Source organism: Phaenicophaeus curvirostris, chromosome Z (genome assembly GCF_032191515.1).
Source record: "Phaenicophaeus curvirostris isolate KB17595 chromosome Z, BPBGC_Pcur_1.0, whole genome shotgun sequence".
NCBI classification, from domain to species: Eukaryota; Metazoa; Chordata; class Aves; order Cuculiformes; family Cuculidae; genus Phaenicophaeus; species Phaenicophaeus curvirostris.
In genome coordinates this window covers 40,946,988-41,068,883 of record NC_091431.1, presented here as the reverse complement: position 1 = coordinate 41,068,883, position 121,896 = coordinate 40,946,988, and the positions used below count along the sequence as shown (strand labels likewise).

The 121,896-nt window shown below is 40.3% G+C and overlaps 1 protein-coding gene across 1 annotated transcript; it reads left to right on the top strand.

Annotated features, from left to right (window-relative positions):
* Positions 1-402: 402 nt before the first annotated feature.
* On the top strand, positions 403-94,811 carry SH3GL2 (SH3 domain containing GRB2 like 2, endophilin A1). The gene is made up of 9 exons (XM_069880694.1): positions 403-456; positions 73,570-73,638; positions 76,785-76,857; positions 81,675-81,818; positions 83,589-83,722; positions 85,022-85,180; positions 86,642-86,745; positions 89,890-90,020; positions 93,331-94,811. The coding sequence occupies exons 1-9, from the start codon at positions 412-414 to the stop codon at positions 93,528-93,530; spliced, it is 1,059 nt and encodes a 352-aa protein (XP_069736795.1). The 5' UTR covers positions 403-411; the 3' UTR covers positions 93,531-94,811.
* Positions 94,812-121,896: the final 27,085 nt, after the last annotated feature.

Here is a 121,896-nt window from a genome sequence, read left to right as displayed (position 1 = left end):
CCTCACCAGCTTCGTTGCTCTCCTCAACATCCTTCTTGTGGTGAGAGGCTCAGAACTGAACACAGTATTCAAGGAGCGGTCTCACCAGCGCTGAGTACAGAGGGAGAATAACCTCCCTGGACCCGGTGGCCACGCTATTTCTGATACAAACCAAGAGGCTGGGCTTGTATCGCAGGGCGGGATGCAGCAGGCAGGCTTTAGATCCGCTTCCCCTCACGCCCCTGGCAGCGGACCCCCCTTTTCCCCCCGCCGGGGCTCCCTCCGCGGCCGGGGGCGGGCCGGGGGCGGTGCTCCCCGCCCTGACGTCACGGCAGAGCCCAGTCCGAGCGCTCGGTGCGGGCGGCGTGAGGCTCGCATCGCCCCGGGCTGCGCCCCCTCGGCCCCGCTCCGCCGCAGCGCGCCGCCCTCGACATGTCGGTGGCCGGGCTCAAGAAGCAGTTCCACAAGGCCACGCAGGTACCGCCCGGCGTGGCTGACGAGCGGGCGGGCGCGGGGCGCCGGGCGGTGGCTGCGGGGGGTGCGCGATGCGCGGCCGCGCGCGGGTGTGCGCGGGGGCGTGCATGGCGCGAGGTTGTGCACGGGTGTGCGTGAGCGCGCACGGGTGTGCGCCGGTGTGCGTGCGGCGTGGCTGTGCAAGGGTGTGCGTGCGCGCGCGTGGGTTTGTGTGAGTGTGCGCAGGTGTGCATAGTGCAGGGGTGTGCGTGCGTGTGCGAGGGTGTGCGCGGTGCACGGGTGTGCGTGCGTGTGCGTGAGTGTGCATAGTGCACGGGAGTGAACAGGTGTGCGCAGTGCAGGGGTGTGCATCGGTGTGTGTGGCTGTGCACGGGTGTGCATAGTGCATGGGTGTGCGTGGGTGTGCGTGGTGTGTGCGTGCGTGTGCAAGGGCGTGCATAGTGCACAGATGTGCGTGCATGTGCATGAGGGTGCATAGTGCATGGGAGTGAACAGGTGAGCATTGTGCAGGGGTGTGCATTGATGTGTGTGTGGCTGTGCACAGGTGTGCGTAGTGCATGGGTGTGCACGGCTGTGGCTAATGCACGACTGTGCGTGAGTGTGCATAGGGCATGGGTGTGCAAGGGTGTGCATGGCTATGCATGGTTGTGCTTAGTGCACAGTTGTGCGCAGATGTGCGTAGTGCATGGGTGCATGTGAGTGTGCATAAGACATGAGTGTGCAAGGGTGTGCGTGGCTGTGCACAGGCACGTATGACAGTGCACGGATGTGCATGGGTGTGCATAGGTGTGTGTAGTGCCCAGGTGTGCATGGATGTGCACAGGTGTGCATTGTGCATGGGTTTGCAAGGGTATGCATGGCTGTGCATGGGTGTGTGTAGTGCACAGGTGTGCATGGGTGCGCATAGTGCATAGATGTGCATGGATGTGCACGGCTGTGTGTAGTACACAGCTGTACATGAGTGTGCATAGGGCATGGCTGTGCATGGGTGTGCAGGTGCCCAGGCGTGCAGGGGTGCGCACAGGTGTGCATAGTGCATGGGTGTGTACATCTGTGTGTGGCTGTGCGTAGTGCACAGGTGTGTGTGAGTGTGTATGTGTGTGCATAGGTGTGCAAGGGCATGCATGTCTCTTCACAGGTGTGCACAGTACCCAGGTGTGCATGGATGTGCACAGGTGCGCACAAGCATGCGTGAGTGTGCACGGGTCTTCATTCGTATGTACAGGTGTAGGAAGTGAGTGGGTTTGCATGGGAGCTGCGTGTTGGTGTGTGTGCACAGGGGTAGATAAGTACGTGTGGCTGACCACAAGATGCAGGTGTGCGTGGTGCACGGGTGGTTCACAGGGGCAGGAGCGTGCATGGTGCGTGCACGATGTCCAGTTGTGGGTGGGCCTGCACAGGTGTCCACCAGCTTGCAGGTTTCCATGAATGCATGGGCTGTGCAGTGCAGGCGTGCATGGGGCCAGGTTGGCCACCCAACTGCATTCCCCCCTCCCTCGGTTCTACAGCTGGCGGACAGGTGCTCCCGGACTGTGGGGTCCACTGTGGGCAAGCACGAGGCTTCCAGGCAGCGCGGGTGTCTGCTGGGACAGATACCCATCGTGGGACTTTTTTAACGACTGCTAGACGCCGTGTTTCCATTGGTGTTTCCTTAGCCTGACTTTGTAAATGCACAATGAACAAAACAAACATGACCTTTTTATTTTTTTGGGTTTCTTTTGTTTTCTGGCTCCAGAATACAGCTGAAATCTGAATAATGAGGCTTGGTCTTGTTGCTTTAGGCATGATGTGATATTGCAGGAAGGTCAGGGTGGATGTTTAACCAGGCTTTCAGCTGTTTTGTAATACAAAATCTGTGTGTTATGCTCCATGAGGATACAGTTTCTGAATCAGGTTCTGACTCAGCATGCTTTGGGGTTGAATGTAAGCTGCTTTCATAGAAATGAGGGGAATTTCTGTGTATTTACAGATATGAGACCGAGACTGCTGTAATGTGCCTTTTCTTTTTCGTTTGCAACTAAATGCAAAATCTGCCGTTATTTCCTACTAGTCGTCATTGCGGGCATCTCCAGGTAACAGTCACTCTAAGCAATCTGTAGCTGCAGGCATGCAAGATACAGCAGCTTTTATGCTTTCCAGCACCTGTGTTTTTCCCTTTCTCATCCTATTGCACTGCAGGGAAGTGTTCTGAAAGAATGGTCCCTTATGTAAGAATTCATCCAAATTCTTGTTCTCAATGCCTTGCGGTTACACCAATACCTGTTATGACTCTGAATGCAATGGGATATGCCAAGTCCTGCAAGGGCCCGTGCAGGCATCAGATGACATTGTGTCTTACCTTTCATACCACATTGTGCTGCATCATTGGTAAAATAAGCTTCACGGAAATCTGCTGTACTGACCACAGATGTGGTAAGGAGCAGTTAAGGGTGTCTGAGCCCATCCTGCAGCAGCCGTCTGCTGCTGCAGCTTCGTTATTTCTCTCCCTGATACCTACAGTGCTGTCAGAAGCTCAGGAATGATCACTGCTGCAGTGAGTGCTGGTACTGAAAATAAGAATTACACTGCCTGTGTCATCTACATTTAAGAAATAGGCAAGCTGAAGTTCACTTTAGTAATAGAAGACGCAATTCTCCCCTATTGCGAGTTAATGAATATGCCTTTGCAGCAGTAGAGGTAAACATCTTTTTTGGAGGAAGCATAGTGTGAAAGGTCTGTGCATACTGTTCTGTCCTTCAGATGACACTTTGATACTCATTGTCAGCAATACTGTAATTTAGAAGGAAGGGTTTTAGCTGACTGGAAATAAAATCTTAAGTTTCTAGTGCCAGATTTAGCAGCCTGACGTCAGTTGACCCAGGGATTTTTGGGCCCAACTTTAACTTTCATAGATTGTGTGCAGGCCACAAAGACACATTCATGTGTGAGTGACTCACAAGTGGGTTTCACGACTGGTCTGTTTATTGGCTTGTTTTCAGCATGAGTGAGAAATCCAGGACGTGATCATGCCAGCCTCACTCTAGGGAGTAATCTTTTTGGCTAGGGATTAATCCCCAGGTGAAATATGGATTGACGTTGCCAGAATAAATGAAGCTTCCTAGATTGGACCAAGCAAGTTGAAAGTTTTAAGAATTTTGAATTATTTCTTTCGTTCTTATTCATGTGAGAACTTATGATACAGTATCATAATAGAGTCCTAAATTGTAACTTAATTTCAAGTTATTTATAAGGTTGCTGCGTCTTGTAACCCAGTTTAGCCTTACAAAATCTTGAAATCTCTGGCATGGTTTCTCTCTATCTGTAATGCTAGTATTCTTGTTGTATCTTTAGTACCCATTGTAAACAGAGAGATTATGATTACGAGCATACAATATTATTAATACAAAAAACAGTTCCAGTTAGAAGCATAAAGATTTGGGGCACAATTTAAATATTATAAAAAGCTTTTCTTTCATCCAGAAGAAGTCTGCTTTACATAGAACAACTTAAAGTCACGTGACATCCATGTCTGGATTGTTTTATAGAATTAAAGGGGTTTTTTCTGTTCATTATTTTTTGACTTGCAAAGTGTCAAACTAACCTGCTTGAAATACTGTCATTGTGTTTTTTACCAGAAGTCAAGATCAAGAACTTAGTGCCTGTCACATTCTGTGCACCAACTGCCACAGCAGCGAGTCATTGAAAACTAGAAGGAAACTTTGCTCCTTCTGGAATGAATGGAGTGTTCACCCTTTTGCCTTTTAGAAAAACTTTTTAACGGTTTTACCTCTGTGCAGTGACGTGAACTTTGGAAGAAATATTCCTGAGTTTGTAAAATGAATGAGCCTGGCAGTTGTGACATTTATGCAGCATTACAAGATGTTAGTTTGACAAGTATGGAGCAGGTTAGATTATTTGTTTATTGCTGTTACTCACAGAGCACCTAAGAAGAAGAATTAACCCCATTTGAATGTTAACTGTGCTGCTGCAAATTCATCAGACATCTTGGAGCTAAAAAGATTTCTCCAAAGAGTGTTTTGCCAGAAATGGGCAACTAAATGCTGTGTCACCAAATAGTCCCCTTTAATTGAGGCATGCAAACTCATCTGCTATTATTGCTTTGTCAGTGTGATCAAGAGACTATTGCTTCCTGCAGGTTTGTGTACAGTTTTAAAACCTCCAGAATAATTTTGAGTGATGCAGATTTGACAGTCTCAGGCATTTGAACAGTTATTTTAAGACAGCGTGAGTTTTGTTTCCACATGAATGCATTCATTGCATAATATGGCTCTTGTGAGGCACAGTCAAAACTAAGCTTTCAGAAAGTAATAATTTCATATGGGAAGAAATGAACAAAAGTGCTGGGAATGGCCATATCCAAGGTACCCCTGGGAACCACTGAGTATAAGCAGCTGACATTTAAATAGCAGACTGAATGTGGTAATTTGAACCAAAAGACGTGTAATATGTTTTATTTTCTACCACTGTATTCTGTTTTTATCATACACCATGATTTAATTTGTCTTAACACCAGGACAGAATTCACCAGTTTATACAGTTTTATAGAAATGTGGGTTTAATACTGAAAGAAACAGATGAAGAAACTACTTTGACTTCACTCATAGCTGATAGTTGCATGTCACATGCCTTGACTTTTAGGTGGACAGTACCACACTTCCCTCTCTAACAAGGCAGCCTGTGATGTGCACAGTAAGAGATTGACTCCAGTGTTTAATAAGAGGCAAATGAGATTCCTGCCTTTCTTTGCTATTACCCACATAGCACAAAATCCTGTGGGCTTTGTAGGGATTCTGCATTGATTCAATCTGTTTACATAGGGTCATTTGCATAAAACAATACATTAGGGTTGAGGCAGAGTTTGAAAACACCGATAATCTGTTTTGAAAATGTCCTGAAATAGTGTCTGCTTATTAGTATGGATCCAGCAAACCTTCTGAGTGGTAAGCCTCCTAAACTTGTGAGCAGTTTTATTGAGGTCAGTGGGAATATGATTATGACTTGCATTGTTGTTGTCTAGATGAATGTTTTTTAAATTCCTTAATCGGAAGTGTGTAAAGTATTTTTCACTGATGTGGGTAAAGCGATCCTCTTTTATACACAGTGTCTTCTGCACTTGCTAAAATCTCAAACTGCAACTAACTGATCATTACCATTCCTTTCATACTGATAGAGAATGTGGACAGTGACGTGTTCATATCAATATTTTCTTAAATCCCTGTTAAGCCGTATTTTCATAATATGTTCTTGACAGTCCTGCAGTGTTGCATGGGACCTGTGCATGCTGCTACCTGGGCTTTTCCAGATGGCTGTGATTGAAGCTTGACACACACTTTAGGTCTGCTTATCTCCTTCTGTGTTTCTTCTTGGCCTTATCCACCAAGTTATAGTCAGTTCCAATGTATGTAAGGGTATGTGTGTGAGCTGATCTGGGAAGTAGGACAGTGCTATATTTTTCCTAGTGTGGCTTCTGCACTCTGTGTTGCTTATGTTGGAGTTACAGAGATCCCTGCTTTTGTGGATCCCTGCTCCTTGTGAGCAGGTGGAGGAAAGAGGAAAGAGCTGTTTTCAAGGTGGCATTGCTCTGAGGATAGTGCCCAAACTGGCTGTTAGAAATGTCACTTCAAGAGCCACATGCCATTGGCAGTCTGTTGGTTTCTGTCAGTGTGGAGTGGTACATTGTGAGGCAAAGGAAAGCTAGCAAATTTTTGGTCTGGGAATAAAGACTAGTTTTAGAAAAAAATATTTACTTAGCTGTGGAGGGGATTATTTCCACAGCAGGTAGGCTGTGTGTGCAGTCTAGCTTGATTGTCAGACACAGTATTCACATTTAGCATCATTCCCACGTGTCCTTTTATTGATATTACATAATTGAAAGGGTGAAAAATTGACCTTAATCTAAATTGCCCTTTAGTTGGGTACTGTGTAGCCCTTCCAAGTTGTTGATGGCTTAAACAGTCTGCTCCAGTTTCTAATTCTGTTTCTAAATCTTAACTGCTGCTTTGTGTACAAAAAAGATAATGGCTTGGTCTTTCAGGCAGGATTTCTCAAGCATCTGTAACTGCAGTGTCTTTCCACCTGATATATACAGTTTCCATTTTTATGTATGCATGTATATATAAAGCTGAAGCACTCATAGACACCAGTCTGCATTATTTTTCTCCAAGCAGTCTGTGGAGGCAGAGAATATGTGTGGATGTTGTGCTCAAAACACAGCCTGTAGCAGATTTTTGTTTGTATCTTGACTTTCATCTTCACTGGAAGTAATATGCAGCAAAGAAGAAATAGCTGCTCTTGGTCATCCATGTAAAACTATGTCTTTAAGACTTAAATATGCCCTCGTGACTAGCATACTGATTAATATCATGCTTCATAAAAGTACTGAAGCAGCATAAACAGGTTTAACCAAAGCAGATTTTACGGAGGTTACTGTGTGGAAGTCCCTGTAGTTTTATGTAATTGACAAGTACAAATGAAAGGCAGGTGTGGCAGAGGCCTTACATGTTTGTTGTGGAGGATGGAGGGTGGAGGAACTTGAACACTAGCTGTAATGACCTCGTAGTGTGGCAGTGAATTCATTGGCTTTTAAAAGCTCAACGACAGGGAACGGATAGAAAATCTGCTTTGCCAGACACGAAGAGCTGTTGCCACTCTGTGACCACATCTGTAGAGAAATGGTGAATTGGAGGGCTCTTGGTAGGAAGTGTCCAGATGAAGCAGGCCTATGGCCCTCTTCTCAGTGGAGGTCTGTGTTATCCTTGGAGGCAGCCAAGGCATCCTTGCAACAGCTTTTTCTTCTAGAACTAAACAATCTCACTTTGTGCTGCTTTCCAACATCTTTTGATATTCTAGTCCTCTTTTTCATTTCACTTAGTGGTCACTGATGGGAAATGGTGATGTGGATCCTCTCTTCAGTTTATGGAGGTATGAAGATGGAAGAAAACTGAGCTACAGTGCGATATTATTGTGATGATCTTTGCCACGGCAGAATTACCTAGTCTTCAGGGCTTATCTAATCCCGCACTTAATCTCGGAGACAAAATAGTAGCTTTTTTTAAACCTGAGGTTATAGCACGTCACAAGAATCCATCCAACCTGTCATAGTAGTGATAGGAATTAAAATAACAGTTTTTTTTCTCTTGAAGTGGAGAAAAAGGGTGGATATTTCTATTTACTGGCAAACATTTTTCACGGGCTTTCCCTTTATGGAGGCTTTATAGACCTACATGGGAGAAAATTAAAAATAAGATCTGGCCTTTTGAAGTTCTGCATAATTTCGGTTTGTCTGTCGATGGAAGCCACTATGGCAGACCTGGAGAGAATGATTCATGGATATGTCGTAATTGATGTAGTACTGATGATGCTTTTGTGCCGATGATGGGAGCCACATCTACAGACCTGAATGGAGTTTTTAAGAAAATTCCTATTATGTAGATTGAATCTGGGCTGAAGTAGTTGTTGCAGTTTCACGTGTGTCACACTTGGGGGCAGCAGTTTGGTCTCACCTTCTTTCCCTGTTACCCTGTCATTTTATCCCAGCAGAAGTGCAGTGGAGGCAGCAGCAGTGTAGCCTTGCTGGTGGCAGCTTGTAAAGGTGGCTTGGTGTGGTGGCAGAGGGCCTCCTGAAAGAACAAGAAATTCAGCCACTGGTTTGGCTATGGGCCTGGCACCAGAGCTAATGAAGTGAATTTACATCGTTTTCAAAATAGATAGAGACCAGTAGCTGGGTTCATTGTCAGCAAAACAGCAGGTATCACATTGATGTAATACCTTTTGAGCTGTGTTTTGGTAATATGTCCTTTGGGTTTGTTATTGTATTGTCAAATTGAGATACTGTACTGAATCCACTTTAAGCTGAAGTTCTAAAATTAAGAAAAATGTTGGCTTTTCACCCTTTTTTCCCCATACTTTGATGGCAGAAAAGCACTTTACACTGTTAAAAAGTTTACATGCTGCTCTGCCTTCTTAATCTTTTGGTGGATTTCTGTTTGAATTTTTAATAACTTGTATTATTTACTTATCTATCAATCTTATTTTTTGATTGCCAAAATTACAGTTCTTACTGGCTGCAGAAGTCTTGAAATGTGAAAACAATTTGTCTAAATATGTTGTAGTACGGTTTGTTTGTGCAGTAACACAGAGGACATAGTATCCTAGAGTACCCTAAAGCATCCTAGAGCGCTGGGAATCACTTCTGTTCTGCTTCTGTGGGGAGAAGTACTGCAACAAAATAGAATGATAACAGAACATGTTACAAAAGAGATGAAAGTTTGGGGTTTTTTTCCCCATAGAAAGAAAATTCTCCTGAAAGTTATTCTTGATTTCATCTCTTATGACTTTCACTAGACTAATAGGTCTTGCTCTTTTAAGCAGCCCTAGCTCATTAGATATTTTTGCTGACTTCTTTTCCAGTCTGCACAATTTTCAGCCTTCAAGGTATGTGCCAAAAGTTCTTTTTCATGCAAAATTGCTCTAGATGCAGCAAGTCAGTTAATAATTCATAAGGTATAAATGTCAAAAACAGTGTTTGTCTCTCCAGATGAGTCACTCAAAGCTTGGAAAAGTCTGTCTTGGAAAGCTATGACATCATAATCTAAGGGCTGAATTTTCAGTACTGCAGTTTTACAAGTATAATTCTACAATGGATGGATTTCTTTCTGCCAGTAGAAACCCATCTTTTCAACTTTTAATTGATTTTGTTTGGAAGTAGATCTGAGGACAGCAGGCTAAATCTTGTCTTTCCGTTGGAATGAGAGTGTTTGCTAGAACTGGCCAAGGCAGTAGGTATGACTAGTTGATGTACTTTTTTTAACTAACGCACCAGTGGAATTTGTGTTTCACTAGGAATACTATATTTGGCATCACAAGAGTTAGTTAAACCTGTGTCTTGCTCCAGTTCAAGTGAAAGAAGGTTTCAGTTCTTAGGAGCAGATCTTAATTGGTTGGTTTTAATTCTGTTGGTTACCTCATCCCATTTCATGTGTGGGCCTGGAATGCCTGGAATTTGATTTTACTTTCCATTGTTATCAATGGAAATAAGAACTTTTAAAACAGAGTTGAGACATGAGGAAGATACAACGATACACAGATATTTTTAAGAGTCAAAATGGCTGAATGTGGAAATATACCTTGACATGCAGAATAACCACACATGTGCATGGTTTACTGATAAGCCTCTATCATCCAAGGAGCATTCCTCTAACACTGCAGAACTGAAATTTCTTTCTCAGGAAGGATGGCTGGATCCCATGGTACATCTCCTATTTATGGTCTAAATTTGTTTTTCAAAACATGACAATATTGCTCTGAGGCTGGTGAGGACATCTCCTGCCTTTTCCACAAAAGTGCTGAAAAACCATATGTGAGGCAAAATCACAAGAATTTCAGGAGGAGAGAAAGTCTTAATTGCTGGAGGCAGAGGTAAGCCTAGATAAATAATATAGATATTTAACTTTTTCATGCAGGGAAAAAAAAATCCACTTTCAGTTTTCTTTAGTTGTTTTCACCAGTGTAAACTGCTAAAAAAGGGCACATGGCAGTAAAAGTTAAGCTTTGTGGGGTAGGAATGTGATTCTCTTACTGAAATAAGAGCCACAAATACCTCATATCAAAAGATACACAACATCTTTTCTTTGTTTGCAATGTTGTAATTAAAAATAATTTAAACAAGCTGATTTAAGACCCGTGATCTTCACAAATGTTGCCTCCATCCTGAAGGATCTGGTTTGGCATGTTTCAGATGCATTTTGATGGCCAAAAGACCTGTAATGCTTGAAATGGACTGTAGAACTACTAGTGTTCCCTGGAGGGTATTCTGGTTTTTATTTGACTGTGAAGTTGTTTAGGAGTAAGATACCTGGAAGAAGATGAATGAGGTTGAAAGACTGAGGATGTCCTCAAGAGGAATCCTTGAAAATTGAGCAGAGGCACATTCTGTGCTCCAGCATGTGTGGATAACTCTAACTAGGGACAGAAGAAATGACAAGCATTGATGAATGATGCCAGCACTTGCTGTTTCCTGCCTCCTTAGCTTACTGTAGCCAGGTTCCTCAGTTCCTGATCTGGTCACTGTGATACTGTGTATTGTTCCAGCCCAGGAGAAGACAACCAGTGTTCACAGAATGCATGCAGCCTGAATTACGCCGGTGGGTTAAAGAGGTCAGCATGGATTTAATGGTGTTGACAGTACAGGTTGAATCAAATGTGACTAAGGATGGAATAAGCCAACATTCTTTCTAAGACAAGGAGCCCATCCGTTGCAGATTTCCTGTCTCTTGGAGACAAAGAATAAGGAAAAGGACATACTCCTGTGCTGCTCTGATTCGGGGATAGTCTTTTAACCAAAGCTACTGGAAAATAAGCTTTCCATGTAGCTCTTAGGGGGAGAAAGGTTCTGCTAGGTTTTATCAGCAAAGTGCAGGCCTCAAATCCTTGACTCACTCAGACAGCTCAGTGAAGTTCAGAACTGTCCTGGGCAGAGGGTGAGCTCTGTGTTAGCCTATTCCTGCAACACTGTGATGTCTATGCTGGGGCCTGAGCTGCTCTCAGTGACTAAAAGTGCTGGGCTAGGTTGCAAAGGCAAAATGCAGTAACAGATTTACCAGCTATATAGGTGATGGCTTTTCGTGATTAAAGGCAAGATTGTCCCAGTTTGTCTTGAGTCTCCATAACCCTGATGCAAAGGGGAGATTTACTTTAATGTGAGAAAGCATTGGTGCAGACTAGGATAAGAGTCTTAGTATATCTTTAGAAAAGGATCTGTCCTTCTGTGCTGTGCTGCTCAGTGCTTAGCATTAAGTGACTAAATTGTATATCCTCCTTTTCCATATCACCATTAGTCTCTGGAAATAGGTATGTTTGTGGTGCTTAAGGTCTAGAAAGCCTTAGCTCCTGGACCTGAAGTTTTGACTGTTCTGTTTCTTGATGCAAATCTGGCCGAGAAAGCAGTTAAGCATGCTTGGGTTGAATTTTTGACTGGAGCCTGCTGGTACCAGTGCAGAATTCATTTTAATAATAAAATAGGTTCCTGAGAAAAAAAACGAATTGGAATAGGGATGGACTTGAATATCTCCCCGGCTATTGATGAAAATTCAGTGATGTCCAAAGGCTAGCCTTACTCTCATTTCTGTTGCTGTAACTTTGGCTCTGGTAGGTTAATTGCTGTTTTACTCCTCTAATCTTGAGAAAAAGATCAGTTCCCAAATCGTACATTAAAATGAGGTATATGGGATTTCTAGTACTCTTTATAAAAAGTTGGCAGTCTTCCTAAGCAAATTTGGAAGATTCTCTAGAAACGTGCAGGCATGGTGCTGCTGTATCTTGTTCGCTTGCATTCTATGAAGGATTTATTCTGTCTCTTCTTGCACAGAAAGAAACTGTATGTAAAAATTTAATGAAGCTGCAATAAAACAGATTATTCTAGTTCCATATTTTTCTTGTTTGTGTTTTCAGATTAACTACGCCTGAGTCCAGAGAAACTTCTTAATCTACAAGAATTTAAAGAGATTCACTGCTGTATACTTTTTTTTATTTCCTCCTGATATTTCTTTCAAACCTTTGTAAAACATAGTTACTGAGAATTTAATTTCCTTTAAATGCTTTATTAATTTTCTTGCAATAAAAATTAAATTTTGGAAGGTAAATTAAGCAGCTGTAGGAGAAACCACATCCAGTGAGCTTTTTGTTAAAGAGTGAAGGCCAGATCAGGAGTATGAGTAGCAATCTTGTGGATGGCTGAGCCAAAGATGAAACTTGCTTGAATCTTAGGTCTTTTGAGAGCATGTGAAGGAGCAGGTAGCAGAGAACTATCAAGACAGAAGAGTGGGATCAGTTGACTTTGCGTGTTGTGTTTCAGGATTTTCATTAGCACTACACTGAGGACTTAATAGAAGAACATATGAGGAAGGTTATGACTTTCATTGTTTTTCGTGTTCTCTAATGCAATGTCATGCAACTAGTTACAGTGCAACAGCACACTCTGTATCTCTGTCAGAAGTCAGCAGCTGGTTAGGGTGTCCATTTTCTGCCAAGTCTGCACTGTTGCCTTTGAGCGTGACTGGGTTTGTGGTTATAGATTTAAGATTTGCAGTATTAAAACTTAGTGACGTGAATAACCTGGATGAACTAATGCCAACTTTCTCCTTATTCCCAGGTGAGAGCTAAGTGTGCTTTGTTATGTTGTTGCCCCATTTTTGCTTGCATGGGCTTATCCTGGGAGCTGCCTTCTGTACACTTAAGAAGGAAGTAATAACTATTTCTGGCTGCCCTGTGCTAAGCTATGGGGAAACCTTTAGGGAAAGATACAGGAACTCAGTCCTATCCTGTCCTAGATGAACCTAGGTCCCAGACAGAAAAGCCCAGGGATGGGCTGGAGGGAGAAGGTGGGGATGGTTGTGGGGGTGGTGTTGTGGAGGTTTGAAATCAAAGCGTAGTTACAGGAATTTTGTTTCCTATTTCCAGTCTTTCCCAGCCTGTGCCCCCAGGGAAAATTCTGCACTGCAGTCTTGTGCAACCATTTCTTTTCCCACATCTCTGCTGCAAATTCACTGAGAAGGAGGAAAAAGAGACTTTTGCTTCTTTTCTGTGCCATTCTTTGACATCTGAAGAATTTCTCGCTGGGTTAGTGGGCTTAGTTTGGTCTGCACCATCTCAATGTAACCAGGGAGTTGGGACTTAAGCAATTATTTAATTGTGACTATGATTGTGACTGCTTGGCTCTAGTGAAATAGTGTGTTGGGTTTTCAGGCTGGAAAGATGGGATTAGTTCTGATACTTTATTTATTCTTAAAAAAACAAGAGTGCTGTTTTTAACTGTGACTCTAAATTACAAAACACCATAGCATGGCTCTTAAATATACTGTTTAAAAGGTAGACAAATCAGTACACAAAAGCAGAAAGTGTTCTTGTAAAATCAAAGCTTTTGCAAACAAGCAGTGTATAAACAAAGCTTTCAAATATTTTCTCAGAATTTTGTCTCCTACTAAGACTTCTTGCAAATGAACAATGGAGGTGACCTGATTGTTGTTAGGAGACATTCATTAGTATGTGTGCTGTATGCCTTTACTCAGCAGAAAAAAATTATTCTGCAGACTAGATTCTGCTGATTTGGGATGTTTTGCTTATTTTTATTTTAAACGTTCAGAGGTCATATTTAACAATTATTTTTTATAGCAAGTATTTTTGCAGGATGTAATCCCAAACATTGCAGAATCACAATATTTTGAAAAAGAACAATGCTGTCACTTTTTCTGCTTTTCTGAATTGTCTTTACTGCAGGATTTAAATTTTCAGTTCCTTCGAGAGTAAGAGCTGATTTTTTTCTTATAACTATATAAAACTTCAGATTTTTGAGGGGAAAACAGCACATAGCAGGAGACATATGACAGCTACTGCAAAGACCTGGCAATAGTTCCTCTGAGCCATTTTGTCTCCTTGCAATTTTACCTCCTGTGGGAGCTGTTCCAGTTTAAAATGTATGCCATATCTTTGATGGGTGCATGGTTGTGCCCCTCCTTTTTGCTTTCTTTCAGGTTTAGTGTTTTAGCAGCTGACCTGAACTTCTGAAGCTATGTCTGTGTTGGAAAGTCATACAGTACAAAAGGCATGGATTTGTAAAACAACAACAACAAAAAAATAACACAGAGAATGCAGCGTTCCCCACTGGAGATTTGTTATTTATATATAGTTTAATTTTTAGACTAATTCTAGTTTGGTCCTGTGGACTGAATGCCTGGTAGTGATTGTAGTATATCAGGTAAGATCTTGGTGAGAAATTTCTGCTTCAGCTTCATTCAAAAGGAATTCAGTTCACATGTTACGAGACCGCTCTGCAATCAGAATCATAGTGAAGTGAGTGGGGATGACTATGAGATTTATTTTAATAATTTAACTCCTGATCTACACTGAAATGCTAATGCACCTCTGATGTGGAAAGAGTACTTGGTAGCTACTTGGCATTTATCTTTTCATTTTATTAGCACTACTTAAAATGCTTTCAGAAGCCAAATGCTTGTGTAAACTACAGGAAATAATCCAAGTCCAGGAGAGTTTTTCTATGTCGTGTGGATATTTAAAGTCTTGTTTTCACACAGCTATGAAAAGCTCTCTGTTCAGCTGATGGGTTGACTTGAGCTTTAAATTTAGTCAATTGTTTGGCTACTACTAAATTCCTTTGCAAGCAAGGGTGTAAGTAGATAAGAGAAGAAAAGCAACATAGAGTACTGGGAAAATAAATACAATAATTACTGGGAAAATAAATATAATAATTACTGGGAAAATAAATATAGTAATATAGATTAGAGAGGGCTGTATTTTAAGAAACCATGTAATATGGAACAGATATAGCAGAGCAGGTTTCTTTACCTTGAGTGCATTTTAAAGAACTAGATTGTATCTTCTGAGGCAAGAGGCCATTGACTGCCGAGAAGCAGTGTGTCTCAATGTGATTTCTGGTGCTCTGGGTAACATTGCCATTTTGCCGTTTAGGAACATCATCTTCAGCAGAGCTGAGGTAGTGGGTGCCACACTACAGCACTGATTGTTCACACAGAATCACATCATCACAGAATGGTTAAGGTTGGAAGGGACCTTAAGAATCATTAGTTCCAAGCTCACTGCAGGGACACCTTCCATTCAATCAGGTTGCTCAAAGCCTCATCCAGCCTGGCCTTGAACACCTCCAGGGATGGGGCATCCATGCAGACCCAGGAGACTGGTTATGGACCATTACTGTGCTCTGTTGTGAGCTCAGATTTCTGTCTTAATTGGCCTAAGAAGGAAAGGATCCTTAACCACTGTTTTTCTGTTCACCCATATAAAAGCTGGGCAGTAATTAAGGGATTCCCACTGGCAGTGCAAGCTTTGCTGGGAATTCCTGTCCTTGTTCTGCATCACTTCTGTCTCACAATATGCCAAAGATGTGACACTGAAAAAAAAGCTGCAAACTAGGGAGGAAACTGTGAATTCTTGATCTCTGGGTGTGCTAGCAAGGATGGCTATTGGAAATGTGGCCCTGAGGGCAAATGTCTCTTTATCCTTACTTATCTCTCTCTCTGTCTCTGGCCGGAGCCATTGCCCTTATGCAACCAGAGCCCAGTGAGTAGAGTGCAGTAAGGTCTTGCCTTATGCAGGTCTTGCTGCAGAGGTATGCTGTGTAATTCCCAACTTGCTAAATTGCCCAAATGTAGAGTGCTGATGAGTAATGGTACTGACATATCTGTTACTTGTCAGTGATATGAAACACGTTGTTTTAAAACAACATTTTTTCAGCCAGAGATAGACCTAACTATTGTCCATGAGAAGCCAGCTGAGATTTTGCTGTTGATCAGGTGTTTAGTGGGGCTGGAAGACCTGGTGGATTTAGTTTACATTCAATATGCAAAGCCTCTTGAAGGAACTGGAACATCTTAAGTGAGTATGGGAAGTCCCTGCACTCTGCATCCCTCTGAAAAGCCAAAAGCTTGATGCCTTCTGGCTTCTGGAGACTTAATCTTTACAAATACTTCCAGTCAGGCAATATACTTCATCAAAGCCACATGGCATTATTTTTAGCTACCTTCCCATCTTTCATTTGCATTGTAGCAAATTTGTTGTGTGTGGTTGGAGAAAGATGGAAACATCCTATATGCTTATGTTATTATTTCCTTGTAGCGTTGAAGATTTAGATAAAGAGAGTTTATTTGGAGATGTAACTCTTCTGTATTGAGAATAAGTTGATCATAACTCATAATCTTTTTAAAATTTGGGCTGTCTGGGTACACTTTGCCAAAGCTCTCACAAAAGATTGACAATTCTCGTGAATAAAACTTCAATCCATCAAGGAATTTATAGTTTTGTTCATATGGGTGGTGAGAACCATTCTCTTTTTAAACAGCGTACCTCCTATATAATCATAGGTTTGCTCTAGACGTCGAGGTTAAAACCTTATCCACACGCACGCTCCCTGAATTTGTTCTTTTGTGTGGACTTTCTTAACTTGCTAGACATATAGGTAGAGCAGACTTGGCCTTGACATGTACAAATGTGTCTTTCATGAGCCAGCAGTGTGTCCAGGTGGCCAAGAAGGCCAGTGGCATCTTGGCTTGTATCAGAAATGGCGTGGCCAGCAGGTCCAGGGAGGTTATTCTCCCTCTGTACTCGGCACTGCTGAGACCGCTCCTCGAATACTGTGTTCAGTTCTGGGTCCCTCACTGCAAGAAGGATGTTGAGGCTCTGAAGCGAGTCCAGAGAAGAGCGACGAAGCTGGTGAGGAGGGATGGTTCCATATGAGGAATGGCTGAGAAAGCTGGGGTTGTTTGGCCTTGAGAAGTGGAGGCTGAGGGGAGACTTTATGGCTCTCTACAACTACCTGAAAGGAGGTTGTGGAGAGGAGGGTGCTGGTCTCTTTTCCCAAGTGACAGGGGACAGGACAAGAGGGAATGGCCTCAAGCTCCGCCAGGGGAGGTTCAGGCTGGACATTAGGAAAAATTTTTCCTTGGAAAGGGCCATTGGGCACTATAACAGGCTGCGCATGGAGGTGGTTGAGTCACCATCCCTGGAGGTGTTTAAGGGACTTCTGGACGAGGCGCTGAGGGGCGTGGTTTAGTGATTGATAGGAATGGTTAGACTTGATGTTCTTTTGGGTCTTTTCCAACCTGGTGATTCTATGATTCTGTGATTCTGTTCTATGAAAATAACACTTTAGAGTGTCTTCTGTTTTGTCCATGCCAAAGCTACATGTCAGCCAGCAAGCAAAGTGTGTTCTTGATGAAACGAGTGGGAGATGCTTCAGAGCACTACTAGATGTGTCTGGCAGCCGTGGGGCTTGGAGAAACCCTAAGCAGTGAGGCTGTGGTTTACAGTATTAGATACAATGAAAAGAATAAATTGTTCCTTGGTATGTAACCTTTTGTGGCAGTCTTTCCCTGCACTATCAGGAGGACCATGACCACTCACGGAAATGAAGTTGTGGAAAGGGTATGGCATAATTTATTCTATGTCTGTGCTGGCTGTATCAGCTCAAGAACAGAAGTCCTATTGTTACGTAAGTGAAGCAAGTGTCAGTCTCTGCAATTTTAACCGTTATACCTACTCACAATTATATTGTTCCTTGACTTGTGGATATCAAAAGGTTTGAAAGAAGCTGGTAAGGGAGCCGTTTGAACAAACTTAGTATTGTGTGTTTTGATCATGCAATTTTAGAGAGACATGTCTTTTTTGATTATGAATTGTGTTATGGATTTGAAGAAGATTAAATGATTTTTAGTGTCAGAACTTCTTCTAATGCGTGCAAGATCTAAATGGTACCCTGCAAATAATTTTGAGACCAAAAAAGCCAAAATCCAGGAGAAAAAAAATCATTACTTTTTCTTTTTTTTCTTATGAGCACCATCAGCATTGAACACTACAGGAGAAGTTGAAGGAAAAAAATCCCTTAAAACCCCAGTAATAGTTTTCTACACTGCCTCAAATGGATTAAAAAGAGATACTCCCACTGCCAGTTCCCTGAACAGTGTTAGAACCATGCTGCTGTTTTTGATGTTATCTTCTGTATCTGTGCTCCTTAGAGACGGATTTTATTAGGTTTCAATTATATGGCTTTTGTGCTTTCATTGAAACATTAGAATGGAATGGTTATGCCAATATATGGGTAGCTAATACTTCCCATGGATCAGTTAGATACCTTGTGTTTGGTTTAGCCTGTATTTGCCATTGATAATACTGGTTCACAGAACTCAGTATGCGTTGAAGTCTGAACATATTGGTAAGTGGGGTGAAGAAACCATTAGCAGTAGTCTGATTCCTTTTCCTTATGTGATGAGACATTTGTATCCCTGTAATAAAGAGATGCAATGTGTAGGAGCAAATACAGCAAACACACTGTTCTACTATATATCTCATTATGTGTCTTTTTGGTTCTGCGGAGTTATTATAATCTCTGTCATCTTGCTTGGTGAGGGTATATGTGTGGGAGCAATGCCAAGTATATGGATGATTAATTGGGACTAAGATAAAGCATGAAGCTGGTACCAATCACACTAGAATAAACATTATTTAAAAGACCAGGTGTTCTGAACTGGACACACAGGATGACATATCTTGAATGTGTGAGAAGGCCAGGCTATAAAAAAACAGTAATAAGTGAATTGGAGATATGGCTGAGCACAGTTTGGAACAAGAGTTTGGAATAGACAAAACCAAAAACATCCTGTTTGTCTGAAGATCAGAAAACTGAGAAACTGTGTAAAGATTTGCCAATGGTAGTAGTAGTACTTTCTTAATGTGACTTATGTATGCCTTGCTGATTAAAAGCATATAGTTAAAGAATACTGTGAGGTCTGCATCTCCTTCAGCACTGCATATATGGATGTCAAAATTTTCAAAGCTATGTGGCGCTCTGAAGTTTTCAGGAAACACTTTTTGTTATGGAGTATGTTCATTTAAAGTATATAGATAGGGTTTTTTTAAAAATCCTTCTAAATCAAATGTCAGCTGTGTGGTGTACTTAGTGTTATACTGTAGAAAGGATACTTATCTGTACTTATGCAAATAGCCTTCATAAGAGCTCTATCCCTTTTGTTTAGTTGTGTTTTCGATGGCTATTGTGGTTTTCTGTGCATAAGACTCAGCAGAATTACTAAGTAGCGTTGCAGGTGATCTTGGTTCTTTAACATGAACTAATCACTTCCAAGGAATTGTCCATGTGGTGGACCTCAACCTGAATAGCCTGTATTATATTTTTTCAGTGGAGTGTTCAAAGGAACTTCACACAGCAGAAGTCCAGGAGGGCACGTGTTTAGGTGACAGCATAGATTTTCCTTAGACCTCAGAGTGCTAAAGCTCATGCTGCAAAAAGCTGTAAGTATAGGTGTACCCCGGTGGCATCCTACATATGCACCCAGTCCTCTGCCTGTGTCCTTGTTGCTGTGATGACAAAATCAGACAAAACCGGTATGACAGATGCATTCTTTGTGCACCTTCCCAGACACTTTCTTTGAAGAATATTAACTTGGTATGCACAGTTTTGAGTCTAACCAAGCTTTGCCTATTTTCAGATGCCTTGGCAGTTTGCTGCTTTTGGAGTGATGCAGTATGTGGCAATTTCTCTTCCTCTGTTCTCATCCTGGTCCTCTCTCAGGAGCTATGAAGCTCTTAGGATCCATGTAAATAGATTACTTGTACTTGCTTTTTTACACTATAAATATGTGGTTTTATAGGAGCTCTTCTGCCCACATAACGCTCATCTCCCCTGCTAATTTCACCTCTGCGTGCTCTGTGGAAAGGCCTGTGAGTCACTCTCTGCTTCTCTGCATCTGGAGATGGATTTAAAATTCTTGAATCCAATTAGAGCCTCCCTGTAGACACGCAAGTCTTAATCATTTCATGTACCTCTGCTTTACTGGTCTTTGTGGAACTAGCAGTGAAATTACTGCAATGCATCCCCTATTCACTGCTTTGTATATGATTATGTATCAAGCACTCCAGCCACAAGGATGTGCACATATTACTCATACAAAGGAGATATGTACATTTGTATATGTATCCATTTTTTTCCCATGTCAGCATAGGAGATACTTAGATGTGTACATCTTACCTCTGGTAACCTGCAAGACCTCTTTGCACAGACTTTAGAATGAAGCGGAGATCAGAGATAATGGCAAGCTACTGCTGCCATCTGACCAGTGCAAAATAACTAAGAAGTATGCTTCTGTTTTGTATGTGTCTGCTGCAAACACAAGAAAAAGGCAAAATGTGGATACTAGCAGAAGAGACATTAGTAAGCTCTCTGGAGCAGACTTAAGGAGAGCATTATCATGTTACAAATTAAGGGATGCAAGTGGCTTCCAAAGTGGTGATTAATATTTTATGTTGCATATCCAAGTTGTGAATTAATGAGACAGGCAGTGCTATTTTGATATATAGCATAGTCAGCTGTGAATGTCTAAAAATCATGAGGTGGGCTATTATGATACTGAGAGGCTGGATGAAAAACATGAGTTTAAGAAAAATACTTCCGGACAGGGTTTGTGTTGTTCTTGTTTTGAAGCTTTGGATGTTGATGTTTCCAAACTTTCCAACAAGTGCAGGCACTGAAAACTGCACACAGTACCTGGGGTGGGGCCACACTAGTGCAGTCTAGAGAGGGACAGTCAACTCTCTCAAATGGCTAGTGATACTGTGCTTGATGCACCCTGGGATATGACCCATTTGGCTGCCAGGACACACTGCTGACTCATATTGAACTTATCATTGACCCAAACCCCCACACCTCTTTCTGCAGGGCTGTCTCCAACCTCTTGTCCCCGTTTGTAAATATAAACTGGATTACCCTGTCCCAGATGCAGAATCCTGAACTTGCTCTTATTGAATTTCATATGATTGGTGATTTCCCAGCTTTCTAGTCTAGCTAGATCTCTCTGCCCTCAAGGGGGTCCACAGCTCCTCCTAGTTTCATATCATAGGCAAACTCAATGTACATTCAATTCTTGCATCCAGACAATTTATAAAAAACATTACAGAGTGCTGGTCCAAAGATTGAGCCCTGGGAAACCCCACTGGTGACTGGCCACCAGCCTGATGTGACACCTTTTACTATGTAATTCATTGAGTCTGACTTGTCAGCCAATCGCTCACCCAGCATATAATGGACTTGTCTAGCTGTATGCTGGACATTTTGTGCAGAAGAATTCTGTGAGAGACAGTATCAAAATCATGGATAATAGATGCTTTAATTAAGTACTAAACATCCTTTCTGTTGCATAATATGTTTTTAACTATTTATGCTAACAACAACAGAATGTGAAGCCCATCCTTAAGTCTGTCAAGAAAATTATTCTTGAGTCCCTGTTAAAGTTTGCTTTAGATCTCGGCTCCTCAAGTTCTACTTTGTGAGTTGTTTTCCCATGCATAGAACTGCAGAGATGACTCACCTGCACAGAATGATGTCTTGACCCCGGTGGAGTAGTTTTATAAAAACAGCAGCAACTTGGTAGAGCTGCAGAGAAATTTCCAAAAAAATGAGCTCTGCATATAAGAGACTCTTCCTATAAGGTGTGGTTCAGAGGCTGTGGAAAAGGAGAGGCTGTGCCTGTCTGGAAGTACTAGTATGTAGTCCTGGGAAACACCCTGATTGCTGTATTAAGAACACCATTGTGATTAAAGCCACTATGAAGATCATACGAGTAAAACAAACTATAGAAGGAAAAAATTGCTTTGCCTCTTATGTGCAAACGGCTTCTTTTGGCAGAGGCCTGGAGGTCAGAAATCAAGTCAGTTCCCAGCCAACAAGTAGATGTCAGGGCAAGCATGCAGTCACCTGAAGTGATGATTGAGAAAAAAGGAAGGATGGGAGGATGCTGTTGAAGTGCTGTTCGTGCTGGCCAAAGTGCCTGAAACGATAATGAGTTATGGCTGCAGAATGCTGCTCAGGGGTATGGTATCTACATAAGTCTTGGAGATCAATCCAGATCTCCATTTTCTTAAAGAATGTGGAGCCTGGTCTTCAGGCACTGTGCAGATGACAAAAATGTTGTGCTTCCTGAATCATTCAGTTGTGCTTTCAAATTTTTTATGTAGGCTCAAGGTTTTGTTTATGGTTAGGAAGACAGATTTTGATACATTGAAGTAAATGGGAACTCGTGACATAGGTATTTATACATAACATCAAACATTTATGTATAAGTAATTTCTGTAGCTTAATTGATTTCAACTACAGAAGATACATGGAAATCTTATGCTTTAAAAATCCTAGTAATTACTGTTCTCTTATTGTAATTTATTGTAGAATTTTTGTTCTCTGCATTTTGGGAAAGGAAATAGATTACTTTTCTGCTTCAAATTCTGCACAATGATTTTCTTTGAAACTGAATTCTCAAATAAGTGGTTCTTTCTGGAGCTACTCTTGACGTGTTGAAGAATTTTCAAAACACAAATACTTTAAGAGTTTGGTGAGGAAGTGAAAAAATATCTCCAGTGATAATGCCAGGTGTGTGGTGGTAGTGGGAGCAGCTGTGTGTGATTCTGAGGAAAGAACTAAGTCAAACTGAGAGGTTTATGGCATCTTCCTTCACTAGGAAACAAAAACTGAACAATAGTTAAGACCCAGTTAGGCTTATGATAGATTTGAAGCACAGGTAAGTGCATGGATGTAACTAATCTCTATATGACTAAATGAAATGCAAGAATATGATGTGTGACTTTGTGTCTTGCAAGACATTCTTTGCTTACTGATTTTCCTCGCTGACCCTCATTGAGAAATTCCAAGTGAAGTGTTTCTTTTTTTTGCTGGCTGATTCGCCCTACAGAGATGATTGTTGCTAATAAGTAATCATGTGGTAAAGGAGCAATTCTTTAACGTGAGCTATAGAATGTAGTAGGTTTTGCTGAGAACTACGAATTTTCACAAGATTTTTGTCAAGTGTTGATACACTGCAACATTTATCCATGGGATGTAGAGAATGTAGACAGAAAAATCCTTATAGATGTTTGATTGGGGCACAGAAGTTTTGGTTTATGTTTGGAAACATATTTAAGTCAGGGCTCCATTGATTGTTATTCTTTGTTAAGCTTCCTCAGTTTTTTTAGAGTAGAAGTTATTTAGAAGTGAATTGTCTTTCTCAAAGCAAGAAAGACATCCAGTGACACTGTAAACGACAGCCTACTTTTAAGCAAGTAGAGTATGGTGTTGTAAGAGCAATCCTGTCCCTCCTTTCATAAGGGCAGAGAGGATCACATCCCCTGAAGTCTTGATGCTGCCTGAGTCAGCGAAGTCAGTTTTGATTAGAAGGCTGAGTGAGGGACTCCTCAGCATCAGGGATGCAAGTAGTAGCAGTAGTAGGTGTTTCAGGACTGGGGTAAAGGAGAAGGCTTCAGTAGAGTATCACTCTGGAAAGCACTGTGTTCAGGAGACAAAAAAAAGATTGATGAAGATGAGCGCAATAGTGAGGGTTAGTGAGCAAGACTGGTAGATGCACTGGTATTCTAAACCAATTAACGGTATTTATTATCATTCTTCTCAGGATGTCCTGAGAAGCTCTATAGTTGTGCAGATATGAGAACTGGGGACTTATTTTTCCTAAGAAGTGGATATTATGTAAGTCCTTTCATATAAATAATGGCTTTTACGTAGAAACAGAGAAAAAGACCTCTTGAAAATCTGAGTTTCCATTGTAAGCTGTCTGAAAGGGAAAACCACAAACATTCAGAACACAAATGCTAAGATTAAAGACCACACATTTTTAGAGCTGGTCTGAGGGAGGAAAAATGCTGATACATTTCCACATGGGGTGTAGTCTGTAGTCATGGGAAGTGCTGACATACCACAACAATCCCCTTCATGTTCACACAAGTAACTTTAGGAAATGATGGTGGTAATTGCTTAGTTAAAAAATTACTTGTGCATGGTAATACACAAGTACTTTTGACGGTACATTCCAAACTGCACCAACAATTGTTGTTTTGGCCTTGTTTTGTGCTGTAAGACCATCTTTGTGATGCATTGATGGCTAAAATTCTGACACATTTCAGGCACTGATATATTCATTGATGCTCATTATGAAAGAGCCACAGCACAATTAAGCCACAATAACTATTGCGTGTTTTTATTCTGCAGCATGTACAAATTCAACTTAATTTAGTAAATAATTTTAAACTTCTTTTGAACACTAATTTCTGCAGAATCTAGGAATATTGTCTGATTAAGACAGAAGGAGAATTTTGAAAGTTCAACAGCATCAGTAAAATAGTAACTTTATAACTTAACTTTATATATAAAAGTCCTTTTGTGATTTTGATCATGTTCAAAATATCCAACTAGCAATATCCCTGCTTCAGATTTAGGTACCTGCGATGTCAAGTGGATACATTACCAATGAACTAAGGGTTAAGTGAGTTCTGATTTATTGCAGTCCATAAGTAGGTGAAAAGGAAGAAAGGTTACTTCATTTATCAAGGGGATTTTCAAACGAGATAGTAAAAATAAGTACATTGTAGCCAGACCAAAGGCCTGGCAGCATGGTGCAGCTTTTAACATCTTCTCTAGGAAGGACGTGGAACACTGATTTAATAGGAAAGGGAAGAGGCTGTTCTGAGTGTTCATGCTATGTATGCTATACCTCTTCATTTAGTTACCTGTGCAGACTGTTGCCAGGAGTTCAAAGAAAATTGAGTTCACACAGAACAGCCTGTTCTCTGGTTTGTTACCTTGTGGCAGCTGGCTTAGGGGTGTGATTGGGCTTCAGCATTGATGCCTTTGACACATCCCCCAGGATTTCTCTGCTGAAAGTCTACAGAGATGTTTGAGACAAGTGGGGTGATTTCAGTCATAAAGGTGTCCCTGTTATTCTAGATCCTGCTGTGTCTCTTTGACAGAGATAAGTTGTCATTAAGACCTACCAAAAATTATAATGAGGAGTGTTAGGTTGCTGACATGAATTTTAGACTGCAGGCAGATTGAAGTGCTAGAACACAGCAGTGAGAGTTTCTCACTTGTGGAAATCCTGTACTCATACACACAGTGCAAGCCACCAAACAGATTTTTGTCGATGGCCCCTAGAAAGCTGCAGACTTGGCTTAGAGTGATCATGTATGATGTTTTAGGATAATTCAGAGTTAAACTTTGGCTGTGAATTCTGAAAGATGCTGAGCTCTCAGTCCATAAAGTCTTTGTTAAGATGTCAGCAGTATGTCCACTGTCATTTCAGTACATTCTTAGAACAAAGTCATCTGGGGTCATCAATTGACTTCTTACTTATTGTAAGAGCCAGGAGATGAAGAGGCTTGTTACTGTTATGTAGGACTTCTGTAACTGGTGGGGAAAATTTATTTGTCTTCAGTGACAGTGAGATCAGTCTTAGACCGAGTGTCTCATGCCATGGTCTCTCTGTCTCTGGTAACTTGAGAGCCTGGTAGCACGGACACACAGTGTGGAGATCTGGATATCTGCTGGAAGTGCTGGAAAATGCCTTAGGGATGAAGTTATTTGACTGGCATTTTATTACATTAAAAAATGTGTCCTAATATTTTGTGCATTCTGTGTTCTGACTAGAAGACTGGCCAGTGTTTTGAATAGTGGTGTGGATTGAGGCTTATTGAGGGGAACAGTGACATCAATATATTTTGTTCAATATTGTTTTCTATATAAACCTCACAGTCTTCCAAAGGAATTAAAACTTAGTAACATTTGCTGTTTGTGCATGCTATTCTTAGGGTGCAGAGAACACAGCTATGATTTCTTATGGTTGCTGTTCCTTTACTTTCTCATTATTTATAGCTTGGAAGCAGAAGCGCTTGGAAATTTGCAATCAGATAAACACTTGTTCCTACCAAGGAAAAAGGAGATCTCCTTAATATTTTTCCTGTCTTTGCGCTTCTGGCTATAAATGAATGAACTTCGTATTCAAGACCATCTTGACACTTTTTCATTGTAAAGTAATCAGTTAATTTTCATATGCATATAAATGGAGGAAGACTTGTTACAGTCTCAGACAGACCTTGGCTTCTAGCTCCTGCTTAACTGATGATTGCTATTGTGACTGACTGCTGGGTGCTAAATGAGGAACATCCATGACTAGAAATGCAAGATGGTTCAGGTTAATCTTGGATCCGGAGGCTCCCTGGCTGGGGTTACGGTGACATGCTGCAGAGATAAAGGATAGGAAGGAGCTGTCATTAATGGACCAGAGCTGAATAATTCTGTCAAAAAAAGCTTTCTCTTTTTGTCGGTGGTTGGCTTAAGCAGGAATAAACCCTGGGACAATGGCAGCAGAAAAAAATCTGTGTTGTTTTTCTAAGAGACACAAGTCATCCAGTTCCTGATGAGCTGCATTTAGATAACATTTTTGCTGTAAAGGGTTTTTCACTGTCTCTGTCTCCAAATAATTGAATATGCTGTTGAGGCTGATTCAGTAGGACTAATTAATGAATTCTTTCCTGCTAGGAGTTAAGCAACTACATGGAACTCTTTTAAACTCATTCTTCATAGAACCACATTGGTTGTTCGCTTCAGTCTGGTTTTGGGGTGTAGAGCAGCATGTCAGCGTAAGTTTCAGCACTTGTTACAAAAGTGTTATAAGATGGCACCTTTGAAGCATGCAACACCTGTGCCTGTATGCAGTTCATCACTTGTGTCTTGCACTGGGAGCATCCATTTTCTTGTGGTTGGTGTGATTTGGGGCAGCTCAGGGTGGAGGCTGATCACTGGGAAGTGGCACTGTGTCTCCCTGTGGAGACCAGTGTGGCCGGGGAGCTGTCAAAAGTCAGACCCTGAGCCCTGGGCAGGCAGCAGGGAGCCGCTTAGAGGCTTAAGTGCAGCATTAGGTCAGGCCCTCTCTTAACAAATTCCAGTTACTATCAATTATAAGCACTGAAGGAGGAGGTAGGCAAGGGAGGGCATACTTTACCCCATGTCTGGCCTTTTCCAATTGATCTAAGAGTATTACAGTGGTTATGTAACACCATTATAGCAATGGCCCAGGAGGCATGGGCAGCGAATCACGTGTTGGAGGTCATCCGATTAGAGAAATTACAGGTTATGAGTCCTTGTCAGACAGTTTTGCCCCTATCCTCCTGAACGGTTTTATTGCCAGCTCATGAAGCAATGCAAGCTACTTTTATGCTCTGGATTTGCCTGCTAGGAAGTAAAACTGTATTTAGTCATGGGGTACGTTAAGCTGTATAAGGCTTATGCGTAGGTTACATAATGTCCCACAAAAACAGACTGGGGGCTCAGTTGGTGTTGGGCTGGCTGTGCTGCACTTGTGCTGTGGTGCTACTGTCATGACCTATATTTATCCATTTATTTAGAAACAGCTCTTCCATTCCATATGGCCTTTTATAAAGGATGTTAAGGACAGCTTTTAAGAAATCAAGGCATCTAGAATAAAGTCCTTTTTTTCGTGTTATTATATTTTATTTATAGTGTTGCATACATGGAAAGTTTCTACTCTCTTGAATTTAGTCAGCAAGGTGATACATTGAAATGGTTTTTGCCAATATTTTGCTATTTCTAGAATTTCATGTATCTTGATGAAACCCAGATTTTGCTTGAAATGTCACTAATTCTGTTTTCTTAAGTACTAAATGCTAGTATTATAATTTAGAAGTATTTAAGGTCATCATTGTTACCAAAGGCTGACATGATATTCTGATAATAAAGACTCTTTAATTCTTGAATGTTTGATTAAAAGACATGATTAAAATTTAACCCTGAAAGGATTTTTAAACTATTTTCTTTGTGCTTTATGAGCACTGGTGTCTGATATTCTAAAAGTTCTTTTAATAATAGTGACCTTGGATCAGGTAGTACTGCACGTATTTGTGAATGTTGTGTCTCTTCTGCTGTTCATTAGTCTTATTTCTTTTATTAAGCACTGGGTTATTTTTTAAGGCAACTTCAGTATTTCAGTGTTCAAAGACTGCTTGCAAGACTTCTGCTCTTAATTAAAAGAACAGAACAATAGGAATTAGAAGAGTCTCACTTGGGGATATTATACTGCCTGTGTGTTGCTTAAGGACATTTTACCTACAAGAAGATTTACATGAAAACTTTTTTTCCTATATGTTTTATTGTCCAACTTGGTATATGTTGGCTTATGGTAGCAGACCCACTTGCAAAGTACTGTATTACTCACAACTATAGCATCCTGTGGCATAGTACTACTGTAATGACGATACAAAGCTTTGAGCTCATCAGCCATGACAACATCCCTTTAAATCTGCAAGCTTTTGCTATTACCTTGAGTAATTTCTCCTGGTTCCTAATCTACTAGAAAATGGTGCTTCAGAGACACATCATAATACCAGTGTGAATACTGAGAAAGATCAAGAAGTCTGAGAACACACTACTGTAATATAACCAGTTAACCAGTAGTCAGCGAGTTACCAGTGTACAGTAAATGTTATTTTCTCCCAGTATTATTTCAATTGCAGTCATAAGCCGGGACAGAGCTGTGGCCCTCTTATAACTACTGATAGATAGTGAATAATGTTCCAAAAGCTTTCAGATCCTGTAGAAATTCTCTTCATTGTGTTTTGACCTATGAATTTCAATGGCTGTTATACTAATGTTCATTGGGAAAGGACAATATTTAAATGGATGTGGATTACCTGTCCTTGAAGGCTTACCTGTGACCTTTCACAGGTGTGAACTTAACTGCTTACTTAGGTCATGAATACACTTGCTTCTTTATGGAAGACAAATTCTCTATGTTGAAAAGCTTCTGTTGTGCAAATGCTGCTAAACATACTGTGTTTCCAGGGAAATGCCTCTAGAACTTAAAATGTGAAAAATGAAGGCTTTATGGTAAAAAAATCATTATCATACTGCAGTTTAAATGATTTTCAGATTCACATCCAGAAACCATTTAATATTGGAAAGATTACTTTTTCCATTTCTGAATATTGGAAACTTTGCAAGTCACAATTGTGCTACAATGATATTCTAACTTGTCATGAGTGGACATATGGCACTCTGATTCATAAGACATTAACCTGTTAACTGATGCTTTGAATTCAAATGATCAGTGTACAAGCATGAAGATACATAGTTTATGGATAAGATATGCCAAAAGTAACTCTCATGATTGCATGAAGAAATAAGAGATAAGTAAGAAGTGAAGATGTGAAAACTCTCAAAGAAGTTCAAGTTGTTATGAAACTTTCTGTCCATATTGGGAAATATGCCATCTCTTAGATGTTGATCATGCAAGGAAATTTGACAAGGCATGATTCAGGTTTCAATCAAAAATATATCAAAGGTGCCCCATTTTTGTGTGAAACTAGAGCTCTAGCCATGGACTAGCTCTAGTCAATCATTCCAAAATTGGTTAATATGTTCTACAAATAAATAAATAAATAAAACTATAATAAAGCATTTGGATACTCTTGCAACAGTATTGGTTTTTTTCCTCTGTCTGCCTTGTCAAGAGTTTTTGAAGAGTTATCTTTGATAGGATGATCCTTGGTAAATTTAATCATCTAGTAAAGTCATGTGTTAGGCATGTGGGAAGTGCTTTGAGTAAAGTGTAAGGGTTAAACACATTTCACCATAAGCTGTATTTAAGTATTTCAGCAGAACGTGCATCCCGTTCTCAGATGGAAGAACAAGAAAAAATCAAAAATTACTTTATACTAAAAATTATCTAGAGATTTTGATTTTAAGCCTATATGGAATGATGTAAACCCCCTTGGAGTTGTACTTTGAATAAAGATTTCTCCAAATATTCCTTGGACAATATGGAAGATAATCTTTTAATGCCTTTATGCAAGTCAATTTATAACCAGTTGAGATTTATGACACTAAAAGAGTAGTTAGAAATTGGAAATGAGACAGCTGGAAAATGGAAGTACATAGACTGAGATCACAAAATCACAGAATCAGTAGGTTGGAAAAGACCCAAAAGATCATCGAGTCCAACCAGTCCTATCAAACACTAAACCATGCCCCACAGCACCTCATCCACATGTCTTTTAAACACCTCCAGGGAAGGTGAATCAACCACCTCCCTGGGCAGCCTGTTCCAGTGCCCAATGACCCTTTCTGTGAAAAATTTTTTTTAGATGTACAGCCTGAACCTCCCTTGATGGAGCTTAAGGCCATTCCCTCTTGTCCTGTCCCCTGTCACTTGGGAGAAGAGGCCAGCTCCCTGCTCTCCTCAACCTCCTTCCAGGTAGTTGTAGAGAGCAATGAGGTCTCCCCTCAGCCTCCTCTTCTCCAGGCTAAACAACCCCAGTTCCTTCTGCCGCTCCTCGTTCTCCAGCCCCTTCCCCAGCTTTGTTCCTCTTCTCTGGACTCGCTCCAGAGCCTCTACATCCTTCTTGTGGTGACGGGCCCAGAACTGAACACAGGATTCGAGGAGCGGTCTCACCAGTGCCGAGTACAGAGGGAGAATAACCTCCCTGGACCTGCTGGTCACGCCGTTTCTGATACAAGCCAAGATGCCATTGGCCTTCTTGGCCACCTGGACACACTGCTGGCTCATGTTCAGTCGGCTGTCAACCAACACCCCCAGGTTCCTCTCCTCCAGGCAACTTTCTAGACAGACTTCTCCCAGTCTGTAGCACTGCACAGGGTTGTTGTGCCCCAAGTGCAGGACACGGCATTTGGTCTTGTTAAACCTCATGCCATTGGACTCAGCCCAGCGGTCCAGCCTGTTCAGATCCCTTTGCAGAGCCTCCCTACCCTCCAGCAGATCCACGCTTCCACCCAGCTTAGTGTCATCTGCAAACTTGCTAAGGGTGCACTCAATGCCTTCATCCAGGTCATTGATAAAGACATTGAAGAGGGCTGGACCCAGCACTGAGCCCTGGGGAACCCCACTTGTAACTGGCCTCCAGCTGGAGTTCACTCCATTTACCACCACTCTCTGGGCCCGGCCATCCAACCAGTTTTCCAGCCAGGAGGGTGTGCGCCTGTCCAGGCCAGAGGCTGACAGTTTCCGAAGCAGAATGCTGTGAGAAACTGTGTCAAAGGCTTTACTGAAGTCCAGGAGGACCACATCCACAGCCTTTCCCTCATCCAGTAGTCGAGTCATTTTGTCACAGAAGGCGGTCAGGTTAGTTTTGCAAGACCTGCCTTTTGTGAACCCCTGTTGACTGGGCCTGATCAGCCAGTTCTCTTGCATGTGCTTCATGATAGCCCTCAAGATCACCTGTTCCATTACTTTCCTTGGCACTGAGGTCAGACTAACAGGTCTGTAGTTCCCTGGGTCCTCCCTCCTATGCTTCTTGTAGATGGGCACAACATCAGCCAGCCTGTGGTCCAGTGGAACTTCCCCAGGCAGCCAGGACTTTTGGAAGATGATGGAAAGGGGTTTGGCAAGCACATCTGCCAGCTCCTTTAATACACTTGAGTGAATCCCATGTGACCCCATAGACTTGTGGGTGTCTAGCTGGGCAAGCAAGTCTCTAACCATGTCCTCTTGGATCACAGTGGCTTTGTGCTGCTCCTCTAGCTCCTGGGTGTGTACACAGAGGGAACAACTTTCCTTACTATTAAAGACTGAGGCAAAGAAGGCATTAAATACCTCAGCCTTGTCCTTATCCTGACGAAAGAAACGGGACAACACACAATGATCAATATGATCCTTGTGAAGCCATTTAATCAAAGTTCATAACACATTTTATACCTCACTTAGCTGAAGCAAGCCATTGTTTTGCAAGCTGATTTGACAATTCTCCTTTAGCAACAAGTAATCATTAGTTACAATACATTATTATATTTTCCCATGAGAAACAGCTATGTGAGCATTTCAGTCTACAAATTGATAAACTACAAAGTAACAAGTCAAGGACTACGGAGGAAAGCCTCCAGTGAGAAATGAGAGGAGTATAAGGCAGAACTCTCTATTGTTGCAAAGAGAAACCTTGAAGATAGTGTGTCATTTACAGCAGCTGCTTCTTCTGCAAAGTTAGCTTTAATTCTGGTGCAAAAGCTGTGAGGCCTTAGGCTAAGGTGCCTTTATTTCATTTAGCATAAGCTGCTCGGTGCTTGGGGTGCTCATTAAATGACCTCTGGTTCGTAACCACCCATCAATTCCCCCATTTTCTTTTTGAGCACTCCAAGCACTATTGAAAACGTTTTTCATGGTCACGTCAATCATTCATCTCACACAAGACAAAATACACGGTATCACACTTAAAATTACCAAAATGACAATCAAAATAATCAGACCTTGCTTTAAAAATTCTTTAAGCCATCCTGTTAAACCTAATCCTGTAAACCAGTTATCTAAGAAATTTTCAGATTGTAATTTTTTCATGGCATCTGCCATCCCTTTCAATTTCATATGTATTGATTGAGAGTGATCAGAAAGATTCACACAACACTTTCCAGCGAAATCCTCACATCCATGGCCATGAGCTAAAAGCAAAAAATCAATAGCTGCTAGATTTTGCAGTGTGGCATGCCTAATACTATCTGTCATTGGCAAGCTCATATAAAATCTGCGAGGTACGATTCATCTGTTTATCTGTCCAGCAAGCTAAAGTATGCAATGAATTTAGTGCCTGTATGCTTGTTATTTGTGGAAAAAAGAGAGAACTAACTATAGATAAAGCTCAGCCCCATAAAACCACATTATCATTACAGGTCTCTCTCAATTGGAGGGTGGATCGCCTTTTTCTTACCACTGTTTTGTTAAGTTCCTTAAAAAATTGCATGTGCTCTTTTCGAGGCATCAGGAAACTCAATTTTCTGATATAAGAAGGCCCTCCAAAAGGCAGAGCAGGTATTCCAGGCCATGTCCTATCTCCACAAATTAAAAAGTGTCCAGGCGGAAGTGCCTTTGGTTTAGTATCATGATAGGGTATGTGAGGGGAGGATCCATTACAATAGGAATTATCATGATACCATATTCTTTGAGGTGACACATGGGTTTCATCCCCAATAGACGGAGTACCAAAATGCCAACATCCTCGAGATGAATCTGACCCTAATAAATCTAGTTCTTGTGGGGGCAACGTTATCTCATTTAAATTTTTTACTACTAGAGCCATGGCAGTGGAGTCATAACCCCACCCCATTGTTGTAGCAGTCTTATTTATAACTGTTTTCTTCAACCAATGGTCTACTGTGGTCCAATTTCGAAAGTCTTCTAGGTTCAAATACGGTATTCCTATCAGACAAGTTCTAGAAGGGTCTCCTACTTGCTTTAACGACATACAAAAGTCAGTAATATTGGCTTTGTAGGCCCAAGAGACCCACACATTCGGTGAATTTTGTGACAGAGCCATATCAATTGTGACCGATTGAACTCCCGTTACTAGACACAATAGTCCACAAGAGAGAATGATGCTGAAGGATTTCATTTTTGACTCCTTTTCTTTTTCCAGCTAAAATGCTTTTCACACTGTTTTACTGTTCTATCCCAATTGTCACTATTTACTGTCCAAATATGAGGCACTAATAATTTTTTGCTACATACTATTTTCAATGCACAAATAAGATCACTTTCATTTCTGATTTCTGTTTGCCACACAATTTGATTGCTATATAACTGAAATACCTTTTCCTGCCTTTCATTATCAATTGACCAAACAGCTCGAGTCTAGTGGTTATAGTATTTTTTGGTTGATACGGTAAAAATATCCACTCAATAATTCATAATGAATCATTTGAATTTTCCTCTATCATTGGCTCAATTATCCCTAAAGGTTGTCTGCACTAGGACCCCGCAGTTGCTGACGAGTGACACTGGAATGCAGAATTTTCTCACAAATTGTCATTCCCCTAGAGAGATAACACAGTTAACTCCTCTGGACTTCTGCAAAGCTAAAAGAAAAAAAAAACCAACAAACTTAGAAAGGAAGGAGAAGCGGGGGGAGACTCACACACATACAGCTGCAAGGCTAGGCTTTATCCATTTTTTTTTTTCCTCTCGTCTCTTTGTCTCTCTCCTCCTTTTTTTTTTTATGTTTTGCTAGGTATTTTAAAATTTTTCCTTCAGAAACCTTTCATTCCAAAGATCCCCAGGTAAATCTACCTGTTTGCTGGCTTAGTGGACATTTGAGATTGAAAGGTCCCAGGTATATATTTTCAAGATTAATCAAAACCAATTTGTAAGTCTTACAAATGTTTGAAGCGCTTCAAACACACACATATGACCACTCATTTCAAAGCTAGCTGAATACATTCATACAATGTTGGTTATCACTATTGGATCCACAGTTTTTCAATGCTATGGATATTCAAACTACACACGGTACCGGGAACATACAGCACTTAAAATATGTACATGCGTTATCTAATAAGGCTTATATCGATTGTCTAACAAATATTTCACTTATGGTAATATATTGTTCTTCTTTGCTCTGTGAGTACTGTGCTTTGCAAATTCATGATTTTTGTAGTTAATCATGGATTGGTCAGTTGAGCTAAAACTTCCATCCACCCGTATATAATTTCCCTTGCTTGATTTATTTCAGTAAAACTTGCATCTATAACAAAAGTCTTTCTGTCCAGTGTACAGTCAGGGCGGTAGCCATCAGCTGTGCTTGGTAGGTAATGATCCCAGCTGTTGTTGTAGGGGTTTTCAGACCACACCATATCTTTCTATATTTGTCATTAGGATTTTTTGTCACTGATTGATTGTAAAATTAAGGTTTCTTTAACTGCTCAGTTGTCTACTTGCTTGTCAAGCACATCCTTTGATCTATCTATAAACACCATATATGGGTCATGCCTGTTACAACTTTCAAAATCCAGTATCTTTATAAGTGTTTGATAAAACAAGAAGCCGCATCTGTTGTAAAATTGCATTATTTAAACTGTCTCGATTCTTGAACTGCTACCAACGTTGTTTAATTGAGCTATTTCTTATCGTATCTGTTAACTGTCCCTTCTGTAATGCTGAAACTGCTTGGGTTTTGTGGTGGCAGCAGCGATGGCGAGCGGCCCTCCCTCAGCCCAGGGCAGTGGCTCACCGCAGCGAGCTGCTCCACGGGAGCTGGGGTGGGGGGGGTGAAAACCTCGTCCGGGCGGCTTGGCTGCAGAGCACTTAATTCATTCCCTTTTGTGGCTTTTGGAATCTCTTTTAACAATTTTCAATTAAATGGTTCCCATTTCCTTGCTCCTTTGTTTGTGTATTTAACAATACAGGATGCGCTTCCACAGTTACCCCTTCTAAAACCGCGTCCCTAATTACCCCCCGCCAATGCGTTCCCGGTCCCCGCCACCTGGTCCCCCCAGTCCCAGTATCAAACCGCATCGATGGCAGAGCCGGTGCAGTCGGTTCAGGGCATGACTGCATTCCTGGGTGATCGGGCAGAGGTGGTTCAGGTGGACGGCTCTCCTTTTCCTGGCGAATTCGAATTTCTTCCAGCTTTGCCATCAGTTTATCAAATTCTTGTTTGAAATTGAAACACTCAGGAGAGGGCAACACAGGACGTTCAGAGTCCTCACTAAACGAATCCTCTAAGGAAGTAACTGAAGGACTTTTTGGAAGAGGAGGATATAATGTTTGACAAGGAGGACCTTTATGTCCTTCGCCTTCGGTAGCATGAACCTCCTCATGTTCTTCCACTGGGGAAAATGGGGGAGAAGGCCAATCTTTGGAAGGTGGTGGTGGTGTTGCCTGCGTGGGTAAATTACTTTCACGAAACGATAATGCAGATGCAAATGAACCACCACTGTTCTCCTGATTCCTATGCATAGCAGCATAAGCTGATGCTGCAACCTCTCGCTCGACCTTCATATCACACAATGTCTCTTGAACTAATCGCCAAAGAGTAAGATATTGCCAAAGATTCTTATTTCCTTTCATGCATTCATCAAACAGTCTTTGTCCCATTTTCTCCCAAGTCTCTTCCTCGAATAGGGCAGCGGTCATTGTAACAATGCCACTTTGATAAGCCCATGTTAACACAGACTGCAACGCAGCTTTTTCGTAAGTAATTCCTCTCATTGAGAGCATATGTTGGAGGAGCTTCTGTGCAGATTCTATCTGAGCCTTGTCCTCGGAAGAAAGCGCCTGCCCCATCTCCTCCCCGACCGCTCGCCTGGCCAGTGGCAAGTTTCCTCAATTTTTTAAGCTGCGCAGCCCTGGAAACATTATTTCCCGAGTGCCAGGGACAGCACTCTCCTATGGTCGGCTTTTCCGTACCCTCTGCCGTGTCTTCAGTCGTTCAAGGCAACTTTGGCAGGCAATCTGAGGGTCCCTTTTCGGGCGCCATTTGACGGAAGAAACGAGACAACACACAGTGATCAATATGATCCTTGTGAAGCCATTTAATCAAAGTTCATAACACATTTTATACCTCACTTAGCTGAAGCAAGCCATTGTTTTGCAAGCTGATTTGACAATTCTCCTTTAGCAACAAGTAATCATTAGTTACAATACATTATTATATTTTCCCATGAGAAACAGCTATATGAGCATTTCGGTCTACAAATTGATAAACTACAAAGTAACAAGTCAAGGACTATGGAGGAAAGCTTCCAGTGAGAAATGAGAGGAGTATAAGGCAGAACTCTCTATTGTTGCAAAGAGAAACCTTGAAGATAGTGTGTCATTTACAGCAGCTGCTTCTTCTGCAAAGTTAGCTTTAATTCTGGTGCAAAAGCTGTGAGGCCTTAGGCTAAAGTGCCTTTATTTCATTTAGCATAAGCTGCTTGGTGCTTGGGGTGCTCATTAAATGACCTCTGGTTTGTAACCAGCCATCATCATCCCCTGTCACAGTAGTTCCCTTTGCATCCAATAGGGACTGAATGTTCTCCCTGAGCCTCCTTTTATTGTTAATGTATTTACAGAAAGATTTTTTGTTATCTTGCACAGACTTGGCCAATTTTAGTTAAAATTGGGCCTTATCTCTCCTGATTTTTTCTCTGCATGATCTCTCTTCCTCCCTGTAGTCCACCCAAGACACCTGTCCCTTCGTCCAAAGCTCATAGACATTCCTCTTCTTTTTGATGTCCCTCAAGATCTCCCTACTCAAGCAAGCTGGTGTTTTCCCCCACTGGCTCCTTTTCTGGAACATGGGGAGGGCTTGCTCCTGAACTGCTAGGATTTCCTTTTTGAAGAGTTCCCAGCCCTCATGGGCTCCCTTGCCCTCAAGGGCTGTCTTCCATGGGACTTTATCAACCAGCCTTCTGAACAGTCCAAAGTCTGCCCTCTGGAAGTTTAATGTGACTGTTCTTCTAATCCCCCTCCTCACCTCACCTAGAACTGAAAAACCTATCATCTCATGATCACTTTGTCCCAGGCGTCTTCCAACCGCCACATCCCCCACAAGGCATTCTCTGTTCACAAACAGCAGGTCCAGGAGGGCACCTTCCCTTGTCAGTTCATTCACCAGTTGTGCGAAGAAGTTGTCTTCCAAACACTCCAGGAACCTCCTAGACTGTTTCCTTTCTGCTGTATTGTACTTCCAGCAGACATCTGGAAGATTAAAGTCTCCCACAAGGACAAGAGCTAGTGATCTTGAGACTACTCCTAGTCTATGGGGCCGGATGGGATTCACCCTAGGGTACTGAAGGAGCTGGCGGATGTGCTGGCCAAACCCCTTTCCATCATCTTCCAACAGTCCTGGAAGACTGGGGAAGTCCCACTGGACTGGAGGCTGGCTGATGTTGTGCCCATCTACAAAAAGGGCCGCAGGGAGGACCCAGGAAACTACAGGCCTGTCAGTCTGACCTCAGTGCCAGGGAAAGTCATGGAACAGGTGATCTTGAGTGCTATCATGAAGCACATGCAAGAGAACCGGGTGATCAGGCCCAGTCAACATGGGTTCACAAAAGGCAGGTCTTGCCAGACTAACCTGATCGCCTTCTATGACAAAGTGACCCGGCTACTGGATGAGGGAAAGGCTGTGGATGTGGTCTTCCTGGACTTCAGCAAAGCCTTTGACACAGTTTCTCACAGCGTTCTGCTTGAGAAACTGTCAGCCTCTGGGCTGGACAGGCGCACACTCTCCTGGGTGGAAAACTGGTTGGATGGCCGGGCCCAGAGAGTGGTGGTAAATGGTGTGAAATCCAGCTGGAGGCCAGTGACAAGTGGGGTTCCCCAGGGCTCAGTGCTGGGTCCAGCCCTGTTCAATGTCTTCATCAATGATCTGGATGAAGGCATCGAGTGCACCCTTAGCAAGTTTGCGGACGACACTAAGCTGGGTGGAAGTGTTGATCTGCTGGAGGGTCGGGAGGCTCTGCAAAGGGATCTGAACAGGCTGGACCGCTGGGCAGAGTCCAATGGCATGAGGTTTAACAAGGCCAAATGCCGTGTCCTGCACTTGGGGCACAACAACCCTGTGCAGTGCTACAGACTGGGAGAAGTCTGTCTAGAAAGCTGCCTGGAGGAGAGGGACCTGGGTGTGTTGGTTGACAGCCGACTGAATATGAGCCAGCAGTGTGCCCAGGTGGCCAAGAAGGCCAATGGCATCTTGACTTGTATCAGAAACGGCGTGACCACCAGGTCCAGGGAGGTTATCCTCCCTCTGTACTCGACACTGGTGAGACCGCTCCTCGAATACTGTGTTCAGTTCTGGGCCCCTCACCACAAGAAGGATGTTGAGGCTCTGGACTGAGGCCAGAGAAGAGCAACAAAGCTGGTGAAAGGGCTGGAGAACAGGCCTTATGAGGAGCGGCTGAGAGAGCTGGGGTTGTTTAGCCTGGAGGAGGCTGAGGGGTGACCTCATTGCTCTCTACAACTACCTGAAAGGACGTTGTAGAGAGGAGGGTGCTGGCCTCTTCTCCCAAGTGACAGGGGACAGGACAAGAGGGAATGGCCTCAAGCTCCGCCAGGGGAGGTTTAGGCTAGACGTTAGGAAAAAATTCTTTACAGAAAGGGTCATTGGGCATTGGAACAGGCTGCCCAGGGAGGTGGTTGAGTCACCTTCCCTGGAGGTGTTTAAGGCACGGGTGGACGAGGTGCTGAGGGATATGGTTTAGTGTTTGGTAGGAAGGGTTGGACTCGATGATCCGGTGGGTCTCTTCCAACCTGGTTATTCTGTGATTCTGTGATTCTGTTTATAGAAGAGCTCATTAGCTGCTTCATCTTGACTGGGTGGTCCATAACAGACTCCTATCACAATATCTGCCTTCTTGTGGGCTCCTCTGATTTTAACCACAGGCACTCAGTCCCGTCATCACCATAATCAAACTCAAGGATATCAAAGCACTCTCTAACATAGAGGGCTACCCTGCCTCCTCTTCTACCCTTCCTGTCCCACCTGAAGAGTTTATACCCACCATAGCTGCACTCCAGTTATACAAGTCATCCCACCACGTTTCCATGATGGCAACTACATCATAGTCTCCTTGCCCTACAACAGTTTCCAATTCCTGCTTATTGCCTGTGCTGCGTGCATTGGTGTAAATGCACTTCAGCTGGGCTGGAGAACCGTCAGCTCTCACAAAGAGAATAGTGTTCATTCCCAACTGACTGGTCCTTGGATTGTCTAATCCCTCAGTGCCGGTTTCATCCTTTCCATCACCAGATGTACTCACCCCCACTCGCTCTGTGTTGACATATTGGCGGTCTTTTCCAGCACACCATCTCTCAGGCACTGGAGTTCCACTTCCAGGCTCACTCCTGACTAGCCTGGCTTTGTCCCCCTCCCCCTTCACATCTATTTTAAAGCTCTATTTATGAATCTTGCTAGATTTTTAGATCCCTCTGTTCCCTTTAGAAGGGAATCCCCCAAGACTATCGCTCTCCTCTTCTTTTTCTTAGAGGTTGTTTTGATGGTCGTTTGAGGATGGCACAGCCTAGGAAATGTTTCTAGGCTGTGGGAGCCATCCTCTATGCTCTATGAGACACTACACCCACCCTCAAGTAACCCTGCTGTTTCCTAGTGTAGTGCATTTAAGAGCTAAATAAGAAAAAAAAATATACCTTGATCTCTAACAGCAGTCCCTTTCCAAATGCCTTCACCCAAATGCAAAGATTTTAGGCATAAAATGGAAAATCAGTTATAGAGTAAAATATAGGAGATGTATGCAAAATGTTTTCAAAAGAGTTGAAAAAGTCTAATTCCTATGCTTTTAATCTCTTTAATATATAGTAATCTGGAGTTTTAAGAACAGTAGTTATTTCTGAGAAAGAATTGTCATTGTTTAGTAACTAATTTTGTATGTGTGTCTTTTTTTTTTTTAAATATTCCTTAATGTCCTAAATAGAAAAAAGCTGGACATAGCAACAATATTCAGTAATAGCAGCAGTGCTAGCTTACAGCAGCCTGACAGCAGTTATATTCTTGAGTGAATGAGTAATCTGCAACCTAAATTGAACCCAGCTGTCTTAGCTTGTTATTTAACTGCTACAGCTTCTGGAATAAGCATGTGTTCCACAGAAGCTTCCTAGAGATTATCTATGCCGATGAACAGGAAATTGCAAAAAATCTGATATGTACCTAGCAGTACTGGAAAAATTCATTTACAGTCTGATGATCTGGGCCAAATACATAAAATTGATTCAACTGTCTTCTAATTTTGATGGTAGTGATGATCTCTAATAGTGATGACTTCAGGTTAGTGATGGTCTTAGTCTTCCACTCTCCTATTTAATTTCCAGCTGGCATATGAATCACAGCCCCAAGAGGATGTTTCCCCTTCTCATTTTCTTGGATTCTGAGTTGATTTTCTTCAGAGTTAAAACCGTAGCTGAAGGAGAAGTTAGGAGAAGGAGACCCATACAGTCTTGTCAGTTCATGCTAATACCCCATTCTGCTTTCTACTGCGATGGTAGCTGGCATTCTTTACTTAATAAGAATACATAATGATCATGGAACTTCATGGAATCATAGAATAACCAGGTTGGAAGAGACCCACCGGATCATCGAGTCCAACCATTCCTATCAAACACTAAACCATGCCCCTTAGCACCTCGTCTACCCATGCCTTAAACACCTCCAGGGAAGGTGAATCAACCACCTCCCTGGGCAGCCTGTTCCAGTGCCCAGTGACCCTTTCCGAGAAATTTTTTTTTCCTAATGTCCAGCCTAAACCTCCCCTGGCAGAGCTTGAGGCCGTTCCGTCTTGTCCTGTCCCCTGTCACTTGGGAGAAGAGGCCAGCTCCCTCCTCTCTACAACCTCCTTTCAGGTAGCTTGTATGTACCTTGTATGTATCTCTTGTCCAGACACAAACAACTGCATCCCAGAAAGATTAGTTACTTTTTTTCAACATTTGGATAGGCTTTTTAATGGGGTTTCAGAGTTTTTTGTGTTTTTTTTTTCTCCTACTGCAGGTTCAGTGATATTGACTGGAAGTTAATGCACAGACCATGCAAAACCCATCTTCAGTGGAGCTGGTACATGGGAGTAAACAAGCAGGGCTAAAAAGTTTTCAGTAAAACTCCATTTCTACTTATGTTTTTTATTTTTCATAAAACCTGAACTCTCAGGTGACCTTCACTTTCATGAGAATTGCAAGCCTTTAATTAAAAATTTAATATATTTTAATTATTTTTTTTAAAAAATAGTAATAGAAATTTTTTTCTGCTTGGGAGATATATTTCAGGTGTATTTTTCCCTTTATGGGCTAATCTCTCAAGGTCTACAGATATATGAAAAGGGATAGTTTCTGGTACAGTATGATTTACTTTGCTTTATAAAGCCTGCCAAGAAAGGATGGGCTGTAGGAGGTTCTTTGATTATATTTCTTCAGAATACCATAAGACATTTTCCAAGTCATGTTTTGCTACCCAGCAACAGGTGGAACATGAGTAAAGATCTGTATTTTGCCTGGTTTTGGTTTGATGCTATTAAGAACATTTTAAGATGAATATCAGACAATAAAGCAGCTTCGTTCAGCATATCTGTTAGTACTATTGAATGTAAGACAGGTGAAAATGATAGCTTGAAAAATGAGTGTGTAAATGTTGCTTAGTGCTGTGTTTGGGTCAAAGTACTAATGAAATGTTTGAATATCTTTTTACAGAGTACATTTCAATGCCTTTTTTCAGTCTTTACATAAGAAATAAATCTGCTGGCTTCAGTAAAACCTTACCTAACTACTAACTGAGCAGAACTGTGGACAATTTATTCAACTGAGGATGGGCAACTCTGAGTTTAAATCAGCTGGTGAAGTGGTGGTGACACCACTTCCATGACATAGCATTTTACCTGTATTTTGTTTTTCTCCCTGTTGATTTGTTTCTGAACATATGAAGACAAGCAAATAATGTTCCTGTCAGCTGTGCTTTCCTACAACTTAATAGCTGCTAAAATAGTATGTCCTTTAGATGTCTTTCAGTGGCTGCCATCCTATTATTTCTGCACTTACCTTCACAGAGTTAACCCTCTTTGTGTAAGTAGGAACAGAGATTGAAGAAAGGGCTCACTAGTCCCTCTCTTTTTTCAGGTGGTTTTAATTATACCAGCAGAAGTCACAAAGTTGGTTTGTGTCATTGTCATCTTAGTGTCTCCACACTTAGGTCAGCTGTATTCCTGTGCTTGGGAATGTGTTCATTTGTTTGAGCCAGGGTATTTTGAAGGAGTGTGGTGTTATTTTTAAGATAGGATTATTTAAAGTGCCCAAATTTCAGTGATTTGAATGCTACAAGCTACCTATCTCTGTTGCTTTATGCAGATATATGTAACAAAGAAACCCAGCTAATGAGAAAAACATTGCTTAACACTTTATGTCAGAGTCTGTTAATGGTGTGCTGCTGACATTTATGTCCAAGAGCAAAGTAAATATTCTGTTTTTTCCCTCTGTTTTCCCACTTGGAAAATGAGTGGGAGGTTCATACTGGAATTTGATTTGTGCTGATGCTTAGATGTCTTCCACTGTGCCCACAAAATGAGTCCTTTACTGCTTTCTGGAAAGAAAAAGATAGGTAGAGGAAATACTAATGAAATTGCTGATTGCATAATATAATGTGGCGGTACTGTGAAACCACTAGAGTGTATGCAGTAAGGAGTATCTGTTATGTATATAATTTTAATTACTTGCTTGTATAACTAAGTGTACCAATTCTGACCTTCCTCATGACTCCTGTGAACTATAGAAGAACCTTTCTGGGTTTTTATACAGAATTTTAAACTTTTGTGATTTTATTCAAGAATCCATGAGGGCACACTCTTTTGCACAAGCTTTTTATTTAAACATGAATCATAGTTGAAAAGCAAGACAGAAGTAAACATTTTTATTGCAGTAATGTTACATTTATGGACATGTAACATCCTAGCATGATCTTCTGATATAGTAGTTTTCAGGCCTCTGTGAAGTTTGGACTTTCTGCCAGGGAAGGACTTGGCTAGTGTTTATTTTGAATTAAGGACAAGAAGGAACAAATTTAAAACATTGTGGACACTCCAGAAGAGGTCTTAATGCTCTAGAGTAAGAACTCTTTTGCTGTAGCTATTCTGTTAAATTGTAATGCAGCTTACTGTACTTCTGCGTTATACCAGAGGATCCATCATTTTTTATGTAATGGATAGGTTTTCTGGCTGACTAAAACAAAATGTGTTTTTGAAAGACTTGGAGGTTTTACCAAGCAAAATAAGAATGTGATACAAGGGAAGATGTATGGAATTTATTACTTGGTTGATTGCATATTTCGACAAATGCAAAATATAATAAAACTTTGGAACCCACAATAAATTATTAGAGAATCATAGAATAACCAGGTTGGAAGAGACCCACTGGATCATCAAGTCCAACCGTTCCTATCAAACACTAAACCATGCCCCACAGCACCTCATCCACCTGTCCCTTAAACACCTCCAGGGAAGGTGAATCAACCACCTCCCTGGGCAGCCTGTTCCAGTGCCCAATGACCCTTTCTGTGAAAAATTTTTTCCTAATGTCCAGCCTAAACCTCCCCTGGCGGAGCTTGAGGCCATTCCCTCTTGTCCTGTCCCCTGTCACTTGGGAGAAGAGGCCAGCACCCTCCTCTCTACAACCTCCTTCCAGGTAGTTATAGACAGCAATGAGGTCTCCCCTCAACCTCCTCTTCTCCAGGCTAAACAACCCCAGTTCCTTCTGCCGCTCCTCATAAGACCTGTTCTCCAGCCCCTTCACCAGCTTTGTTGCTCTTCTCTGGCCTCAGTCCAGAGCCTCAACATCCTTCTTGTGGTGAGGGGCCCAGAACTGAACACTATTCAAGGAGCGGTCTCACCAGTGCCGAGTACAGAGGGAGAATAACCTCCCTGGACCTGCTGGTCATGCCATTTCTGATACAAGCCATGATGCCATTGGCCTTCTTGGCCACCTGGGCACACTGCTGGCTCATATTCAGTCGCTGTCAACCAACACCCTCAGGTTCCTCTCCTCCAGGCAGCTTTCTAGACAGACTTCTCCTAGTCTGTAGCACTGCACAGGGTTGTTGTGCCCCAAGTGCAGGACCCTGCACTTGGCCTTGTTAAACCTCATGCCATTGGACTCAGCCCAGCGGTCCACCCTGTTCAGATCCCTTTGCAGAGCCTCCCTACCCTCCAGCAGATCAACACTTCCACCCAGCTTAGTGTCGTCTGCAAACTAGCTAAGGGTGCCCTCATGCCTTCATCCAGGTCATTGATAAAGACATTGAACAGGGCTGGACCCAGCACTGAGCCCTGGGGAACCCCACTTGTCACTGGCCTCCAGCTGGATTTAACACCATTTACCACCACTCTCTGGGCCCGGCCATCCAACCAGTTTTCCACCCAGGAGAGTGTGCGCCTGTCCAGGCCAGAGGCTGACAGTTTCTGAAGCAGAATGTTGTTGGCTTTACTGAAGTCCAGGAGGACCACATCCACAGCCTTTCCCTCATCCAGTAGTCGAGTCATTTTGTCACAGAAGGCGATCAGGTTAGTTTGGCAAGACCTGCCTTTCATGAACCCCTGTTGACTGGGCCTGATCAGCCAGTTCTTTTGCCTGGGCTTCATGATAGCACTCAAGATCACCTGTTCCATGACTTTCCTTGGCACAGAGGTCAGACTGACACTCACTACAAACTGGTAAGTTTCTTGTTGGCTGCCGAATTAAGTCGTAACACCTGCTAGCAGAGATGTGTGTAGGTCTGCAGTCATGTGCTTTTAAGAAGTCATTCTGATCATGCCTGCCTTTGTGTTTTCTAAAATAAGTGTCTCACCTAGTTGTTGTTATATATGGCATTCGTCTGCTTATTATACCATTGCTTCAGTGTGAACTTCTTGCTAGAAAATACATTATCATGGCTCCTTACCAATGAATCTTTGCAAGTTATTATATTTGTCATTCCAATGGTAGATGCTTCTGACTTTTTCTCAGAGGGTAAAAATTGTGCTTCTGAACTGCTTACAAGAGCACTGATGTACATAAGCCTCAAGTTTGAGAAAAACCTCATAATAATAGTAATATTAATAATATAGTAATATTAGTAATATAGTAATATTAGTAATATAGTAATATAGTGATATGTGATAGTATTTTATAATGTAAATCCAATGTGACCTGAAATGGTAGGTATGCTGGAAGAGCAGTATGTTCTGATATTAAGGAATAAGAGCAGAAAAAAAGATGTGGCACAATCACCCCTCCGATTCTTCCTGATCTGTTTGGATGCCACTTGTACTTGTATTGGACAAGTCATCACTACTTGTGGGTGGACTCGTGTAACTTGTTCTTTCTCCAGACTGAAGAAGAATCAGCCACAGTTCCCTGTCAGTTGACTTCAAATAATTCTGCAGGCCAGTTTTATTTTCTTTGACTGAATATCTTTGTGCTCAGGCATTGATGGCAATCAAAATCTGTAATGAAACAGCTGCCTGTTATTTTTAATTTGGGGCACATCAAGGACAGTAGATCATTAATGTACAAACCATTTTTATTCCTGCATAGGTTTAGCATTCTCTGAGTCTAGGGGAAGGTCGTGAAACATGATCAGTTTTGGTCGATGGCTCAATGTCTGAGTGGTATGTTCTCGTTTTCAGCAAAACATGAACAATTCATTCCGTAGGACACTAGGGTCTGCTGGTGTATGTAGGAGCAAAGCAGGTTTTAGCAGTAACTACAGCAAGAAAAGGAGAAAGGGAAAAAAATAAGGTTGGTTGTTTTTTTTTTCAAACAGGTTTTGGAGACATCTGCTCAGTATAGAAGGAGGGGAGTGGGACTTAGAGGGAAATCAGTGTACAGAAAATGTATCTATGTATCCAGATATTGTGGCCAAAATGATACCCTGTCTGTCAAATATAGTCAAGGAAAAAGTTGTATGTATCTTTTCTGGTGCTCTTTATCATGCTGGTATAGCTGGGACCCACAAAGCACTGCTCAGCGGCTGTTTGTCTTTTTTGTTTGAGAGGAATGTGTGTAGCAAAGCATCTGTTAAGTCTAACTTTACCCACGTTTTGCTTTACACTAAGAAGTTGCCCATAATTTCCACTGCTTCCATGAATATTTCTGGATGCAGAGTTCTAGAAATCACATGCAGTCATTGTGAAAACTGGGAGAAGCACCTAAAGAACACGGCCTCACAAGAGACTGGGAGATGTAGCTGAACAAATCCTTTCTCACACAGCAACAGCACTTTTCACTTACAGAGCCTCTCGTGGCAGTCTCAAAGATTTTTATCTGTTTTTCATAGAGAAGGAAACGGAGGCAATGGGATAGGCAATTTACTTCGGTTGATTATTAAGAGAGCTCTCCTGTGGAAGTACATTTGTATGGGATGTGCATTTTACATTAGTAAAATCAAAGTCTGTCTTGCTATTGCCTTCAGTGGGGGAATGGATCGTGCAGCATTTTGGACACAGCATTACTCAGATCAATTTATATGCAAGTAGAAAAAAATCACCCATTAGCATAGTTTGCTTGGCAAGTGTCTATCATTGCTGCTGATGTTCAGGCAGATATCTTTCTTACACAGTTACTATTCTTGCAGCTTCATCTGTGGAATAAAAAAGCAGTATAATTCCATAGCATATAAATTGCTAGCATATTATTTTTACCCTCCTGGACTTGTGAAGCCCTTAGCAGAGAAAAAGATGTTGCTGCTAAGGTTTCAGCCTTCAGTTTTAAGAGACTGTATGTTGAGAAAGAGAGGGAAAGGAGGTACTTTTACTAATTTCAGTTTTGTTAAAAAGTTGAGCTATTTTCATACTATAGTCATGATCATGTAGATACCTGCACACTTATTGCTGTTTCAGTTAATCTGCATAGACTTAGCACCAGGCAGGATCACTCGTGGCTGAAGTTTCGTTTATAAGGCTGTTGTAGGCATGATAAAGTCTATTTCCAGAGGGGTGGGGTAGACACATAAGAATGAAAGCAGATGTTTGAGTATCTCGCTGCTACTTACATGTGTATTACTCAAAAATGCACTTGTTTTCTTCCAGGTGAACAGACAGTCCATGTAAGTTAACAGCTCGTGTTGAGAATGTCAGTCTGTTAATTGAACTCTGCATTAGTTTTCACATTTGTTTAATCACTCAAAGGATATAATTCTCATCAGTATCTTGGAGGAGGGTAATGTGCTTTGTGAAACTCCAAATCTGTGACAGACCCAGAGCAGTGAATGGCTCTTCGCATCCAGGTATCTCCCTATCTGGTTACAGAAAGTAAGTCTGCAAGTACTTGACCTTATATTTGATTATTCACGTATCATCCGTAATGAGAGGAGGCAATAAATTATCTCAAACTCTGATAATCCTTTATTATACTTGTAGCTTAAGAAGCAGGTTCCTATCCTAAAACTTTCTAAAAATAAGTATTCAACAAGTGACAGAGGAACTTCTGTCTCTCTTTTTTTTTTTTTCCTTTATGATCATCAATTGTATCAGTGAATTTAAAATTAACTAATAGGTAGCACTGAAAACTCATTAAGAAATCAGTCTTTTGGAAACTGAGCATGAGTGATGTTCCCCCCCTTAAGAGCTTGCTTTGTCTCACTTGTACATAGCAATGACAGACCGCAATCCTAGGAGCTACCCTATGACAGAGCCACAATACTGTGTAATCAAAGACTGTCTAGATTTCTTCAGATGGTAGAGGAGTATCAGCAGTTGTCAGCAGAAGCTGATTTGTTTTTAGTCTTTTTTAAAAGACACTGAATATTCCAAAACAAGTCTGTCAAGTAACATTACCACATGGAATATTGCAGGAGAGTGTGATGTGTAGCGATTATTCTGTAGATGGGGCACCTTGGAAAGTATTTTGTTTCTTTTGAAGCTGTCTCTAGGAGAAAGATTGCATCTGTTTGATTTCAAGGAAAAACTAAAATATGTATTTTCTGAAAAGTATTAGGGTCTAGTAAGTGGTGCTTTTTCACCTCCTGCTTTCATGTTGTGTGTCTTTAGAAGTGCGCGTTTTTCCTCTAGTACACTGTGCTTTGGTTGCGATACTCCAGAATAAAAGAATTTAATATTTATGTGAGAAATTTTAAAAGTGGGTTTTGACTCATCCTTTAAATGCAAGTGAACAGGTATAGAAAGACCATCTGCAATTGTCCTGTATGCACCACTTTGTTTATATGCATCATATGATTAAGGATCACATTTTTATTCTTTTTTATTTTTTTTATGATTATGAAGCAGAGAAGTGCACTACATCACGCATTATTTTGTAAGTGAATTGTATTTGAACTTCCAGCATTGGCTTCCATTACTGCTGACTGCCATGATGGATAGTATATTTCCTTATGGAGCCACTAAGGAAGAGTTACTGAGGGGTAGGTAACTTCATACTTGGTCATTAATCCTTCAAGGAGGAGGTCATGACCTGAGATATCCTTTTCTTCAAGCTGATTGAGTCATCCTTAGGAGCTAAATCACAATAGTCTATGTACAAGGTCCCTCTGCAGCCACAAAGCACAGTGCCTCGGACCTGCAGGTTGCAGATGAAGGACCAGGAAACATTTCAATATCTATTTCTAGTTACTGACCATGTGAAAACTCAGCTGGAAAGTAGTCAGCATCCTTGAAGCAGGCTTTGGATTTAGATGTGGAGGACAGCGGTTTGCCTGGGCTGCAGGTTGCTAGATACTGACTGGCAGCCTACCTGCTCCTGGCAATGAGTGCCAGCTGCTGCCCTTCTTTGCTTTAGGATGCCACTTTTCCCTTAATGAGGAAAGCAACCATGGACAAAACTATCTTTTTTTCTGAGACAGTTTGACCCAAGTTGTGTTCTTGGGCATTTCTAGTGGAAAAAAATGGAAAAATAGTGTATATAGCATAAAACCACACATTTCTTGGATTAAGTGCAGTCCTGCCCACAGCTTTACAGCTATAAATTGGCAGGTATAGATCAGAACATTTTTTTATACTAATCAGTTACATCTAGAAAGAAAAGCTTTGTTGCTGGTGCCTCCTTTCAGGACTTCCATGGCTAGTTAGTTTGACCCAAGTTGTGTTCTTGGGCATTTCTAGTGGAAAAAAATGGAAAAATAGTGTATATAGCATAAAACCACACATTTCTTGGACTAAGTGCAGACCTGCCCACAGCTTTACAGCTATAAATTGGCAGGTATAGATCGGAACATTTTTTTATACTTATCAGTTACATCTAGAAAGAACAGCTTTGTTGCTGGTGCCTCCTTTCAGGTCTTCCATGGCTAGTTAGTGCCAAACTCCTCTTATCCATTATGTGATTCTACATATCTGAGCGAGCTTCTGGGTCCCAGAGGTGTGGGTTTGGCTTTGATTACTTTTTTCATGTTTTTACTGGTAGTATCCTCAGAATCCCAATTTCCCTGTGCTAATATGCTCTTACCAGCTTTAAAAAGCAGTTAACTTTAAACTGCAGTAGTACATTTGGGGTAAGACCTAGTACATCGTATAGCACCTTACAGTAGCACCAGGCCAGATGGTCTAACAGGGCTTTGTAATGCATATTCTTGTATTAGAACCAGGTGAAGCTGCATAGTCAAATTGCAAGTGCCAAGGGTAACTGCAGTAAAGGCAAATTCAAACACCAGAAGTTTGAGTTCCTATCTCATGGGCTGTCTGGACCCACTTTCTCTGCTGTACTCTTCCTTCTGTAATCTATTCTGCACTTTCTGTGCTGTATATTCTTAGAGAGAAATGCTTAAAATAATTTTTATGGCCTTTCACTAGTATCACTGGATATTTCACACTGTTGTGAGTAGCAAATGGCAAATGGTCATTCAGTGTAATGGTTTATCAGCAGTTTCTTCCCTTAAAAATCAATCATGGAAGTGGGGAAAATGTTGTGATCTTTAGAGCATGTTTCAATTAATACAAGTCTTTGAAGGCTAAAGTCATTGTCTTGAACTTTATCTGAAAGAATATGGAACTGAGGTAGATGTTAAAAATAGGTGTCAATCGTTTACCATAACGTACTCAGTTTTTTCACAGGCATTTCAGTAAAAACATGCAATATTCAATTTTTATTAAGTAGTATCCATTTTCAGATACAGATGGGACACACAACTATATAGATCTGTTATGCCTGCTTCTTTATTTGCCAGGAGCATGTAAGTGTAAGACATTTTCCCACTTGCTGCCATATTGGTCAGTTAATGAGTGTATTGTAATAAACCAAACCCCCACAGGAATTTACATTGAATTTGTTAAGAAACAGTTTGGCTTAGCCATTGACTTTTTAATAATACTATTCTTCTTTTTATGTTTATATTAACAAAAATTGTTCTTCAAATAATTACGTATAGCCCATAGATTGCTTAGAAAATATTTCTCTCAGTACACAGAGGAACAACAGAGTCTTGTTCGGCTATTGTAAGTTTTTGTGTTGAACCTCTATTAAACCTTCATTAAGTAATAATTATTAAGTATGGCTTAAATATAATATTTGTAACTAAGTTGGTTGAAAATCTACACAGCCCTTACTCCTTTTTCTGCTGGACACATCTTCAAATGGTAGAGAGAGGGCTGGCTTCAGCAAGGAACAAGAACAAATGCAGTGGTAACCATCCTAAACAAAAAGTGGTTTACTTCTCTTAGGCTGATAGACTTCAACTGACAGAGAAATGGTATAGCTTTATTGATATCACTGGAAATACATTCTCACTGAACTTCAGGTGGGAGTTGAACACTCAGATTCTAAAACTTCTCTTTAGTGACTACATATAACCTATCAATGCATTAAGAGAAAGAGACAAAAGAATTGAAAGTAGATTAGGGTCAAGTCCTAGGGCGGAGTAGCGTATGTCATTGCTGTATTGAGCAGCAAACTTTTATGTACGTCGTTGAAACGAAATAACAGCTCTGAAGTTGGCAGTTTCAGTTGGGAGAAATCCCAGTTACTCATCTTGCATGAGTAGAACTAAGTCTTTATGCTCAAAATAAAATACTTGCATTCCTTGAAGTGGAAGCAACATAGTTGTAGAAAGATAATTAGACTTTTTTTTTTTTTTTTTACTTTTGTCCTTTAGATTTATTTCAATTGTGATTTTATGGCTTTTAATTGAGGAAGACTTTCACAAATTCGTAGTCTCCCTGTGTTATAAAAAAGCCCCAAAAACCAGTCAAATGTGTTTGCAAATGTTGTTACTACAACCAGGTAATACAGTGCCAGCTATTTTAAGCATGATGATTTTTCAGTTTTTTTGCATTTTGTTAAAAATGGAGGTTACCCTGTGTTCCACTGTGTTTTTAGTAATGTTGCCTTTTAAAGATAAGCAGTACTTTTGCTGGATGTATGGAAAAGCAACCTTACGGGATTTTTAATCTTTTCTATAGTATGGCTGACCCCAGGATAGCTCCATGTGATCAGCATGGAACATCTGATAACAGTGCTCAGAACAGTTAAGTGCTGCATTTTTGTGTCTCACACAGCAGTGTGAGCAAGTGGACTAATAAGATGATTACAGTGGTACAGTTCATATGTTAGTTATGTAATAACCCTTATTCTTTATGAATCTTAGGCATAATCATATTTTACTATATGTTTGACTTAATGCCTGCATGACTCATCAGTAATTTCTGTATTTGAAGACAAATCCTCTCTCAGGTACTCTAGTAGGTAAGCATGTGAAAGGTGAGCATGGACTGCATTCTTTTTACATTAATGGGTGATGTATGTCTCCAGTTTTGCTTTTGAAGTGTAGCAGATGTGACTGCAATGTTTCTTTCCCTTTAGCATTGACATAGCTGCAAGTCTGTGACCCTCCACATCTAAGTCTATGTGTGACAGTGCTATCACTTCTAATACTATGTTTTGTCAAGAGAACCAGCTTTTGGTGGTTTTTTTCTGAAACATTTCTGATGATAAAATTCCATTAATTAATATTTTCAAGGCTGTTCCTTTGACTTCAAAGTTTTCTCTTTTTTTTGATTTTTTGGTTGGATTTGGTTTGGGTTTTTTTTTTTTTGTTTGTTTGTTTTGTTATGTTTTTTTAACTATCAACCCAGCTGTACCAGCATAAAAGAAACCTCTCTCATGTACTGAGAAAAACATGAGTCTGGAGGGCAAAAGTGGTGCAAAAGCTCATTAAATAACCGATAACCAATGCTAGGGTACAACAGTGGAAAGAATCCTGCTCATAATTAAGCTATATTTACTGACAAGAAGTCAGTAGAATTCTCTCATAGTGATTCTAATGTGATAATGCAAAATATCCTGTGATTCTTAAAGGAGAGTGGAATTCTACTACTTTGAAAGAATTTGCTGTATTCTGACTCTTGTCTGAAATCTTCTTTTCAACTTCTACCTCATTGAATACTTACGACAAAGCCTCACAGAGAATTTAGAAGACAGACAATTTATTAATTTGCCAGGTAATGACCTATATTTAAAAGCTGCTAAAGTCTTTTCATGGCTAAGGTGATAATGTTGAAGTTACATATCCTTATAGAGATTTGCAGTGTGCTGCACACAGTGATCTCATGTAAACTGCCTGTTATCTATTGTGAAACACTTAGGTAAAAATGGCTGTGAAATAGATTTCTTTTTAGTTGCACTTTGATGCAGTGAGAATTTTTTTATAAAGTAAGGCTAACTGAAACTGAAAATTTACTTTGGGTTGTCCCTGCCTGCTTTCTCATAGTTTTGAAGATATGAAGCATCCATCCTCAGACAGTTTTTGCTTCAGAGACTCCCAGTGCCTACTTAACCTCTTTACTTTGTAACTGCATGTGCAGCACTGCGCTGCACTACCTAGGAGGCACATCACAGATTCACACTTGGGATATTAATTTTCAGCCTTGGTGGGCCAGGTTCTGGTTTCACCGTGTACAGCGCTCTAGAGTAAGCTGTCATAACTTACCAGATTCTATATATTTCTTTAGAGAAACTATTTAGTTGCAAGACTTATGACTCCTGTGAACCATGAAAAGATGTGAGGAAGATCAGAGATCTCAATCACTTATAATCTCATAAGAAAACAATTCGGTCTTAACGCTAATTCAAAATTATAGCGGAAGAAAGGAAACATAGCTGACCTGCTGCTCCCGGTAAGGAGCTGACAAACTGTATTCTGTGTAACTGGCACTTTGCAGGGTGGGGGTTGTTCTCTGAGCCTTGCAAATAATAAATTGCCATAATGAAGGTGTCTCAACTTCAAGTGTCTTAAATCACTGTCTCAGGACTTTCCTGCCAAATAGACACCTCAGCTTGCAAGGTGCCTCAACTCCACGATTAATTAAAGTGTTTTTCTCAGTGCTGTGTTAAAGAGGCTATGAAAATGCAGATACTTGTTACAGAGAATAAAGGCAGAATTTAAAGCCTAGTCAGGGCTGAGAATCCAGTGTCACCATCATTGAAGTCAGGAAGTTTTTCTAAGATGGGAACAAGGTTTGATAGCTTCCTGAAACAAAATTCTGTTTGGTATTAAAAAAGAAGAGGATTTAAGACTAAAAGTCTACACTATAAAGAAGCAAAAAAGATTTGTCTGTCTTGGCTTTTGTGTCATCAGCTGTCATAGTGGGTCTCTATAGAGAGAGGACTTGCTGCATAGAATGTGATCGTGAAGTTATTTCTCTTTTGCAGGTCGTGGTAGGAACAAATTTGAGTTGTTTTTTTTGATTTCCTGCTCTAAGGAAGCACAGTGATTTTAATTCCTACACTGCTGCAAAAGAATGTGAAGTAATACAAACTATGTACAGGGAATGAAATGGAAAGTCAGTCCTTTAAGTGGAAACAGTGCTTACATATTTGAAGAAATTGGTTCAGACAAGCTGTGTTAAAAGACAATTTTTGGATTCTATGAAGCAACAGGTGGACATACAACAAACCAATTAAGGTAATGTAGGATAACATAACATCTGTGAATGTTTTTACATTATTTATTAAGGTCATTAAGTGAGCTATCTGAAGGTGGTTAAGTAACTCAGCACTAGTAATAAGGTTAACAGAGTTTGATCTTTAAGTAACCAGATTGTATCAAGATGAGTTGTGTAGGTGGAGCTAAAAGTAATGATGTTCTTGCTGTGCTGCAAAGCATTCTGTTATCCTGTTTATCCTTATTCAGTGAAATGATAAAACAAAACTGGCCACATATGGGGAATTAATTAGTCTTTTAACTTCCAGGCATGCTGTGAACACAGAGTAAGATAGCAGCTTATAAACATGCTTCTGCTGTTAACTGTCTGGGTATATCTAGGCTGTTCTAGGGATTTGTCCTCCCTGAAAAAAAACAGTTTATATGAGGCTTTGATTAAAAAAGAACAAAGTGTTATTTCTAATGGGCTTTTTGATAGTATGCTTGAGATTTTGTGCTCTGATGTGTCAAAAATGTTAGAATTCAATGCATGGTTTTGCCTGTGCAGAGTTAGAAATGGCATCTGGTAATGTAGTCTAATTTCCTGGCCCATTTGGTATTTGTGACATTTGGATTTGTTTATTAGTGTACAATTATATCAAAACCCTGATTAAAAACCTAGAGAACAAGCGCAATGTTTCTGAAATTATGTTCCCTGTGGGCCAATTGCATAGATTGAAATTACTTGTTGACAAACTTGGCATTTTATGGGCTTTTTTCCCAGCAATATTGTTTATAGATTCAAGGTTTCTTTGATATCCAGGTGGATTGGTATTTGCAGGTATTCTAATGCTTTGTTTAGACTGCAGAATTCAGAATATGTTCTCTTTTGCATTTTCTGCAAAAGCATTCTGGTGTTTCTACCTTTTGATAAAGTTGACCCTGGCTGAATTAATTGGTATGTGAACCAACATTTGCTAAACTTTGTCAGGGAAGCGTAAAGAACTGTACTAATTATTTTTGTTTCAGCAATCTGATAGCACATGACAATTGGTTTCACGTTCCTTTTACTCCAGTAAGTTATACTGTTTTAACTTTTGCAGAGGAATGTTAAGCTACCTGGAAAGTTTCTGATCACAATAAATACAGAACTCCACCAAAAATCAGGAGAAGGTCAGAGGAATTGTGATGGGCTAAGGAACCCCTGTAACCTAGCGTGAAAAACACTCAATAATGGGTCTGTCACCAAAACCCACAAAATAAATTCAAAGACCATTTAGAAGTGAATGGTTGGAGCATTGTACTTAGTGCAAAAGCTAAGATGATTTAAGGAAAAAACTCTCTCCCCACTAACTAATTAAGGGAGGTCCTTTTTGTTTAAACTGACAGCACAGAAATGCTGTACTTTTTGGGGGGAACTCTTGCACAACTTAGTCCGTTATCAGTCTATGTCCCTTCAAAAGATACAGTTTTTCCTCTGACCTAGGGGCTCTCCATGCATTTAATGCAAGGATAACAAGTATGAAAAAAATCACTCCTTTTGCACGAAATCTGTGAAACAAAACTGGTTATAATGTGTTGAAGAGGCCATTGCCAAGTGCTTAGCTGAAGATGAAACCACAGATATCGCAATGCTCTTTCAGGTCAAGGTCTTGCAAAGATTTGGGTTTCTTTCTGTCGCCAGAAAGAGCTTTTCCACCATAAAAATAAATGCAGCAAACCTTTTAGATAGTGAGGGAAAGCTAAATGGATGGTATAAAAATCAGTTTGTAGTATTTCAGGTTCCAGGTGTCACTCTAAATTACATTTCATGCTCAAAGGAAAGATGTCTTATCTAATGGTTTATTTTAATTTACTTCCTGTGCAGTTACAGGAAGTATTTTGGTAATTTCTCTTCACAAAAGTTTTAACATTGGTACTGCAGAAAGACAGTGTTATAATCATGCACATCTTTTCTTGCTGTTATGCAGCCAGCCAGTGCACATGGGGATTAATTTGAAACAGAAACAGATGTTAAATCCATTCAGGATATTAGATATTTGCTTGGGATGTAATCCTTGTCCTGTACTTTTAGAAAGTGCATGGATAAGAAAAATGTTTTGGGCCTGTGTGTGACTGAAGAAAAATAATAACTTAAAACTAATTTCAGGTGGTTATTAAAGAGAGGGGAAAAAAATAGTTTTATCACTGTATTTTCTCCTTTTAGATCCAAGTAAAAAAAAAACTTACAAACACTCTGTTGTATATGACTATTGTAATAGCACAAAAGGTTCCTGATCCCTGTCTAGATTTTTTTTCACTAAAAATACTTATTCCTGGGTCTGCAGCAGCATATCCCTTTCTTATTTAGTTTCTACTTAATACAGTTATTTTAATTCAGCTGGTGCCTATTTGGAGACCTTAACTCAATCACAAAATGAGTGTGGATCAGGTGAAGGATTCAGCTCTGCAGAAGACCCTCCCATAAATAGTATGAGCAACACATCTTCCTCTTGGCAGGTGTTACTGGATTGTGTATTTCGTACTTCAGGTCTCAGGGCAGACTGCTTAAACCTAGTGCTATCTTTCATCTAGCCAAATTCAAACCAATCCTTTCTCACTACCCAAGGCGTTATGATGCCTGTTGTGGATGTGGGTTCAGCTCTTTATTGAACCATAAGTGGAGTATAAACCATCAGTTTATAAAGAGAGTTAAAATTTACCCCAAGAAGAAACTGATGTAGTCTGTTTCAAATGAAAGTACTAAAAATATTCCCTCCTGTCCAGCTTAGCTGAAACATAGACCACAGAATAAGGATAATTGTGCATATTCTCTTAATGTATTATAGATTTTGCTGGTATAACATCTTTACCTGAAAAACAACTGATCATCTCTTGATCCCTGGCTGGTTTGTACCTTTTGCACCTTTACGATTACTTCCTGCTTTTTTCTACCTCTTTTTCTCCTTCTCCTCTTATTCTCTTACCTTCCCTTTTTTAAAGGGCTTCTGTGCGGGGAAAGCATAGCAATGTCTGGCAAGTCAGCTTTTACTAACAGTGACCTGAAAAATCTCTAGGTCTTTGTGCTTTCAGATCATACCACCTCTACTGCATCAAGGGCACTGAGAGTATTAATCACTGCATATGAAGCCTTTGCAATCTTATAAAACTAGACAGCAATGTAATAGCACTTTGCAGTGGTTGATAGTGCTAGATCATGACCAGCAGCAGCCTCCCCATCTAAACTAATGCATGTCAGCCATCCTGGGAGCTTTCCTAGACAGAGATTATTAACTCTGGATAATTATTTCCTTGTATAAACAAGAAGTCTCTAAAAGTAAACTTTAAACCAAACACATTTTTCTTTGTAGGGTTAAACCAGATGTGAAATTAAGCATTGAAGTGACAGTGTAGTGTGCACACATGAACTCTGCAATAGGTGAACACTGGGAGAATTATTTTTATGCTCAAAATCTGTAGATGCTCTTTAATTGCCCCTTACAGAATGACATTTAAGTGTCTACTTCTGGGGAGTCTTTTTTGTTTGTTTTATGGCTACTCTCTGAGGAGTTTTTATGTAGTCCTTACAAAGTTCTAAAAAACATTTCAGTTTAGTAGGGTTAGATGTTAGCACCACAATGAACTTGCATGTCCAAGAAGAGAAGCCATTACCATTTGTAATTAGGCAAGAGCTGTGTCCTAGTTAAGAAATACAGCTCAAAGATAGCATTCACTGATTCGTAGCTGTACCAAAATTCATGTAGCATATGTAGGTGAAGGTAAACTGGATAAAAAGAAACATCTTAAAATTTTTCAAAGGAAGGTTTAGCTTGGTGACCTTTGTTGTCAGGAGTTCACTATTTCTTCAAATAATTAGTGCTCTTTCAAGAAAAACACCGCCGAAGTTCACTCTTCACTGATTTAAGGGACTTGTCTTATCTCCCAGTGTTTTCAACAGGCATTACTATTGGGAGTTTTGGGTTGGGGTCCTCCCCTCCTCTCCCCCCGTGCCGTGTGCTGTGCCGTAGCAGAAGCAGACTCATTATGTGATGAGTGCCAGAATGTCATTGCTGGAGTAAGCACAGCCCAGCGTCTAACTTCTCAAGAGCTATAGATGGATGGATTTTTAATGAGTAATTAAATTAAGAAATGCTATATGATTAAGTTCACGGATCATAAAGAATTTTCCTTGCTATTTTTGCTGTGCAAACAAATTACTTTTGTCTTCTGTATTTAGTTATTGAAGCTCTTTCTGGTACCTTTGAAAGTGGGAATAGCCCAGTCAAACCTCCCTGATGCTGTGGTAAGGAAAAACAGGCCTGATTTTTTTTTTCATTTACATATATGGAAGGATTCACACATTCTGCTTTTGTAATGTTACCTTCTACTCTTCTTACCTGTACCTTATAACCTGTGCATATTTACTGCTGACTTAGTTCTCAGAGCTGACAATATCATTATAGAAAAGGTGTTGGCAAGCCAACTTGTCACCAGCCTCCAGAGCAAGGTAACTTCCATAAGGTCTGTTAAAACATACCAAGAAACCCTGTAAGGTATAGATTCATTGGATAAAGAACAACATGATTTTATTGCCCTGTGCAGCTTTTCAAGACTACAGGAAGTTTCCTAACTTGTGTAACACTGAAAACATTTCTTGAGCAGAGTTTTTGTGGAAAAATGCTGAGGGCAGCCTGCTTAAGTATTTACTGTTCTGTTCATGAAAATTGCTACTGTGAACTGGATGATCTTAATCTCTCATTTTAGACCTCTTTTACTTTGTGTGAATTACTTCTTCTCCCCTTCCCTTACCTCCAAATGTTAATTTGGCCAAGCATAATTTTTTTTACTGAATGTGTGGCTAAGGATGTGAGATGTGAGAAACCCACATTTTTGTCTCTTTTGTAAAATAGACTCTCTGAGTAAGCTTAAAAGGTCACTTGTTATGTCCAGTTTTGAACAGAATTTCTATCATGGCATGGGGAAAACTTTCCTAAGTCATAGTAAAACTGGTAGATTACTGTAAAAAAAAAAAAAAAAGTATTTTTGGCCAAATGGTGTTCTCTCAAACTGTTGAGAAATTCCTAAACATCTCTAAATTTACTCTGTAGTGTACTAGCAGTTACTATTTCTGGTTATGATTCACATGCCCTGGGCTATAAAAGTCTTTCTGCAGTTATTAAAGTTGTTGATTCTGTATGCTCCCAGCTATCTTTACAGAGGGCACCTGAAAGGTCAGAAGCTGTTACGTCACAGAGATTCCAGGGAAGAGCAGGGCATTATCATGCTGTATCACTTCAGCTGTTTAAACAGAGCCTGGATCAGTCATCTCCTTGATTGTCTTACATGAGATGCCCAGTGTCTTAATAGCTTCAGTTTTATTACTTTTGTCTGCAGTTTGCAGGAGGCTGTAAAACTCACGTGTAATGAGGAGTGTGAGAGGTTTTTAGTTTTCAGACATAACCCTTGGTCAGTTTGATGCTAGAAAAGTTTTGCTGCATTTTGCCTGTCAAAATGAAGGTATACATCTCCTCAGCACTAATGCCTATGGAATGTCAAACATATAGTCATGATATGTTGAACTATCCTGAGGACGTATACTTGGCATAAAAATAGTTTCAGATTAACCAGGCACACTTACAGCTCAAATACGCAAGAGAGAGAGAAGTTGAGGAGAAAGCAGATATTGTATTCACACAACGACATAGAAACATTAACAGTCTTATTTCAAATATGGCTAGCTCTGTCAGCTTGTGTGGTTAGTTCGTCTGGTCCCAATCCTGCAGTCTTTTAGAGGCAGAAATTTTCTGCATTTTAAATGGGAATTTTTCATGTATCAGGACAGCAAAATTGGGACTTCTAATTGTTTTCTGTTTGTTTATTTTTCCAGCTTCATATTTTATGATAATTGTAAAGTTTGTTGTTGAAAAGGTACTAAGGTACATAATGTCCTGTTTTAAAACTGTTTTTTTTAAATTTTCACCCATATTCCCACAATATAAGAGGAGGAAACACTCATTGGGGATTATAATTGCTCATTTTGCTCTGTTTCACAGAAGCATCTTCATATGTTAAAGTGAACTGGAAAAAACCCAACTTCACAAAATAACATTATACGGCAAATAAGAGTAAGGAATTTATCCGTTACTCCTAAAGATAAGTACAGTGTTTATTATAAGAGCAAAATATGTGCCCTTTTGCGTTACGCACAGTAATTAATTATTCAGTCCCCTCAGTAATTTAAACCAAAGTGGCTGTGCTGTGGTAAGATAAGCTTGAGAATGAAATGCAAACTGTAGAGCAGCAAAGGCTTCTCCCACCCCTACTTTATGCTAAATAAAATAGGTCATCAGTCATGAGAGTGGAATGCATTGCCAGGTTATCTCAGCAAAGGACTCCAGTGGTACTGATGCTCAAACTGTAAAAATACCAAGTCTGGGTGATTGGTGGTAGAATTGATTCATGAACAGATTTTTGTGTGGCATGTGGTTATTGGAAATGAAAATAAATGGTTGCGTGGCCACCTGGTCATAAGAGCTTGTTATGATTTTTCTAACAGCTCCACCACTAGACACTGCCTCACGTTTGTGGTGAAAAGCAGGAGATAGTATACAGCTAGGGGTAGCCTTTTTGCCTTTAGAAACAGGAATTTGGCCTGTGCATTTTGGCTTCTTTAATAGGAGATGCTGTTGGTCTTGGTTTTCGTAATTGTTCCCACATGCTAAGCCCTTTCAGAAGCTTAGTGGCTGTACCACTTTCTTACTGAACATTTCTGTGGTGCTGGAATACAGTCTTCTCCAGGCTTGTATTTCTCCACTACTGCCAAGGCCAGTTTGCTTTCCCATGTGGCTCTTTTGAAATTTGTAACACAAACAGGATTCAATGTATCACAGTCCACCATATCATGGCCCAGGTATTGCTAATAAAGAGCCTAATGCTTGAACAGTAAGAAGTGGATAATGAATCTTGAGAGCACCAGTAGTGTATGTTCTCATGCAATTTGCTTAATCTGCTCTGATTTGTCAGATTGCATATACTAAGATGATTTTCATAGTCCTGCTTGAGTGTGGCTTTCATTTGGCTTTTAAAAGTGTGGTTAAGGATTTGTATGTCAAGTAATGAGTGATAAGGCAAGAGGAAACGGCCTCAAGTTGCATCAGGAGAGGCTTAGGCTGGTTATTAGAAAAGAATTATTTACCAGAAGAGTGGTCAAGTGTTGGAGCAGTCTGCCCAGGGAAGTGGTAGGGTGTCCTTCCCTGGAGGTGTTCCAAAGATTTGTAGATGTGGCAGTTTGGACATGGTTTACTAGGCATGGTGTTGTTGGGCTGATGGTTGGACTGGGTGGTCTTAGAGAACTTCCAGCCTTAGTGATTCTACGATTCTATGGTTCTGCTTATTTATTTCTATTATATATAGTTACAAATATATGGTTGGAGTGAAGGGTGACAGCAACAGTTTAAAACCCAGAGTAACTGCCACTTCAGCGTAGTCACTGAGGCAAAGGGCTCTGGAGCGTACAGTCACACCAGGGGACCCTTCCTGAAAGTGTCAAAGTCACAACCAGAACTGTGAGGGTGTTTTAAAAACCCAGGAAAAGGGAGAGTGCCCCAGCATCCCCCCTTAAGTCCAGGTGAGACCTAAGCTCCTGCTGAGCTCTCACGTGGTGCTGACTCATAGAGGGCAGTGTGATGGGTGGCAGGGCCAGTCCCCCTGCCCTACAAGAGCCACCCTTTAGGAGCTTAGCGAACAGGTTTGGACAAACAGGGTGGTGACTTGTCAGAAGGGTGCAGCAAGGCAGTTTGCAAGGCAGTTCACGCAGGCAGGGAGAACACAAGGAGGGCAATGAAGGCAACAAAGGGGTGTGATCAAGTGAACTATCTCCTCAGCCTGATGGCAGAGCTGTGTGTGAGAGGAAGTAAACAGGCTGAGGAGCATCAGAGAGTCTGAGCAAGAGATACGCTGGTGGAACCACACCCTGAGGTCTCTGAAATAGGAACAGATACAACCACCAGAAAGGGAAGCAAAAACTAACTAAGGGCTTATATGAGTATGTCAGCCAGAAAAGGAGTTAAAGAGAGCATACCACCACTGGTGAATGAAAATACTGACCTTGCATCAACAAACAAGGAGAAGGCTGAGGTACTCAACAACATTTTTGCCTCAGTCTTCACTGGCAGCTGCTTTCCTCACCTCTTCTGGGTCATTTAACAGCAAGATGGTGACCGGGGTGTGTAAAGCCCCTCCCACTGTTGGGGGTGATCAGGTTTGTGATCACCCAAGGAACTTGAACATGTATAAGTCTATGGGACCTGATGAGATACATCCCAGAATCCTGAGGGAATTGGTTGTTGTGGTGGCCAACCCACTCTCCATGATATTTGGAAAGTCATGGCAGTCAGAAATCGCTGGTGACTGGAAGAAGGGTCATTAGGCACTGCAACAGGCTGCCCAGGGAGGTGGTTGAGTCACCTTCCCTGGAGGTGTTTAAGGGATGGGGGGACAAGGTGCTGAAGGGCATGATTTAGTGATTGATAGGAATGGTTGAACTCAATGATTCAGTGGGTCTTTTCCAACCTGGTGATTCTGTGATTGTCCCAGTTTTTAAAAAGGGCAGAAAAGATGACCCTGGGAACCGACCTGTCAGCCTCACCTCTCAAGGGTTACTTTTTACCTCAGACCAAGTAGACTGCCACCCTCTTCAAGGCAAAGTAAGACAGTGAAATATTTAGTAGCATTTCTATCTCACTGTTTCTTTTACAAGCAACTACAAGTCCAACTTATTCTTGCCCTCCACGCACCACGGGATAAAACTGCTTGTTTATAAGAACATGTAAGTGGCACAGTTGTCTGCAGAATGGACAGTAACTCTGAACACATCAGTCGTTAGGCTAATTAGGCTCATTAACTAATTACATCAAGAAGCTAGTGCTGTATTTTTATTTGTGGTTGTGATGTCTGAATTTAGACATTTGAAAATCTCACTTAAACAGAATAATTTGTGGTAAATTTTGTATTGAATATTAATATTCTACTAAATATAATTAGCAGATAGACATAAAGGATAATACCTGGTTTAATATCCTACACAGACTGCAAGATATTTACATCCTAAAATTCATTGCCAGTATGGAAAATATGGGGAAGAAGAAGGGGATAGAAAATGTTATTTACTTCTCTAGTGTAAAGTGATTGTCCCTTTTTATAAACATTTTCCATTATGTTATTTCAAATGGAAGAAAAGTCTTAGCCATTTACAGGCTTTATTTTACATATCCCTTGTATCTCATTCTGTAAAGTACATGGATACCTTTTAACAAAATGTGGTACCCCTGGGATATAACCTAGCATAAAACATATCAGCGTCTGGCAACATGATATAAATGTTTTTAATAAAACAGATGAAAGGAGAGGAGATGGGTGTTTGACTGACAGGGGCAGCATAGAACGTCTGTTAGGATTACGTGTGTCATAAAATGAAAGCTGATTCATGTTTTGTACACCAACAGATGATCTTATCTCCTTTATTGTCTGCTTCCCTTGCTCTTTTCACATGCCCCCTCTCCTCTTGACAGGTAATACTCTTGAACGTAGAAGGTAGTAAAGCTGGAAAGTTCCTCTGCATGTGGCAATGACTGTATAGTGTGCCTTACATCAGCTATGTACCTCAAAATAAATTCAGTCCAGAAACAGTATGTGTCAGTGAGATGGCTGTGGATGTCCAGTCAGGCAGTGCCTATGGGAGTGGGACAAAATGACTGCCTTTCCCAGTCTGTCAAAGGCAGACATGGTCTTTCTAAATGAGATGAAACAGTTTTTAATATTGCTCTGTAACTGTACTTGACATGAATATGCAGCTGTCTTTCTAAAAGGCACTCTTAGGAGGATCCTTCATCTGTAGTAACGTGCTGAAAGAATCAGAATGAGCCTGCACATGAAGTCTTCATAAAATTTTTAGATATTATTAATGGAATGCAACAGTTTCATAGAACCAAACTTAATTGGAATAGTTTATTCTCATAAAATGTTGAAATTACAGGGGCTATAACCTGGGAAAAAGCAACAACTGAATTTGTACTTTAAGAGGAAAAGACCTTTGAGATCCAACCATACCTATTTTGAGATATTCAAAGGCGTAAATATTTACAATCTTTGAGCTAGCTACAAGTCCTTTTACCAAGCCCAGCATTCTTTTTATTATATTTTCATTTGCATGTCATCATTCAACGAAATTGTGACTTCAGGAGTGGTGCTGGTGAATTGAAGTATTGTTTAGTTCAGAGCTGAGTCTTCTTTTGTGTTTATACAGGGTTTTTTTGCTTATGTTTTATAATGTCTGTTGTCACTGGTAGCTGATACAATGGTGAAAGGAGGAAAGTAATCATCTTCAAATACAAATATTAATTCCTTAGGGCTGCAGCTATGCATTCATTTTGGTAGGAAGAGGCTGCTCCTCCTTGTCTGCCAGGAACTGTGACAGAATCCTCTTGCTGACCTTGCCGCAGCTGCAGAGGCAGAGCTGCATCTGCCTCTGGTTGTTGTGCTGTGCAGTGTTGTCCTACACAGTACAGCATCAGGCTAAATGGTGCTGTCCATTTCTCTTTTCTTGTATCTGGATATGTTTAATCCAGTCATAACTTCCCTCCCCTCCCCAGTGCTTTGGGTCATATCGCTCTTAAACAGTGTGAAACACAGGACATGAAAGATAAGAGCATTCAGATTAATTTATGTAGTGCTCATGTAAGAAAGTTAAAGCTTCAGCCGTTTCTAAATGTGCTCCTATCAAGCTGAAAGTGGTGGATGACTTCGGGGCGCTCTATATGTAGTTAATAAATTATCAACACTGCCAGCAGCATACGGAAATATATAGAAAGTTTTGACATGAACTTCGTGCTGCACAGACTGCACCTTTTAGACCTTGTGGCAATAGGAACACCAGAACTAGAATGTACATCAGTACCAGCAGCAGCTTATATACATGTTCTTTCCCTCACGAATTCCCTTTGACATCTTGTCTTTGGCAGATAACGATTAATTCAGTGACAGATTCCAGCAAATGTACTTTCAAATGTAGAAGAAATGAGTTCACAATAGCACCGATTGTACAGCTGTTAGATTGATGAATAATGTTTAAGCCATGTTTTGTTCTCTTGGCCTCTAGCAGTTCTGAATGTACCTAGCTTTCTCACATTCCCAGATTTTAAGGACTAGGTTGAATTTCATCCAGCAGAAGGCAGATAGACTGGCATACATTATGTAGAGTTATAAAATATGGCTTAAATAGGATTAAATTGCTGTAAATTTCTTATGCTATTACTTATTTTTTGGGATCAGTAGCCAAGACTAAACACGATTTGTCATGAGGAGTGAATGTGTACTCTGGTTGGTAGCTTAAACCACTGCTGCAGGAAACACGGTTTTGTGCTGAAATGGAGTAGATAAGCCTAAGCAGCCCAATGAAGTGGTTTACAAAATCATATGATAGTTTAAGCCACCTATCACCTATACCCAGATTGGGTCTGCTGCGTGGTGAGGTATACATTTGCCAAGTGAAGCAGCAGGAGGGAAGAGATCATTGTTTCTGCTGAATTTAGAAACTATGTTGACAGAGCAAGCATGTGTTAACGTATGTTCTTTCTTCTTTTTTGCTCTGTGCACTGTCATACTCCTCTGTATATGGTTTTAAGATCCACCACTCACCTGCCTGAAAGTGCAGCAACACACTTTAAAGCTGCAATTCTATCTATCTAGAGGAAGTATCTTCCTCTTAAAGCTTCTAATAATTGCTTTGAAAGCATGAAATACAGAGATTTGAATTAATGTATAGTCTCAGAGTTTACACTCCCCTTCTAAAATATAAAACTATTATTTATTTATGGTTACAGAGCATAATAGGTTAGGAGATGGCAACTGATAATGTTCCAGATGGGAAAACTGGTGCCATGCACCTCTCTATGCAAAAATCTGAAAAGGCCCCCATAAGGTCAGTATTATTCTATTAGTTTTGCCCTTCCCTCAGACTTTCCTTATCCCCACCCAGCTGAGTGATCCACTTACACTGAAGAAACACTCAGGCCATTACCAAATTTTTTGGCACTCTGTGGAAATAGAGCACAGGTGTCCTCTTTTCTCTGTGGCAGTGCAGTGTAGGGCAGCCCTCCCACTACTGCTGTGTGGAGAGCTTGTAAGGATTGTGGGTTTGAATACAGATTCCTTTGCAGAGGAGTTAAAAACTTGTGAGCATTTTATTGCACACAAGTCCACTAAAGAGGTCATCGTACTGTTGTCAGCTGAAGTAGAAATACTGTGTCAGAATAGATAACATACAGAAATAGATGATCTGCTCCTTTTCTGTACTGCAAAAAAAAAGCAGAGATTGGCACATCTTTTCAATGCCAGTTTCTTCTCTGTTTCTCATACGGATGGCCTGCAGACGGAGAATGTTAAAAAAGCACACAGTGTTCTTACTGTCCTCAGCTCTCTTCCAGCTTTTGAGCTTTCGCCAGCTTCTCTTTGCCAGCTCCTGAGGCCACTCTAAATTGCAGAGATGCTGGGGTTGTGACCAGCTTTCTTGCTGAAACTTTGCAGAGAAGTATGTGGTTAATAAACTAGTAAAACTTCAGTAATAAGTTTAAGTGCGTGAAATAGGTTCTATTGGATGTCATGGATGCATTGCAGTTTTTCAGCTGTCAGTAGACCTTTGACATTGGAGTCCATAATATTGATTTGAATTTTTGTTTGCCCTAGGGTATTGCTGACCTCATCTGTCATGGTGGGTGCTTCTATGCAAGGGCTTTTTGTACAAAGATACAACACAGGACACTACTACACCAGCACTTCCTCAACCATTCTTCCCCTGTTCTCACTGTGTTCTGTTTCACTTACTAGTGGACAGCTTCCAATGTAATGCAGTGACATTGCAGCAAAGGCTCTGCAGTACATCCTGTCAGTGCAGAAGCTTGCAGCATACTTTCATATTGTGTGCTAGTGCTGAATGTGAAGGACTCTAGATGTGATGCTGGAGTTGCAGGAATTCTGCAGTATGATCCTTGCTAGCAGTCGAAAAGCAAACTGCTAGCTCAGATTGGTTAAAGAAGGGCTTGATCCTTTCCCCTCTCCGTTGACAGCTTTGGCTGAAAAACACACTAAACCAAACCACAAATTAGTGATGGATTCTAGAAGAGGAGAATAAGGTCACAGTACAGGTTCACAATGCATATTTCTTATGCTACAACAGTGCTGGATGTTTGGATTCTGATCTCTTTTTATCCTTCTTGGAGAGAAGTAGTTCTACTGAACCATTTAGCTTTTGCTCCAGACCATCACTGGTGTTACTGGACATCCTATCCCACAAAGAACTTCCTTCATGGCTTGGTAGGCTTTAGCAATGGCCTGTCTTTAGCACTGCCAGTCCTGTGTCTTACGATGTCACATCTGTAGCCAGTTTCCCTGGCTTTCTGACCTGCCTTCAGACTGCTAGTGGAGCTTTTAGCAGTGATAGAGCTATGGGCTATACTACTAGCAGCTGTGAGCACTCAGTGCTGGGTCCAGCCCTCTTCAATGTCTTTATCAATGACCTGGATGAAGGCATTAAGTGCACCTTTAGCTAGTTTGCAGATGACACTAAGCTAGGTGGAAGTGTTGGTCTGCTGGAGGGTAGGGAGGCTCTTCAAAGGGATCTGAACAGGCTGGACTGCTGGGCTGAGTCCAATGGCATGAGGTTTAACAAGGCCAAGTGCGGGGTCCTGCACTTGTGGCACAACAACCCTATGCAGTGCTACAGACTAGGAGAAGTCTGTCTAGAAAGCTGCCTGGAGGGGAGGGACTTGGGGGTGTTGCTTGACAGCCGACTGAACATGAGCCAGCAGTGTGCCCAGGTGGCCAAGAAGGCCAATGGCATCTTGGCTTGGATCAGAAACGGCGTGACCAGCAGGTCCAGGGACGTTATTCTCCCTCTGTACTTGGCACTGGTGAGACCGCTCCTTGAATACTGTGTTCAGTTCTGGGCCCGTCACCACAAGAAGGATGTTGAGGCTCTGGCTGAGAGAGCTGGGGTTGTTTAGCCTTGAGAAGAGGAGGCTGAGGGAAGACCTCATTGCTCTCTATAACTACCTGAAAGGAGGTTGTAGAGAGGAGGGAGCTGGCCTCTTCTCCCAAGTGACAGGGGACAGGACAAGGGGGAATGGCCTCAAGCTCCACCAAGGGAGGTTCTGGCTGGATATCAGAAAAAAATTTTTCACAGAAAGGTTCTTATTCTAGCACGTGAAGTGACAGAATTAAAAAAAAAATCTTGATTAGAGACTGTGTTTTTTATAAATGTTCTGTTTGAAATGTTTGTTTTCTCCTCTTGAAGAGCCTACAGTGTTGACAAATCTTTACCATGTGTACACAGAATTCTTCCCACTAAAATGTGTATTTCTCACTACTTTCTTCTGCAAGTTAGATGTGTCTCTCTTGTGTTTGCAAAGCTAATGAAGCATCACAGCATTTTAGAGACTGTTTGAAAATCTTTAATGAACCTGAAGATAATTCTGTTACTGTGCTTCCTCAACATGGCCTCTTACAGTGACAGGCAAAAGGCAAAAACTGCGTGGAAGAACTCTAGAAACCTGTGGAACACAAAATAATGTGTCAGGAAAGAGAATTCAACAGATCGACTTGAATCTAACAAGCACAAACTACAGAGTGTATTATTTTTCTCTGTTGTGAATTTATAAGTTCCGTTCATTACTGTTTCCTGTAGCTTTCAAATAAATAAAATTTTTATTCTTACCACTCTGTTCACTACGTAGCAAATTGATAGGACTGCAGTGTCAACAGCCTTCCTTTTCAGGACAGAGAAGTTATATCATGGAAACTGAACTATGTGGTAGATAAGAAACAATGTGCAAAAATAATCTCCAAAATTTATGAATGGGAAGACTAGTAGAGGATGGCGCTGATGGTAGAAGAAATAGGTCAAAGTTTGCAGTATGCTTTGAGTAAAAGTGTTGCTGTGCTCCATATTTGGAGCTATGAATTCATGCCATATAGAAACTGTTACTTTCTCAGTATCAGGTGGTGTGACTGCTTTGGAAACAGGTCATTCAATTTGCATCATGGGCAAAGGCAGTGTATTGTGGTGATAATCTATTCAAAGTTGATTTTCTGTTCCTGTGTAGAAGCAAAACTGGCTTCTATACACGCTGCCAAACTATTATTTGAGCTGCAGACTTTAGTGACTACTGTTGTAGGTTAATGCTGGTCTTACTGCATTTTCATGTTTGGTTAGTGGCATAACATACCAGGCTTTCTTGGTAGCAGTTGTTGAAATTGTGAATTTTTCAGAGCCACTCTAGTATGATGTAGTGTCATAGTACTGACATAATTCTCATGGAATAGCTGTCTAATGCACATTTGATCTAGATTTATATCTTGTGACTAGTGAGAGATGACAGCATCAGGTTCATATTGCCTTTACTTAGAGGACTGCTGTATAGGATATTGTACAAGTGATCCATCACTGTATTCTGTAAAAGGCAACTGGAATTTTCAGCATGTTCATAGTGGCTGCACAGGCATTTTCTTAACCCGTGTGGCATGCTGTAACATGACACAACAACACAAAAAACAGGTTAATTGCACAACTGTGTGAGAAATTGAATAAATGCCTCCAGAACTAAGATCTAGTGAGTTTTGTTGTTTCACATGAAATCCATCTGGAAAGCCACACTCGGGTCACTATGGCTAACCAGATCCTGTCAGCACTTACCCCCAAAATGCCTTTTTAATATTATCTGCTAGTAAAAAAGAACAAGTTTACTTTTTCCCCTTATTATAGGATTCATGTCACTTTCATTGTCCCTGCTGAAACCATTCTCACCAGCAGAAGTTAATATTCTGCCAGAGTGGAAGTGGGATCTTTAGAAAATTGGAATTTGCTCTAAGGCATATAGCACTTGTTTTCAGTCATAGAAAACATAGAGATCCCTACTGTAAATGATGACATTGTTAGTTCTGGAAAAGGTCTGTATATTTTTGATGCACAAAAATGTTTTCATGACATTTTGTTCCCCACGCAGAAGATGTTCTGTGTTGAATCTGTTATTTTTCATGAAAACATGGTGATATTTTAATGATAATTTTATTGTAAAGGCTTTTTGGAGGCAAGGTGGAGTAAGTAATGAACATTAGAAGGAGAAAGCATAATCACAAAATAACTAAATAATGTTGGCTCTGGTATCAGATTAGGTCTTGATTCTTCCATATGACTGGACTAGGAGGAGATCATAGAATCACAGAATGGCTTGGATTGGAAGGGACCTTAAATATCATCTAGTTCCAGCCCCGCTGCCATGGGCAGGAACACCCCCCACTAGACCAGGCTGCTCAAGGCTCCATCCAACTCAGTCTTGAACACAATGTAGTATTTTAGTATTACTGTTTTTGAAGACAATTTGAAGGGCCTACTATATATTCTGTTATAAAGCAAGAACCAAAATATTGAAACCTTGACTCAAATGACACAGCAAAGGCTAGCTGTAGCTTTTAGCTGGTGATGTTTCTGACTGCCTCTGAAGCTTTAGCGCGAGAGCAAATCCTTATCTAGGATAAGCTGTAATAGCTTCATGAATTTATGATGATCAAGTCTGAAACTCTTTGAGGATGATGCGGCAGTAGCCTTAATGAAATGGTTTGACAGTTGATTCGCGGGATAAATATAAATGGGCTGAAGACTATCTTTACATGTTGTCAATACAGTGATGACATAGATGTGGGCTCTTAGACAAATGCCTAGGCAGCCTTTCTCAGGCCCACTGCTCCCACCTCATCACTTTAGATTATGGACTTACAAAAGGGACTTAATATTCTCTTCTGAGTAGATTTCTCTCTTCTATCCTAAGGGATAAGAACTTCTGAGGGTTTCATTTTTTAGTTCTGTTTTTGGTTTTTTTCTTAAATTTGTATCTGTAATTTAAGTTCTCATCTTTAACTGCTGAGTGGCTGTGGCCTTCAAGAAAATAAATGTAATTTAAACTTTCAAGTGGGATTTTTGTCAATATGCTTCTTTCCTGTGGTCTGTCAGTGCTTTCCCAAACCAGATTTCTGTCCGGATGGTGGAGGTGAAGGTACTTCCTTAAGGGACTATGATGACTGTACATTGAAAGAAAAGTCATCCACCTCCAGAACAGCTGAAGACCTCACAGCTTATCTCTCCTTTCACTCTGTTGCCTGTAACAGTAGTTGACCAAGAGCTTTACAAATTAATTTTCAGCTTGGTACATACTTATATTAGCTTTTGTTTTGATGGTGATTGTGAGGCTTGTATTGACACAATTACCAAAAATTGAAAGCATACTTTGAAGAAAGGGATGACCTGCCTTTTTTGTCTGCAGTGACCTCTGCAACAGACTACAAAGCTGCACTATTGAGCGTCAAACATTTCTCAGCTAGAATAAAGATGGATATGAACAGAAGGAGCAACTGCTATGGTTTATAGATGTGAGATGGGATCTTTAGGGAATTTGTGGGGATGAAAAGCCATATTTTTGCAAATCCTCATCAACTATGAAAATACCTCAAAGTGATGAAAAGTAAAGCTACAGCTAAAAAGGACTGGAACGTTAATTGCCTTTGGGTACTTTGTATTCTTAGAATTGATCCTAAGTTATTCAAAATATGTTTTGAATATTTTAGTACTAGCATATTTGCATGCTGTTGTTTTCAGGGACCTGAAATCTTCACAGTAGAAAGCTCCTGTGCAGAATTTGCCATATCATCTGCAGTGGGAGGTCCCTTTGCAGAAGATTCATATCACCTTTTAAGACATTGAATCTATCCCTTGTCCACTGCAGAATAGTTCCTAACAATGATGAGTTTGAAATCTATCATTCTTTTGTGGTGCTTCATTAATCTCTGTAAGGCACAAGTTCAGTAACACAGATCATAAAAACTCGTGTGCATTCAGATTAATGACAAGAGAGTGACTGCATGGATTTGCACATCTCTTCTGTATAGGAAAGGAGGGATAAGTTTTTTGGTTTTTTTCTGGATGTTTCATAGTATTGATGTCTCATTAATGTGCCATTTGGGCACTAAATTGCAAGGAGCCAACAGAAAACAAACAGAGCTGATGGCCATTTCCTATTGCACAGATAATTATAGCCTGCATTAGTAAGTGCTTAGCCATGCTGCTCTTGCAGCTTTGTTGGAGTGTACTGGAGTGAATTTGAAATTAATCAAATGTCTGGATTTTATTAATCACATGTGAGTGGTTGGCTCTGGGTTTTCCTTCTCTTTATATTGAAAGAAAGCTGTAGAAGTGTGCACACAGTGGTTGAAACAAGTGCATTGTTTCTTTCACTTCTCCTTTTTTATTTCAGGAGTCACTTCACTGAATAAGTAGTTACAATTAGTTAAAACAATCCAAGGATGATTCAGAGGCACATAGGAAAGTTTGTAAAAATAAATGTTGTTCGGTTAATAAACCTAAAAATGGATAGAAAACAGAAAGTCATGTGTCTTTTGAATTTCTTGTGACAAATACCAGTCCAGTGAAAAATTAGTATATTGACTGGATCTGACTTAGTTGTGGTTACACCAGTAAAATACTTCGTGACTGACAATGCAGTTGCAAAAATCCATTTTGAATGGTGTTGCATAGCAGTCCACAGCTCTTACTGTCACTTTTACTGACAATAAAGGGAAACTCAGTTCAATATATTCCATTGAATCAGGGAAATGAAATGATACCACAAAATCATTTTCTATTTACTTTTCAAAGTGACTGTTATGTAAATAAACAGAGTATTTGCTGAAGGCATGACACCAAAGATCCCTTTCATTATTTCTAGTAGATCTACCAACTGAGTATTTTATGTATGACTCATGAACCTCAAGCTTTCATGGTGTGAATATAGGGGGTTTTAAACTAACTGACTATCTACCTACCTACTTACCCAGCTACTTACCCACCTACCGACCGACCGACCGACCTACCTACCGACCTACCTACCTACCTACCTATAACTTCTACTTATAAACTGGATTTTTAATGGTAAATGTCTGGCTGGGGCTTGAATCAGTATTTTTCTGAGATTTCTCAGGCATGGGTGCCTGTTGCCTTCTGGGTGGCTAGAGTCAGGCCTTGGGAGCTTCTTCTTGCTCAGTGTTTAAGCATGATTATGACCTTTGGTGTTGTGTTGATACACACTGGACAAAGTAGCTGGGGCCATTTTTCACCACTGATGAGAAATTTTTTAAGTTCCTTGATTCCTTCCCCAGTTCATAATAAAAAGTCACCTCCTTCTTCATTAGCACACGTGACCATGGATTTTTCTGCCTGCTGAATACAGACCTATGATTGTTGATTAATTGCTTGATAAGTTCCAAGATACAGACATTCATTCAATAGAGAAATAAAGATGTGATTTTTCACAGATGCGATAGTGTGTAATTCTGGCACCAGCAGAAGATTAAGTCTCTGAGAATTAAGCAGTAATGTATTATTTTCTGATTGTTTAAGTTGAAGTGTGTTTGAAATAAGTTTTTCAGGAAGAAAATACATCTGAATGTTGTAGTGACTTACAGAAAAAAGACCCCAAACACATTTCTCTGGGAAAATATAGTAACTAGGTTGGTTTTTTTAATTGCTGAATCTGTTTGTTGTTCTTTTTTTAACTGCAGAAAGTGAGTGAAAAAGTCGGAGGTGCGGAAGGAACCAAGCTAGATGATGACTTCAAAGAAATGGAACGAGTAAGTCTAAATATAGATGCATATATTCTTTATTACCATTCATTTTTCCTATCTAGCATAGGAATTTCAAAGCTTTTCTCCCTGAATCACTTGAATAATTTTGAAAAACTTAACTTTTATTCAGCAGGACCAAGCTTTCAGTTTCTTATTTCTTTTTGTTTTCTAACACAGCAATATATAGTATATGGCCAATATAATATATGCCAGTATTTCATTCAGAGAATGAGGCTGCAAATTAGTTTCATTTATCTCTTAAAAGAATCATAGAATCATAGAATACCAGACTGGAAGGGATCTAGAGGATCATCTGTTCCAACCTCTCCTGGCAAAAGCACAGTCTAGATGGTCTAGCACCCTGTCCAGATGAATCTAATGTTGGGGAATCCACCACTTCCCTGGGGAGATTATTTCATTTGCCTATTGTTCTGATTGTGAAAAATTTTTCTCTTGTGTCCAGTCGAAATCTCCCCAGGAATAACTTGTACTCATTACTCCTCATCTTTTCCATATGACTCCTTGTAAAAAGGGAGTCTCCATCTTCTTTGTAGCTACCTTTTAAAAAATGCAATGTGGTGCTAATGTCTCCCCTAAGCCTTTTTATCTCAAGGCTGAACAAAACCAGTTCTCTCAGCCTTTCCTCATATGGCAGGCTTCCCAGTCCTTTGATTATTTTTGTGGCCCTTCTGTGGACCCTCTGCAGCCTGTCTGCAGCTTTTTTGTATAGCAGAGGCCAAAACTGAAAAGACTATTCCAAGTGTGGCCTGACAAGTGCTGAGTACAGTGGAATCTCTTCTTATGTCTGGGGCCTTTGTTGATGCAACCCCACATCCTGTTGGCTTTCTGTGCTGCAGCAGCACACCATTTGTTCCTAATGAGCTTGTTGGACCCCCAGGTCCCTTTCTGCAGAGCTGATCTCCAGCTGGGTAGGGCCCAGCCTCTTCTGCACTGCTGGATTATTTTTTCCTGGGTACAAGACCTTGCACTTGTCCTTGTTGGATTTCACAAGGAATTTCTTGTTAGCCCACTCTTCCAGCTGATCCAGTTCGTCCAGGGTGTCTACTTCCCTACTCGGTTTAGTATCATCAGCAGAATTCATCAGGGTGGACTTGATCCCATCATCTACTTGTGGAGTTATTAAACAGCATTGAGCCCAGTATTGATCCATGGGGCACCCCACTTGTGACAGATTGCCAGTTTGAAAAGGAGCAATTTAATACCACACTTCGGGTACAGCCTATCAGCCAGTTTCCACACACCACACAGAGCAGTTGTCTCAATCGTAACACATCTGTTTCTGTAGGAGGTGGCCATGGGAAACTGTTAAAAGCATTGGAGAAATCCAGGTTGACAATGTCCACTGCTCACCCCACATCAGCTGAGTAGGTTATTTTGTCATAGAAGATTATTAGGTTTGTCAGGCATAGTTCAAAGATTTTGTTAGGCAGCCTCCACTGGCAAAGGCTGGCACTGGTAGCACTGTGTATTTCTGTGAAGGGTAAAAAAAAAGCTAATATTTTCACTGTAAAGATCAGTAGGGGCAGGGTTATTTCTGCCTTCTGGTACTGTCAAATCTTGTAACACAAGCTGCTGCTAGGTCATTTGTAGGGTGCTTATCTGAGATCTAACTCTGATCAAGAGAAACAGGGAGAAGGCTTTGGATGGAAAATAAGGGAGAAGGACATATCCTTTGTACTTCTTACAATGAAAGTACTGCAGAGTTGGTATCTCCTTTCCAGCTCCCCTTTGAATACACAGTAGGTATAGGCACTGCTGTCAACACTGGAAGAGGTTAATGAATATTCGGAAAACTAGTGCAAGGTTTACCTTGGAAAATAGGACATTGCAGCAGCAAGGAGCGAGTCCCACGTAGTGCTTGTGGCTGGCATGAGTTGGCAGCCCAGGAGATAAGAGCACTAAGACTTGAGAAGAGAACAGAGCAAATACATCAGTTGCCTTCATGCTCCCTGCTTGGCTTCATGTTCCTTTCCAGCTTTTCTGCAGGTAGTGAACACACTCCTTCTGCCTATCCCTAGCCTTCTGTTCCCTTGCCTCCACTCTCCTTTGCCACCTTCTAGCCATTTCTGGGCTCCCAACCAGGCAGTTCAGGACTTATTCACCCAGGACTGGCAGACCTCTTCTGCTTCGTTGTGTAAAGCGTAGAGCAAGACCTGGCAGATGGTAGTGGCTACAGGAAACAGAGGAGAAGTCAGTCACAGCGTGCTACAACCAACCTCTCTCAGGTGTTCTATCTTAAAATAGGAACTTGTCATTATGGTAAAGGAGTTCACACTGTGGGACACAAGCTGCCCTGCAGAGAAATGCAATGTGTCATCATAAATACAGAGTACAGGACAGGTTACATGGATCCCCAAATCTGCCAAAGCAGCAGTTTTTTCTTTGACATCTGATGCTGAGAGGGAGGCTAGTTGCATACTTAGTTGTATGCAGCTTATGAAGCTTATAAGAGTACTTCTTCAGAAAGGAAGAATTCCTGTTACAGGAGAAGAAGGTGATGCTATTCTGTTCTAGGTATTTTAAATTCCTAAATATAAAATAATTATTCATAGGGTCAGCTCAGGGACATAAATGGTCAGTGCATCTATGCTGGTAGGTTTCTAGAAATAAGAAACGGAGTGATACCTAGTCTTCCTAACCCCACTTTTACCAGACCTTGCTGTGAAAGAGGTAGACAGCCCATTTTATCACTGGTGGTTGGTGTTGATTGATATCAGGTTTCCCCTTATTTTACCAGCTATTAGGATATCAAAGGTTGCTAATTTTTCAAATAGATTTCAGTGACAGTTCTATCAAAAAGTTTTCCCTATTATGGACACTTCCCAGGGTGATGTAAAGTGTCAACACAGTACAATGAGTCATATCAAATTTGTAACATATGCTGAGGTACTCTGTACTAATAACTTCATTTGAGAATGAGTCTGCTGTAAACTGAAACAGTGGACTCATGCTTTGGTAGTTTTTTAGGTATTATCACCATTCTGGTACCAGAGCTGTTCTTAGGGACACAGAAATAAAATTACAGGAAGAGTCAAAAGAATTTATAAGAACACAAAGGAGAGGGAAAAACATCTTCTTTTTGTCTAATCATTTTTTCGTGTTTCTTTTTGTTTAACTCTCTTGTCCTTTAGAAAGTGGATGTTACCAGCAGGGCAGTTGTGGAAATAATGGCAAAGACCATAGAGTATCTTCAGCCCAATCCAGGTAATATAGTTTCACAGCTGCATATTTCTTGCACAATACAGCACTTTTTTAGAATACTCTTTCTCAACGGTAAGTATAGTCATATAGTCTAACAGTGCTCGTCCTCACTGGCACAAAAATTAATACAAAACCAGTGAAATTAGCATGAAGTAAAAGACAAAGATACGTACTGGCTTCCATGTTAGAATGTCAGGAGGAATAGATACTGGCTTTAGGAGGCCAGTTTTACTTCCATGTGTTCTTGCTTTTTGTAAGGGGGCAGCATATGCCTAAAAATCAGCTATATTTACTTGCAGGGATCTGAATGTCAGCACTGCGAGCACGGGGGAAATCCCTGGGAGTTGGAGATGTCTGTGACTCCCCATGGGTGGCAGAGCAGGGCCAGCCAGGAGCAGGACAGCCAAGGGGCCCTAGGGCAGCAGCAGCCCTGGGCATCACACACCTCCCTTGTTATGGGGATGGGGGCCAAGGCCAAGCAACCAGCCCACAAGTGGAGATCAAGATCAAGAATGGTGAGGCAGTCTGCATGAGGTATCTCTCTTCTGCAGTCCCAGTTATTCACCTGTGTGAGGGAAAAGGACCAGGCAGTCCTTGTAGACCATAGAAAGAAAGGCAAAATTCTGAAGCAACTTTCTCCAGGGCATACAATGAGACATAACAACACGTTTCACCTGGTTTTAGAGTGGTTTCCCATTCTCATTAAAGTTACTGCAAAAGGAAGGTGCAAACGGGCTGTTAAAGCTTAACTGGAGAAAAGTGCAGATAAATAGACATTATCCGGGATGACTAAATTGAACCTTCAGAATAGAAGTAAATGGTTGGTTTTGATGAAGAGATGAAAGAAAGGTTTTGTGTTTGTACTGATGGAGAGCTGCATACTCCTCTCTTACCAAGTATCCTCACAAAGAGGAGTGATCTAGAGCTGTTGTAATCAAATAATGAGTTAAATTCCAGTATTTGGAGATTTCTGTTGTGATCTAGGAACATAAGGAGTTTGATAGTAGCATAAGTCAATGCCAGCATCACCGATGAGGTCAACAGAGTTACACTTGTGCAAAATTAGCATGAAGGTAAAATGAGGCCCTCTACTTACCATAAGTATCTTAGAGTTTTATGGAAGTACAGACCAAATTCACTCATTCAGTATGAGGAATTTCTTTCCTAATATCCGGGAACAAATTTGAACTGGTGTGAAATATTTTAGCTTCAGTATGATAGCATGAAGGACTGTTGCTAGTATGGCTTAACTGGTGATATTTTTCTGTTAGACCACAGAGGAAAGGTTGATAGTTTGATGATTGTGCCAGTGGATTAAAAAAAAAAAGGAAGGATAATATTTACAGGTTCAGGTTCTGCTAGAGAGAAAATTATGATGACTAGAACGGTTTCTATGTCAACAGATGAAATACTGGTTAAAACTCGAGCCCACAGTTTCATTGCTCATCCTCAACAAGCACTCTGCAGGAAAAGCCAAAGGACTGACAAACATTATGAGGCTAGTGATAAACGGTTAACTACTGTCAAGCTGCTGTTGTGCAACATTGTATAGACTAAGTAATAAACTCTGTCTGTTTAGTTTCTCACTAGCTGTGTTCCTGACACATCTGAGTGATTACGATTGCTGTGAATTGTGAAGGAGGCTCACTGCAACAGCAGAGAGCAAAATTTCTGGAAGTTGCTAAGGGTGTGATATCAGGCACTTCAGGCTGATGCAAGTTTGCAGTGCTACAGGAAAAAGCAGTTTCCATGCTCTTAGCCACACATCCCTTCATCTGCTTGTGGCAAGGATCAGAAAATTAAAATTGTAATAGGCAGGGGAAAGACTTACTTTCTTGCATATCAAATGTGATCACATTATTTATTCCACAGTAGCAGATGAAGTAGTAAGAGGAAAGGAAGACTGACTTTTTTCAGCTATCATCTGGTCTTAGATTGTTTCATGCCAGTTGCAAAAGAGTTCACTATAGTGAGAAGAATTGCATTGAAAAATATTTTTTTTTCAATAAAATAAAAATTTCCTCTTCCAAATTATCTCTACAACTATAGTATTTATTTACCTGGGGCACAAAAAAATGCCAATTTCCACTATTTACTCTTTGCTTTCTCATTTTCATAAAAATTAGAAACATTACAGTGGCAAGAGGGAGGAAGTGTAATTTTAAAAAGCCTCTTTAACAGCAGTATTTATCAGAAGATTTTCTTTAAAAGTTTACCTGGGTTATGGTAGGGAGAAGAGGGTTTCAAACTTAACACACATTCCTTGATGAGTAAGATGTGCCCTGGAAACATCAATATGCCTGAATACCATAGCACTGCAGTGATAGAGATCAGTTGGCTTCATGGTGTCTTGAGGGATCAATAAATGAAGTAAGTAGTGTTGTCTAACTTCATAAAACAGTTAATTATTCCTAATGCTGGAAGGAAAAACAAAAAGAAAAAAAAAAGAAAAATGGGAAAAGGAAAGGGAAGGGAAAAGGCCATTAAAGACAAAGGTGAATTTAGGGAAAGAGATGTTGGGCTGAAGTTAGTGTGAATGAAAAAGACAGTTTTCTACACTTCCTAGTTAAAAAAACACTGAGGGACAGCTGAAAGTAACTAAAATTGAATATAATGAAGTCTCAGAGGTTTTCCATGTAGATGTACATGACCATAATTTCAAGAATATGAGGTGCAGAATAAATGAGACTGAAAGTACAAAGAATGAGCAATTGAATTCAGTGCTGAAGTTTCCTTCAAACTCTTGGTAGTATACTTCTGATTCACCATGGCTTTGTAAACACTTAATATTAAGGTGAATCATTAGTCACACCATGAAAGTCAGTGTAAAAGAGAGGGAGTGCAACTGAGAAAAGAATCAAGCATTGGGGTCACTTCCATGTGGTGTTTTGAACATTTCTGCCTGTCCTTACTCAGGCTGAAACATAACTTCGAGAAGAAAGCATGTGGCACTATCAAAGCAATAGGAATCAAAGCGCTCAGGATGGGATTTTGAGACTGACTGAGCATAAATTTACCTCTGCTTCTGTCGAAACCACTGGAATCAACTTTAGAAGAGGAAAAGTGAAATGAGACTACTGGTGGATGTATTCTAAGATTTCCTACTAAATCAGAATTCTGATTTAATCATTATTGAATGATTAGATGGATCATTGAAGCATAAATTTTTCATGCCTACCTTTCTTCTCTTTATTATTTATTTCTTGCCGTTCTCTTATTATTCTTTTATCTTTTGCTTTCTACTCCAGAAGATAATAACTTAATTTTTTAATATTTCCTCTTATTTTTTTTTTATTTCTGAAAATACTCCTATTTGTTCCTCTTTTAATCCAGCTTGCTGAATCCATTTCCCTGACAGATTTTGTTTGTGCCTTAGTTTCTTTTATGATTCTGTATTTTCACATTGTCACCATCATTTCAATGCCATTTTTAAAGGCCAGACACTTCATTAAAATGCAGTTTTTTATACTGAACAGTCCGCCAGTCTGCTGGCTGTAGTTCTGTAGTGGGTAGAAACAGAAGGCATCAAGAAATTCAGATGCTGAAAAGTGTAATCTGGTGGCACTCAAGGGTAGTGAGAAAGCTCGCAAAAACATGATTCCTATATGCTAAAAATATGTTGTCTTTTCATAGCTGCTTCTCAGGCAAAATAAGTACTGTGACACTTGCCTGATCTTCCTCTGTTTCTGTGCCACTGTCAATAAATACATTGTAAGCCATGAAGTGAAACATTCAGCTGCAAAAACCAGTTCTTGATACTTGTTTTCAACAATAAATTAAAAGCAAAACACTTGCTAACTTCAGTCCCCTAATGTTTTGTTGCAGAAATGTGTGAAAGATTGAGTTGTGACCAATGAAATCATCACACAACAGTGTGATCTACTAATGTTCTGTAAACAGTAATGTTAACTCAAAAAAAAGAGCAAAGTCATGCCTTTGCAGGGCAGAGGGCAGGGGCATTCATAGGTGCCCTCCTGTAGCACACACAATAATGTAGGTACTGGTACCCACTGAATCGGCTTTGCTGACAATAGGATTTACTGGCAAAATTTGAATTCAAGTGCCATTGATTAATTCACCCTCTGCAGGCCATTCCTATTCTGTATTTGCAAAAATTCACTGGAGTACATAATCAAACAAATTTGTTCTTTTATGTTTACTGTCTTTTTTTTTTTTAATCATTATGATAATCATGTGCTTTCTTCTGATCTGCACTAGTTTATCTGAAATGAAATGCAAGCTGAAGTGCAGTTGGAAACTGTATTGAAGTCATAGTTTTCGCAAATCTCCATAAAAAGCAAAAAATGTTTTTGGACATCATGTTTGGGGACATAGGTTTTATTTAATATTCTACAATAGAAACACTTTAAAATATTTAAAACATGCAGTGCACCACAGTTTAATCTTGAGTTTACATAGTCTGGACTTTTCCTTGAGACAAGGGCTGTCTCAGTCTGGTAACCATCTGATACCTGAGGATTTTAAGGTTAAGAAATTGGGGATAGCTTAAAGATTTTTCTACCTGAGTTGTAGCATGTCAAATATGCTATTTTGGGGATGTTCCTGGGCTTTCTTACGTCCAAGCCATTTCAAGGGAAGCTTTGACTTAGAGTTCAGGACAGAATCTCCTCTCTAGCCTGTCAGCAGAAGAATACAGAGAGTATTTCATTCCTTTGCTCTAAAAATAATTTATGAAAACTAGGTCTTAGTTCTAAACTTAGATAATGTCCTTCATATACATTGTTCGTAGATGAGGTAAATGTAGAGTGTGTGGTCAAACTGTTGCATGTTTGTAACCTCTGTAACTTGGCCTGCTTCAGCTTCCAGAGCTAAACTCAGCATGATCAACACTATGTCAAAAATTCGAGGCCAGGAAAAGGGACCAGGTTACCCTCAGGCCGAAGCCTTGCTGGCAGATGCAATGCTGAAATTTGGCCGAGAACTTGGAGAAGAATGCAACTTTGGTAACTTGATTACTTCTCTTTTTGTTAGAATGCTTTAAAAATGGTAGTAAAACTTAATATAACTTCATTCTTAAAGTATTGCAGTCTTATAAAGGAAGAAGTTCTGCAAGAAGCATCAGAGTTCTGGTTCATCAGACTTGTCCTTTAAGGTTCATCTAGGCCTGTGGAGTGTCTTTTGCATACTTGGACTAGAGATGTTTTTTTCTGCATTAAAGTCAAATTGTTTCCATTTAGACTGAAAGTCATATAGGCTTTAGGCTCTCTGTCATAGATTGTGTTACTGGGGACTTGTTGGGATGAAAGATGTACATGTTCAGAATTTGTATTATTGTCTATGTGTGTGTATGATAAAACCATTTTGCCCTCAGAATCCTTATAATAAGTGTTACTGTCTTTGCTACAGACAAGGAATAAAGACTAATAGATTTTTAATAGACTTTGACATTTTTTCCTGAACAAATTCCACATCTTAAGGCACTAGTGAATATTTGTATCATAACCGTCAACCTTCCTCCCTCCAAGCCCCAGATGAGTTTACAGCTGCCTGAGTTAGAAATGTTAAACTGAAACTTAATATTGTATTCTTCAGTAGCAGAGGCCTAACTGAAAGGACTGACATTCACAACAGGATCCTTTGTCTTTCTGTCCTGTTTGTGTGGGCTTCTCTGTGGCCATTCTCATATGGCAACACATGGGACCCTCAAATAGGGCTGTGAAAATTCAGTTTTGTATTTGAATCTTTATAAAATGTTGTTCCTGGCATAAAGACTTCTGCAATGAAAAAGGTATTTTCTTCTCTGTTTTATATAATTTACTAATTAACTTGGCAGATGTAGGTTGATTTGTACTAGATTACTGAATTGCTAAATTTCAAACATGTTTTTAAGGAAAAATTAAGAACTAATAGAATTTAGTTTGTGCAAATTGCTGATGATTGCAGTAGCATGCAGCAGAGTAGATATGGCAGTTGTTTTCACATTTGCAACTAATGGAAGCTATTATGGCTGTTTGCCACTCTTCATCTGGGTCTGGCAGGTTCTCTAGTTTCACAGTGCATTGCTGGCATCCTGTGCTTGGGAGGCTTCTTCCGATTTCTCACATTTTTAGGTTTTCAAACCTAGGCTTTTTTTCCACAAATGTACCTCAACCCAGGATGGTATTTTTGAGCTTCTTGTTTTCATTTTTATGCAGAGGAGTTAAACGAGAGTGATAATTTTTGTGGCTTTCAAGTTAATCTTGGAGGAAATCTCGGAAGGCAGCTAATTCTAGTTGAAGTTGATGAACTTGAACATGTGTATGAAGTCAATGATTTAATAAAAAAACTTTCACAAAAAAAAGTCTGTGAAGTTGTTAAGAAATTTTACTTTTGATGCTGTCACCAGCCTCGCTGATACAAACAGGGAGACCTACACTTAGATTAGACCTATTTTTTATGCAACATAGTGTCTGTTAATGTGACACTAGAGCAAATACAGGTAAGTTTTTTCCAGCATGCTTGTTTCACCAGAGTGAATGGATAATGAGGGATATGGAGGAGGGTGTCTTGATGCAGCATGGATCCTCAAATTCAGCTGTTACAAGGCATAAATGCTGGGGACTTCAGAATTGTGACATCCATGTTGCCCTTTCACACATTGTATCATACTCTATTTCTTTCCTAAACTTGAGGCTTAAAATGAAATGTTAACTGAAATTTCCATGACTCAGTTTCATTCTTCAGTTTTTTGGAATTAAGTTATTTTGAGATAAACTGGACAACTTTTCTTTCAGGACCAGCACTTGCAGATGTGGGAGAAGCTATGAAGGAGCTTTCTGAGGTCAAAGACTCCTTAGACATGGAAGTGAAACAAAACTTCATTGACCCACTTCAGAATCTCCATGACAAAGATCTAAGAGAAATACAGGTATTGCCCTCAGTGTGGGATTTTAATAATGCGAGATGTGCAGCCTGTGTATATGGTCAAAATTATTTTGTGTGGTTTAAAATTTTATCTGTGTAATTTAAAATGAGTTTTCAGGTTCACATATCATCTGAATTTAGTCTCTTGACTTGGGTTCTTCGTTTCAGTTCTGTCTCTCTTGTTGATGGTTTAGAAAGGGAAAGATAAAAAATCTAACATTTTTTGATGATGGCATCGTCAAGCTTATGCAGGCATGAACACAGTACCCCAGTCCTACCATTTTAAAGCTTATTTCACTGAATAAATGAACAAATGTTTACATTCAATTTTCTAGTGTATGATTTGAAAGTACCTTCTGATAGTTGGCTCTAGACTGGTACCACACTTTTGTTTGTATGAAGGTCATGTCTGAAGCACACCCGGGAATTCTGAATGCAAACAGTTTGTTTGCATGAACCACCTAATTAGTAATCCAAAAATGAGCTGGTATTTACAGAGTAAAAACTGTTTGCCCATACAACCCAATTTTGTGGCTGGAAATAAAAGTGCCTCCCAATTCACCAAATGCTTATTTGCGTAAGTAACTGTTCATCTGAGCTTTTAGTAAGGCTTTCATGTTGTTAAATATATGGAAGAAAGATGCCTTAGGCAGCTTGATATAATTTACAAAGTTGATAAATCTATAAATATCATAATAGCTTGATTTCTAACTGATTCTTCTGAGGGAAAGTAAACACTTTTAAGTATTTATGATCGTACCAGTAGCATTAACTTATGGCCACCTTGATACAGCAGCTGCTAAACAGGTTGACATGAGTGTTACGTCAGTTAACAAACTAGAAAATCTATAACAAAAGGCAAAATTAAGATCCTTCTGTAGTCTTATGGAAATGATAAAAGTATTTGTGGTGTTGTTTTGTGTATGAGAACTGTTGCACAGGCAAAAGTGTACTAACTTGTGCTTTCAACAGAGTTTGCTCTTAAATATCTGGGGAAGAAACACAGTGGTCAGGTAATTCTGTATCAGAGTTAAAAAGCTAGAAACTTCCATATCTTTTATACAGGTGGCAATTGTAGTTATCCGTTCTGTGTGATCTTTCTTTAATGTTGAAGATCTGTAAGTTAGACAGCAGCACCCCATTGCTTCGTTGTTCCGTATTTCTCCTCTCTGTGGAGTGACTGATAATACAGCAAACAACACATGTTTGCAAATGTACATGGACTACCTTATTACAATGCATTATAAGAAGGGTTGGAAAACATCCTTTATTCTGTGCTTGCATTTGCATTTTTGTTTTTCAGCATCACCTAAAGAAAATGGAGGGTCGACGCCTGGATTTTGATTACAAAAAGAAAAGACAGGGCAAACTCCCAGATGAAGAACTGCGCCAAGCTCTGGAGAAGTTCGATGAATCGAAAGAAATTGCTGAGTCAAGCATGTTCAACCTTTTGGAGATGGATGTGAGATATCTCTTGTTCATTTGTGAGCTGAATCCAAAAATGAGAAAGGTTCAGCAGTGAGGATGGTCTAAAGCAGTCTAAAACTTGAAAGCTTTATTAAGTCCTTGACACCACAGATTACTATCACTATACAACAAAGAAACTCTTGCCTCCTTGGTGGACTCAATGAGAGGCTCACAAGCTATAGTAATATACAGCTTGCACATGTAGGACTATATTTATGGGCATTTTATAGGTAACTGAGTTAAAGAACATAAATCCTCAGTAGCAAACAAAACCAAAAGTATCTTCCTTCTTAGAATTACTTAAATGTAAGTCATGACTTCTACTTAGCTGTGGCTATAGGGTTTGAGCCAAGGCTTTTTTTCAAGTGTGGGGGCTGCTGAGAGGAATGGTAAAGATCAGAAACAATGAACTCACAACTCCATGGTCTCTGCTGTAAATCAGATGCGATATTGAATAGGAAAGCCAAAGTTAATGTGATTGATTAAATCTGACTCTACAGCATATTTTTTTCTTAGAAACTAGTTTAAAGTTGAGCATCTATTAGGTTTTTCCAGTATTCTATTTATAATAAATGTTGAAACTGTAAAATCAAGCAAGAAGAAAACCTTTTTTTTCAGAGGAAAAGAACATTTTAGCTGAAGTCTGTCTTACATAATATGTGGTCAAAGGAAACTCAGTTTAGATATTTCTGTTGAACTAAATGATTGGATGTTTTAAGATTTTAAATAGACATCTAGTTTAATTCTTAATTTTGTAACCAGTTTGCTGTAGAGGGGCCATAAAAAGACCGAAAATATTTGCATTTTTGAAATAAAGTATGACTGTGCTGAAATAAAACTACAAACTCATTATACTTCTTTCAGTCCTTGCAGTAACATCCAGCTCTGTGTGGCCAGGTAGTACTGGCCTGCATTACACCATTACAGCATTGTTCATTATGGAAACTGCTAGCAACTGCATAACCCCCCAAAAAAGTTTTGGACTTTTTTTCCTCTTGAAGTAGACTGGTGTCTGTCTTAACTACAAATATGCTGAATTAAAGAGCACATAGTATCTTCCTGTTTTGGTCTGCTTCACAGACCAGAATACAACAGAAACGTGACCGTAGTCTCCGTGGTTTTGTGCCCCTCAAAGGCAGGGAGGGAGAAGAGTATAGTGCTCTCACTACAGTCCCATTTCTTTCATAGCATCTGTTGAATGAGTTAGCCTCTGTAGGTTGCTGTTAATGCCAATCAGCCATGGAGGTGTTCAGGGGAGAAAAGTTGCTATCCAAGATCCAAGATGTCCTGGTAATGAATAAAGACTCATATGTAACTATTCAGCAACCACAAATATGAATCAAGTTTTTAGAGAGATAAGTAAAACTGCCTTTGCAGTGTCAGCGTGACAGTGGTCTTTAATCACTATTGGTGTTAATACTTGCCTAAAATATGTTGTTTTAATGTCCATCCTCAGATTGAACAAGTGAGCCAGCTTTCTGCTCTGGTGCAAGCTCAGCTGGAGTACCACAAGCAGGCCACACAAATCCTACAGCGAGTTACTTCTAAGCTGGAAGATAGGTAATGCACTTCTTGTAAGCTGTTTGAGTTGGTTTTTTTTGTTTTAAAGGCAGAAAACCTGTGAGTAGAATGCAATGACACTATCTTTTGCAACTTGGAAATCACATGTTTATGAAAATCAGGGCCATTTCATTAGGGAACTGCAAGCTGAGGTTTATATGTTTTGAAGTTGCATATACTTGTAAGTATGACTGAATGAGGACTGAGTTCAGGAGAGCATCTCAGCTCAGTAAAGCTGTTAAATGTGATTTAACTGAAAGCAAGTGTTCATGAATATATAACTCAGTAGGACTTACAACCTTGGATTCCTTACCATCCCTGCGTGTATTCACAAAGTAGTATTTCTGACAGATCTTAGTGATTACTATTGAAAAGGAGTATCTTGTTGCAGTCTTATCTACCTGAAAAATCTTCCTGAGCCAGGTAGTGAGACCATCATCAATTACAACTTTATTAAATATTCTTTTTTTTCCAGCTGTATTATCAGATCAAACTTGGTACAAGACTTAAATGAGTTTGCCTCTTCCATCCTGTTTTCTGTAACTGCCAATGCTATCTCAGAATTGATGCAGTATCTTTTTAACAGAATTTTAGAATTTTTAGTTTAGAATTTTTGTTTCTGTCAGCACAAAATGGATTGTACCCCCTTGAAATGAGGAAAATAATGTTTACAGAAGTTTATCAACTTCCCCCAGAGATGTCCTTCATCAAGGAAACATAACACCCAGGAAAGATTACTTTAGTCCATGTGATTCTGGAATATGCTTCCTAAAAGCTGGATGTAATTAGCAAGAGCAGATAATGTTTACATACTCTGTGAAGGCATCTTTTAATTGTGTGTGATTCTTTGCTATTTTCTGGGTTTGTCAGTGTTTATTTTCTCAGAGAACACGGTCTTTAAGTCTCATCTAGCTCTAAGTCTTAAAATTTCTTTGTGATTAGGAGCAGCACTTTTTGGTAGGTAGACTGCTTAGCAGGCTGTTTCTGGATGCCATTTGCAGTACTGTCTCAACAGTTAACAGAATGTTTTCCAGCACTTCCAAATGAATATTACAATGCTCCTGCTTTACAGAAGCATTAAAAAATTCCCAGGAGCAGGTGGGTTATTCTGTAGTCCACAAGTTACCCCGTGAACTGAAGATACCTCTCTCTGCAACAGATTTTTCTTCCTGTATTAATTCACGTAATCCTTTGCCCTTTTGAAACTTCTGCTATATGGTCAGTATCTTTAAGTTTCAGCCATGAATGAATTTAGCTTTTCAAGAACCCTGCATCAGACTGCTATTGTAGATCAGCTCAAGTAAATACTTTGCATAAACTTACTGTGCATCCATAACTGTAAAGAGTCTGTGGGCTGAATCATCCACACTTCTGGACACAAATCAGTGCACTGTGATATGCTTATGCCAAGAATTAAGCAGGGGTGCAGAGCTGTTACTATCTGAACTGCTTGTCCTTTCCTATTGATGATATGCAGGCAGCAAAGATTACATGGCACTGGCATTTGAGGTTTGTTTTTTGGACGATATGGGTCTAAAGCTGTGAAATTTTGTTACTGTCTATAGTGCATACTACCTTTTTTCTAGATATTTTTAAGAGATGTAAATGGAACTTGTTTGTGCTGTTGTGTGGCATGGACAGTGTCTTCTAGCTGCCAAGACAGTCCTGTTTAACATAAAGGCCATAGAATTTAAAATTTTTAAAAAACATGAAAAAATTAAAAATGCACTCTAGTCTTCTTTCTGGATGCTTATCATTAGATTTCAGAACTTTCTTCAGGGACTGCAAATACAAGAATTTTCATTTTTCTTCTACACATTAATGGAAGGCATAAAATTCCTTAGAATACTGTGATTCCATTAACTGGAACTTCAGAAACTTGGCAAACATTGGGAGACTTGTAATAAAATCAGTAGAATCTTGAAAGTCAGCAAAGACTTTTCCTGTTAAACTCTGTATTTCATCAAGCAACAGGAGGCTTCAACTTTCAAGACACAGTATCGTGACAGAGCAGCTGGGAAGCAGGAATGGTTTCCTTGGAGATGTTTCTTTTCTTAAGAAACATATCTCACACTGAGCTTTTGGGTAGTTTTTAGCAAATAACTAGAACTGTCTCCTCCTGCTTCATAATCTGTAAAAAATAGCATTTGTTTCATGGAAGTATTTATTTCTTCAAAATTTTACTGTTTTGAAAAAGATACTCTGTTAATGAGTGAAACATGGCAAAGCCTTTTTCTTTAAGTTTATTTTGACAACTGCATTAGTTTACATTTTAATATGCTTATGTTTTTGTTTATGAAGAAGAAAAGCAGTCTCTGGGGAGTGACTAATATTGATAATGTTTTGGATGGTGAGGAACCCCTTATTATTGGGACCAAAACTGATTAAGTTAGAAGCGGGTCTTTTCAATAGATAAATCAAAATATGCTACCAACAGCAAGTCTGGGAGATCTAGAGGAGGTTGAAGAAACTAACTTATTCTTTAAAAATGGAGGTCCTAACTCAAGTGTTCTGCATAAGCTACTCTGATTCTGTTGTCATCCCTTCTCTGATGAAAATGCACCCTTTCCTAGGATTCTAGATTTCTCAGTTATAAGAATAAGTTGAAATGAATTATGCATAATATTTTTATTTTAAGAGTCAGGAAAACTGTAGCTGTGTGCCTTTGCAAAACAAGTATTCCAGATTACAAATAAACTAAGTCTGTAACAGAAGTCTCTACATTCCCATGCAGCTTCCTCACAAAATGACAAGAGTTGGCATTGACCAACTGAATAGTTAAGGCTTGCCAGACACAGAAGCAAAATTTGTGCTAAAAAGCTGAGATGTTTGTACAGCCCTGTTGTAGGTTGCTCATCATGTAACAAGTTTTTCTGCATTTTGTTATTATTATTCAAAAAGAAGATAGATGCAAAGCTGGAGTACTAGAGGGAAAGAAAAATTAACAACCTCATGACATAGTCAAATCAGGTGGGTTTTGGTAATTTAAACTAATCTCGTAAGCAAAAATTACTCCAAATACCTAAACTTGTTTAGTCTGGATCATCAGTAGGTGGGACTTCAGGCATGGAAATGAAAACTTTTAGTGTAGCTCATCCATTAACAAGAAACTAACTCTTCACATTTAACCACGTGTTTTGGCAGAATAAAAGAGGCATCATCGCAGCCCAGGAGAGAATACCAGCCCAAACCCCGCATGAGCCTGGATTTCACAACTGGTGACAATGCTCAGCACAATGGAGGAATATCCCATGCCACTACACCCAAACCATCAGGTAATGGCAGTAGCAATGTGAGAAGAAAAGCCAACAGTGTCTGAAGTTTTGCTACAACGCAGAAGTACCAGTCTTTCTTCTAGAGATTAATTTTTAGTGAGGGGAAATGAGAATGAGGATAGTATAGGAGGCAGTTGTTTCAACTGTTGTTTCTTTGTAAAGTATTCACATATCAAGGCAGGAGAACAAGAATGGATCATACACTACTTTAATTATGTCTTTGGGTCAAAAATTTCCTTAGTCCTGGAGTTTCAAAGAGATGCTGCCATGCTAAATTCACCTTGAAATATAGATCTTTACAAAATAGGCATTTAGAAAGCTGAAAGAAAAACTAGGAGTCTTCCATGAACATGCAGAAACCTGACCTCAGTTGTTTCAGTTTGCCTCAGTGATTTTTAATCAGTATTTCCTTTCTTCCTGTCACATCATGATGTGAATACTTGATGTTCTCCCAGATATAGGGAGCAACAGTATCTTCTTTTGGCACCTGCAGCTGGAAATTGTCTTGCATAACCTTGCGAACTCCTGGTAATCTGACTGTGCTAGCAAGGAGGAGGATACAATGGAGATTCTTTGTGCATGAGCATGGCTAGAGTCTTGCATGGCAAAGCTCTCCTCATGCCACCAGTATTTTTTTTCAACTCCTTTTTGTAGTGTCATGAACACTTGTCAGTACTAAAGCAGTGCCAACCGATGTTCCTGTGTCTTCAGCATTCGTGTTTTCCTCTTCAGAGAGTCATATTTTCTTCAATAGGTGTTCTTTCTTTTATTGGTTTCAGAGAAACACTGCCTTCTTTGAAAAAAATATTAATATATGTTTGGATTGGTTCATTCAAAGCTTGGATCCTCTATGTTCATTGGAATTTATTTGCTAGGTCTTCTAAATTTCATCTGGTAGCAATGAGGATGCCAGCAAAACAGCCTTCATGACAAATAAGGCAAAGTACACCATGAGCAATATGTAAAGAAATGAAAGAAGGTTTCACTACAGAATTTAATAAATTAAATTTAAAAATCTTGCTCTATTGACATATATAGAAATGGAATATTTTTATCCTAACATAGGCTAAGTATGAGCCTTCTAGCCATAGTTAGTGGTTGAAATGAACATATAAAACATGATCATGAAACTTACTTATCCTAAGGTCAGTATACATAAAAAAGATGAAATATATTTCCTTAGAAGTGCCATTATGAAGACAAGGAACTACTGGAGAGAGTCCAGCAGAGTGCCACTAAGATGATTAGGGGACTGGAGCATCTCTCTTAAGAGGAGAGGCTGAGTGAGCTCTGTGTTTAGCCTAGACAAGAGAAGACAGAGAGGGTCTTTTCAATGCTTATAAATATCTAAGGAACAGGTGTTCAAGAGGGTAAGGCCAGAGTCTTCTCAACTGTACCCAGCAACAGAGCAAGGGACAACAGGCACAAACTGGAACACAGGAAGTTCCACTTGAAAATGAGGAAAAACTTTACTTTAAGGGTGACAGAGCACTGGAACAGGCTCCCTGAAGAGGTTGTGGAGTCTCCTTCTCTCGAGTTGTTCAAAACCTGCCTGGACACATTCCTGTGCAGCCTGCTGTAGGTGAACCTGCACTAGCAGGGGTTTGGGATTCAATCTCCAGAGGTCCTTTCCAACCCCTACCATTCTGTGATTCTGATCACTAGAAGTGCATGAACTTTTACTATGAAAGGTCATGCACAGTCATATATAAGATTCCTTGGTGCTGCTAAAGCCTAAATGTTTTGATGAGTAACAATTTTGCTTTTGTCAGACTTGAAGCTATAGCAACTTCAGGGGCAGAGGAAAGAATACAAGGGATGGGAGGAATATTTTTTAATTTCATATAACATTTGAAATTATAGTCTAACTAATTCATTAGCTGTTCTGGAGGATTTGTGGCTGAATGTTCATGGACTAGTGTATTAGAAAGCTTTCAATTTCAAACTTGTTTTGAATCTGTCTGGTGGCCCTGGATGCATTCAAGTGTTTTGTGTGACTGGGGACAAAATGACTTTGGAAAACTCGTGTTAAAATCCGGAGGACTAGAAGCATATAGAATCATAGAATCACCAGGTTGGAAAAGACTCACCGGATCATCGAGTCCAACCATTCCTGTCAAATACTAAACCATGCCCCTCAGCGCTTCATCCACCCATGCCTTAAACACCTCCAGGGAAGGTGAATCAACCATCTCCCTGGGCAGCCTGTTCCAGTGCCCATTTCTGTGAAATTTTTTTTTCCTAATGTTCAGCCTAAACCTCCCCTGGTGGAGCTTGAGGCCATTCCCTCTTGTCCTGTCCCCTCTCACTTGGGAAGAGGCCAGCACCCTCTTCTCCACAACTTCCTTTCAGGTAGTTGTAGAGAGCAATGAGGTCTCCCCTCAGCCTCCTCTTCTCCAGGCTAAACAACCCCAGCTATCTCAGCCGTTCCTCATAAGGCCTGTTCTCCAGCCCCTTCACCAGCTTTGTTGCTCTTCTCTGGACTCGCTTCAGAGCCTCAACATCCTTCTTGTGGTGAGGGGCCCAGAACTGAACACTATTCAAGGAGCAGTCTCACCAGTGCCGAGTACAGAGGGAAAATAACCTCCCTGGACCTGCTGGTCACGTCGTTTCTGATACAAGCCAAGATGCCATTGGCCTTCTTGGCCACCTGGGCGCACTGCTGGCTAATGTTCAGTCGCTGTCAACCAACACCCTCAGGTCCTTCTCCTCTAGCCAGACTTCTCCTAGTCCATTGCACTGCACAGGGTTGTTGTGCCCCAGGTGGAGGACCCAGCATTTGGCCTTGTTAAACCTCATGCCGTTGGACTCTGCCCAGCATATAGTGCTTTATAGTGTAGCTGTACTAATGAAGCTTCCAAATAAAGGACAAAGACACAGTGACATTTCCACTATTGTTTTAAGCTACCCCTTACACTATTTATGTGAGGTAGATAGCCAAAGCATCTCTGAGCCAGTAAATCTGTGAATACATTAAGGCTTTTCCTTCATTTTTATTGTGCTTATAAAAAGATAAAAATTAGATTCCAAACTGATTGTAGCTGTGCATTGGGGTGTAGGCTTAATTGCAGTTTGGTTCTTTTAGGATTCTCAGGCATTTACTAGCAGTCACAGATGAAAACTGAAGGCTGCCAGAATCTGATAAGTATCTTCTAATTGAGTTTAGCAGTCCAAATTTAGATGTTATCAGAGAACTGTCATCAGTGTATAAGTGATGCCAAAACTAAGGAAATCTGTAGTAGATACAGTGGTAAAAAGGATATTGTTCAGATTTTTAAGCACATTGTTTCTTTATGTTTCTTCTCTGTAGGTGCTCACATGGATCAGCCCTGCTGCCGAGCCCTGTATGACTTTGAACCAGAAAATGAAGGGGAGCTGGGATTTAAAGAGGGTGATATCATTACCCTCACTAACCAGATCGATGAAAACTGGTATGAGGGGATGCTTCATGGCCAGTCAGGTTTCTTCCCCATCAATTATGTTGATATTCTAGTTCCATTACCCAATTAGGATGGCTGATCCACCATTTCTGACCCAGATAGTTGTGTCAGTACCACTGCTTTCAAAATGCTGCTTCTTACACCTTACAAGTGCAACTTGCAGTGGTTAGAGTCATTGATTCCCACTAAGCATCTTTGGTTTACATGTTGTCATACTACGTGGTGATGCATGGTATCTTCTGAGCCAGCACAGTGTGGGTTAGTTTATTGGCCGTGCTGGCCTGGTGGTAACCAAAGCCATTTCTAAGATGAAGCTGGGAAGATGATGGTGAGCAAAGCAGGTGACTCATGATGAAGTAGTAGCTGGAAGTGAAGGTGGTATTGAGAAGACAATACCTATCACCACTGTATTAGTTTTCAGTCTTAGGTCTTTATAAAATGAGGGAAAAGTTCTTGCTGTTCCATCTTTCCCTTCTTAATGATACAGTTCACACAGGTTTAACCTTGACTAACCAGAATTGTATCTTCCGACCAAACTGGCTTGCTGTTCTCACAGAGACAGTGTAAATGTAGACCCTCTGGTTTCTCAAAGTGAAGCACTGTACTATGTGTCCTCCTGCTTTCTGCTCTCTTTTAGATAATTATTGTTAAAAGGCCTATCTCCATCCAGAGGTAAACTGTAAACCATAAAATGGGGATTCCTATAGTAAAAAGTTTGGACCACAAAGCACCTGAATTTGCCCTTCAGGGACTTTGAGCATGCTCACCAAAATGCCAGTAAAAGGGCAAGATGGGGAATAAAACTGGCATTTGTTAACTGTTTCTTGTCAAGTCTTGGCACAAAATGTTGCTGCTTAAGCACCAGATATCCTTTGTAAACTTCTTCACTGAGGAATACAATAACCAACCAGACACAACCCTCACTTCATTTGTTCCTGTCTACCATGTGTTCTTCGAACATCATTTGTGCATATTCTGCCCTCAATGAGGACTAAATAAAACTTGTTACCTTTTTGTGTTGAGCAATTGAAGACATGTGGCTGTATATGCAAAAACATTTCCCATGTGATTAGTTGGTTCTCTTGTGTTCCTCCTGCCTGCACTTTGTGTGTACAGTGCTGTGCCTAGCTTCTTGGCATTCTTTTGGTAATAGTTGCAGAAGTTCTGTTAGTTTAGTAATCCAGAGTTCTATTTATCTAAATTGTACAGAGTGTTTCAGAGTTTTAATGTGCTGCTTCGAATGTGCCACTTCAGTACTGGATGATGTGAAACAAAGACAATCCCCTGCTGCTTAATGTATAAACTATATCATGGAAAATATTGATATTTCAAATAAATGCTGAGAGAATAACTAGAATAATGTTGTGGGTTATTACTTTGTTGCTTTCAAATCTGTTATGCTAACTTCAACTAACAAGAATTTTATTTCAGAAAGCATATTCCTCATTCCCTGCAACTGTGAAAAATGCTTTTTCTGTCATTATGATATTGCTGCAGTCAATTTAAGCTCATACAAATAATGGCCCTCATAAACAGGATAAACTGAGCACTGAGCACATTAGATTAATGTCATGATGGCCAGAATGCAATCTTGTGGATACAGGTTGTTTCTCAGTAATGAAAGCTGGTGTTCAGAAACACCTAGTAAAGCTTAAAACATGATACGTTATAATTATTTTTTTCTTGAATATGAGACAGCATTTTATTTCATGTTATATTCTTTGTTGTACACATATTGCGGTGGGTTAGCCTTGGCAAAGAGCCAAGCACCCACCCAGCTGCTTACTCACTGTTCCACCTCAACAGAAGGATAAGAAAGCTCGTGGGTTGAGATAAGGATCAGGAGATTGCTTACCAGTCACTATCACAAGAAAATCCAACTTGACCAAGAGAAAACTAATTTATTACCAATTAAAGTAGATATGTATGTGAGAACCAAAAAGACAAACAATAAAATAGTACCTTTCCTGCCCCAATTCCCAAACTAAAATTCATTTCTTCACTCCTGATTCACTGCCAGCAGTGTAAGGGGATCTGGAATGAAAGGTTTATGGTCAGTCCATAACAGCTCCTCTGCTGCTCCTTCCTTCTCATGGTTTTCTTCTGTTCCAGCAGTGCGTCCCTGGACAGGCCATGGTGTAAATGTCTGCTGGTGTGTCATGGGCCACCTCCTCCTCCTTCTTTGATGTTGGAGTTCCCTCTGCTTTTTCTCACTTTCATCATTCCCCTCCTCCTCTCTTTGCCCAGTGTGTTTTGCCCTTTCTTGACTATGTTTTCTCTGAGGTGCCACCATCTTTGCCTGAGGGATTGAGCTGTGCCCTGTGGTGGGTCTGTGGGAGCTGGCTGGAACCAGCAGTGTCCAGCATGAGGCAGCTCCAGCCTCTCATGGACTGCCCTGCATCTTGTCACATAACCCCACAGGCCTCTCTAGGGAATGTCCATACACACACTGAAGGCTCATTTCAGGATCGGGTCGAATGGGGCTGTGAGCAATCTGATCAAGTTGAAAATGTCCCTGCTCAAGGCAGGCAGGGGGTGGGAGGTTGGACTAGACTCATAAAGGTCCTTGCTGTTGCAGTTAGGATGGACACAACATGCAAAAAGTTATGAGCAAAAGAACCACCTTTATTGTTTTTACAAGCCCTTTTATATCTTTATGAGAATGTATGTCCATATATGATTGGTTTAGCCAAAGACCAACAGTTCATAATTGGATGACTCTTTCTCTGTTGTAACTTCATAGTTGGTTAACTCTGCTTGCGGTCTGGCAGTTTCTTAATCTTGTTTACTCAGCTATTCTTGGGGCTCTGCGGCCTCTTCAAGGATACATGGGTATGTGCTCAAGGTCAATGTTAAACAAGCATTCCGATCCCTTGGATCAGAATAGGTTTCCCACACCTTGCAACCCAAAGAATTAAAATATATATGCATATATGTATATATACATATACACATACTGTGTTACTTCTTATTACAGTTCTGGCCTACATCCTAGCACTGGCCTCTAAGTAAATTTCTGTCAGCGATTGGAAGTAATCTGTTTCAAATTCGATGGCCTTGAAACTTAATAGATGCATTAACAGTGACATACTATAGTTAAAAACTATGTTACAGTTAATTAACTGTTAATTATTGAGCCTAGCAGTCACAGGTAGTGCCACTAGATTAGAGACATATTTCTGGCCCTAGCACACCCCTTTTTTACCACATTGTTATTATTTTGTAGTGTTAGTGGCAGGCATGAAAACATAGGGCTATTATTGAGGTACTTCTACATGATTTAAGAGAAGCAGCATAATTGATGTGCAGTGCTGTCCACCCTGCTGAGGGGGCCCAAACTTTTTTGTAAAAAGGGAGAACATCCTTAGTTTCCACTGAATATAGTGAAGTCACAGCACCATAGAAGTTAGCTGGTATATGCTGTGCATCAGAGCACTTGGGTATCTGCAGACCTTCAGTGCTTGCTGTAGTGGCTGCCTGCAAAGCTTGTATGTTATGTATAGTGAGAGTGAGACTAGTTATGATTCCCTGTAAGAGTAATGGTTCTAATAGTTAACCGTATGAAGTACTCAAGTACTGGGTCATCTATCAGTAGAAGTGGCAATACACAGCTTGCATAATTACACTGAGTTAATTGCATAAGGAGAATTCCACAAATAACTTGGCCATGTTTCAAATATTTAAATGCACCCTGAGTGCTTGTGTCTAAGGCCTGGTTTTGCAAAGTGCCCATTGAGTTGCCACTGAGCCCAGTGGTCATTCCAGGTTTTGTGTGTAAAGTTTCTCAAGTTTCTACATTTCTTACCCAGAAGCACTGATGCCTTGGCGAAACCCCTGTGTGACACTTTGCATTGGATGAGCTAGGTAACTCTCTGCCAATGCTACCAGCAGAACTTCATCCAGCATGCAGTCATAGTTTCTTATTTACATTAGGATCTGCTGGGTAATTTGATCTTTAAAACCTGTCAGCAAAAATTGTAGCACTAACTCTACCTGGGCAGCCCTAGTCAAATGTTTAGTATCCCTACCTGCACTGACCTTCCAGAGATCAGAAGAACAGGAAGAAACCCAGAAGCTCCTGCAGGAATGCAGAAAGTATCATTCAAGGTCCAACACAAAACCCCCGAGACTAACCCTGTAGCTCAGGAACCAGGAGTGGGAGGTGAGAGGGAAAGAGATGGTTACAGAACATGTAACCTGTCAGTTAGACAAGGCTCAACTTGATTGCTTCACTCAGTATGAATGCATGTGTTTTCAAATACGGCAGCTTCATACCCAGCTGTGTGTCAACTCAGAAGGAAACTGTTTTGAAGGTGATCATAGTTGGTATTCTTAATTTGTTAAATAAGAAGAGTTATAGGCACGTTCTCTATTTTTTTTTGTGTTAGACCTTGGGTGTCTGAAGCTTCAGTCCCTGTACAGGGTTGCATGATGAACAAAGCAGCTTTAGAAAAGGCAGAAAGGATGTTCAGTCTGCTAGTAGGAAGCTTCAGACTCAGAACTATCCCTTCTTACTGCTGACTTTTCAGGTGATGCTGTGAAATTAATACTTCCTAAATCATGAGACAACAGCAGAGTACCCAGTAAGAAAAAGTGGAAGGAATTTTATTTATCTTCTCCTGTTCTTCTAAAGATTGGACTTGTGTTCTTGCAATTGCTCTGATTTTGGCCTTGAAATGAAATGTGATCAGAGCTGCTTTTAAAATAAATACTGACATGAGAAGAAAAAGCTGAGTGATAAATGGAAAGTACTTTACTTCATGAGCACAAGAGAAGGAGTTGGCCTCTGCCAGTCCTTTTGCAGTAGGCCTAGGGAGTTTGTTAGCAGCTTGCATTTACCCTAATGCAAACTTGACCCATCAGGAAAAGATACAGTAGGATGATAGACATCAGGAAGCATCAGCGCTGATGTCCAAATGAAACTGAAGATGAATCAGCTTCATCAATCCTACAGTAGTCTTCTGATCCAGTGTTGTATCTGATTGCTGTGTTTGGAGTGTGGTAGAGAGAAGAGTAAGACTAAGGTAGCTGATCAGATCCTGCAAATCCTGTAAGCATGTGCTCTAAAACTTGCACTTCAAAGAGCAGAATGAATTACAGATATAAAGTAAACAGAAGGCAGCTAGACCTCTTATGCCATCATTTTAACTCTTCTGAGCAAGAGGATAAAAAGCCTATGTCTATTGCAAATTAGCAGCAGCTGCTATGCTTCGCTGTGTGTAAAGCTCAGGTATCTGTTCAAAACAAGGAAGCTTCCGCAGGCATGGGATATATATCACCTCACTATGAAGTCAACATTCCTTCCCCAGAAACTGCTTCTTGCTTTCACTTGGAGCAACATGTAGCTACTATTTGCTTTGTCATGGAAGTCTAGTAGGGTCTTACGAGATTCCCAAAGTCGCATCATACTTATTTTCAGATCTGTTTAAGGCCCTAGGATGGGAGTCAGCATTGATTTGATCTTTAGTGTTGGCAGGGAATTGTTGCCAGAAACTGAGCTGTGAAATTAATTTTAGTTCTCCAGCTGTACAATAGGGCTGATGATAATAGTTCCATGTTCCATAGAGATGTTGAGAATGCATATTAAAGTGCATAAAGCTCTCAGACTTTACACTGTAGACTTGAGGAAGCAATCTGTTCAGTTTGCTTTGTACAGTTACGGTATTAATCCAGTCAAATCAAAACTTCTGCTTTTAGCCAAGGCCAAATGTTTTACTTTTGCAGGTTTAAGGCTATTTACTAAGCATTAATACTTTAATCTTCAGTTGTGAATCTGTAAATGGAATTAAGCTGAAGGTATTTTCCACTGAATACTGAGATGATGTTTAGCATCTAGAAGCATTGATTTGCTGCAATTTAATAAGTAAATGCCTAGAAGTCATAACTGCACTTCACCTGACTGTGAAGTTAACTGTAGATGTGCTTCTCCACGCCTTCATGTCAGAGGGCCCATCAAATAACAGCGCAACCAGCATCCATGGTTCTTTTTCTGTATTCTTCTCAGCATACAAAAGCAAATAATAGTCCCATTACATATTTTTCTTTCTTTATGCCTAAACCGAGTTTGTGGAATTCCAAAATTCCATGTAATTCGAGAAAAGCTCTCACTTCTTGCTCTTTTCTTCATTATTGCAGTATGAAGAAAAAAGACTGCTGATCTGGCCTGTAGCAATGTATGCACATTTCTAGAGATTACCACAAGTAGAAACTGGAAGCACAGACGTGTTAAAATGCTCCTCCTGTGTGGGACATCGCTCACTGAACATCAGCAATCACTAGCTGCCACCTCTGAGCAAGGATTTCCAGTGTTTACAAGAAGCTTCTCACTAAATGCCTGAGGTGAAGAGCTCCCTCTTGATAGTGTGCTACTATCAGTCTTGTTTCTAAACTTAACACAGGCCAGCAGCCCACCTTTGTCTTAGTTCCTGCAGGAACCAGAACAGGGAAGGACTGTGCAATAGCAGGAAGTTCGCAGTCCCTGCTGACCTTGTAGGTTCTGATAAGCTGTAGAAAATATAACAGGGCATGCTTTGTTTCTGTTTTCATACTGTGAAAAGTTTTTCGACTGATGATGTACAACATCGCAACTTCATTGCTGAAATATGAATCTGATTTGCCCTACCATGCAGGCAACAGCCACCAGAGAAGCCAGTCAGTTTCTTCAGGCCACATCCAGCATATACTGACACCGCCTTTTCAAGAAATGGAGGGAACCTAAATATGTTTTTAACAAGTCCAGCATGTTTCAAATTAAAGGCAGTCGGCATTATCTTAGATTTTGGACCATGGGCTCCTTTTGGGTTACATTTGATTTTCGTTACTGTTTGCTGTTAATACTGTGGGCCAGTAGAGGGCGTCCTGGAATTTAATTTTTATAGTCTTGCCTTTTAAATAGATACGTTTTATTCTGAAACTTAACGTTTTAAAGGATACCTTTAACAAATGCAGAGATTCCTGCAGATAATGGCCATTGTGCAAAGCTAATGGTGAAAACCCTCTGTTTCAGTATCACCCAAATCTGAACACTACAATTTAAAAAATCCCAGACAATCTAAAATCCCGAGGTGTGGAAATTACCTGAGCTCACCCTACCTACTTCCATCAATCATATTTTCATAATTCAGGTTTTTGCATGTATATCTTCAGAATGGGTTAACAAAACACACCTAAGGGTTGAAAAGTCCAGTAAAACAGTTGAATAACACCCACATACTCACATCACCCATCTGTCCTGAATTAAGTTATTTTTAGTTGTCTCCTAGCTACAGATCCTTCCAGCACAAAGCTTTGTAATTTTAATCAGGCACACACATGTTTATATGTAGCTTTGTCTCCCCTCTTCCCCTTACAATAACAGAATTGCAGATGCTTACCTTTAGAAAACATAAAATAAAAAATTAGAATAGCTTCTGAAATTGTTCATTCAAGCACAAACAATTCATCATTAAATACATCTGTCAGCCTTTAGCTGGAAGGAGAGTTATGCTTACTTTAGGCCAAACTGTCTCAAAGGATAAATTAGAATACCAGTGTTTTGACAGTTCATAGCACCTTTCATCTAAGTTCCTCAAATCTTTCGTGTATTAATTGACATTCCTTCCTGTAGCAAAATCATTTTATTATACCCAGTTTGCATACGGGCCCTTGAGACATAAGTGATTAAGACCCACTTCTTCCAAAGTGTGTCTTGAAATAGTTGTCTCAGTGTCTGGTTGCTCTTCACTGTAAGATTAGGGTAATTTCAAATGTGTTTTGCTTTGTTTCTTTAAAAATGTTTTAGAATTAAGAAAAGGTGTGGGAACTAATAATGTCTAAGAATTTAATTAATCTGTAACTTGACTCTGAGGGATAAAGGAGAGAATAAGGATCAAAAAGTGTGTTCAGGAGTGAAGGTGGGTTCTCCAGAAGCAGTCCAAAGGTTATCCTTGTCGGTAAACAGCTAAGCTCAAAGCGCCTGTAAAAATACAGAAGCAAGTACTCTTCACGTGAAATGTTAAAACCACCCTCAAAACCAGATTGTAAGAGTACCAAAGTCTGCACATGTGCAAAAGGAGACAGTGTACGAGGCAAGAGGGTAATAACCTGAGACATTATGGGCTTGGTATAGACAAGGCAAAGAGGACTCAGGTACAGGACCAATGATGGCAAATAATTTCCATGCATGTCATGCACAGCACCACTAGAAAGCTGGGCTTCTGTCAACAGCAATGGCAGTGCTTTGTAATACATGGTTTTGCCCAGCCCAACACAAAGACACCTTGTGCTGAGACTTTTGCCACCCCTAGCTATAATTTATCATTTTGACCCTTTAGAATGAGTTGCAAAGAGAACAAAAATGTCTGACAAAAATAAACTAGGGTGTTTTTTGACCTCTCTTGAATAGAAAAATACCACAATGATGGTGTTAGAGCTCCATGGACACAGGGTGTAGGGCCCCATGAATACAGGCTTCTGCTTCCACTTGTACATTGCTGTTGTAGGAAAGGCATACAAGCTGCACTGCAGTCACAAGAGTGTCAGCACATTCCTTTCAAGTATCCTAAATGTGCAAAGTAGAAATGTTTTGTTGATGAGCTCTGGAAAATCCCTTCTAGAAACCAATCTTTGCTGTCTTTATTTCTAGGTCTTTTCAAACCACCATTAGTGACAGCACTTCCCATAGCTAGTATTTTGTTCCTAAAGACCTAAAGGAATCCTTACAGTTAACCCATTGGATTACAAAACACAAGGTTTCCAAGGACCAGACAGTTCCAGCTTCTAATTATTTGGATATTCTGTGTTGTGATCAATTTCCGGAATTTCTGGACAGCACAGATGGCAAAATACCTTGTGATGGCTGAAAGCAAATTGTTTTCACAAGTCATTCAACTTTCATTCCTATCCAACTATTTAATCTGATAGTTTTGCCTAAAAATCTTTTTTATTTGCTGCTGAAATATGACAGCCTTAGCCCTAATCATAATTAAGTGACTAGGCATAATCAGACATGGCTGACAGGCAAGCAAACAAGCAAGAACTGAGTGGGATCAGCTGTGGTATGAACCATGGATCAACAAGTGCCAGGACAACAACAGCTGAAACTGCTGGAAAGGCCAACATCATTGTGTATTGATTTTAGACAGCATCTGGTTATAACCCCTCCAACCCCAGCAACACAGTTTAGGAAAGCTGGTACGCAGACTTTTAGCACCATGTAGAAGCAGAGGACCTGACGTGCAACTGTTGAAACATTGCCTGCCAAGCCCTCAGGCAGAGCCTACCGTGGAACAGCTGGAGAGAATGTCACTTGTTTTTTTGCAGCCTCAACTTTCTGGCACAGAAATGGTGGGAGAATTATGCACACAAATATACATATGCTAACTCTGTGTGTGTCTGTGTGTACACACACATATGTGTGCATGTGTGCGTGTGTGCACAGTCCTTTACCTGACACAGTCTATCCCACTTTTTTTGGTCCACTTAATAAGCTCAACTCACCAACATCATGTTATTTGTTGTTCCTTTTCCCCTCTGCCCCGATACTATATTATTACCAATGAACAGAGGTTATCTTCTCTTAAAAGACTTCCTCCCTTTTTGTGAGGGCCTACAACTTTCTCTTTCTTTCAATATGTTTTCTGTAGGTGTGTCATCCTGACCCAACATAGAGAGTGAAAACATTTAATGTTCTGCTCTCTGTTTTAAGTGATACACTAAAAAGACTGCTATTTTCATAGAATCATAGAATCATAGAATCACCAGGTTGGAAAAGACCCCCAGGATCATCGAGTCCAACCATTCCCATCAACCACCAACCCATGTCCCTCAGCACCTCGTCCACCCGTCCCTTAAACCCCTCCAGGGAAGGGGACTCAACCCCCTCCCTGGGCAGCCTCCTCTCAGGGAGCTGGAGAGAGCAATGAGGTCTCTCTCTCTTATAGATTTTATATGCCATGTGGGGTTTTTTTCTGCAAATTTCAGTAGAAAAGCAAGCATGTAAAACAAAAAAAAAGGAAGATAAAAAATATGGGAATGTTTCGGGCTTTGAGGAAAACATTTAAAACTCTTGCAGTCTTCAGGTGTTCTACTCTGAGTTGATATTCTAAGAAAATATTTGTAATAAAAAAGTCGTAGTATTTTTTTTCTGACAAAAATAAGCTTTGGCAAAAAAATTTTCAATCAGCTCTTGAATATCTTTGGAATTCAGAGATGGCACCTAGTTACAAGAAAACTTAGGTCAAGATCAAGATATACTGGGTGTCATGTAAGATATTAACTATAGGTGCTTTGATACACAACTTGCACCATGTTTTTGCCGCTATACTAGTTTTCCAGTCTATGTATTGAAGCAACAGCCTCTTTTTTTTTTATGGAGAACACCTTTTGTTAATGTAGAGAATCCACACATACTTGTTAAGCAGTTTGTCCAGAAGGAGGTAAATTTGATAAAGATATACCAACTTCTGAATTTCTGCTATCAAGATAATTCCACCTATTTTATTTTTTCCTGTCATCACATCTCTCTTGTGTATTCACTGTAAACTCTGAGAATCTGCCCTAGATGTTCCAGTACAGACTGAAAGTACTTATTCCTTTGCCTCCACTGCCTATGCATCAAAGTAGCCTCTGCAACTCTTTTGCATTTGGCCTTTGTCCTCATCTACATAACATTCTGTAAAACTTCATGGAGTATTTTGTATTTTTGTGTTGGATGCTCAGACAGCAAGGACCTAGCTGAAAAGCACTTTCTAAAATCTCCCAGATTTGTAATTCCTTCTTGCATGCAGAGGCACACTGCCACAGGCTGTGTGAATCACTCCTTTCTTTCAACTGTTTTGGTTCTATGACTATGCAATTAGTGACTTGACTTTAATTCTACAGCACTTACTACAGAAAGAGGAAAAAAATCTCCATATTTATTTTTAACACTATTTGTCCTGTAGTGCAAGTTCTACAAGAAGTTTTGCATATCGATCCTTAATAGCTATAGGCACAATCCTCTATAATACCCCATGTATCTTTGGTTCAGGTAAGTTTTCTGTGTATCTTCAATAGTAGTATATTATTAAGACTTGCTTTTAAAGATCTCCAGTACTAAGATCCGTAACTACAATCTAGACTGTAAGGACAACCTTCAGATGCTGCTGCTGCTCAAGTGCACTCACAGAAAAAACAAGTTAACAGGTGAAATGTCTTGTATTAACATCATTTAGGAAGACCATCAGTAGTGATGTATAGTCACTGGGTGGTGAAGTCAATTTTGTATATATGTATATATTTTATTATTTTCTTATTATTTTCCTTTTTATTATTATTATTGTTTCATTAAAACTGTTTTATTTGCCAATGCACAAGTCTCTCCCACTTATTTCCCTTTCACCTTCCCAGTGCGTTTAGGGGCATTGGGTTCCAAGTCCCCGGGTTTATCTGCCAACCAGGACAGGGAGGTTGCTAACCATGACATTCACATATTGGATATGAATTTGCTACTTTCACAGCTGCTTCCAGAAATTCAAAATAAGCACTACATTTCCATCTTAACACCAATGCCATTGCTGTGGTTTAACCCCAGCCAGACCAGTACACTAACTCTCTGAAATACGTAAATAGAGTAGCAGACAGTATACGTAGAGAAGCTTTTTTTGTGAAACTGAGGCCAGCACAGTACATATAGTTCTAACATCAACACTTAAAAAAACCTGAAAAATTAAAATGTGGGAAAATACTAGCTAATTTTTTGATGACTAAGGAAACACCTTGGGAAGACACAATCCTTGTTTATCTTAATAAGATACAAATATAACAATTTTGGTGGAAAGTTATATTTATTGGTATAAGTGGGATAAAACTGAGAACTTACTGGGTCTACTAAAGCTCATAAATGTAGCAAAGAAAGGCTGTTGGCTGAAATATGGAGGGAAGACATGGTCTGTTACTGATTGAGTCCCTTCCAAAATGCAGAGCATAATAGGAGATTGTAGTTTATAGATGTAGTTACTACATAACAATTGAATGATATTCTGTGGCTTGAATAAATTTGTCTATGTGTTTAACAGCCCCTACCAGTCTGAAAGAAAAGAAATTTTAAGTGAAGAAACCAAGTGACTTGGAAGGTAGAGGAAGAAATGAACATTCTGTCAAAGAAAAAGAGGTAGATAACAGGAAGGTAAAGAAATATCAAAGTCAGCAATGACTTTCCATTGATAATGAACAGCACTGATGGTTTATTTATAAGAAGTTTTGTTACAAATATATGAAGAACGTTTTAAATAATGTATCGTTCAAGGCTTCCTCTCTAAATTACTCTCTCTTTTCTGAAAAGGATGCTGAATAGGTCACTATCCTTGACTGCCAACAAGTCAGGCCAACAACATAGTCTATGTTGTATGGGTTAACAGGATCTGAAAAGCTCATATTTTATCTGTCTGGTATGCTGTTAAAAAGCAGCTACATATCATTATCTTTCAACATGGAAGCTAGACTTTAATGGCAATCAAATCCAGAGAAAAAATGGTATATGGAAAGAATCTATCATGAAACTAACAAAAATGTGACAATATTTAATATGTTACAGTAAAGTGCAATTCTGGGTCAAAAAAGTGGCAGAATATAATAAGCTTGTAGTGGTGTTTTTAACTACATAGTTTCTCAGTATTATTTGGTATGACACAATTGCCTATGACCAGCAGTTTTCACTCAAGTACTTCAAACAATGGAAGAGCTTTCAGAATGACTGAGATATTGTTAATGTTTAAAGTACATTTTCTTATACCTGTGGTTCACATTAATTATGCAACATTCATGATCTGAGAGAACTTCTTTGTGGCTGAAATAAACAAAAAACTTGAAAAATAAAAGCTAACTTTCACAAAAGAGAAACCATAAATATTTGTATTTAAGTACTACTTTTCTTTTGAAATTTACAGTCAATTCCTCCTCACTCATATTTGGCCTTTCCTAGTGTTCTTCAAAGCTGATGATTCACACCTGTGTATTTTTAAAAAGAGAATATAACCAAGGATCTTTCTAACATCCACAACTATGCGAAAAATCTTATTTGGCATTGTAGAATTGAACCCTTCAGCATTTCACCTCTAAAATTCCTGTACTGAAAACTGACCTTTCTTCATCCATTTCAGTTAAATGGCATATGTATGTTTCTTATAGTACATTGTGCAATCAAAGTGTTATCTCTGCCTAGCTGGCATACAAAAGCTTTTCCTTCTCTATTTTCTGTTACACAAAACATTCCTGATGTCAAGCATTATCAGCACACCTCTGGATTCCCTACATATTTTCGTTTTACAAAAGAAGCTGCATTGTCCTGAGTTGTTTTTACATAGCTAGGGAAAGAAATGAACTCCTTCCACAGTAAAAAACATAATTATAATAATAATAATAATAATAAAAACTTTGAAATATTACAAATAACTTCTCAGTGGGTTAAGTATATCATGTAATGTTCACACACGCCTTTAGCTAGGGATACACAAGGCAAGCTGAAAGATGACAAGAACAAATCTGTTAACAAATGATGTGGACTCTTTTTCATTAAAAACTAGGAAAGCTTTGTCTTAATTCCATCTCTTCAACAACTTTGAGCAATCAGCACTAGGCCAAGTCAGAAAAAGGATACCTGCAAGTACCTCTAATACAGTGAGAAAAGGTTGCATACCATCCAGGCAAGCTGAGAAAAATCTTAGTGATGAAAAGGGAAACAACATTTCCCTTTGGTGTGTTCAATAGGTTGCTTCATTTTTTCATTAGTTCTCAGAAAGCACCCATTATGGAGCTTTGTTTACTTGATCATTAATACATTGAACTCAGTGCTTCTCTTCTAAGCTTGTCAAAAGTGGCTCATGGAAAGGTGAATTTGTGTCATAAAGGGTAGAGGCAGAGACCCACTAATAGAGTTAAGGGGGAACATAATGTCTAAAATCTTTTGCCTGGTTTAATGGCTGCAACAAAACCTGTGCTACAGCCTGCTCTGTAGTATCTGGTATCTAATTATTCTGACCAGTATTTTTCTCCTATTTTTTCCCCCCTTCTCATGCTTTCAAACTGCTTTTCAGCAAGGTTGTATAATAGCCGAGAAATATATGAGTTGAGCCATTTCTATTTTCTGCCTTTTCTGTTGGCCTGGGAAGTACCTATAGATAGAATACTGCTTTACAGGTTTAGCATTACTGATAAAACTCATAAACACTTTGTGTCAGCCTTTAATACTAAGATCAGTTGTTCTCAGGGTATCCAGACCCTGAGCTGGAAGACAGGGAGAGGGAGCTGAATGGAACCCCCATAATTCAAGGCGAAGTGGTTAGTGATCTACTACACCACTTAGATACACACAAGTTTATAAGGACAGTTTGAATCCTCCCAAAGATACTGAGGCAGCTGGCAGAAGTGCTCGCCAAGCCACTTTCTATCATTTATTAGTAGTCACAGCTAACCGTGGAGTTCCTAGTGGACTGGAGGTTAGCAAATGTAATGCCAGTTTAGAAAAGGGGCCAGAAGGAGGGTGTGGGAGACTACAGGTATGTCACACTGACCTTGGTGCTGGGGAAGGTTAGGGAGCAGATCATCCTGAGTGCCATAATATGACACAGAATAACCACGTAATCAAGCCCAGTCTGAGTTTATGAAAGGCCGGTTCTGTCCAACTGACCTATCTCCTTCTATGACAGGGTGACCCACTTGGTGGATGAGGGAGGTGCTGTGGATGTTGTTGACCTAGACTTTAGTAAAGCCTTTGACACCATTTCCCACAGCATTTTCCCAGACAAAGTGGCTGCTCTTGGCTTGTATGGGCGTACTTTTTGTTGCATAAAACACTGGCTGGATGGCAGGGCCCAAAGAGTTGCGGTGAATGGAGTTAGATCCAGTTGGCAGCCTGTCACAAGTGGTGTCCCCCAGTCTCTGTATTGGGGCTGGTCTTGTTTAATATCTTTATTAATTATCTGGATGAGGGGATTGAGTGCACCCTCAGTAAGTTTGCAGACAACACCAAGTTGGGTGGAGTGTTGATATACTTGAGGGTAGAAAGGCTCTGCAAAGGGATCTGGATAGGCTGCCTGACAGGCCAAGGCCAGTTGTAAGATGTTCAACAGGCTAAGAGCTGCGTCTTGCATCTGGGCCACATCAACCCCATACAATGCTACAGTCTTGGTGAAGAGTGGCTGGAAAGCTGCTTGACTGAAAAGGCCCTGGGTGTGTTGGTTAATAAGTGCCTAACTATGAGCTGGCAGTGTGCTAAGGTGGCCAAGAAGGTCAATAGCATCCTGGCTTGTATCAGAAAGAGTGTGGCCAGCAGAACGAGGGACGTGATACCCTCCAGGCACTCTGTGCAGGTGAGGCTTCATCTTGAATACTGTGTTCGATTTTGAGCCCCTTACTGCCAAAAGGGCATTGAGGTGCTGGAGCATGTGCAAAGAAGGGCAACAAAACTGGTGAAGCGGCTGGAGCACAAGTGCTATGAGTAACAGGTGAGACAACTGAGGTGGCTTAATCTGGAGAAAAGTAGGCTGAGGGGAGATCTTATCACTCTCTTCAACTACTTGAGAGGAGGTTGTACTGAGAGGGATGTTGGTCTCTTTTCTCAGGTAACAAGTGATAAGACAAGAGGAAACAGCTTCGTGTTGTGCCAGGGGAGGTTTAAATTGGGTATTAGGAAAAATTTCTTCACTGAAAGGGTTGTCAAGCACTGGGACAGGCTGCCCAGGGAAGTTGCCGAGTCACTATTCTTGGAGGTTTTTAAAGGTCTTGTAGATGTAGTGCTTAGGGACATGACTTAGTGATGGACTTGGAAGTGTGAAGTTGCCGCAAATAAGAGACGGGACGATAGCCTGATGCAAGCAAGTGTCCAATTTATTGCGTTTAGAACATATTTTTATAGCAATTACAAGAAGCGTGTTTCAAACTAATTGGTTCTTACAATACACTAAGCAATCACGGATTGGTTAATACAAATGAGCCTTTTTTAAGCATCTACTTGTTTTTAGCAACAACAGCAGTTTCTCTTATCTACTTGCTTTCAGCAATGGCAGCAGCAGCTCTTCTCATCAAGGCCACTGCCTCGCAACCGCAGAAGCCCATGCTCATCCTCAAGGAGCCAGCAGTCTCCATTCCTCTCTAAACAAAAGCCTTATCTCACTCCTCCCAGGGTCTCCGACTAACAAGTTCCAGCATGTCCTGTCCTACATCTCCCCCTTCCTGTTGCGCAACAAGAATCTTATCCACCCATTCTTTCGAGAATCGATCACCCAGGGACATCCTTTAACTACCACCCATAAGATTAAAAGCATCCATAATGTTAATGTCCTCCTCATTCTTGTCGACTGCTTTCGTGGCTGGGGCTCAACAGTTGTCACGCAGCAATGCGGGCTTGATCCGCCTCGCAGGTGCCCAAAGTGGTCCTGTATCTGTTAAAACACAAATTAATATTTTCTGGATAATCAATTAGATCTGCTCATAAATTTAAAATATTTGTCATGCAGCACTTAGCATATTCTTTTGTCATTGGGATATAGATGATTGTTGAGCCTTGGCCTAATAACTGAACACTTCTTTTTCTTCCTTCAGTGATTATCATTATAATCATTTCAAATTTAGTGAATATGTTTTTGGGGGGTTAGTGTGGCAAAATATCCACTTAATAATAAGTAATGAAGCTTTTGAATTTTCCTCTATTCAATTATCCCTAAAGGTTGTCTGTACTAGGACCCAGCAATTGCTGACAAGCAACATTGGAATGCAGAGTGTTCTCACAACATTTTCCTAGAAAGATAACACTGTTAACTCCTTTAGACTGCTGCAAAGCTGAAAGAAAGAAAAAAAAACTTAGAAAGGAAGGAGAAAAAAGGAGGGGGGGGGTGTCACACACATACAGTTGCATGTTTTGCTAGGTATTTTAAAACTTTTTGTTCTGAAGCCTTTCATTTCAAAGATCCCCAGGTAAATTTACCTGTTTGCCGGCTTAGTGGACATTTGAGATTGAAAGGTCCCAGAAATGTAATTTCAAGATTGATTAAAACCAATTTTTCAGTCTTACAAACGTTTGAAGTACTTCAAACACACACACATACAACCACTCATTTCTCAGCTAGCTGAATACATTCATACAATGTTGGTTATTGCTATTGGATCCAAAATTTTTCTTTGTTACGGATATTTAAACTACACACGGTACCGGGAGTAAACTTAAAAACATATCTATGCATTATCTAATAAGGCTTATATGACTTATATTGATTGTCTAACAAATATTTCACTTATAGTAGTTACGGTTGGTTTTTTGGTTTTTGTTTGTTTGTTTGTTTGTTTGTGGTTTTTTTGTTGTTTTTTTTTTTTGTTTTACAAGCAAATAAACCCTGTTATCCCGATTTTCCTCGAGAAATTCATCAAATTATTGTCCGGGAGACTGAGCTTGAGGGTGATTGGCATTTTCACCAGATGATTGTTGTAAAGATTCACGGAAGGGCCGCACATTCTTTGCTGGGATCCATCGGGGACATTTCTCTGTAGAGACACAAGCATAACCTCTGCCCCATGTAACAAGAGGATATGGTCCCATGATTTTACCTGTTTCTGGATCGCGAACCAATACCGGGGCTTTGACTCACACCTCGAGTGACACAGCTGTATTAAAATGTCAAACAATTGGAGGATTGTTATCTATCAAAGAACAATTTAAAAAATTAAAAACATATAAGGCTTTCTGCAAATGCTCTTCCGGAGTGACAGTTCCTATTCCCCCTTTTTGTTGTTGCATCAGGCGTTTCAATGATTGGTGAGAACGCTCAATCAAAGTTTGACCTGTGGGGGAATGAGGGATACCAGTAATATGGGTTGTGCCCCAAGAGTCAAAGAACTCTTTCGTTGCGGTTGAGATATATGCAGGGCCATTATCCGTTTTTATCTGAGAGGGTATACCCAAAGTGGCAAAGGCACGCATCAAATGTTTCCGGACGTCACGTGCTTTTTCTCCTGTGTGACAAGAAGCAAATAAGGCGCCGGAAAAGGTGTCTATAGAAGAATGAATATATTTCAGTTTGCCAAACTCTGGAAAATGAGCTACATCTGTTTGCCATAGCTGTAAACTTTGTAGTCCTCTGGGATTAACTCCTCCTGCTATTGATGGAAAAGAATGTCTTTGGCAGTCAGGGCATACAGCAATGATATTAGATGCTTGTTGAGAGGTGAGGCCAAACTGTCGTTTGAGACCTCCAGCATTCTGGTGAAAAAAAGAATGGCTAAGTCTAGCCTGTGCTATGCGATCAGGCAATACCTGTACTGGTAATGTCAATAGATCAGCCCGTCGATTCCCTTCTGCAATAAAGCCAGGTAGAGAAGTGTGTGACCTAACATGCATAACAAAATAGGGGTGAGGGCGAGAGTCCAAAAGAAAAATAAGTTCCTGTAACAAGGCAAATAAGTTAGGATGTGAGAGGTCACGCAATAAAGATGCTTCGGCTCTCTCTACGATCCCTGCAACATAAGCAGAATCCGTGACAAGATTAAGTGGTGTGGTCCACCTCCGGAAAACTCGAACTACTGCAGTCAGTTCTACTACTTGAGGGGATCCAAAAACGGTGTCTATGTCTGAGTTCCATCGTTCATGTTGATCATCCCACCATAAAATGACTGACTTATGCGTTTTCCCAGATCCATCTGTGAATACGGTAAGGGCTTGTAATGGCTGATCACTCCTTTTTGGCTTAGGCATTAAATGAAAATCTGCATTAAGTAACTTATGTGATGGTGGATGGGATGTAAGTTGGCCTGCATAGTGAGCTAGTGCCATAACAAAGGCATCTGATTGTTGATAGAGCCACTGTAAATACATATTTGTTACAGGTAAGCAAATACAAGTAAAGTCTACTCCTGATAATACTAGCAAACGTTGTCTGGCCTTGATTATCAAACAGGCAAACATTTCATGCTGAGTCAAAATAGTTTTTGATGATTGATTCGGCAAAAAAATCCATTCAATAATTAACAGTGGGTCTGATTTTTTAAAATCCCATTGAAATATCAGGGCATGAGGCTGTTGAGCGGAATTTAAAATGATCAGATAAAAAGGTAACTCGGGAGCCCACCGATGTGCTTGTTTAAAGCTGATTGCCGTAGCGACCTTTTGTAAGGAGTTAATGGCTTCAGGGCCAAGACTGCGGTGGGAACACAAGTCAGTATCTCCCTTGAGCAGTTTGAACAAGGGGCCTAAATCCGTGTTAGAAATTCCCAACAGCGGCCGGACCCAATTGATTGTGCCTAATAGTTTCTGTACATCATGTAAATTTTTTACGTCTGTTCGTATCTATAAAGGTTGCGGAATTATGGATTGAGCCCTTATACGCCAGCCCAAATATTTCCATGGTGGTGTTTTTTGAATTTTTTCCGGCGCAATACAAAGGCCTGCCGAACCAACGGCGGTCATGACAAGGGCTACGGCTTTCTCCATGACCTCGTGGTGTTGTGCAGCCACTAGGATATCATCCATATAATGATATAGTAAAGCATTGGGCACAGCAGCCCTGACGGGGCTAAGCACTTTAGCCACATACCACTGACAGATTGTAGGACTATTTTTCACACCTTGTGGTAGCACAACCCACTGATACCTTTGCAACGGAGCTTGCATGTTAACTCTAGGAACAGAAAAAGCACATTTAGGAGCATCACTTGGATGCAGAGAGATATTGAAAAAACAATCTTTGAGATCGATAACAGTCAAATGCCAATCCCGAGGTATCATAGTAGGGGACGGAAGGCCGGGTTGTAAGGCCCCCATGTCTTCCATAGCGTCATTAATTTTTCTAAGATCATGGAGCAAGCGCCATTTACCAGATTGTTTTTTGATGACAAAAATAGGTGAATTCCAAGGACTGGTAGAAGGCCAAATATGTCCTTTCAGCAATTGTTCAGCAACTAATTCTTGAAGGGCGCGAAGCTTTTCCAGTGGAAGGGGCCATTGATCCACCCAAATGGGGGTATCAGTTTTCCAGGTTATTTTCAGGGTGTCGCGCACTTCAATGGCCCCATCTAAAAATGGGTTCGAATAGACATTCCCCACTGGGACAATACATCACGCCCCCACAAAATCATGGGGACAGGCAATACAAAAGGCTTAATGGTGGCCATGTGTCCCTCTGGACCTTCAATTTGGATTAATTCTAGACTCTGGTGACTGCTACCAGTCCCACCGATTCCAGCTAATGTTTGGGAAACATTGGTTAAAGGCCACTGTGGTGGCCATTTGGCCTGTGATATTACAGTAACATCAGCTCCAGTATCAATAATCCCAGTGAGCACTATTTGTTGTTTCCCATGAATGAGAGTACATTGACATAGGGGTCGTTTTTGAGAGACAGATTGCACCCACAAAATTTGTGGATCCCCTGTAGACCCGAATCCTCCCTTCCTTTGATTGGGTTGGTAAGAGTCAGGGGGATCCGTTCCCATGGGAATCAACACCAATTGTGCTATACAGCTACCTTTTGGTACTGTACAGGGAGGAAATGGGGTCCATGCCATAATTTTAATTTCATTAACGCTGTCAGAATCAATGACCCCTGGTAATACAAAAAGTCCTGACAAAGTAGTGGATGACCTTCCTAGCAACAGTGCCTGTGTCCTGGGGGCTAAAGGTCCTGAAACATTTGTCGATAATAAGTGAATTGAGGAATCTAATAATGTTACTGTGTGTGAGGTTGCCAAGTCCGATCCGGCACTACCTGCTGTTGCTGGGCGAAGACTTGAGGCGGTGCTGTTTCCTTCCGGGGGTTTCGAAAAGTTGGCCGCGGTATTTGTGTCCGCACGCGTCGCTGCCCCGCGCTCAGTGGTCGGTTTCCCTGTATTGGTTGTCCCTGAAAATCATACTTGGAGCGACATTGATTAGCATAATGACGCCCTCTCCGACATTTGGGACAAATTCCAGGTGTTTGGATTCGAGTCACAGCATTAGTACTTAAGCAATCTCTTTTCAAGTGACCAGGTTTACCACAACCATAACAATTCCCTGGTTCTGTTTGATTTGTCGGGGTACGCATGGCTGCGAAAGCTGCAGCCATAGTTTCATATTTATGATCCATAGTGCCAATTCTATTACAAGCCTCTACCATTTCAACTAATGTAGGATTCGGGTTCGGGAGAGACTTTAACAGTTTCTTACAATCCGCATTAGCATTTTCAATGGCTAATTTCAACAATAAAATTTCCCGGGCCTGTACATTATCTACTTGTCGTTCCAGAGCCTGTTTTAATCTGTCTATAAATTGCATATAAGGCTCTCGGGGTTCCTGGGTAATAGTAGTAAATGCCTTTTGCGGTTCCTGAGAATCAGGGACTTTCAAGAAAGCCTTTTTATCCTCTTCACGGATTGCCTGAAGGGCCTCCCGTGGGATCCGAACCTGATCCACAGGATTAGCATGTTGGCCTGTGCCTGTGAGATGTTCTATAGTTAGCGCGGCTATATCAGCATTATCATGACCCCCATAAGTCAAAAGAAGTGCCTGTAATCCCCTCCTCCAGTGAGCTTCCCACAAAGAATACTGTGTAGGCGTTAGTAACAATTGTGCCAGAGATTTTAAATCATGTAGAGTCATTACATAGGTATCAAAAACAGAAGATAATAAACTCACAAAATACAGAGAAGAAAGTCCATATTCGGTTATCGTACGGCGCAATTCCTTAACAACTGAGAAAGAAAGAGCCTCCCACTGAGCCCCCCGACCTTGATAGATAACAGGGGCCACTATGGTTTTTGCGATTTCTAATTCCCCTTCTTTTAAGGCTTGGCACCTTATGTTAGTCCACACATCATGTGGATTGCGGGGGTAGAGGTCTGGTTCCTTTTCAGGATCCTCCGGTCCCGGATCAAAGAAATCCTCCTCAGGAGTATAGCCAGCAGCGCACACCCCCAGCGGCGTAGTAGGTTTCCCATTCTCTGACAAAAGTGAAGGCTTGGCAGGAGAGTCTTCCTCTCCTTCTGCCTTATCTTGGTGACTTTTTTCTTGCGCTTTCAAAGTCTCAAAAATACTTCTCCACCACAGGACCATGCGCTGCGCTTCGGCATTCCCTGTAGTTGCTGCATCCCACAGTTTCACCCCCACTTCATCCCAGAGTTCCCTCGTAAAGATAGTGGACGCAGTTACAGTAGGTATTTTTGCCTGTACCCATTTAAGTATTACTTTAAGATCATGCCCAGAAATATTTTTCTCATGCTTTTGAAGAAGGGTTTTCATAAGTTCATATATGTCTCTTTCGGGGGAAGAAACCTGATTCCCCATTTTCCCACAGCTCACCTCTACGCTCCAGAGGGATTTTTGACCGGTCGGTATCTGCTTCGTTTCAGCAACTTATCCAATTCTGCTTCGTTTCAGCAACTTATTTGATTCTGCTTCTTTTCAGCAACTTATTTGATTCTGCTTCTTTTCAGCAACTTACTCAATATTCCGTGGGATTTTGCAGCATGCCACGCAGCCCTGTGGTGTTGAAATTGGAAGTGAGCGAACGGAGGGAGCTTTAGACCACACTAAGGATGAGTGATCAAAAGTTCAATTTATTGATTTACGGTTGCTTCTTTTATACAGTGTTTAATTAGCTTATACATATTGCAAAAGCTTAGCTTGTGATTGGTTACATCCACCTGTAAAAGTTGCAGTTTACTATGCTAGCACAGCTATGCTCTAGTTTGATTTCCTCCCCAAAATGTTCTTGCTGTTGATACTAATGTTTCTGTTTAACCAGCATGGCCCATATTTTACAAGGACGACACGTCCTTGATACCTCTTTCTAAAAGCCATTGTTGTAAATATGTCTCTACATCTCCCCCGTTTTCCTTAGGTATTGCTAGTGCAATTTGATTGATACGCTTTGTTACACACTTAATAGCAACTTGCATGCCTACCAATATTAAAATGATGATGCCTAACCAACGTAAACCTTCTTTCAACAGTTCTTGGAGCCAAGGTCCTTCAAAGACAGTGTCCATTTGTTTGTGTCCTTCAACCTGCAAGAATTTCTCTACACTCTGGTTCTCTGACCCTTTGGTAATCTCATCCGTATCACGTCGGGGTCACCAATTTGCCGCGAATAAGAGACGGGACGATAGCCTGATGCAAGCAAGTGTCCAATTTATTGCATTTAGAACACATTTTTATAGCGATTACAAGAAGCGTGTTTCAAACTAATTGGTTCTTACAATACACTAAGCAATCACGGATTGGTTAATACAAATGAGCCTTTTTTAAGCGTCTACTTGCTTTTAGCAACAACAGCAGTTTCTCTTATCTACTTGCTTTCAGAATTGGCAGCAGCAGCTCTTCTCATCAAGGCCACTGCCTCGCAACCGCAGACGCCCGTGCTCATCCGCACGGAGCCAGCAGTCTCCATTCCTCTCTAAACAAAAGCCTTATCTCACTCCTCCCAGGGTCTCCGACTAACAAGTTCCAGCATGTCCTGTCCTACATGAAGTTAAGGGTTGAACTCAATGATCTTAAAGGTCCTTTCCAACCCAAACGATTCTCTGGTTCTATGAGAATACTTTACGACCTAAGGATGGAAAATGCTACCAAGCCTCAGCAAATGTGCTTGTTTCTAGGCAATAATCAATGTGTACTACAACTAGCAAATGGGGTCACTTACTAATAATCTTTGTGTGTGTGTGTGTGTGTTTTCCACTTCTCCACAAATATAAATGAAAATAGCAAATGAAAAGCCTCATTTTTTGAGGGTTGTTGGATGTATAGAGCAGATTGAAAGCAGCCAGGCAAGAACTGTACTTCAGATATTGCCCAGAGAAAGAAACTTAATTTACAAGGCTTCCCTGGAGTAAGGAGCAGCAAGGTAAATGCAGGAAAGATACAAAAAACTAGATTGATACTAACAGTCTCAGTTCCACTTTCTTTGGAACAAATAAAGGTCAGTTAATTCCCAAAGATGTTCAAAAAAGCTACTGAAATCAATGAGTTTTTCAATGAGGAGTATTTCATCTAGTAATGCACTGTCTTGCAAAATATTTAAGGCAAATGTAGCACTTGTAGAGGTACTTCCCATGCTTTGTGTATAAAAGAGTTTTTAAATTTATTTCATGACTTCGTTTTTCATGTCATTACAATATAATTGATTATTTATGGTATGACTTTGCAAACAAAACTAACATAACATTAAAATGATGTTTCAAATTCTTTTAACCCACATCTTATGTTGGGTCAAGTAAGAATTAGTGCATTTCACATTGATACACATTTTGGCAAACATGAAATGGTCTTGGTATGAATTCCTAGATATAGACATCTTTCACTAACCCTGACTAGCAACAATTAGAAAAATGTCTCAGCATGCTGAAATTATTTCAGTATCGATTATGGACTGCAAATTGAAAGTTAGGATCCAACTTCCTTTTGGAAATTCGGTAGCATATTCACTAAACATTTTGTTATCAATGGGATATAGATTTTACTACATGGTTTAATGAAAAGTTCTCCTCAATTTGTTCCATATTGTAATACTACAAAAAAAAAAAGACAAGCAGGTTTTATTTTATTCATAGAAAAATGTGTTGCTTATAGCTGGGCTGGAAATACCCTACCTTGCAAATTTTCTTGTGTATTTGTATAGAATTATTCAGAAAATAATATTCTACTTATTTACTGTAAAGACAGCAAAGTTCAGACCCTAATAAGCTCTGTTACTGTTCTGCCTTCCTATCCCCAGCAAATGAAGTGTTTCATTCTGCCCCTCTGTTTTTTTTTTTATTTCAATGTTCTTCTTTCAAATCTAGCAAAATAGAAATGTTTTCAACTCTAGCACTCTCTAAGTCTAGCAATTTTACATTTTTCACTTTAAATTTCCTTCACTCATCTAACAGCAGCACAGCCATGCTATCTCCCTAGGAGTCCTACAACTGCTTAGCTGCTTACCAGCAACAGCACAAAACCATACATGCTGAAATATATGTAGGGGGGCCTCCAAGAACCCACTGTTCAAGTCCAACTGCTAAAAAACTTCAGAATTCGTCATATGTTCATTTCTCTTTTGCAGAACACATTTGATTTTAACTCCTGGAAGGGCAGGAATAGAAAATTGACTGGAAAGTAATATTCCTCAGGATTCATTGTCAGTTCAGTCTGGAAATTCTTGCCAAGCTTCTGTCCTTTAGGTATTAGCTTCTGGGCTGACTCACTAAGGAAGCATAAGAGTTATCTGGGTAATTTTCAACACAGATACACTGTCAAGCTAACTGCTTCTGAAATAAACAGATCAATTTTAAAAAAAGAAAAAAAAAAATTTTAAAGAAAAAGTCCTGTTTAAAGAGGTGCCAGTGGGTATCTTACTGTTTGCCTCCTTTCCAATTCCTTTTTCATTTTAGGTTTTGAACTTTTCTTCTGCTTGGTCTGGATTCTGCCTTTTTAAAATCATTAGGAGTTTGTGCCATGGGATGAATTCTGTTAAACAGAAGGAATAAGACCTGAAATAATTTTTCAAAGTTCAAGAACAAATAAATGTACAACCTTGCCAAATATTTCTTGAAAGGTTTCTTGTCCTGTACCCTTATTACTGCACTTAAAAAACATTGTTCTTTTCAGGTTTATAGTAACCTCCAATTTGATTCGGCACTGTAAGTCACAATGATGCTAGATTTGTGAACACCATATTCGTTTCTATGGCAATGAAATGCTAAGTCACAAATATGGGATTATAGCTGTCAGCAGAATTATTCTTATCCAATCACAAATATGGCAGATAATAAATAGCAAAAGAAATGTACAAAATGATGGTATAACTTAGCTATTCTGCTTAGAAGTATAAAATACTCAGACATACGAAGCACTTGAGACCAGCAAAAAGTGGTTGCCTAGCATTCATTTTTTTAATTAGAGGTCAAATAAAATTGCATGAGAAAATTTAGAGATCTTTTGAAGTGTCACTAAAGACAGGAAGCCTCTTGCTGGAAATGGGACCCTTATTACAAACAGTATTATATTTTCTTAAGGGGTCTTGGTGTGAAAAAGGCTTTAATAGTAAAACTTCTAGTGAGCATTTTCTGACTGTTCTTGACAAATGATTTGTTGCTTGACAGAATCATAGAACTATAGAATCATAGAATGTTTTGCTTGGGAAGGGACCTTAAAGGTCATCTAGTGTAACTCCCTTCAGTAAGCAGGGACATATTTCATTAGATAAGATTTCTTGCAGCCCTGTCCAATCCTACCTTGAATGTTTCCATGGACGAGGCATCTACCACTTCTCCGTGAAACCTGTTCCAGTGTTTCACCACCTGCACTGCAAAAAAATTTCTTCCTTGTATCTAGTCTGAATCTACATAATTTTAGTGTAAAACCACTTTTATTCCATAAATATGACAGCCTGAGAGAGCTTTATTTGAGCTCTCCCTGCTAGGCAGTGTGGCTGCATGGCAATGATCTCCCTGTGCACTGGGACTCCTCCCAAGTGTGCTTTTGAAAGCAATGAGATCTTTTACCAACGACAGAGTGAGCTCCGTTTGAATCCTTCCTGGATGGCAGCTGGACTGCACACCAGCCAATTCTCCTCTTTAACAAAGATTAGTTGTTAGCCTAAATAAGTAATATTTCAAGTAGAATAAATAATTTATAGTATCATGTGATTTAGTATGCTGTCTGCACAGCTTTCTTATCATGAGTAGCCAGACTTGCTTTGAAGTACTAGGCCATGAGCTGAAACTTTCTTGTTGAAAGCTTTCCCAGTGTGTACAACCTGTTTAGTTAGACGAAAGCCTCCAGAGTCAACAAAAACCCCATCAAAATACAGAGTATTCAGCAATCAAGATTACCAACACCAGCTGCACCAAGACAAGATAACAACCTGTCTGAAAGGCAATAAAGGAATCCAATGAGGAACAAGAAGACCCTAGACCCAAAAGCTACTACTGGAACAAACCACCACGTGAGGTGATAATAAATGGTCTGTAATGGTATAAAAGCTCAGGGATCTCTTGGATCATGTTGCCTCCTCTCTGTGGAGTCAACCTCTCTCTCTGGAGTTGAACATATTGCTGTATTCCTCTATTGAATTATTTATTTTATAAAACCCAGTGCCTGAGGATCTGCTTAGAGAAACCTGAGTTTTGAACTCTGAAGCAAACTCACACCAGATGCCCAAATGGGAATAGGAGTGAATTTGGGATAAACATTACAAAACTTAGAAATCTTTGCTATGTGACATAGGGAAACGGGTGTGCACGTACAATCCTCTGGCTATAAGCACATATAATTCTTTAGCCATAAGCACATATAATCCAATTTTCCCTCATATATTTCCACCACGTAGTTAGCAATGGCATGACCTAATCAGCAAACTCTATTAAGTCGCACTTTTATTTAAGTGTGAGTTCTATCTAAAAATTTCATTCATGACAGAGAGTGACTAAGCCCCAACACAGGTTGCCCAAAGAGGCTTAAGACTGTCCTACCTTGAAGATATCGAAAAGCTGTCTGGACATGATTCTGAGTAACTGGCTTTGGGCAGGGGCATTGGACCAGATGACCTGCAGAGGTCCTCTCCAGCTCCAGTCAATCTGATTCTAAGCTTCCAGACATCCACTTGCAGACAGCTGAGCAGATGCTTTTCTTTCAAGTATTTCTAACAGACTCTTGCATGGAGAATGAAGCTTGCACCAATGTGGTCTCATTTCCCAGTCATTAGTGGAGTGGGAGGAGTACCAGTGAGGTGTCTGATGGCAGGGCAGGGTTCAACCCAAATCACAGTCATGCTTTTGGGCACTGTGTTTACATCCATCAGCTGTCACATCTCTTGTGATTGTTTCCCCAAAAGAGTGAGCATTACCAGGAAAGCAGATATTGTCAGAGAGCTGTCCAGCCCCTCCCTGACCTTCTAAGCTTAGGAGGAGCAGAGAGAGAAGTGCTCAGGCCACCTTTTCTTTTCCCTGCTTGCGAATGCTTCACTACCCCTCTGGTTTTAGCAGGTCCAGGCAGGACTGAAAGGCATGACCTCTGGGCAATATGTAAGTGACTGCAAATAGAATCATAGAATCATAGAATAACCAGGTTGGAAGAAACCCACCGGATCATCGAGTCCAACCATTCCTATCAAACACTAAACCATGCCCCTTAGCACCTTGTCCACCCATGCCTTAAACACCTCCAGGGAAGGTGAATCAACCACCTCCCTGGGCAGCCTGTTCCAGTGCCCAATGACCCTTTCTGTAAAGAATTTTTTCCTAATGTCCAGCCTAAATTTCCCCTGGCGGAGCTTGAGGCCATTCCCTCTTGTCCTGTCCCCTCTCACTTGGAAGAAGAGGCCAGCCCCCTCCTCTCTACAACCTCCTTTCAGGTAGTTATAGAGAGCAATGAGGTCTTCCCTCAGCCTCCTCTTCTCAAGGCTAAACAACCCCAGCTCTCTCAGCCAGAGCCTCAACATCCTTCTTGTGGTGACGGGCCCAGAACTGAACACAGTATTCA

What these genes read in the sequence shown, in the direction of transcription:
- SH3GL2 (XM_069880694.1), top strand. Translation starts at nt 412, where the DNA reads ATGTCGGTGGCCGGGCTCAAGAAGCAGTTCCACAAGGCCACGCAG. An exon ending in AAGATCTAAGAGAAATACAG is followed by an intron (nt 83,723 to 85,021) that starts GTATTGCCCTCA and finishes TTTGTTTTTCAG; the next exon opens with CATCACCTAAAGAAAATGGA. An exon ending in ACTTCTAAGCTGGAAGATAG is followed by an intron (nt 86,746 to 89,889) that starts GTAATGCACTTC and finishes GTGTTTTGGCAG; the next exon opens with AATAAAAGAGGCATCATCGC.